At 37.6% G+C, this 144,179-nt stretch overlaps 1 protein-coding gene across 3 annotated transcripts; it reads left to right on the top strand.

The window, feature by feature from the left end:
• Nucleotides 1–28,515: 28,515 nt before the first annotated feature.
• LOC114657329 (solute carrier family 45 member 3) lies at nt 28,516–131,855 on the top strand. 3 transcript variants are annotated; one of them, XM_051924464.1, is made up of 6 exons: nt 28,516–28,670; nt 30,836–30,968; nt 88,749–89,050; nt 102,949–103,779; nt 126,531–126,796; nt 129,216–131,855. In XM_051924464.1, the coding sequence occupies exons 3-6, from the start codon at nt 88,852–88,854 to the stop codon at nt 129,687–129,689; spliced, it is 1,770 nt and encodes a 589-aa protein (XP_051780424.1). In that variant the 5' UTR covers nt 28,516–28,670; nt 30,836–30,968; nt 88,749–88,851; the 3' UTR covers nt 129,690–131,855. The 3 variants fall into 3 exon arrangements, with proteins under 3 accessions (XP_051780424.1, XP_028664924.1, XP_028664931.1); XM_028809091.2 differs by lacking the exon at nt 30,836–30,968; XM_028809098.2 differs by lacking the exons at nt 28,516–28,670; nt 30,836–30,968 and adding an exon at nt 87,897–87,968.
• The last annotated feature ends 12,324 nt before the right edge of the window (nt 131,856–144,179 follow it).

The raw sequence follows: 144,179 nt of genomic DNA, 5'->3' as shown, positions 1-144,179 counted from the left end.
CACATCATATTGCAATCAATTATTCATTCATTTATTCTCTGAACAGGCTTATCCCATTACAGATGACAGGCAGTCAGAGTCTATGACAAAAGGGTCAGCCACAAATTAGGATAGGTGGACTTGCACATTTACACACATCCAAACTTACTTGAAAAGAAACGATTTAGAGTCAGCAATCCATCTGCATGTAATTTTGATATTGAAGAATACAGGAAGACAGAGATAACATAAAATTCCCACAGACGTGAGCAAAGCCCCTTGGAAATAAGATGCAGCAGCGCTAATCAATGTGCCACCATGAACTGTATGATTTAAGTCAGATACAGCTTTTTATTTGCAGTGAGTCAAATTACTACAGTTTTTAAATTATCCATGTGTAGAACTATATAATGTATCCCATACTAAAGCCGCCCTCAGTACCTGTTGCATTCAATATTATAAATAGATTATTAAAAGTTCTGATTTTGACTTTATCTTTTTAGGACCGAGACCAGGACACAGTGGAGGGTTGGGAGTGTTCCAGGGATCCTCAAAGCATTATATTCTCCTGGCAGGGTAACCATTGGTAATTCTACTTTAAAGGCCAGTTTTTAGTTCTGGATTCGCAGATGTTCCTTCATGGTTACAGACAAAATGATGTGATTCTGACAGAAGTCTAAATGATTGTAATGTTGCTGCACCCCTAAATTTTTCTGCAGAATTTTCTGAGTTGACTGCACATGTGCTGTAAATGGCACACATAAAACTTCTTTTGAAGACCAGAAGAAATGCACATGTGCAAACTGGATGGCAATCGCTTTACTATGAGAGGGTAACCATTCTTATTATACAAAAATGTAGGTGTCTGCTTTTCGTGTCCAATGAAGTATATGGGGGCCAATAGTCTGATAAAGTATGAAGGCATTCTTGATTAATCAGCTCTAAACTTTATGGATATCACCTATTACAATAACATCATAAACACAACTAATGCCATGTACTGGAGTGGTGATTGCCGGCATGTGTCTCATGGCTGAATTTCCTAAGTAACCCACTTGGGTTCAGCTCTTAGACATTTCATGTAGCAGCCATGTAGAATCATCACTGAAAGAGTGTGACAATAAGGAATTATGACAGTCAGCAGATCTTCTCATTATTTCTTTTTCATATTTGTCAATCTTGTGCTAAAAATCCCTCAGCAGCACAGAGCAGTGTAGAAAATGAGATGAGATATGGCTTTGATTGCGTGTCATTGGATTATTTAGTTGTGTTTATTAAAGAAGGTTTATATTACAATATGCTGACACATCATCCTGGGTTGCGATGCCAATGAAAATCACAGGAAACCAGAGGAAAAAGGAGATATTCTGAGGAAATGCAGGCTTCTAGCTAATGGTACACAGGAGTCATTAAACATACACAGTGACGTTGCTGACTAGATGAAAGATGAAGGAAATGAAATGAGAACTCAACTAAGTAATGGGAAATATAGGAAATGTGTATGCCTGTGATAGCAAAACAAACACCGATTGGTCTGTATGGAAAAAGATGATCTTTTCCGTATGGAAAAAAATAATATCAAGAGTGAAGTTACAGTGCTACTCTGTGTTATGGCTGCAATAAGATAAAGCTTTATATGAACCCTATTGACAGCACGATAGCTGGAAGACAAACCTTTGAGCAGCTTGCCATCACACCAAAACAACATTTTTGCCTTGATCTGTACAACTATTTTTCAATTTATTCATATACTTTTTTACTTGAGACCAATATTTTTAGGGCATATTGACTACGTCTTTAATGTATGTGTAGAGCCACCTTTAAAATTTTCTTGAGATACAATAAGCATTGATTGAGAGATTTATTTGTTATTGCTGAAAAATTTCTTATTTAAATAGTGCCATGAAAAAGTATCTGTCCCCTCCAGATTGTATTCATTATTTAACATTCTTGACCGTAAGTATTTTCTGTTCTTCAACGAAAATCTAATACTATTTAAAGGGCAGCCAGATGAACACATGTTGGCGTTTATTTAATTTTTCTAATGAATAGTTATCCAACCCCAATTTGCTTTGTGGCAAAAAGTAATTTCTGGGTAAATCAGCATAATTAATAGTATAATTGGAGTCAACCGATTGAACATACTCAGGCCTGCCCTGCTTAGTATACTTAATTTGAGGCCAATGATCCAAAGAAATTCCAGGGGAGATCAGAATTTTTTTTTTGACATCTTGTAGCTTTGAGCTACATTTGAGCTACATTCTTTGTATATAAATGTGCTATAAAAATAAATGTTGTTTTAGATATCTATATCTGTCTAACAGAGGAAATCATCCATCCATCTATCCGTTATCCAACCTGCTATATCCTAGCTACAGGGTCACTGGGCAGAGGAAATCAAGAGAGGTGAAATTACTTATTCATAGCACTGTAGTAAATGGCTATGTGTTTATTTTTTAGGTTTGAATGCTAATGTTTTAATTTTGGCAAATGTTGTCTTTTATGGACACAAAGAACTTGAAAATTAACTTGAGGTACAGTAAACATATAATTCTGCATGTGCCCTTAGGTCCCTCTGGTACTGGGTTCCTATTGTCCTAAGATCAAAATTACTTCCCGAGATGACAGATCATTCAGTGTCATGGGCCACTGCAACTGGAATTTCTTACCACAACATTTACATGACTGCTCTTCACTTTCTTCTTTAAAAACAATTTAACTTGTTTCTGTTTAAACAATATTGTTCTTTAGTCTTAGATTGTTAACACATGTAGAATTTAACTATACTGTGTTTGCTTATTTGTTCAATTTTGTTTTTGTTATTTGTTTCTGGTTTCTTACATTTTAAATACAGTGTAAATCATTGTTGGGTCTGATAAAGGCAGTATATAAAATATAAAGATTATTATATTAATATTATTATTATGAATAATAATAATAATGATAATAATAATAAACATGGAGCAGTTGACTTTTTACTGTTAAAAGATTCAGATTTTATAATCTTATCCTAGACATTGTTGGTTTATTGTCAGACAATCAAATAAAAAATTGGCTTGTTTGCACTATACCTGGGGAATGCATGTGGAAATTATTGCTCTCAGAAAAAAAAATATATTTCCATTAGGACATTGTAATATCAATTGAAACTGTAGCAAAATGTGAATATTTATTGCACACTGCACACAACTCTCCATTATCAAAACTATGTAAATCTGCTCAAAGTTGCAGGGGTTAGCAGCCTCAGGTACTTGTCAGGAACCAACCCTATATATGATGCCACTCTTGTATGCACATACATTCTCACTCACTCATTATGAGACCAGTTTATAGCAGCTAGTCAACCTAACAAGCACTTGTTTTGAAAGTAGGAGAAAAAAATAGTGGGCACAAAGACAATGTACATAGCTTTACAGTTGGTGACCAAGCTGAATGTTAGGACCTAGGACTTTGTGGTTGAGATGGTAGAAGGCTAACCACTATGCCACTGAGCAAAACAATGTGTCAACTCCGTAAGACAATCATTATATTGCTGTGGGAAAACATAGCGTGTGCTGCACATGACTGCTGCCTTAGAAAAAATGTAAACTTTTATAGCTTGTGAGACAGATGTTGTCACATCAAGAAGGTGTGTACAGAAGATACAAAAATAACAATCAGAGTAGAAAAAATTAAGCAAATTCAAATGATGAAAGCTGTACATGTGCACAGTGCCACCAAAAGGATGTCAGACCCCAAAGTTGTCAAGGCAGGTTCAGTGAATAAAGATTCAAAAATAATTATTCTTTACCAGATCACATGTGTTAGTGCAGAAATGTTTGAAGTTGGAAATAAAAATGGAGTTACACATGACATTACCATCAGGTTAAAGACTACAAGAGACTTTATCAAAACTGCCCTTATGGTATTTCAGATGTATGGAAAATCTTTTTGAAAGGCAAACTGCATAAATGTTTGGCCAACCAAAGCAGATTAATTGAAAAAAAGGAAAAACAATTCTATTCAGTCATGATTGGTTGAAAAAAAGGACATTAGATTGGCACCTATGCTCCTCAACACTAAACACATCAAAACACAAGGAAAAGTCCAGCTGCTCATAGACTTGCATGATGGCTTTAATAAAGGAACAGGAATAATGAAAGGTGTAACGGGCAACATTGAAAAAAAGATAAAGCTTAACCAGAATCATAAATTAAAATAGTTGTAACGTACAAAGGAGTCAGGCATTCTATCTATTGTACTGTAGTATGTAGCAACTGATTAATATTCATAACTTCATTCTGAAAAGAACAAAAGTTAGGTGGTGTCTATATCTATCTGTGGGAACTTCTTGATTTTTATTAACCTAGAGCTCCTCACCTTGTAGTATCCTTTTTTGTAAAGTGGAAATATTTTAGTAGGATGGGAACATTTCTCTAAAATTGACTAGAAGCAAGTCTAATCCAAATGAAACCTAAACAACTTCTTAATCATTAAGCCCAATTTCACCTTCATAATTTTACTGTGGTGAACTGAAATGATGCAAGCCACCAGAAAAAATCTACAAGAATGTCTTCCCCAGGCAGAAGCATTGTGGGTTTACAGTACAGATAAGCTGAACATTTTTGAAAGATTAAATGAATTACTACATACACACATGACTTACATCAATGGAATAGCTAGATTTGCTAGCAGATCAACAACAGAATAAGCAAAACTATTTCTTATTTCTATATAGGGATTCAAAGGTCTGTAGGGTCATTTTTGTCACATGTATAGATGATGTCTAGTAAATAGTATAAGAAACAAAGAGGTTTTATTTTTTCTGACAGTGTGAGCAGAGCAATGCTCTTGCAATTTGCTTAGATGTAGAAACCAAAATTATGAATTGAAAAAACAGATGGACCTTTGAAAACTCTCATTGATAGCAGCCTGATCCTCTGACATGAATGCGTCAAGCCAAGAAAAGTCAAATTTTTTATCATGTGAACATAGTACAATGAAATCCATACTTGCAATGTCTCCTCAGAACAGTTGACTAAATAAATAAATAATATATTTAGCATGCAACTTATATATACAATCATAAAATATGGGTGAGGCACAGTGGTAGCGCTGCTCCCTTGCTAAAAGGAGACCGGGGTGTGTGTCCTGGGTGCTCCGTGTGTAGAGTTTGCATGTTCTCTTTGTATCCTGTAGGTTTCCTCCCAAAGACATACAGGATAGGTGGATTGGTGATGCTTATGTATCCCTAAATTGTGTTCACCCTATGATAGACTGGTTCCCTGTCCAAGGATTGTTCCTGCCCTGTGTCCAAAGCTTGCTGGGATATGCTCCAGCTTCTCCACGACATTGCTCAGGAAAAGTTAAATACTTTTAAATATTTGAATTCTTATGATTGACTATTTACTAACCTTATGACTTGTGAGTACAATCTATCCCTTAGTCTGCTGGTGCAAGCTGACAATGTTCCTGTACCATTTACCAGATAGAAGGAGTTAGAAATCTCACCGTACAGAATATCTGAAGTCTTTATTATATGTACAGAACAGATTCATAGCAAAGAGCAAAAAAGTGTTTCTTCATAATAAAATTTCATTTAAATTAATGAAGACAAAACTATAAAGAAATGTTATATGATGTATTGGTATACTGGCTTTATTTTTTGTTCCAGAATTTCTTTAACAAGGGTAAAATACTGTCAGAAAAAATGAATGGTGGCACAGTGGGTAGTGCTGCTGCCTTACAGTTGGGAGACCTGGGGACCTGGGTTCGCTTCCCGGGTCCTCCCTGCGTGGAGTTTGCATGTTCTCCCCGTGTCTGCGTGGGTTTCCTCCGGGTGCTCCGGTTTCCTCCCACAGTCTAAAGACATGCAGGTTAGGTGGATTGGCGATTCTAAATTGGCCCTAGTGTGTGCTGGGTGTGTTTGTGTGTGTCCTGTGGTGGGTTGGCACCCTGCCCGGGATTGGTTCCTGCCTTGTGCCCTGTGTTGGCTGGGATTGGCTCCAGCAGACCCCTGTGACCCTGTGTTCAGATTCAGCGGGTTGGAAAATGGATGGATTTTCAATTAAATAAAGTAAAATCAAGCATTTTTCTTTCTAATCATGTCAATGGAGTGTGGTAATGTGTTGTATGGTGTTTGAATGTGCAATGCAAGAACTTCAATGCCCTCTTACATGTGACAATACTTTTATTACAACCACTACCACCAATATAAGTCCCAGAAAAAAGACAAAAGCCTGGCAATGTGGCTGAGCTAAAATCTTACTGGGTTTTTGACATCTACTACTACAAGTGCTGTATTTGCCAAATTATTCCACAGCACTATGCCCACTGAAATACTGCTTCTGGTAACACCTAACCACTATAATCTAACTTTCCACAAGACTAAGCAAATATGGACTATACCCAAAGTAACCACACAAATTGATCAAACATTGCTCAGAATGTTTGCTCTAAAGAGCTGAAAGAAAGCACCAAAGGCTCAGTTGAATCTGCATCAATATCACTGACATCTATATTTAAACTAATTCTGATTGTGAAGGAACCCGTGCCTCACCAAGAGATGGTACTTTAGAGATAACATTTCCATCCAAGCACACCACTTTGACTTTATTAACAAATGTTCCATTCTAGCTTTATAAAGAAAACTAGAGGGGTGGGAATTCTCATACATAGAACAGTTCCATTTGTAGCATCAGAGGTAGTGTCGGACCCTGAAGGGAGATATGTGATGGTCATGGGCAACTTATATAACAGTAAAATGATTTTGATAAATGTTTATGCACCCAATGTTGATGATAAGGAATTCATGCAAAATCTATTTGCATCCATTCCCAATGTGAACACTCATAAAATTATAATGGCTGGGGACTTTAATTGTGTTTTAAATCCACTCTTAGATAGGACTCCCGTGACAGGGGGGACGACATCTAATACTGCAAAGATAATTACACAGTTTTTAAATGATCACAACTTATCAGACCCCTGGAGGTTTCTTAACCCAAACTCAAGAACATATTCGTTCTACTCACCAGTGCATTATAGCTACTCAAGAATTGATTATTTTTTTATAGATAATAATTTCCTGCCTACAATTAAATCATGCAAATATGACACAATTGTTATCTCTGACCATGCCCCTCTAGTCTTGGAGCTAAAATCAATAAGCCCCTCGTACTCACCTCGCAGATGGCGTCTTAACCCTCTTTTATTGGCAGACGAGAACTGCACAGAATTTATATCCAAACAAATCAGCTTCTTCCTAGAGACAAACACGTCTACAGAGGTTTCTGCAGGAACACTCTGGGAAACTCTAAAGGCCTTCCTAAGAGGCCAGATTATTTCATATCTTTCCCATAGAAATAAATTAGAAACCAAGAAAGTGTCAGAGCTAAGAAATGAAATTACTAGAATAGATGAAGAACAAGCCAGGCGTCCAAGTGAAGCTCTTCACAGGAAAAGGCAGGCCCTGCATACAGAACTTAACATCTTAACAACTAAAGAAACTGAACAACTTATTTATAAGTCTAGACAGCATTACTATGAACACGGAGAAAAAGCTAATAAGCTTTTAGCTCAACAAATTCATAAACAAGAAGTTCACAATGCAATACCAGTAATCACCAACAAGAATGGAGAAGAAATCATCGACCATAATAAAATAATGCACACATTTAGAGATTACTATAAGTCTTTATATTCCACTGAGCCCAAAGAAGACAACACGCAATCTAATGCATTTCTGGATAATTCACAAATACCACAAATAGATGCTTTAAGTGCTGAGGAACTAGATAAACCTCTAACGCTAACAGAATTACTAGACGCTATAAAGTCACTACAAAGCGGGAAATCATCAGGCCCTGATGGTTACCCCGTAGAGTTTTATAAGAAATTCTCCACTCAGCTAGCTCCACTCTTATTGGTAACATTTACAGAAGCTAAAGACCACCAAATACTACCTCAAACATTTCGACAAGCATTAATCACCGTCTTTCCTAAACAAAATAAGGACTTGTTACAATGTGCATCATATAGACCAATTTCACTCCTGAATAATGATGTTAAGATACTCTCAAAAATCCTAGCTAGAAGGATGGAGAAAGTGCTGCCCTCGGTAATATCACAAGATCAAACTGGATTTATTAAAGGCTGACATCTATCTTCAAATCTCCGACGCTTGTTTAATGTTATATATTCACCAGCAAAATCAAACACCCCAGAGATATTACTATCATTAGACGCAGAAACGGCATTTGACATGATCGAATGGAATTACCTTTTCACTGCATTGGAGAAATTTGGGTTTGGCCCGAATATTTGTGCTTGGATTAAACTACTGTATACCAGTCCAGAAGCTTCAGTTTGTATTAATAAAATTTGCTCAGACTACTTTAAACTAGAACGTGGTACCAGACAAGGATGTCCCTTGTCGCCACTGTTGTTTGCAATCGCTATTGAACCACTGGCGGTTCACTGCCGAAATTCTCATCAGATAAAGGGGATTGCCAGAGAAGGACTGGAACAGAAAATTTCTTTATATGCAGATGATATGGTCTTATATATATCGGACCCAGAAAACACTGTCCCTGCTGTTTTAACAGCACTAACAGAATTTCAAAAGATATCTGGTCTTAGAATTAATCTGAATAAAAGTATACTCTTTCCAGTGAACTCACAAGCATATAATAATAAATTAGACACCCTACCTTTTACCATAGCAGATCAGTTTAAATACCTAGGGGTAAATATCACAAGTAAACATAAAGCTCTTTATCAACAAAATTTTGGCGTCTGTATGGAAAAAATTAAGCAAGACTTGCATAGATGGTCAACCCTTCATCTCACTCTAGCCGGAAGAATTAACATCGTTAAGATGAATATCCTTCCTAAACTTCTCTTTTTATTTCAAAACATTTCAATATATATCAATAAATCGTTTTTTAAACAGTTAGATTCAATAATAACCTCATTCAGTTGGAACTCAAAACACCCACGTATCCGAAGAGCGACCCTACAAAGACCTCAGGCAGAAGGTGGCATGGCTTTACCTAATTTTCAGTTTTATTACTGGGCAGCAAACATACAAGCCATAAAAACCCTGGACACAAATAAATGCACATACACAGGCTTGGTCTGCAATAGAAGTAAAATCCTGTAGTACTTCTTTATATTCCCTGCTCTGCTCTCCAATAAATGAAAGTTATCGCAAATATACTAATAACCCAATTGTGCTTTACTCACTCAGAATATGGAACCAAATTAGGAAGCATTTTAAGATGGAAAATCTTTTATCAGTGGCACCTCTGCAAGGGAACCACCTCTTTCAACCTTCGCAAGTATATCCAGTTTTTAATACCTGGAAAAGTTTTGGGATTAAAATGCTCAGAGATCTTTATATAGACAACATATTTACATCTTTTGAACAATTACGTTCAAAATTTAACCTCCCAGCTACACATTTCTTTTACTATCTTCAAATTAGAAATTTTGTTAAACAGAAATTGCCCGATTTCCCCCACCTTGCACCCTCCACAATGCTGGAAAAAATACTGCTCAATTCCGAGGAAACAAACACTATTTCCGCAATATATAAAATCTTATTAGAGTCCCTACCTTTCAAAGATCCAAGAGGACATTGGGAAGAAGATCTCTTAATCAATATATCAGAAAAGGAGTGGAAGGTAGCAAAGCAGAGAATTCACTCGAGTTCTATATGCGCAAAGCATAGAATTATTCAACTAAAAATTATATATCGAGCTCATCTGTCTCGCTTAAAACTGTCCAAAATGTTTCCAGGCCAGGATCCAACCTGCGAGCGCTGCAACCAAGCTCCTGCCTCACTGGGTCAAATGTTCTGGGCCTGCACCAAACTAACATCATTTTGGACAAAAATTTTTCAGTGCCTCTCAGACAGCCTTAGTATCACAATCCCTCCTAACCCACTAACAGCTGTGTTTGGTGTCCTTCCAGATGGACTTGAATTGGAGAAGGACAAACAAACGGTGATTGCATTCACTACACTCTTGGCACGCAGACTTATTTTGTTAAATTGGAAGAATCCTAATTCTCCTCTTATAAGTTAGTGGGAAACTGATGTTTTATATTATTTGAAATTGGAAAAAATCAAATTTTCAGTTAGAGGATCTGTACAAGATTTTTTCAAAACTTGGCAGGATTTAATCAATATTATTTTAGAATAAGAGAATTAACTATTATTGCATTTAACTCCCTTCTCCATCTCTTATTTATATAGATATTTACTTCTCCCCTTCTTTTGTCTAATGTTGCCTTATTAAAAAGCTTAAAGCAATTTTCCTTTAGCTAAGCTCTCCTTCTCAGGGGTGGGGTTTGATTTGTCTTCAAATTTGTTGGGTTATAAATTGATCTGTTTGTATGGAATGATTACAATGAAAATTAATAAAATAAAAATATTAATTAAAAAAAACAAAAAAACAAATGTTAATAGTCACAATAGGTTACTCCATACAATTTATTGTAGTCACAATGAATACAATCTCTTTTAGGTATTTGAAGCAACCTTTCATTCCCTTTAAATAAAGAGTTTTGTAGGTCTGTGAGGGTTAGCCCCTTTAAATTCTTTGTAGAGGAGTCAACCAGAACACAAGGCCACCGCAAGTCATTTCTGGAGTTGTTCTGTGGTGTGGTTTCTTACAGGTTTTGGAGGGGGGAACTTCTAAGGCTTTTTCCCATGATCTAAGGCATCCATCCACCACCCCACCCCATGATTTCAGGCTTCTGGCCCCTGATCTTTCAGAACCCAACTCATTCCTTTCTTCCTTTCCTGCATTCTGACATGTATGGGTGACTTACATAAAATTCCATTAAGGACCACGTGTCATTTAACATGCTTGAAGGAACAGCAGTAATATAAGTGCTAAAGTTAACTGTGTACCTGGTTCTGTGTCTGTTAATATTCTAGAGAGTGGTTTGTTTGGGTGATTGGCACATTAGTTCTCCATTCCTGAGTTTATCGTTGATCCCACATATCAGTTTCCTTTATGGGAAAAAGCAGAGCAAGCTTTAAATTTCAAATGCTTAATAGCTTTTTTTTTTTTAGATTTCTTTGTCCTTCTACATCTTTTTGCAAAAGAAATATAAGTGAATTGTGACAGAGGTGTTAGGTACACACAAGTGGTGCGGTGAAAGGTTCAGCTTATTGGTTAAAAATGTATCTCATTGCAGTTTACCCTGTTTTTAGGAGTTCAAAACTATGATAGCTGAATTCATTTAACATACTGTATCTGAGGCAATCCCTTGTAATCGCTACATCTTTTGGCAAAAGAGTCATTTAAGCTTCATGGTGCACAAAGGGTGTTTCACAGCAAAATGGTTAAGCAGCTTCCAGAGATGAACATACTGTAATATCCAACACTATCAAAAGTTTAGAACCTTACAGAGAAAGGACAGCCCAGTTATAACAATTTACTGTATTCAGGAGTTCTCACCGAGGAAGGAAAGATTGTCCCCGTGGCAACTTTAATGTGGTGAATTCTTTAAAATTACTCCACAGTGTTGTTACGATTTTGCATGAGCAAAGTCTAGAAATAGAAAAAAATCAACAACACTACTCATAGTTGCATGTAGGGAGTAAGAACCCAAATAACAAAACAAAAATTTGTTTAAGAGAGTTCTGGATGATTTACAGATCTATCAGCATTTTTACTCCCACTTTACCTCCTTTACCTCCATGACAAAGTGAACACATCTGCTTAGTAGGAACTTTCATCGACTCTATGCTATTAATTGTGGTTGATGCTCCTTTGGAAAGGTAACAACTGATATAAATTGGATATCACATATGGGGAAAACATTTTCACTTTGAGAAGCTTTTTCCTCACAAGTGAGTTACTAAAACAAATCACAGTGAGATAAATGCCATCAGGAACTTTACATCTGCACCTAAAATCATTGTAAGAACAGCTTACTCAAACAAATGATAAAAGTTCCAAAAATCAAACAAAACAAAACAATTTATAATGTTGCATCGGTTACATCTGATTCACAAACTGACAATGGGCAAATGCATCTGTGTTCTAACTATGACAATGAAGAGGGGCTTGCCTACACAAGAGATGGTACAAAAGAAAACAAATTCTTTCTTGTGTAAATCTGGGTATATCCCAGTGACAATTTTTTTAAAACTAGACCCAGGGAATGTAAATGAACCTGATATAACTTGATTATTTCCCAAACAATCATGTGTTTCCTCATAACTCTGCAGGTAATAAATTCCAGCTAGACAAAATGTTTACTCTATTTTTTTTGGATGACCAATAAGAACAACTTCAACTAAAAAGGGAGTGTGTCAATGATGGTATAATATTTATCTCACAAGTGGCAGAATTTATAATGCAAACACTGAAACTCAACCATAACATATCCTGAAAAGTTTCTAGCAACGTTGCATTAATTTAATGGAGCAGGAAGTATATCATCAAAATTGCCTAGGTTAGCCGGTTTTTCCCCAAATCTTTTTCCTCCACTTTCCCCAGTTCTTGGCATCCTTTGAGGTAAAACCCATGCTTTTCATGTCATCCAATAAAACCTCCAACCACATCTTTTTTAGCCTCCCTCTGGGCACATTGATCTACATTTCCATCTTTCATCTTTAGCTGACCTGACCTCACATGGAAAGAAAGATAGGAAAAAGGTGGACAGCAAATATTCTTTATACTTTACACAGATATTACTAGGTCTCTGTAGCAAACTACCCCATTTGTTGAAGCATACTGCTAGCCATTAATTTAAATTGTTATAATGCAGATTTACTGTCTAACCTAGTCCCTTGAACTGTGATCACAATGCAGTCTCTCCAATCATTTACCCATCAATCTTCTTTGTCTCCAACGTTCAGTTTAACAGGTAAACATCTACCTTTATTATATATTTAGATTAATGTATATTTAGACTGTTTTATAAAGTGTAACCACTTTCTTTTTTAAATATTATTCTGAAGTTAGAATTTTATTATTTTACTTCATTTCCTAATTTAGGTTGTGGCATAATAGCCTACTGGGAAAGCATTATCCCCAGAATGTTTTTGTACTGCATTTTCTTCCAGGAACCACTCGCTCCATAGCATTCATTGTTTTGGACAGAATGTAGCCAGAGTCAAAAAGAAAGAAAACAAAAGAAATGAATAAATCTAAACTTCTTCATACCTATTCAACCACTTGTTTCAATATCTGATCACAAAATAACCCTGGCTCCAAGTTCAGACAAAAGGCAGAGAAGATCAGATATCAAAGTTTAGCTAAATGTATAGACATGTCAAAAATGACATCCTTTGAGTGTCTCTTGTGTCAATTTTAAACTGCAAGAAAGGTTCTGTGGTTTTACTCTGGCAGAATAATTATTCATTTCAATCATGTACCTGCTCCAAATGAGAATACTTTAATACCTTCTGCCTGCTGGAGCTTCTGTGGAGGGGTTTACATTTCTCACTGGTGATGTCACATAGTAACTTTTAAAAAATCAATTATCCATGTGGGACAAAGCAGTGTTAAACATAAAGAACTTAAAAAAAGGAGTCATAAAAATATTGTGAAACTATAGAAATAAGATGAAAATATATTCAATGAAGCAAAATCAGTTGTACTCAGACATGCAATGCACATGAAAGTCCAGCTCTATAAGCTGAGAGTTCCTGCATAGGAAATTCTCACAATAAACAATTTAAAAGGCTGCAAGTCTGTCTTTATATTATGTTAAACTGACAGATGTCAGAGAGAGCTGCAATGTACTCCTCTGGTTGATTGCTTTAGAAATTGTAAATCTACAGTTGTATCCATCCATTTATTCATTTTCTATTTTAAAGGTCCTTTGTTTATTGAACAGTCATTTTCAAACAAGCTTAATACAGTTCAAGGTTACAGCAGCCACAGCCTATTCCAGCAGCATCAGTCACAAGGCAGGAATCAACCTTGGTTAGATGAGGTGTGAACATTTTTAAATGACAGAAAGTATGTCTTTATACAAAGTGAAACTGCCAATACTAGTGGAAAGTATTTTGAAATTACAAGTTATGCAAACCTGAGCATCCGTGAGAAGAGTTAACCAGCTGTTTCAAGCTCAAATTTAAATTTGTTGTTATGTGTATGTAATACAGTGAAATGCTTACTTGGAAGTGTGACCAACATGTGGCCATTCTCCAGTGCCTTGATCAAGAAGAATATTGACATGTGTGGGAACAGTTAACTCTAATGAATTTGCATACATTCTCAAAAAGTTATTATATGAAAAAAAAACTTTAATAAATGGGCAAATTTAACAGTGATCTTAATCTGATGGTGCATTCTAGATGTTTAGGTGTGACCTGATTGTAGATTTTACAGTCATTGTGAAGCATACTTGCACTACTTGTTGTATTAAACTAAGTTTTATTTTATACTTGGCTACCTTGTCAACCTAGGGCTTTATTTTCATTTTCACATGCTTGTGGATTTGATCCAGTGAAACCAGATCTGTCAGTAAGTAAAATAAAAGCACAGGAAAAAGAGCATGAGTGAGTGTCAGGAGGTGACATGAATGACCTAGAGCTACTAACAATGAGTTTTTGAAAGAGACATGGAGCTTTCTTATGTTTCATGTGCAAACCACACAGCCAATTTTGGTTTTGGAATTCATACATAATTTATTGTTAATCAATAGTGTGTGTACCCATGTGCATAAAATAATCAATAAGGATGGAAAATTATTTTTCCAAAAAGCTAGCCTTTCCTTTGAAGTGTGGTTCTGTTTGTGGACGCCAGTGTTTCACTTACAGCGCTGCCAGGATCCTGATGAGGGTGCGAAAGTATGATCACATCACCCCAATCCTGAAAACCCTTCACTGGCTCCCTGTTTCATTCAGAATAGAGTACAAGGTCTCCCTTCTTACCCATCAGTGCATTTATGGACATGCCCCTCTTTATCTACAGGAACTCCTTACCCCCCATAACTCCTTACGTTCCCTCCGCTCTGTACTCACTAACACTCTTCAAGTCCCCAGAACTAAGCTCAGCAGCATGGGTGACAGGGCGTTTTCATCGGTGGCGCCGAGGCTGTGGAATGCCCTCCCTGATTACCTGAGAGCCCCACAGTCGACTGAGGCCTTTAAGCGAAACCTAAAAACTCATCTTTTTAGAAAGTCATTTTGTTAAAGTATTTTATAGACTCTTCTGTTCTTTTTTTTAATTTTATTATTCTATTTTTACTCTGTAGCACTTTGGGATTGCTAAAATATAAAGTGCAATATAAATAAAATTTATTATTATTATTATTATTACATAAAATAGTATTAAAAATAAAATACAGAAAAAGTCCCCCATGTCTTCTGGGCTTCTACCCTAAAGCCTTCATAAGCAGCGCTCCACATCAACAATGCAAATTTTATTCAGTGGGACATCTGAACACATGGCAACCGGGGTCATCCATTAATAATTCTAGGAACAAGTGAGGGACTTTACATCTTCCAGCTAAAGAAGAATTATCTGTTTGAAAAAAAAAATCCCCAAGAACTGAACTGCCAGACGTTACCCTCTTCATAGTTCAAGGCCTACAGTAAACTGGTATAGGTTCTTCACCCATTACCATCAATGGTTCCCTGGAACTTTTTCACTGATATGGCAAAGTATAACCAAAACATAGACCTGTCATCAGTATGATGTATTGTAGGGATGTTAATTTGTAACATACCAAGCTGGTTTTAATAAATCTGTCAAGTATAGTTTTACATTGAGATCAACAAGTTGAACTTTTCTTCTTATTTGATCACCCAACGTTTTGCCACATGAATGTATTATCTCTCCAACTTTCCTCTGATAAAGCTGAAGCATGGTCTTTTTCTACATCAGTGGCCTCCTTTTTGTCACTTTCTCATACAGGGGATGATCTTTGATTAAAATAATTTAACAGTAATATTTTTCCCACAAACCAATACCACTTAGAGGCAATGAAGTAGTGTTTTAGTGATGGTGAACTATTTCCTTTAACCAACAAGAATATCTTTGCAAGACCAACTGGAAACACTTTATTATACTGGGCAGAACAAAATAATTAACTTTTATTTCTTTGATAAGGAGTGTGTTTCTTAGATCATGTGTACTGTACATGCAGTACAGTTAATTAAAGGAACTGTAAAGCTTTAAATAAGATTTTGTTTAATGCCTCATCGACTCACACATTTTCAGCTGCAATAGGAAAGCATTCCTGGAAACAACTATGTGAATAAACAGTAGCATCACTGACAATAGAACAAAAATAAAGCTTTTTTTAAATAAACAACATGTGGAAACACTATCAAAGAGGAACAACAATCAAAATTAGTTTTGTTAAACTTGACTTGCTTGTATGGAATAAACATTTGATAAAATGTTAAAATAAAAAAAGGAACAACAATAAAATATAACTTGTACATTATCCTAACATTTCTATTTTTTATATTGATGTGTGAGACAGGTAACAAGATATTTAAACCTAATTAATCCTTTTCAAGGAGCCCAATTCTATTTCAACAATGTCAGTCACAAGGCAGGGACCAACTCTGAACAGGGTACCAGTCTTTCCCAAGGGCACACTCACATATAGAAGTTTAGCTTGGGGCCATTAGTTAACCCAATATAAGTGCCTTTTGGATGTGCAGGGAAAAATTGAGTACCCGCAAAGAAATCCATTGAGACAGTGACCAGGCTGTGATTTGAGTAATAGAGTCTGGTGCCATGAGGCTGTCTTTCCAACCGAGAAGCACTAACCATTGCATAATGGCAATGTTAAAAATATGTTAATTTTATTTTTAGCTTTACCTGAAATGGTGTTTGTCCGTATCATTTTCATTGTGTTCTTTTGCAGACTATTTTGATATTATGTTTTGCCCTTTGCTTCAAATATATTCAATGACACAGAAATATTTTTCACCTAGGAGCACTTGAATGGAGAGTGGTGATGGGGGGAGTCTTCTTAAATTACAGAATTGTGTTCCTTTATTAATTAAGTTTATAGTACTCTTCACTGAGTACAGGCTCAGGGTGCTACTGCATATTTAACAGATGTCTTTATTCAAGGAAACTTACAAGACTCAAACCACTTAAAGGTGAAGTGCCAGTCCATTGGAGGAGGGTGACCAATCTAACAGTATTTGTGGCTTAATATCCATTGCCTTTGTTACTACTCCACTGTGCCTAGCTGGATAAGGTTATTTATTGACTTCTCTTTCAAACCATTTTATATAGCTATGGCAAATACTAATCTGGTCCCAGTAAATGATTCAAAGTAATTTTGGATCTCCTTGGTCAGTGTACCAGGCTCTGTTTGTGTTAGCATTTCATTTGTACTTGAAAGTTTGTCTTACAGTTTACATTTACTCCACCTGTATTTTTTATTCTCTTAATGACACATCAGAACTGGCCATACCAGTACTTAATCTATAGTTTGGTTTATAACTTCAATGTGCTTCTATGCAAATTCTCTTCATTTTACTAAATGTATGCCTGGAGTTATTTCTAGGCTTTCTCTCTTATTTGTGGTAAATGTGAATTATCTTATACTAGCCAACCCGTGGCGTAACATACGCCGCATAATTATGTATTGATGGGTGAACACTTGCTGAACGACACAGTTGTCCAAATGGGGTGGGTTTGTGGATACCACTGTGAGTAAATGAAAAGATGGACCTATGGAGAGAGTAACATACAATTGTCCGTGACTGAAAGCGGGATTGTCTGTGATGATGGAGGCCACGCTGGTGAAAGTTACTTCGTCGGAAGGGATAAGTTTCAGCACTTGTTCATTAAGGTGTAGCGAGTCTTCGTTGTTGACGCTTAATATAGCTTGCGTACTGAGTTGTTCCGGAGTCACAGTTGAGAAACACTTTGTTAATGTCTTTTAAGCACAGGGAAAAAAATTAACATGTGAAACATTCGTAATGTAATAAGCCACCAAGAAAAGTAACATTGCAACAATGCACGCTACGATCCTATCGCTGTAAACAGAAGTGAAAACAAAATCGAGGCCTGTGCATTCTTTAACTGCCTTGTAGCGCAATGGTAGTGCTGCTGTTTTGCAGTAAGGAGACTGTGGAAGATTTTGGGTTCGCTTCCCGGTTTCTCCCTGTGTGGATAGCGCTTTGAATACTGAAAACACCAATCAATCAATGTAATGAAGTATTATTATTCTTATGCGTCCAGCGCTCTCTCTCTCGCGCACCTGTATGTGTGTGTGTGTCGCTCGCTCTCTCTCGCTCGCTGCACGTGTTCCTACAGGCATACCAGTAAGTGAATGAAAAGATGGAACTCTGGAGAGAGCAACATACAACTGTCCGTGACTGAAAACTGGTTTTGGCAGATACATGCACATCTTTTTGAAAGTTTGGCCCTGTGCCTTATTAATTGTCATTGCAAAGGCAAATCTAACAGGAAATTGTCTTTGCTCAGATGCACGCGCAGGCTCTCTCTCAGCAGCATGTGAGCTCCCTCCCCCTCTGTCTCTCAGAAGCACGCGAGCCCTCTCTCTCTCTGTAACATTGCAGCAGTTGTATAAACACTTTTTTTTAAATGAGTTTTAAGCACAGGGGGGGAAAAAAGGAACATTTGAACAAATCCGAACTTTATGTAAAAGCCAACCAAGATAGTAACATTGCAGGAGTTCACCATTTTTAATCAGGCGACTGACAGTAGTGGAGTCAGGCACAGAGAAGGTCAGCTGCTGAGAAAGCGTCTCGACTGTTGCAGGGTGGTGAAGCAGGTGAGACGCTAATGAAAAAGAGGCACAGGGCTTATTTGTTTTTAAAGACTGCTTCCTTCATTGTGTTTTAACCTCAGTTTTAAAGGATTGCGTGGCTCTCTCTGTCGCGCTGCCTGTGTGTGCGCGGCTCTCTCTCTCGGACTGCCTGTGTGTACCTCTGTCTCTCTCTCGCGCTGTCTGTGTGTGCCTCTGTCTCTCTCTGGCGCTGCCTCTGTGTGAACCAAGGTTCCACTGAGGTTGACTAATGAAAAGTCAACGTCGCTCAGAGCTGCATGTGGACTGTGGCACAGACAAACAGAAATGACGGCATGTTTTCCGAGGCGTCGCGTCCGAGTTGGTGGGCGTGGCTCTGCGAGTTGTCGTCGTATCCAATGGTCTTAGAGTTGGTGGGCGTGGCTCCTTCCTGCGTGCGCCATGGGTGTCTTACTTGCCGGTGGCTTAGTGAATCCACGCCCCTTCCGGCGTGCTTTCCATGGGTGGCTACTTGTCTTCCTGCTTAGTGAATTATATATATAGATTGTCCTTTGTTATCCAGTTTCTTTTGATTACATTTTTTGAATGCTTTGTAAAACGCCATGTCATATTTCAACCTGTGAAAAGTACTAGTGGTGGCATGGTGGCGCAGTGGGTAGCACTGCTGCCTCGCAGTTGGGAGACCTGGGGACCTGGGTTCGCTTCCCGGGTCCTCCCTGCGTGGAGTTTGCATGTTCTCCCTGTGTCTGCGTGGGTTTCCTCCCACAGTCCGAAGACATGCCGGTTAGGTGGATTGGCGATTCTAAATTGGCCCCAGTGTGTGCTTGGTGTGTGGGTGTGTTTGTGTGTGTCCTGCGGTGGGTTGGCACCCTGCCCAGGATTGCCTTGTGCCCTGTGTTGGCTGGGATTGGCTCCAGCAGACCCCCGTGACCCTGTGTTCGGATTCAGCGGGTTGGAAAATGGATGGAAAAGTACTAGTGATTACCGTTCTTTCACTAACTGCTCCTGAGTCAAATAATTTTTGTTATAGACTTGATATTATTATTTTATTAATAGGGTGTTGTACCGTGTTAGCCATTATGAATGTAGTGAGAATTATAGCAAAACGACACCTTTTTTTGGCTAACTAAAAAGATTACAATATGTATGCTATCAAGGCAACTCAGGCCCATTCTTCAGGATTACATCTTGCCTGAAGAAGGGGCCTGAGTTTCCTCAAAAGCTTGCATATTGTAATCTTTTTAGTTAGCCAATAAAAGGTGTCATTTTGATATAATTCTCACTATTTTATTAATGAAATTTTGTTTAAAATTAGTTAAAACAAGAACATGTTGTTTTTTAACATGTACTGCCACTTTGAGCAACCATTGCCAGGATACAATAGGTTGCTAGGGGACATTTTCAGCATCACAGTATTTAAGTCAGTGTAATTTGTAACTCATCATACATGTTTGTGGATACTCTCTAAATGTCTAAGAGATACGGTCATTTTAAAATGTTTGCTGCAAACAAACTTATTCTCTTGTTTACCAACTGTGATTTTTGGTTATTGGTTTGGTTCTTATAAAAGATACGTTACTCTAGTTATGATCTTCACTTTGTTTTGTGGTTTACATTTCATTCCAGGTCCTTTTTCTTTCAATTCCTTTGCCTTACTCCTTGTGGTGACTGAAAAGGAGTGATATGAAATAAAGACTGGCTGAAAGTTTGGGTTTATGGCATCTAAGTTAATTTACAGTAGCTTTGCAATTACAAAAGGAAGTAAATACATCTGAAAGATTTTTATTTGAGTTTGTTCTTAATTATGTCTTTTTTTATTTAAATTTCTATATCTGTTTCCATTCAAATCCAGAATGTTATGTAGTAGTCTGAACCCATGTGTATTTTATGTTTAATTATTGCTTTTATTATTTTTTAACTGTTGTTTTCACACTTCATGTAGTTTCTGTTATGTTTGTGATTTAATACTATTTCTTTAAATGTCCTAATCTTCCTGGTGTTTTGTGGGTGGAACCTCAGGAGGCAGGTCCACCCTTACGCAACAGCTCCTGAGCCCTCCCTCTAGCTATTTAAATCCCAGAAGAAAAGCAATCAGGCAATGGTTATATTCAAGTCTATTGGAGTATTGTGAGTTGTGATATTTCTTTGCCTTTGCTGGTTTATTGATCTTTTTACTACTGTGCTGGGATAACAGTTTTGGAATAGTGGATTTGGACTTGTTTGAACTTGGCTTGCCTTTTTTGTCATTCCTTTTTCATAAATACATAACCTTCATTTATAAAGATTCTTTGTTGCCTTTTTGGTCATATGATGGAGTTTTTGCTCAGCTTCTCCCTTTTGTGAGGCATTTTGGACATTCTTAACTTTGTTAAACGGCTTCCCCATTTTGAGGTCTAGCCAGGCTGAAGGCTACTGTTGTAGCAGGGTGTGAGAAGGACTGAGTGAGCCTCTTCTGGGCTAGCCAGTGAAGGACTTGGCCTGCTTTTCTGGAGCTATCTGGAGGCCACAACTCATCTTTGCCATGTTTAAGACTCCATTTCATGAAACAGAGGACATGCTTCTTGGGTTAACTGGCAGCTCCAAATATACCAAAGCATGAGAGTGCATGGGTGAATGTGCTCCTATCTACCGTAAGACCATTTACTACTTTGAACTCAAATTACTTTTTCTGCTTTCAAAGTATTAAGTGTCTTACTTAGTGACGTAATAAAACAAGTTTCATTTGATTTTATCGATAAACACAGATGAGTGTCTTCAATATATAAATGAAAATTATTACTTCTGAATGGTATCTCCTAATCATCACATTGAAGGAAAAAAGCACTGGTCTCAGCAACGAACCATTTCAGACAAGATATTGAAAATAACTTGATAACTATGAAGTACACCAAATGAAAAAATGTTTAGACCTTTGCAGAATAATTCTGTTAATGATGGTATCAAAGCTGCCGTTAAATCTATAACCATATCTGGGAGGAAACAAAAATATTTGTAACAGCATGAGTTAGGACTGCTTCCTTGCTGATCAAAAACATCAAAAACAGATAAAATTTCTGACTAAGCAGCAAATTTGTAAGACTTTATAAAGAAATATTAACTTTAAAGTTTTCCTATATTTGTTATCTGATTTCTTTAATTAAAAAACTTAATGAAGGTCATTTTGAAAATACAGCAACCAATAAAGTCATATTAAATATTTTCAGAATGTGCTGTGCAACCTCAGGTATTAAGTTAATGAACACTCTAGTTGAAATGGATTAGAGTAGGTTTCCTTCCAGAAATAAAAAATAAAAGTTCAATCATTCATTTAAATGTACTAAGATGATAATCAGGTGAGGTGATATATTGTGAATCAGTTCTACATCTTTAGTTGACTACCAAACCTGAAATTTTATTCAAATGTATGATTAAAGACCTGTTTGGCCTTGTCACTTGTAACATCAAGAAGAATTATGCCACACATTTCCATTGTCATATTTGTCAGTTAACTTACAGATCCCAGCTGCTTAAATTTTCTTTTGTTAATTTGGAGCAGTGGCCTTTGATGGATTGGTTTCCTGTTCATGGTTTGTTCCTGCCTAACATCTAATTCTTTAGGGACATGTTCTGGCATAAATTGAGTTAGAAAAAGTGAATGAATTAACTAAGTAAACAAAGGCAAATTAAATTATACAATAATATACTAATTTTAGTAGTTTATGATAAATGTGTTCAGAGCTTTTTCAGGGAAATTGGTTTTTATACTGACTCATCATAGCACTGGGGAGTGGCAACACTTGCATGTTGATTAGCACATGCAAGTAAGAATTTTACTCTACTCTGTACATGTTGCAATAATGACCTTATAATCCTATAATAAATTAATGTTTATACAGAAATATTATAATAATTATAAGACAAAATAAAACAAGTGAAACATAATAACATGACAGTAATTGGAGTATTAGTATAACAGCTTAATATTTTATCCCTTCAAGTCTTATTCGTTTTCTTTCAGTTATGCTGACCTCATATTTGCCTGTACTATATACTTGTAATATACAAATATAAATATATTGATACAAATATTTCTTATTTCTGAAAACTACTGACACTAATAATGAAAAATGCAGCTTTTGCATCTAAATACACTCACTATTTAAACTTCCTGAATAGAAACAAAAATGTTTTATTTACCTCATGACCCTTAATTGGATTAATCAGGCCTGAGAATGTTGGTGGTGGCTTTATATATATTAACCAGTCAAAGATTTTTCATCTAACTAATTATGAACTTTTGTCAGACATTATGAATTTGCTTTGTAAAACAAAGTGACCCAAGATTAATTGGTAATACATTACCTGAAAGACCTCAGGGTATTGTGGCTAACTGAGTTAAAAAATAGATCCATTAAGGCAGCTTTGTGGCACCCCAACAGACCGTAATTCAAACTTGGGAGAATTTACTTTAATTTTTAGTTGCATATTTATGTAATCATCGTTAGATAATTTGGTTCAAATGCTTTGGTGATCATTACTAGATTTGTTTACTAATTATATTTCAACTTTTTTCAACTGGTCTGAGTTTTGTTTAATTATACACTGCCCAAAAAATTAAAGGAACACTTTTTAAACAGAGTATAGCATCAAGTCAATGAAACTTCTGGGATATTGATCTGGTCAGTTAAGTAGCAGAAGGGGGTTGTTAATCAGTTTCAGCTGCTTTGGTGTTTATGAAGTTAAAAAGTGCACTAGAGGGGCAACAATGAGACGACTCCCAAAACAGGAATGGTTTAACAGGTGGAGGCCACTGACATTTTTCCCTCCTCATCTTTTCTGACTGTTTTTTTCACTAGTTTTGCATTTGGCTACGGTCAGTGTCACTACTGGTAGCATGAGGTGATACCTGGACCCAACAGAGGTTGCACAGGTAGTCCAACTTCTGCAGGATGGCACATCAATGTGTACCATTGCCAGAAGGTTTGCTGTGTCTCCCAGCCCATTCTCAAGGGCATGGGGAAGATTCCAGGAGACAGGCAGTTACTCTAGGAGAGCTGGTCAGGGCTGTAGAAGGTCCTTAACCCATCAGCAGGACCAGTATCTGCTCCTTTGGGCAAGGAGGAACAGGATGAGCACTGCCAGAGCCTTACAAAATGACCTCCAGCAGGCTACTGGTGTGAATGTCTCTGACCAAACAATCACAAACAGACTTCATGAGGGTGGCCTGAGGGTCCGATGTCCTCTAGTGGGCTCTGTGGTCACTGCCTGGCACCATGGAGCTCGATTGGCATTTGCCATAGAATAACAGAATTGGCAGGTCCACCACTGGCACCCTGTGCTTTTTACAGATAAGAGCAGGTTCACCCTGAGCACATGTGACAGACGTGAAAAGGTCTGGTGAAGCTGTGGTGAATGTTAGGCTGCTTATAACATCGTTCAGCATGACCTGTCTGGTGGTGGGTCAGTGATGGTCTGGGGGGGGCATATCCATGGAGCGATGCACAGACCTCTACAGGTTAGACAATGGCACCTTGACTGCCATTAGGTATTGGGATGAAATCCTTGGACCCATTGTCAGATCCTATGCTAGTGCAGTGGGTACTGGGTTCCTCCTGGTGCACAACAATGCCAGGCCTCATGTGGCGAGAGTATGCAGGAAGTTCCTGGAGGATGAAGGAATTCATACCATTGACCGGCCCCCGCGCTTGCCTGACCTAAATCCAATACAACACTTCTGGGACATTATGTTTCGGTCCATCCGACTCCGCCAGGTTGCACCTCAGACTGTCCAGGAGCTCAGTGATGCCCTGGTCCAGATCTGGGAGGAGATCCCCCAGGACACCATCCGTTGTCTCATTAGAAGCATGCCATGACGTTGTCAGGGATGCACACAAGCACGTGGGGGCCATACAAACTACTCAGTATGATTTTGAGTTGCTGCAATGAAATTTCGGCAAAATGGAGTAGCCCGCTGCACCATTTTTTCACTTTGATTTTTCGGGGTGTCTTTGAATTCAGCCCTCTGTAGGTTGATAATTTTCATTTTCATCAAACAATGTGGCATCCTTTTGTTCCTAACACATTACCCAATTCATATCAGTATAGATATCCAGCAGGATTTTTTTTTCCATTGAGATCTGATGTGTTCCTTTAATTTTTTTGGTGCAGTTTATATATTTCCAGTGGCTGCTACTTTAACTAGAAGTATGACATTTCAGTCCACTAGGCCAATTACTTTATTATCCTGCCAATGCTACAGTTGTTAAAAATACTGTACATGTAAATAGTATACAGTTTGCAAAGTAATCCTTTGAGTACCTGGGAAACCTGGCAACTACCCTGCACAGACATTCATTAGTATATACAGCAGGTTATCATAGACAGATTTGGTTTTTTTAATCATTCAATTACAGAAGAAGGAAACTGACAACACTCTTTTAATACTCTATTTTTTTCACTTTTTATTGGCTTGCTTTCCTTAGAACAGTGATGGGCACAGGCCTTTTGCTGGACAGTGGCTCAATAGGGGAGAAGGGACACTTTACTGGAAATTAATTGTTACATTTTAATCCTGGTCACAAATAGTGCCCAATTTATTTCTGTATTTTTAATTTAATGTTAAATTTAGATGCAACTTCAGGGGCATTTTAAAATTCAGAGCCTTGACAAAAAATGATTGCTGACTATGCTAAATCAGGGGTGGGCAATGTCAGTCCTGTAGAGACGCAGTGGCTACCGGTTTTCACTCCAACCCAATTGCTTAATTAGAAACCTTTCCTTGCCAATCTTGGACCTTATTTAATTCTATAGCTTGTTAGTCTGCAATGTAAGGTTCTTATATCATAGATTTTTCTCCTTTCCAAGGATATCATCCAGACGAACTGAAGCCTAAAATGGATCATTTTAAGTTTTTATTAAATCAAACAGTGCATGATGAATACACACAGATGCAAATAGAAACATACTAGATGGAGAACTGCTGACTGCTTTGTCATTTACATCTTTATGCTAATAAGGAGCCATTAAAACAATGAATGCAGCTTTTTAAGATTGAAATAAGCAATTAAGGGTGGGGAACCTTAACAAGCAAGACCACTAAAATGAAGCATTAAAATGTCACTTAAGCAATAAGTGCTTCATCAGCAATAATTGACTTCTCATTAAGAAACTGGGTTGGAACAAAAACCTGCAGATACTGCGGCTCTCCAGGACTGACATTGCCCACCCATGTGCTAGATTATCAGAAAAGACACTACATCTCCTCTACTGTGCATATACTTTATTTTCCTAATTTAACACATCTTAGAAAGATGAAAGAGCAAGTAAAAGAATTCCCATTACATTAAATACAAAATGCAGTTTCTTACCATTTTAAAAGCAAGAGTTCACATCACAGCACATCAGATCAAATATTTTTTCTCTCTGCAAGAACCACCTATTGTGGGTTAAACATTTAGGAAACTACCAGACCTCATTTTCTGGTGAGAATATGGCAACCAGTACCATAGTTCATGATTCATTTGTTGTGCATTGGACTTTCAGCAAGTAAACATATTTTTTTTACTATTCAGAACCTTAACATATAATGTAAATGGTTGTATATATTTTTCATGTATTGAGATCTTTTAGTAACAGAAACAGAAGAAAAATAATACCCTTTTGCCTTCTAAGTGTTGTCAGCTTTTGCATTTTAAAGGAAAATCTTCAATTTGCACCCCATGGTTTGATAGATTATAATGACTTGATTTTTGATCATTCTGATATTTAACTCAATCAAAAGAAGAAGAAAATCAGAGAGCCATTCCCGTCAATATACGTTTCTGAGTTTAATGGACTTAATGGAACTGAGCTTGGAAAAACTTTACTGAGCAGTTGCCATTGACATGAAACTCAGACCTGGCCTGAAACCTAGCCCAACTGATTTTGAATGGTACTGCCAAGTGTGAAGCCCAAACCTGAAATTGGACCTCTCTTTTCTCTCAGACACACATGCAGAGATGGTGATGCACTGTGTCAGATGGTTCCAGTTTTATGATGTTTTTCTTGGTTGTAAAGTGGTTGAGTTGATACAGAGAAAATCCTATGTGCTGTGGAAAACAGTAAATCTGAACTACTTGAAATTTGGAGAGCAGCTCATAAGTGTAATAAGCTGATTAAAAACCTGGCATTATAAGCAAAGTAAAAATGTGTGGCTTGTGCGAATACACTACAGCTACTTTCCACATCACAACGTCACATAAACCAACATGACAGCGGTGCACACAAATATTTTTGATATATTATTTTAGAATTGTTATCAATAATTATCATATACCATACTTTATATCCATTTGATAAAGTATAATGTAGGCAACTTAGCTTTAACAAGGCACATTGCTTATTACTGATTTTTCTGTTTCTTACAACTAAAAAGGAGGTGAGAACTTGCGCTAATAAGGAAATGGCATTTGGGTTAATGAGGCCTAACTAGTTACCACTTTGTGCACATTCCTGCCTTAGAAGGACTGCTCTCTATGCCACATTTAATTATTTTTTAATTTCAAGAAATCGACCACCCTTGAAGTTGGTGAAAAATAAATTTTATTTTTTTTTATATATATATATATATATATATATATATATATATATATATATATATATATATATATATATATTTACAGTATATATATATACATATATATATATATATTGTCAAATATATGGGCAAGGTCTGTCTGCTACAAGGATGAATTTTAGGCATGCACTGGAGAAAGGGTCATCACAGCTCCTTACCTGTCTTCCTTTTTTAACTCTTGTAAGTACCTTATCTGCACCCCACAGTACAGATTGGGCAGTGTCATAAAATGTAATTTAATAATAATAATAATAATTCATTACATTTATATAGCGCTTTTCTCAGTACTCAAAGCGCTATCCTAATGGTAAAAACTGGTGCAAATTAGGTAGGGAGTGCATATGTGATGTAAATCAAGCAGGAGACTCCTGCCATAAAATAAGAGTCACAGATCGGGCAGGGTCATAGAAAAATCATATGTGTAAAAGTTATGTGCATTTAGGGTACAAATCAGATTGAGGGCACAGACAAGAATATAATAACCCAGCAGAAGAACTTTAATCCCCTTTTTGCCCACCCCATCTGCCTTTCACACTATTAAAAAAAACAGCAATAGCAAATAAATGTTATTCACATACAGTACCAGCATCTTTAATTTCATCTTCTTTTTTTAGGATAATACACTGGGTTACCCCTGGTACCTCGATGCTGTTTTTGGTTTCCTTTGTCTTTACAACATGTTTTGTCCAGCAATTCATTTATTTTATCAATCCAGTATTACAGTTTTATGGTTATGGCTATTTATTTTTTATATGTAGAATATTTTATATTTCAGTCAGGGTAAGACTAGCATAAAAAGCTGCGGAAGGGTCTTGGAATGATTTCATTGTGAGTGAAATGACCAGCGAGGTTGCTTCTTGAGTGTGGCATGGCGTTAATGGGTTTGTTTTTAGTGTGGCTTTCTTTTTGTCAGTGCAGTACAAGCTGTATAATGTACACAGACGCAGATCAGCACATACTGCGACTGAAGTGTGAGTACGTTTTCTATTTCAAATGCAAACTCCCTATACTCATGTCGCGAATGCAATTTATTCATGGAAAAGTTGGCACTAGGATGATACTAAGATTTGTTCATCTTATGGACATTTACTTTTAGGACCAATAAAAACTGTAAATCCAGGAGATGATGAAGATTGTAAAATTGACATCATCCTCCACACGCACCTCCTTTATCGCGTAATGGACGCATGGAGATTGCGCGCTCCCGCGGGATGACCTCTCCTGGCCTCGGATGCGCGCTCGTCCTCTTTAAGGCCGCTTCGCCTGTATCCCGCGGCTTCCTCGTCTTCCAGGGGAATCTCTCCACGTCACTCCAGTCCATCCCACAAGTTGGCCCATGGACAAACAGTAGGATACGAGGGTGGCCGCGACTGCATGGATTTTCGAGACCGGCGCTCGTCAGGTAAGAATATTTTCACCTCGATTGTCACGAATCGTTTTTCTTTTGATGGAGCTCGCGGAGGGAACTTCGGGGAGCAGACAGAGAGAAAAAGAAACTTTTACTAGCGCATTATAACCGCTTCCGCTTCCTGCAGTACTTTTATTTAGTGAATAGTTTTAGGTACAAACGTGTTGTTTACGTGTGCCTTCATACATTTTTAATGGGGGAACCTGCGGATAATTTTGTCTTTGTTTTATCTTAGTACGGTGAGTGAACTTGCGTGTACCGAGCATGAACACGGGCGGACTTGGGAGTTCCGCGGGGGGTCGCCAGGGCTCCTTTCTTTTGCCCTTCATCGTCCCGTTGCCGGCTGCACATATTCGTTAGCACTCGAATCTGAGGACGGTGACTCTTGTGAACATCGAACTTGGAGAGGTCTCGTTGAACCTTTCAGGAGTATTTCATTCATGCGCGAAATGTTGTGTTCTCAGGCGAAGTTTCAGGCACTTCGCGTAATTTTTCAGAAGAATCCAACAACACTTCGTCAAGCTAAACTTAACTGAATACGGCTTTATGGAGATGGTCTCGAATAAAATCCTGCTTATCACCTTACTTTTCGTAGCCGGTAGACAGTGCTGACCGCTGATTGGGTCACTGTGTTTCAACAAGTTAGTCCTTGCCAGCCGTCACCATGCTAAAGCCGATGGCAGTGGAACAAGCCGCCTTATTTTTTCTTATCTGTAATATGTGCTTGAATTTTACTATGACCGATTTTGTTACACTTGAAGTTGTTGTAAATTTATTTTATGACAGATTTTTTTTTATTTTTTAACCGTACTATCATTGTGATCGGGTTGGGTAACACAGGTATTTGTGATACAGTATAGGCATTGCTAGTGTTCTTTGAAATGTATTATTACTAAACAAAGTACCATTATGCTATTGCTGACAAAAGGGCTGTTTTGTGTAATGTCTTTCTCAAGAAACGCCTTTCATGCCTTTCTCTTTTGCTATACTTTATACAATCAAACCGTGAATCCTTTTAATTCTTTTTTCCCAGAATAGAACAACAGGGCAATACAGCTTGTACAAGCATAAGTGGGGGCAAGCCAAGAATCAATGCTGGGTGGGACACCAATGCATTGTATAGTCCCTGTAAGCACATATCCACAGTCATTCACACCAATTTACTGTTGCCAGCTTCATGTTTTTGGAATGTGGTGCAAAACTTGCATGAAAACCGGGAGATTATGCAGAATCTGCACAAAAGGGAGCCCCATCAGTGATTCAGATATGCGTTTTTGGATGCCAGTCTGTATATTCTAAACAAGTGCTGGAGGGTGAAATTTGTAGCATTTAGATTTATAGTTCAGCTCCACTGTCACTAGGGTAGAATACCAGTACAGCTTCTAGTATGTAAAACTGCAACAATTAAATCCATGCACATTGTAATTGCAAAAAAAGTTTTAATAGAAAAATTTAACAGAATTTAATTGAATAATCTGCCCCCTAATTAATGTTGACCAGGAAAAACGTGGGGTTAGAAAGTGGATAGACAACTTAGTGTCTTTAGATCTTCAAACTATGAGTTCTCATATGAAGTGCTACTCTTTGGATTCTTTTAAGTGTATTAAACAAAGGGTCATGGCTTTAATTCTGGCTAATTTTCCTTTCAGTGATAAATTCTCAGTTATGGATAAAGAGATTTCATTTAATTGTGTTATATATTTTCAGTGTTTAGACTATTCTTGTATTTCCCTTTCTTAAGACATTGTTAAAATTAAGTCTTTAATAAAGTAGAATGGAGTCAATCTGCTGAATTTAGAATTTTGTTTTTGTGTGCTAATGACCGCCAAGCAGGTGTTTCTCTGCATTGTTTTTTGCACCTGTGGCTGTGCATTATAGTGTTCCTATGAAAAACAAACTCAATAGTTGTAAAAAGGAACATTTTAGGACACGTATGGAGGAAACTAACCTGACTCAGGAGTAGAGAGATCGTGTAGTAAACGTTTTACCTGCAGTACGTGGTGGTACATTGGAGTAATGTTTAGGGCTGTTGTGTGTTAGACCCAAGAAAGTGAGGTGTGTTTTATTCTTGGTCTCATACTCCTTGGCTCACACATACACACTATCTCATTCCAGGCCAATTAGATCATGCCAGTCATTTCAACATGTATGTTTTTCAGCGTATCGGAAGAAAGCAAACACATTGGAAGAATGTGCAAACTCCATACTGTACTTATAGTAATTGGCTCACTATTTGGACCTAATCTCCCAGAGCTGTGAGGGAGCAACACTAATTGTGGTGCCACTGATTAAGTGAGTAATGCAGGTATTTTAATTGTTCTTAACTGTTTTAGTCTTCGTACAAACTTTTTAGTTTGCCCCCTGTGACATCTCTGGTAGGTCTATAAGGCATGAATAAGTAAAAATGATACAGTACATGAGAAGTGCATCTCTAGGATGTAATTCAGTCTGTATCAATGTAATTGATCTAATTTTCTGCACACTTGGCTATATTGCCATCTTTTGGTATTGTTGACTTGGGAAATCCCCATGATTAGTTATGGTGCCAATAAAATTGTGTGAAGTTTACAAAGAAGTTAAACATTACTTAGGAAGTTAGGTCATTTTAGTTAATAAAGAACAGCAGTGAAAATAAAATTGGAGTCCTTTAAAGATTGCAGGTACTCATTTTTAATTTGTTGCCTTTTAAAAAAAGGATGCCCAGAAGGCACAAGGGAGGGGCACTTAATAACAATAATATCCTTCTTATTGCCTTGTGAAGATAATGTATAATACCTTGAAATCCTAGACCGTTGTAACAGCAAAACAAAAAGCAGCAGCAGCAGTTTTTGCTGTCCAGCCGATACTAAAACGACTATCTCTGACAAAGTTTCGAAGACATTTTCTGAAGTTTAGACATTTTTAAAGAAAATTTTTCTCATCAAACTATACTGTTGTACTACTGTTGAAGTAAGGAGTCTCGGGCTTTATAACTTTGCAATTCACAGTCTCCGCAGTGTTAATATAGTGCTTGCTGTTAGACTAGCTCTTGTAAGTACAGGCACTGTTCTGAAAAAGATCTTTATAAATGTAGGCAGAACCACAGATATGGTTTATATTGTTAATGTAAACCATTTATAATCTACAATCTGGTTGTAACCTGGGAGGGCATCATCAGTAGCCTTGTGCTGTTTTAATTTTAAATGGGTTATGTCTTTATGTGACTTTATGTATAATTTGTGAATAATAAAAACATTTTAGATGTACTATATTTGGTGGTAAACTAGGAGTCATGAACCATTTCATGAAACTGTTGCAAGAAATCTATCCTGGCATCCTCAGAATACATGTACACCAAAAAAAAACACAAACCTAGGGTGGTGTGACTATGCACCAATCAATCGTACTAAAGCAGTTTAGAGTTTGCAGTTAACCTAAAACCCTATCCCAGCAGAAGTGGATGCGTGACAGTATTCCATCCTGGATAGGATTCCAGCCTGTGGTAGGGTCTAGTCATATACGTGTGAGTGTGTGTGTATAATAAATATATATATATAAAATTCACTAAGCCGACAGAACAGGCAAGACAACCATGGGATACGCACAATATAGCCACGCCCACCAACGGTAAGACGATGGGATACGCCAACAACCCACAGAGCCATGCCCGCCTGACTGTTACCAGCGTGTAAAACCATTGCAGCTTTTAACTCGCAAACTGCAACAACTCACCAAATAAGGACACCCTGTCTCTCGAGGCATTCACACTACCAGAAGACAACCATGGGCTACGCAAAAAATAGCCATGTCAGTCAACTCACAAAGCCCAGCCCACCAACTCACGCCCACCAACTTGAGCACGTGTCCACCCACGCTCTCAAGGCATTCACAGTGCCTGCTCATGTGCCCGGACGCAACAACTCGCTTTCGTCTCTGCTACAGTACAGATGCACCACTGAGCCACGTTGACTTTTCATTATACTTTTTGGTTTCGGCTGCATTTCTATATATAATCCAGAGAAAAGCCAAGCAAAATGACACCTTTAATTGGCTAACTAGAAAGATTACAATATGCAAGCTTTCGAGGCAACTCAGGCCCCTTCTTCAGGCAAGATGTATCTTGCCTGAAGAAGGGGCCTGAGTTGCCTCGAAAGCTTGCATATTGTAATCTTTCTAGTTAGCCAATTAAAGGTGTCATTTTGCTTGGCTTTTCTCTACATTCATAATGGCTAACACGGTACAGCACCCTAGTACTATATATATAATCCACCAAGTCGTCCGACCGTGGGATACAAATGACAGAGCACTGCCCAACAACTCGAACTGATAGAGACATGCCCACTAACTCTAAGAGCATGGGATGAGAACGCCTGCCTGACTGTTACCAGCGTTCACCGCAATGTACTGGAGTGTAAAACCATCACAACTGCTAACTCACAAACTGCAACAATTCACCAAACACCGCATCAGACGCTTTCTATATCCAAGAAGATATATAGATACTCATTATTCCCTGGCACACGTCCACCCCATGCTCTCCAGGCATTCACAGTACCTGCTCATGTGCCTGGACACAACAACTCGCCACACACAAATTTTGCTTAATTTGACTCAACATGGGAAACCTCACCTGGCCTGGACACAGAGAGGATTGACAGATTGATAGCTCTTTCTCGATTCTGTGGGTGTTGGTGCATGGCCGTTCTTAGTTGGTGGAGCGATTTGTCTGGTTAATTCCGAAAACGAATGAGACTCCCTACTGCTAAATAGTTACGCGATCGCCAAGCGGTCGGCGTCCAACTTCTTAGAGAGACAAGTGGCTTTCAGCCAAATGATATTGAGGATTAACAGGTCTGTGATGCCCTTGGATGTCTGGTACTGCACGCGCGCTACACTGAATGGATCAACGTGTTTCTACCCGGTGCCGACAGGCGAGGGTAAGCCGTTGTACCCCATTCGTGATGGGGACCGGGGCTTGCAATGGTTCCCCACGTATGAGGAATTCCCAGTAAGTGCGGGTCATACGCTCGCACTGATTACGTCCCTGCCCTTTGTATACAATTCCCTAACACCCCCACCCCCCCCCCACCCCCCCCCCCCCCCCCCCCCCCCCCCCCACACGCTACTACCATGGTCAGGTGATTTGGTGGATTATATATAGAAAAGCAGCCGGTACCGCAAAGAACAATGAAAAGACAACATAGCTCAGAGGTGCATGTGGACTGTAGCAGAGACAAAAGCGACTCAGGTGAGGAGTTGGGGGCGGGCACATGAGCAGGCCGTGCGTACTGAACAATGATTGTATGTTGGTTCGTAGTGTGCATTGTTGCAATGTTACTTTTCTTGGTGGTTTATTAAATTACGGATTTTTCAAATGTTAATTTTTTTTCCCTGTGCTTAAAAATCATTAAAAAAAGCGGCATGATTATGCGGCGTATGCTACGCCGCGGGTTGGCTAGTAAGCTTTAAATTCACTAAATATTGGAGTTGTGCATGGAGTATTAATGGGCAAATTTAAACTGATACGGCAAGAGCTTTGACATCATACAGTGACAAGGCTGAGAACCTTACCCAACAGTTTTAGCTATTTCATGACTGTGTCACCAATGAATTTGTATACAAAATGTAGTTGATGACATTTATTAACTCGGTTCCTGCTGTGTCTCGTCTTCCACATGGCACCAAACTGATGAGTGTCCTAACCAGCTGAACTGAGAATTTCAGTAGTCCAGAAAGCAAATTTTCTTAAGATTGTGCTTTTTACTTTTATTCCATATGTTTATCTGCACTTTTTCAATACTTGAACGTGACAAATAGGAGAAATACTATGTTGTATCCTGATTGTTATAAATCAAGTCAGCCATATTTAACTCTCAGCACTGTATTCAAATCTCTAAATACAGTATGTAACAGTTAATCCATTATACATGGACATGAAAGGCATTCAGAACTAGGTGAAAACTTTTTTTTTTTTTTTTTAAAAAGTTATTTACATAAACATTCAGGAAAACCAATGTTTAATGACACAGGAAAATTTTTAGAATCTGTGTTGTAATTGTGACACTGCATTTAATCACTTGAAGCCTAGTTCCACAGTTTGTTGTGCTGTTTTACAATATGTTTTGTGGAATACAAATGTACAACATGGGAAGATTTAATAATTTCTTTTCATTTCATGTCTTTGTAGTGGAACCTAAACGTATTTGACCAATAAAATATGCGATGAAAAGATGATCTAAGTTGTTAAAACCAAATGCACAATAATGCCAAGTAATGTAGAGTGTGGCATTTCCTGCAGTTAAACTAAAGAGCAGTGGCAATTCATTTGCTAGATATGTTGGGACTCCTTTCTTTCCATAACCGATATCACATTAACATTTTTCTTAATCCAATATGGCTGTGCAACCCTTATAGTGAAACTAAGCTTTGGTGCCTAAGCAGACAATTCCGGGTCCTTTTTTATGCTGGTAGGGGCTCTGCAACATCACTGGTAAATTAACTCAACAATTAAGAAAAATAAAAAATATTTCTGTTTTGGGATGGAATACCCTTTTGGGCCTTTCCTACCACAAGTTATTCCAGCATTCATTGTATCTGCTATTCCTGTAAATCATTTTTACAGTGGTTATTTATTTTTTTTAGTTGCTGTCCATGTGCAAAAAAAGTTTACCTAGTGTTTATATGGGGAGTCTGCTTCACATTTTTGCATCCCTGCATTCTACAGCAGGCATTGTTGATCAGCGGGAACAAGACTTAAATCTTAATCAGTAGATCAGTTTCCGTAGTAACATTTTGTATGAACTAGGTGTAAAATTTTCTTCCTTTTAATTTGAATAAGGCTGTGAGAATACAATATCCTTGCATAGTCCATACGCACAGTGAGTAGCATTTTGTAACAGACAGCATGTAGGAAGCCCTAAATTATTATTATTGTCATCATTATTTTTTGTATGTATGTGTTGTTTTGATATAGTTTGAAGAGGCCATGAGTTCTTTCATTTTGCTATTTATTCATTCTTGAACATGCTTTAATCTTTTTTTTTAATTTTAAAATTTTTTTTCCCCCTGGGTCAAAGGGTACAAAACCTATCAGAGCAACATGAGTTAGAAAGCAGAAACCAACTCTGAATGGATTGCCAGAGGTTTTAAGTCACTGAAATGTTGTATAGTAGTCATTATCTGCAGTGAAACCAGCCAATAAAGACATTTTTTTATTTTATGTATCAGCATTGAACTTTCACATATGTAGTACAGCATCATTTTAACACACACACATTTTTATGCAGCTGGTAGTAGTTTGTTTGAAGTTGGTTTTGTCAAGTTTATTGTCATGTATACATAGTACAATGTTAGCACTTCTCTCCAGAACATTTGACAGTATTGGAAAATCATATTCATGGAACCAGTCATTGAACTTTTGTTGCCTTTTGGTTTAAAATCCCACACAATGACTTGTGTTGAATTATTTGTGAAGTGTTCTTGTAGTATCATTAGAGAGTGCTGGAATTGATGCTACAATTTTAAATGTGTATACATATGCTTAAATAAGCAAGCACCCAGCATGTTCTGTAAACAAGAACTACATTTTTTTATACTTAGGGTGTTGCAATGCAGTTGGCACAATGCTGAAATACAAAACTTATCTATCTGTTCAGGAACCAGCTCTACACTTTCCCTGCATTTCAAGGTGAAATAAAAATCTGAAACTCCTAGAATCAGTGCAGTCATCATTATCCGTTGTAAATGACATAGCATAAGATGACTTTAGTTTGAAGTCTTATTACGTTCGAAATAAAAGTAATACTTTGACAGGGTTTTTAGATGGGTATCAAAGTGGAAATGTATTTGGAAAATGCATAATGGCTTTATAATATTACTTGAACTTTCTATAAAAGCAAAGTACTGACTATTTCAAAATGCATCACATGTTTTGATAGGTTTGTCTGGATGAAAGAGCCTTGTGAGATTCAATCAAGTTTTAGAAAATTGTTTAACTTTGCTACAGTGCATCAAAGGATTCCATTATTTTCTGATGTTTCCTTTACTCAGTTATATTCACCAATAACTGGAAATTAGGTCTTTTTGGGAACATTAGGAGTCTCCATAATAACTCCCACAAAGCTGAGATGATGGCACATAACAGAGTAACTAATGGATGACACAAAGGAACTATTGTCTTGATTAATGGAGATAATTGGCTGCTTATTACAAAATGGTAATTTCCAGATGTTTTTCTGATTGATGTGTGTGTTTTGGGTGTTTAATTTTCTGTCTTCCATTCCAAATAAGTTACATTCTTACTAGAATGACAATCTGCAGTCACACAGATTTTGCTGGTTTCAGAGTAAAACTTATTACCGCTGAAATCAAAGGGCATAAATAGTCTATACTGTACATTTACAAATAACTATCTTTTAAAGCTGCTTGTGGAGCTCACAGGTGTCTTGGGTATGACCAGAGCAGATTCCAAGGAAAACGATTTCCAGTGAAGAGCCAAGAGCAGTTGGTGACCAGTATGAGTGTTAAATCTAGGTGCACAGAGTCCAGAATTGGAGTGAACAAGTACAACAAAGCTGTGTACAGGAATCTTGAGAGAAGGAAGCACTGGATAGGCAGCCATCTTCCGTAACTTTAGGGGTGTTCCTTTGACTTGACAGTGTTAGGGGAGTTATTTATATCATTGTTTCATGTAATAAATAGCTGTTGGCACACTTTTGATTTGCCGTGTATGAACAGTAGGTTTGTGCTTGTGTGCTTTAATGTAATAATGGTGATTTCTGGAGAAATAACAAATTAGAAACAATCACTTTAATATTGTGCTGCCTGCTGGAAATATGCAATATTCAAAAGTAAGTGTCTGGACCAACACAATGATTGAGCATTATTTATAAAGTTGCTGCAGTGTATTTTAACGTGTGCAGTTTCCTTTACTTATGAGATTGCTGTTTGAATTGTGGTTTGCTTACTTGTATTTTAGCTTAAGTTTTTGCAAAGGGGATAAAGCAAAATACAGTGAATAGGAATCCTTTTTAAAACAAAAGTTTGATATTGCTTTCATTTGCAAGCTGGCCAAATCTGCTTTGCAGTGGTGTTTTAAGAAATTTGGATTTGGGGAAACAATTATGTTGTTGTTTGCAAGACTTATTTTGGAATGCGAATTGTTAAAGTTATGACATGGTCTAATATAGTATTCCATAAAGTTAAAAAAAAAAAGTAAAAGCTGAAAAATAAAAGTATTAGAGTCTTGACATTTAGGCCATATTTGACACACCTCATATAGGTTACACGCCAAAATGTAGCATCTCTAAACTTCTTTCCAATATTTTTTTTTTTCTGCATTCGGACAGCCTATGTCTTTTTTTTTTTTTTTTCTTTCTTTTTCTTTTGCAAATGTAAGTTGATGTAGCCCTTTACTAACTTCTTTTTAAAGGGTCACACTAATTGATTTTATTCAGAATGCATGTTGTTGTAATCTAATTGCCATTTATTGGATCCATTTAAAGATCCTTGGAAATGCCCAGGCTTTTGTACATACTGTTGCATTTTGGCAAACCTGTTTCGTGTCTCAAGTAATTGTGCATGCTGTAGGTAAACATCTGCCAGAAATGAACACTGTAAGCCATGTTAAAATTGTCAGAAAATACAGACTAGAACACTTTTGGCTGAATCAGGATTTCTGCGTTTCGATCTACATACCTACTTCATAAAGGATTAACTTATTAGAAAGGCAAATGTAATTTTAAAATGTAGTGCTGTCTTTAGTTCATATAAGGAAAACTTTGTTGAAATAAAGTACTAAACAAAGAAATCCTTATAATGATCATTGCTGATGACTGACGTGTCATGTTCATTATATGAAATTAGTATTATATACTGGCTCTGATGGAAAGAATAGCAACATAAGTGGTTAACAATTATGCATGCTTCTATGCAGACATGTAGGAAGTGCTTCTGCAAGTAAGACGCACACCATTTAGACTTCCAAATTATTATTTCTTTCCAGAAATCATAAACAAGTTATTTCTTTAGACAGCATGTTAACTTTGAATCATTATTTTAGTGCATACAGGGTCAGTGGTTGATATGTGTCGGGGTGGGGAGAGGTAAATACTTCTTCAGCATTACTGCTTTAAATTATAAGGCAGGAAAATTGTTTTTTTAGCTCTGTTTGGCTCCTACATCTGTAATCTTGCTGGCATTTGACAGGCAGGTTACTAATTAAATTTTAGGGAAAAAATGAGCAGCAGATATTGTAGCATGCACAGCAATAAGGGAAATAGTTGTCTATGCTGTCTGAGGAGTGTTAGTAATGCTGTTTTAGACTGAAGATAAACATTTAACTGTAAAGGTGTATATACAACTAGACTTAAAATGGGACTAACTTTTTTTAGTACTTTAAATGACTCGGCTAGCAGTTTATTGAATTTTCTTAAGCAGCTAATAAATTGTGCTTTTCTAAGCAGTTTTTTCATATAGATATGAAGTGTTCAAAGACTGGCATTAACAACTTGTCAAGGAGCTCTTGTGAATCAGTGCGAAATGAGCTTTCTGCACTCTTTCCAGTAGTGCCTTTTGGCTGAATATTGCCTGCTCATGAAGAATGGAATCTCTGTAGTTTAAATATCATATTTTACATAGTGATTGAACAGTTGAATTGAAGGTGCCCTTTGGGGTGTATTGGCAAGTTTTCAAGAGCTTTTTAAATTCGACAATGACTGCCCATTTTGAGATTTTTTTTTTTTTGTTCCTGTTTTCTTCATAAAGTCATGTATGTGTGGTGTTTTTTGTTATTATGAGTATTTTATTTCATTTAGTTTTGTTTGTGTCTGCTTTTAGCATAGGTAGGGTTTAGACAGTTTCAGTTCTATAAAACATCTGCTGTATCATTTGGGTTCATTTTGTAATCATATTTTAGATATATTTGAATACCGCATTTGAATTTGCTTTAATTTATATACTTTTAAGGACATCTGGCTGGTCTGTCAAGTGAAGAAAAAAATAGAAGATGCTGGATGAAATTTCTATTATCCACTGGCAATCTTAGTTAGTTATTTTAGGTCTGTTTAAATTTTGGGGGGGGTTTGGAGTTTGGCATGAAATGCTTTCACATTTAACCTCTGAACAATTTGATTTCCATATTCTCATCTAGGTATCCAACACCGGTAGGTGTGGTATGTTTTTGCATCACACTTTCCAAAAGTCCGAGCCTGATCTAGCCATTGTGGTCCAGACCAGAAACGGCCTTCAGATAAACTGGCTTTCAAGCCATGCTCTATTTTCTGCAGTTAGCCAAACGACAATGTCTTTGGAGAATATCCTGGAGTATAGCCCATGCCAGCACTGTGGGAGCATGGCTGGATTTGAGTCTGTGATCCAGAAATTCTAATCACTGTGTCACCTTGCCTTACATAATTAACTCATTGATCTGTTTACTCCCTAACTTGCTTAAAACATTTAAAACAGCTTACCATGAACATAATCTTGTATGCCTAGCAATGTATTAGCTTCACTTTAGCAGGATGAAAAGTTTAACTCTCTTGCTTATGAGAGCTCACTAAATGTTTAAAGTCAGCTGCATTCAGACAGGATAAAGGCTTTTCATGTCTTCAGTGTATGAAATTCTTTGTTACGATACCGATTTTTGTTTTTTAATTCAAGGACACACAATCCAGCAGTTTCTCTAGCTACACACTTTGTCTATATAAAGATTACTGAAGTTTTTACACAATGTCCAGATTGCATTAAATTTCAAAGGATAAAAAAAAATAAACTACTTCCTGGTATTTCTCATAACCACAGTGTTCTCCACATAGATGCAAGCAGGACATGTAAAAACTGTACATATTGAAAAGGAAAATTTTGGAATCTAAGCATGTTGATTACATAGAATTCAATGAAGTTACTAAAAGCTGTCAGAAGCATGTTTGACTCCGGCATTTCAATCCACTTATACTCTCAACCTGCTTTTCGGTCCAGGTAACTACCATAAAGTGTTTTTGGTTCAAACTACATTTTAAGAAAACAATTTGACTATCTTTTGCTAAACTGAAAAATATCTAGGGCAGGGGTGGCAAACTCCAGTCCTGGAGTGTCGTAGTGGCAGCAGGTTTTCATTCTAACCCTTTTCCTAATTAGTGACCAGTTTTCACTGCTAATTAACTTCTTTTTTCCTTCATTTTAATAGCCCTGTTTTTAAGGATTCAGTGCTCTGAATTATTTTTTTCATTAAATGACAGCCAAACAGAAATCAAATGTGAAACAAGTCAACAGTTGACCAGGTAAATTGGGGCTTCAAACTCCAACTAATTTCATTCCAACCAGTTTCTTAATGAGAAGCCAATTCTTGCTGGCTGTTAAACTCGTTATTTAATTCTATGGTTCTCATTCTGACACAGCACACATTTCCATAACTGTTGATTTTCTGTTTTTTCTAAGAACATTGTCAAAATGTTTTGGGGACCTGAGAGATCAACCTTACTGAGACCTTCACCTTTCTTTATTTTCAGATAGTGTGATGGGCACGGGTGTGCTGGTCATGTGGCACCTTGTTTTGTGTCTCATTATTGTTTGGCAGCTAATTTAAACAGAAAGAAATGACTAAGGGGCCTGAATCAAGTTAATTAAAATTAAGGCAAAAGAAGTTAATTAGCAGCAAAAACTAATGAAGAATATGGTTAGAATGAAAACCTGCAGCACTCCAGGACTGGAGTTTGCCACCCTTGATCTAGGGCCTGAAAGATGTAGGAGTCCGTATGCTAGACACACCTCAAACATAAACAGCAGCATTTAAAACTGAATCCTCCTTGATTTCTGCTCTCTTGGATGTTTACTGAGTTCTGCCAAATTTAGATTTTGTCATTCTGTTCATAGCGTCCAGTGAGAGGCCATTGAGCACCATTATAAACATACAGATGTCTTAAAAAAAAAAAAAAAAGAGATGAAAACTTACCTTCACATATAGAAGAATGTGTTAAGGGAATAAACATGAAATTTGAATTTTGAGTGAACTGTTTTTTAGGTATTTACACTATTTTTAGTCACCTTTTATTAGGACCTTATCAGGTCTACATTGAGTATAAGACCATTTTGGGTAGTCTGATTTATTGCTGTTTGATCCAATCAGAATGCTGTAGAGTATTACAGTAATTTGCAAAGGTTCATGTTCATTGTGGGTCAGTTTGTGTAAACTCCACTTTTCTGATCTGTTCTGAAGGGACAAAGCAGGAAATATATTCCCAGAGTTGTGGCTGTTTGATGGGCCTTGTAGGATAGTCGAAGCTTGTGTTCAGAACAATGCCATGTTTTTTTTCTTTTTTTATAAATACACGAACATGCTGTACCTTCACTATTCAGCAAGCTCAAAAATATTTTTTTTTTTTTTTTTTTTTTTTTTTTATCAATGCATTGAATTTTTTATTTCATAATATTTTAAGCCTACTTGGTGTTTTTTTTTGTTTGTAGTTTTTTTTGGCATCAGGTACAGTTTAGCATTTTTTTAAATATTTTTTTTGTAGTATATTTATATTTTATAAAAATACCAGTATGAAGTTTCATTTAATTGCTTCAATTTACCATGCTAAATGATCAATAAACTTTAATAAATACATAATAGATTGGAGGATGCTTAGGTCTTTTCAGATTAATGTGCTGTTTATGCATAAAAAATTTTTCTTCCCCCTCTTCAATTTATTTGCTAATGTTAAAAGCCATTATGAATGTCAGTGCTGCCACTTTCTCAGAACTGAATCCTGTTACCAGCAGTAGGGTGTAACACATTATAGTTGGAGCGAAGTATATCTCTCTCTTTTCTTCAGTTAATAAAGGCTTGACTTTCATGACCTTTGATTATGTGTGGGGAAGTGAGGGGTGTGTGTGAGGGGGCTGTTCCTGAACAGAAGTTAAACATGATACCAGGTCGGGGATTATTGGATTGGGGTGGGGGTGGGGTGTTTGTGGAGATGGGGAGGTTCTAACAGCATTGATGTGAATTCACTCTTTGTTATTGAATGGCCTGTGTCATGAGTATAAAACCAGCACAAGATTTACTTATGCAGGAGTGCCACATTTTCCATTTGTTTGGTGATTTTCCATTAGTCAATCTTGAGTTACCACAGGTACTCATTTTGCAGTTATGCCTTTAAGTTTTTGAACAACTGAGACTTAATGGTTACACCTTGGTTGTTTGATTCACCGTGGCAGCCTCACAGTGAAAGACTATAGAGTTGTGTGGTGTGTTTTTTTTTATTTTTTATAATGCACTCTTTCCCTAATGTGATTCTCAAAGGCTGCTTTGGTCCTACGATGGAGGAATAATGCTATTCTTGTGATTTAAGGATGGAATTTACCGTGAAATAACAGCCTAATTGTAATGACATTTGATTGACTGTGTTATGGAAATGGAGTTACCAGTATTGAAACTTTCACTTGATGAATAGATGAATTTAGAAGTGCCTTTGAAATAAATCCGAGTGATTAGAGTTTTGTCAGACTTTCCTCAAAAATGACTGGCCGGTGGCCGTCCATCAGTGGATTTCCCTTTTTGTTTCTCTTCTGCATTGTTTTTAATCTAAGAAATACATGTGTGTTGTTTTAGTACTAATTAAAAAAAAATGCCTTTGGCTTATTTGGTGAGGCTGTTTTTAACAGGTAACCTTTTATAGTGCCTTTTTTAGATAGCAGTATATAAAAGTGAGTAAATTGTGTTAATTAGATAATTTGTTCTGTGTATGTTTTGGTTATTTAGTTTACTACATTTCTAGAAGAAATCCTATACTCCTTTTAAAAATCCAAATTTTATTACTGAATTACTATTTTATTATCTTTTGAAAGAAGTTTTCATCAAAAGTATGGATAACCTACACATGACAACTTACATTTCATGAACTGTGCAGTCTGTGATACATTTAGTTTTACCTTCCTTGTTAGGTCCTGTGTAATTTTTCCCACTATATACAGACTTCATGCTTTTACATTGTGGCTCTTTGCTTCTGTAAATTTACAATCTAGTGTAACATTTTGTCTGACATCTGAAATGATATGCATTCTAGGTCGGTTGCCAGCTTGAAATGGGCCTAGCATGGGGCAGTGTTCATTTACATTATGGATGTGGCTTATACTGCATTGATAGGCTTCTGTCCCAGTGGCCCTGATCAGCCAGAAGCCATACTACATGTGCTTCAGAACAGTTATCCACTTCAAGCTTAGCTTGTTCAGGCCCAGCCAGTACTTGGATTGGAGATCATCTAGTAAAAGCTTGGGTTATTGTCAGAAGGTGTTGGTGAGGCCAGCAGGGGGTGCTTACCCAGTGGTCTCTTTGATCCCAATGCCTCAGTGTAGTGATGGACACACTGTGCTGTAAATATGGTGGTGTCCTTCTCATAAGATATAAAAAAGAGGTCCTTTGGTCATAAAAGATCACTCTGCATCTTTTAGAAAGAGTAGGGTTTATCCCAATGTCCTGGCTAAATTACCCTCCATGGCCTAGTCATTCTGGCCCTCTAATTATCCCCTGTCCCTAACTGGCTATCTTTCTCTCACCCCTTCACCATCTAATAGCTAATGTTTGAGCGTACTGGCGCAATAATGGCTGCTGTCGCATCATCAAAGTGCTACTTATTCGTGGTAAATGAAGCACCGTCCCCCTCACTAAAGTGTTTTGAGTAGCGAGAAAAGCATTACATAAATTTAAGGAGTTATTATTATTATGAAGCAGGTTTTCAATTCTAAAGCCCTTTTTAGTAAAATAATAGGGATTTTATATATATAAATAATATATATATATATATATATATATATATATATATATATATATATATATATATATATATATATTAATAAAATCCCTATGTGTGTCCATGTGTGGGTGTCTTCTGGTGAAGTGCGCATGCGCGGGGCACGGTGCAATGCACGATATTACTGTCAGAGAAAGTTAGAGGCGTTTTACGGAAATACAAACCAGTATTACTGCGAGAGGAAATTAAAGGTACACAATACAGAGACGCATATTACAGCCCCATACAAGCCAGTATTACTGTCAGAGGAGATTAAAGGCATATTACTGACGCGCACACCTGTATTACCGCCAGAGAAAATTAAAGGTATATTACGGACGTACAAGACAGTATCCTTAAATAAGGGCGCGCACAAAAAGGCGAGCCTCAAAAGGGCGACCTCCAATTGGTCGCAGCGAATAAAGGCGCGCGTAAATAAAGATCTGCACCTTTGTTGCTCTTCACATATTCCAGAGCCATTTGAACTAAATTATCTACGAACACCTTTATTCGCCGCGCTCAATTGAGGTCGCCCTTTTGAAGCTCGCCTTTTTGTGCGCGCCCGTATTGAATAGAGCCGTACAAGACAGTATTACTGTCACAGAAAATTAAAGACACACGATACACCACGGCAGCCCACGAAGAACGGTCAGCTCAGCAAGTAAACATAAACAAAAGAAAGGCTGAAAGAAAGAAAAATACGACCAACAAAAAGAATGAGGTCAAAGTCCCTTGCCATTTAATATAGACTGTTCCTACTAATGTTTATGCACTACTGTTCTAGCGCCCGTTATTGTAACAGGCTAAATGACTAGTCAATTTAAAATATGATATTGAAATTTTCAGCAGCTGACACAAACTTTGCAGAATATACTCCCAAGATGAAGCAGTAAGGTAAATAAAGTGGTGTGTCGCCCTATCCAGGATTTTTCCTGTCTTGTGTCTGGCCCCCAGCACCCTGAATTGAATTAGAGTTTTGAGAATTTGTTTATGTCCATAATTGGATTGAAAATAAATATAGTTAAATGGTAGAAAAAACAAAGCCTGGACAGCTTCACTCCAGAGTCATCAGGGTGTTGAGCATTGTTCATGTAAACTGCACCTTAGCCAGCACCCATTCTCCTGACACTGTCACCAGATGATCATTTTTGATTAGGTGATTACATCTTTTGTCACTTCCTATTCTTATGTTACTGTATGAAGTGTAGGCAGTACTGTCTGTGCTGAATTTTTATTTATTAATTTTTTGCATGCATCAGTTCTTACTGCTGGTGCTCCCTTGTTTTTTTGTGTGTGCTCACTCTTAATGTAGCCTCTCTCTGATTCTGTAAGCATCAACTGTTCTTCCTTCATATGTCACCTTTTGCATTTCTATCATTATGAACCAGTTCCTTAATCAGCATTCAACAGTTCCTTAATCAGCATTCAAGATTTTGTTGATTTTTAAGAAACAGTCAGTCCAAAGAATTACTAGAAAAATGTCCAAAATCACAAAGTTCATGCTAATTTCAAGAGGAAAGGCCTTGTGTATTTCATCTGGACCCATGTTGAAGTATAGAGGTCCAAAAGAGGTTGTAAGATGGTGCCATACACTTAAGGAGCAATGTTAATTTCTTTCCGTCCCACATGAAAAATGTGAGTTTCGTGGGTTGTGAAATCTGTTTAGCATCTTTTTTTTTTTTTTTTTTTTGCAAAAGTTTAAGTGAAAAGAAATCTGGCTGTTTCGCTCACCACTACCTATGTTTATTTATTTTACATAACTTACTCCAGGAGATTTGTGGTGCTAACCAAGGACAGTGATGGCTTCTTGCATGTTGGCCAAGTGTGCAGAAAAGAATTTCATTGCACTGTGTACATGTGACTAACTCTGAAATTAACTGATGACACTCTTTTGTTAGAGGGTGGTAGAAATCAACATCTAAGGGCTCATTTATACTTCACACTCAGAACACGTACACGCATGTATCACGGCTGCTACGTGTTCCCAGTGTTCATTTGATGCGTCCTCTGAGCAGGTCCTCAGAAATTAACGCGAGTTGCAGTTCCAGCAAAAAGTCGGGGGGCGCAGTGTGTTAAAAGTTTGAATGTGACTTCAGAGTCTGTTTACTATCTACATGTGACAGAAAGCCGTTTTGAGGATTCTATGGGATCAATGTGCGCGCATTGATGTTTGATGAATGGTTTGATGTGGTGAAGCAAAATGCCGACATACAAATGCATTCGTGGTGCTTTTATATTCAAGCGTCACATGTTCCCGATCGTAATGACATATTTTAAAAGTCACACGTACCATCTTTTGAGACGTCTTTTTATTTGTTTATTTATTTTTTTTTCTGGGGCTTCCTCCTGACCTGACAGCAGCGGCAAACAGCAATAGATCACCACACAGAACATATTAAATGTATGATATTCCAACTCTCTGCCCATTTAGAATCCTTAGATTTATACAGTAATCCCTCGCTATATCGCGCTTCGCCTTTCGCGGCTTCACTCCATCGCGGATTTTATATGTAAGCATATTTAAATATATATCGCGGATTTTTTGCTGGTTCGCGGATTTCTGCGGACAATAGGTCTTTTAATTTCTGGTACGTGCTTCCTCGGTTGGTTTGCCCAGTTGATTTCATACAAGGGACGCTATTGGCAGATGGCTGAGAAGCTACCCAACTTACTTTTCTCTGTCTCTCTTGCGCTGACTTTCTCTGATCCTGACGTAGGGGGGCTGTTCACACACCTAGACAATACGGACGCTCGTCTAAAATTGCTGAAAGATTATCTTCACCTTGCTATCTTTTGTGCAGCTGCTTCCTGAAACGACATGCTGCACTTTGCTTCGCATACTTAAAAGCTCGAAGGGCACGTATTGATTTTTGCTTGATAAACAAACTCTCTCTCTCTCTCTCTTTGTCTGCTCCTGACGGAGGGGGTGTGAGCTGCCGCCTTCAACAGCTTTGTGCCGGCGGTGCTTCGCATACTTAAGCCAAACAGCCCTATTGATTTGTTTGCTTTTCTCTATCTCTGTGACTTTATATGCTCCTGACGGGCACTCCTTTGAAGAGGAAGATATGTTTGCATTCTTTTAATTGTGAGACGGAACTGTGATCTCTGTCTTGTCATGGAGCACAGTTTAAACTTTTGAAAAGGAGACAAATGTTTGTTTGCAGTGTTTGAATAACATTCCTGTCTCTCTACAACCTCCTGTGTTTCTGCGCAAATCTGTGACCCAAGCATGACAATATAAAAATAACCATATAAACATATGGTTTCTACTTCGCGGATTTTCTTATTTCGCGGGTGGCTCTGGAACGCAACCCCCGCGATGGAGGAGGGATTACTGTATTTGATATCACTTTCATGATGAAATGCATTAAAGTATACTTGTTGCATTTTACAGAAGTCGTAGCCAGTATTCATTATTTAAATGAAGTTAAAAATTACACGTGTTGTGGAGGCACAGTAGCAGAGTGGTAGCGCTGCTGTCTCACAGGGAGTCCCATCTCTGGTGTTCCCTGCCTGAAGTTCTCAGGTTTTCCTGGTGGGTTTCCTTCCAAAGATGTGCAGATTTGGTGACACTAAAATGACGAGTGTGTGTGTGTGTGTGCGCTTCACCTTGCGATGTGCTGATGCCCCGTCCAGGGATTTTCTGCCTCGTGCCCAATGCTTGCTGGAATGGACACATCCCTGGATTGATGGATTTAATCATTAAACATCCTTTACAGAGATATTATGGTAAGGTGTCATTGGAATTTAATGGCAATTCACACCACAGTGAAGCCGAACCTGTTATCACCATGGTGATATCTTGCACTACCACCTGGTGGATTCTTACAGATTTCTGTAAAGCACTCGTGCAAGTATAAACCGTAATACGCTTGCGTCGCATGAAGTATAAATCTGGCCTTAAAGAATGAAACTTTTCCTCTAACAGGACAACTCTGATATAACCTTTTGAGTCGGTAATCGGGCAGGAGAATAACTTATCCATGTGTGTCATTTATTGCACCTGCAGCTCCAAACTGAGGAGGGAGCATCTGTCACAGCAGTCTGTTCCAGCATGATGAGAATGGTCAGATGTTAAAGGTGTAGGTCAATTTTATAAACAACTGAATTTAGATAATGGTGTCATTTGCTTATCAAGTTGCTTTTCAGAATATGATAGGGAATGATTGATGGTGATATTAGTAACTTTTACTATTCTCTTGGGGTTGGGGGGACACTGGCATTTCAGCCAACAATGACGAAAGTGGTCAACATTTAAATAACACAAATATTTGCTTTCTGTCATGACATTGCTCAGGGCTAAGCAGGTTTAAAAAAATTGAACGGTAAGGTATATGTGCTTTCATATCTTAACCCATTATACAAATACTAGGGGGCTCCGCCCCCTGCTCGCTTCGCTCGCCAACCCCTGGCGTTGGGGAATGACAAAGAGTGAGATGTATGAATTAGAGATAGAATAGTGTGCAGTTTTGGATGATGCCTATCTAAATAAAAAATAGTGTTTGGCATAGAGTAATGTTTTATTTGAATATTTCTTTGTATACAACATTAGTAGTAAAGATGGTGTCTTGTCTTTGAATGAGTCTTCCTTGGCATGGATCATTTATAACTTTAACTTTAACGTCAGATGAACGTCGAACACGTGAGAAGGCAACATAAAGTTGTCCATGTCCAAAAACGGGTTCAGAGAGGTAGATGCCAACCTTGTCCATGGCTTGTCCTTTTGATTTGTTGATGGTCATGGCAAATGCAGGTTTAATGGGGGAACTGTCGGCGTTTCAATGTAAAAGGTAAATCCAGGTCAGAACTCTTAAGGTCAATTCTAGGAATGAGAACAGTATTGTTAGCATGTGATTCTGTAAGAACTGTTGCTTGAATAACACCGTTTTTAAGGGTAAGGTTGTGTTTTGGTCATCCGTCTGGGTTAATAGTGTTCAAATATTCTAAGGGGAAATTCAGATGTTCCTTGTCGTCATCAGAGTCAACTTTGTCAGAGCTTAGAAAGAGCCGTGTCTCTCCAGGAAGTAATGAAATGACCTGGGGCCTCATGTATAAACGGTGCGTACGCACAGAAATGTTGCGTACGAACCTTTCCACGCTCAAATCGCGATGTATAAAACCTAAACTTGGCGTAAAGCCACGCACATTTCCACGGTAACTCATACCTTGGCGTACGCAATTTCTCCGATCGGTTTTGCAGACTGGCGGCACCCAGCGTCAAAGCAGTGCTACTGTTCCTGTGTGGTCACTCTTTCTTTCTTAGATCCACATTCCTGACGCTGCTTTATACAGTGGTGTGAAAAACTATTTGCCCCCTTCCTGATTTCTTATTCTTTTGCATGTTTGTCACACAAAATGTTTCTGATCATCAAACACATTTAACCATTAGTCAAATATAACACAAGTAAACACAAAATGCAGTTTTTAAATGATGGTGTTTATTATTTAGGGAGAAAAAAATCCAAACCTACATGGCCCTGTGTGAAAAAGTAATTGCCCCCTTGTTAAAAAATAACCTAACTGTGGTGTATCACACCTGAGTTCAATTTCCGTAGCCACCCCCAGGCCTGATTACTGCCACACCTGTTTCAATCAAGAAATCACTTAAATGGGAGCTGCCTGACACAGAGAAGTAGACCAAAAGCACCTCAAAAGCTAGACATCATGCCAAGATCCAAAGAAATTCAGGAACAAATGAGAACAGAAGTAATTGAGATCTATCAGTCTGGTAAAGGTTATAAAGCCATTTCTAAAGCTTTGGGACTCCAGCGAACCACAGTGAGAGCCATTATCCACAAATGGCAAAAACATGGAACAGTGGTGAACCTTCCCAGGAGTGGCCGGCCGACCAAAATTACCCCAAGAGCGCAGAGACGACTCATCCGAGAGGTCACAAAAGACCCCAGGACAACGTCTAAAGAACTGCAGGCCTCACTTGCCTCAATTAAGGTCAGTGTTCACGACTCCACCATAAGAAAGAGACTGGGCAAAAACGGCCTGCATGGCAGATTTCCAAGACGCAAACCACTGTTAAGCAAAAAGAACATTAGGGCTCGTTTCAATTTTGCTAAGAAACATCTCAATGATTGCCAAGACTTTTGGGAAAATACCTTGTGGACTGATGAGTCAAAAGTTGAACTTTTTGGAAGGCAAATGTCCCGTTACATCTGGCGTAAAAGGAACACAGCATTTCAGAAAAAGAACATCATACCAACAGTAAAATATGGTGGTGGTAGTGTGATGGTCTGGGGTTGTTTTGCTGCTTCAGGACCTGGAATGTTTGCTGTGATAGATGGAACCATGAATTCTACTGTCTACCAAAAAATCCTGAAGGAGAATGTCCGGCCATCTGTTCGTCAACTCAAGCTGAAGCGATCTTGGGTGCTGCAACAGGACAATGACCCAAAACACACCAGCAAATCCACCTCTGAATGGCTGAAGAAAAACAAAATGAAGACTTTGAAGTGGCCTAGTCAAAGTCCTGACCTGAATCCAATTGAGATGCTATGGCATGACCTTAAAAAGGCGGTTCATGCTAGAAAACCCTCAAATAAAGCTGAATTACAACAATTTTGCAAAGATGAGTGGGCCAAAATTCCTCCAGAGCGCTGTAATAGACTCATTGCAAGTTATCGCAAACGCTTGATTGCAGTTATTGCTACTAAGGGTGGCCCAACCAGTTATTAGGTTCAGGGGGCAATTACTTTTTCACACAGGGCCATGTAGGTTTGGATTTTTTTTTCTCCCTAAATAATAAAAACCACCATTTACAAACTGCATTTTGTGTTTACTTGTGTTATATTTGACTAATGGTTAAATGTGTTTGATGATCAGAAACATTTTGTGTGACAAACATGCAAAAGAATAAGAAATCAGGAAGGGGGCAAATAGTTTTTCACACCACTGTAAATACACTGAAACTAACTGCATATTGTTTATTAGTGTAATGCATCTGATTGTAATTAACCTGCAGCAATATAATGGTCCAGGGAATAGCCATAGTATTCCAAATACCATAACTGCTTTAGCGTTGTAACTCTCACTGCATCTTCTTCTTCTTTCAGCTGCTCCCGTTAAGGGTTGCCACAGCAGATCATCTTTTCCACATTACTCTCACTGCACCACTCGGAGTATTTATATCACTGTATCTGAGTGGGGAATCACAGCAGCAGCTGAAATATCGGTATACAGCATGAAGCAGACGCTGACTCAGCCATGGCAAAACGCTTTATAGAGACTTCCCAGTACGGACTTCGCGGTTTAGAAAAGGTTTCATCCCAAGAACTCTAAACGCACTCAATCAGTCCATCAACTGCTCCTTATATAACTGTTTACTTATAAGTACAATCACCTCACTGTAAACTTGCACTACAGTTATAATATTGCACAACCTGCGCCACTTTATAAAGTGCGTATTTACGTATGATGACGGTATTCATTTTTAAGATGAAATGCAGCAAAATATGTTGATTATATTATACAGCTAAAACTTTAACTTCATTTAAATAATCTGTATTGTTAATAATTAAACATGTGAGGACACGGTGCCGCAGCGCTAGCTAGCTCAGGGATTGCGTTGTATTCTTGCGCTGACGCGACACTGGAAAGATAGACGGATAGAATAATTAAACATTTACTACGAAGATATTTCGATTTTCCTTAAAAGTTTTGAAGAATCGGCGTTCTAAGCTTACAGATGGCTTAACGTCTATTACAGAGCTGGTTGTGTGGCGATTGGGCTTTTGGAGAAAGAAAAGTAAGGACAGGAATTGGAGGTTAGTACGTTTGAAAGAGACAGTACTTCTGTAATAAATTATTTCATCGAAGGTCGCACATGGCGCAGCAGGCCTCTTGCGTGAGATATGCACAATCACTGCGCCACCGTGTTCCCATGTTTAATAACATGCTTTCATTCCTATCATCATGACAATGATATCACGTATACATGTCAGTATTTTAATTATTCAGAGAGCTGTAATATCACGAATGTAATGGATTCTGTGTTGGAGAATGAGAGAGAACGGAAGCACGTAGTGATTCACATACATAGAGCACATAGAAGATCAAATACAGAACAAAGCATTTAACGTGCTACTTGAGAAACTAGTAAAATAAACGATTTTAAGATGAAGTTTATGATGTTCTACTTTAATGGCAAAATAAACTACGTGAAATTTAGAGATTAAAGTTGACATTTCGTGCTTTTTTTCCCACTGTGTGCCTATTTTTTTTTTGTCTGTACCCTGATAAGCTTTCTTATGACACTCAGACGGTGGGCTACGACTCGCCTTTTCACGGCGACTTTGATATGTGATTTCTTTTTTATTTCGGGCACTGTGCGAGTTTGTGAAGTTGAGCCTTCGAGTTTCTCCGACACTCTGTCACTCGATCAACTTTCTTTTGTTGATTATACCATTGCTTAAACCAACAAATAGTACGTTTTTCCTTTGCCTCCACTTGGTATTCGCTGAAATTCTTATATTTCCCCTGTGCTTTTCCCATTGTCTTTTCACAGAAGGCTATTTATATTGATTTGCATATTGAAAGAGGCGTAATTCTGGGAGGAGTTGGGGCGGGACAGAAGGCGCGTGCACGTGCGTTACTTTTCACGCCGATCGGGATTTATGTAGTGGAAGAACGTGAAAGTATGCGTGCGCACAGATTCCTGCATCTGGATTTTTCTGTGCGTACGTACAATCCCGCTTTTGTGCTTACGCCATGTTATAGTGTGAGTTCTACGCACGGCGTTATACATGAGGCCCCTGGTTATTAATGTGATTAACATTAATATTTTTTGGACATAATATAGTGCGTTTTGTTAACCACATATGCGAAAGCAGTATGGGCCATTGCCTTTTGGTGGCCTGATATGTACTCCGGTAGATGCAAAAGCAAATGAACTATTGTAGGATCTAATGCAGTTCATAAAGTTTTTACTTTCAGGCACATCATTAGTTAGAAGCTTCTGTAGATATTCAGGATATGAATGTAAAGGAGTCAGTCTAATCTGCCCCTTTTGACAACAACGTGTAAATTCATTATTTGTATTGCCAGTTGTTTCTTCTTGGAAGTTAAGTGATTGACAATGATTGAAAATGACATTCATTATTCCCAATGAACTTTCCTCAATAGTGGACTCATTATTGAAGGCGTTGTCAGCCAACTGGCGTAAGCGTTTAGCAGGTGTCCTGCGTTGATGTCCGCGACGGGCATGTTTTTCTTGTGGCGTTTGAGTGCCGCGTTGTTGCATGTCCATTATTTGTGACGCGCTTTTTTTTTTTTTTTTCATTGATTCGCCTCCGATTTGCCAAAAGTCCGTTTCACTCTACGTCGTGCATTGTTTGTATCGAGCCTTGTCCGTTTTTGTATGTCGGTCAGTTGAGCTTTCTGCTTTTGGAGTCTTGCTTGCTTGTTTTCTGGCAGGTCATATGCGCGTTTTATACGTCTCCGTTCATTTATTCTGTCTCTTCGCTCCCTTTTTTGTATGTTCTTTTGAAATCGTGCTTGTTTCGATGCAGTACTTTGAGACGCGCGCTGTATGCGTCTACGTTCATTGTGTCTGTCCATTTGGGCACGTCTCTGTAATGGGGTTACTTGAGCTTTGCGTTTTTTGATCCGAGACATTTTTTCTCCCGGAGTTTCCTTTGCGCCTTGTTTTTTTCCCCCCCTGTTTATTTTGTTGTTTCATTCGTGTTCGTGTGTTTGGTCCCGTTATCCGATCCGAATCGTTTTGTACCCGTGAGCGTGTATTCATGACTTGTTTGTTCCTCAGCGTGCGAAATATGGATAAGTAATAAGGAGGATCGCACTCACTGTTAATATCGAGCCTTTTCTGCAGTTGAACAGTCAATATTGCTTTATTGTAAGGAGATCCACCTATCCTCCCTAGTGTGAAGGTGTTGAGATGACGTATGTTTAATATGGACGTTTCCTTTAGATATGTGGCTTTGGGTGTCACTTCTTATTGATTTTGGGGGGGGTGGGTGAGGATTGTTGTTGCGCGAGCGTCTTCTTTCTTTTTGTGTTCCAGGGGCTTGTTGAATCCCCCTCTTTGTGTGTGTCCCGTCCGTTACTTGTAGGGTGTGTGTGGTGGTTTTTTGTTCGTTTTTTTTTGTATTCCATTGCCTTTTTAAATCCCCCTCTTGGTGTGTGTCCCGTCCGGTGCCTGTAGGGGGTGCCTTGCTGTCGGTTTCGTGCGGCGCCTGCTTTTGACTTCTTTTTTCTGTGCTCACTCCTTTTTTCTGTGGTCTTGTCCGCCTCTCGCGGCCCCTCATCCGCTTCTCTCGGCCCCTCATTTCTTGTGGCGCCTGCGCAGTACGTCTTTTTGCGGCTACGGCCCATGGCCGGATGTCCCTGCGTCCATCTGGTTTAGCATTCTCGGTTAGTAATATGGATGTCTGAGTAACACCGGGTGATTCCTCTAGTAATTGAAAAGAATGCTTTGTAGTGGAAGAAACCTTTATGCAGGATGCATCTGACAAAAGGGATATTAAAGTTCTGAAATAAGCCTTGCCCAGTTGTTGCTCACCAAATTGTTCCCTGAATGTTTTCCCAGTAGTTCCTGTGTGATTTTAATTTTAAACTGTACAATAAACTGCAAAAGTCTAATTTATATACAAAAACTAAACATTCATTCTGTGTATGCCACCTGATAAAGCACACTCCTGTTTGTCACCTACAGAAGTTTCATCACATGTCAAGTGAGATTTCCCATTGCACTAAGTTAATCTGGTTTATAAATAAGTTGTTTACAAACTGCATAGAAGTTCTAGAGTGGCACATGTTTAAAGCAATGAGTTTGGTCTGTGTTGGTTTATGAAAGATTTAAAATACTGGTTAAGCAACAGCAGATCAATAAGGGTTAATTCTTCACTTGTCATTTAATTAAAGCAATCCTAGTCTCATTTGGTTGTGCTTCTTAATCAGGTTTGGTTAGAGTGGTGTTTTTTTATTGTACAGAACCTTGCAGAAGAAATAAATTTCTTCAGTTGAGAATGTATTTTGGCTAATGTGTTCTGTTTTGTGTAAAATTTAAACATTTGTTGTCATTTTAGTTAAGTGGCTGTCTTAAGTTTAAGCTAACTCTGAGTTGTAGTCTTCTGCAATGCTGTAAATACTTTAAACAAGAAACATCTGTTTTTTGCCTGTGTTTGTTCCCTCTCTATGATGCTGCTTTGATCTGTCTCTTGCCTCTGCTACAAAATTTTTAAAGTGCAGTCTACTAGCAAAGCTGAAGTAAAAGCTTTGATACCTCACCCTTTCAAACCACTTTTAGGACATTCCTTGTGAGCTTCAGAATTCTCTATTGCCCTCTTCAGATTTTGGAATTTACAACAGAATCCCAAATGCCTGTAATAAGTTAATCTTTTTTTGGCTTTCTGATACTTGCAAAACAATATTTTATGGGTGTGAGTAACAGAACATTTTAAATGAACTTGTGCAATAAAGTAAGTTGTTTTTAAAAAAAAAAAAAAAAAGCCTATATACTAATCGTGATGGTATTGCTTGATGAAAGTGAGGCGAAAGGTCACTGTAGAAACCTCTCCAACATCATAAAACTATCTTTGACTTTTAAGTCCTACTTGGAGGGTGTTTCATGGTAAATCTCCTTATCGAAAACTCCTTTTATGGTGGCATGTTCACCTCTCAATAAGAGATTAAAACACTACAGCAGAGAATGGCATTCCATCTAGAAAAAAAAAAACAAAACAAAAACATTTTTCTATTGAGGATTTGACGTATGAATCTGTAAGCATTTTTTATTTTTATTTTATTTTATTTTATTTTTTTGAAGGCAAATGTTAAAATGGCAATGTGTAAAATTCACCAGTGTTTTTTGAGGCTAAAAAAACAATCATTATGTAAGTCTGAAAATAAATAGCAGCTCTTCATTTACCTGTTTAGTTCTTGAATTTTAACTGTAATTTTGGATTAGTTTAATCAGAATCACTCCCCATTTATCTTCAAAATGCTCATCATTTTTCATTGGTTAGTGTAGGTTTGTTTTTTGTCTCTGGATTGTGTCACCCATGCAAATTTTACTTAACTAGGATCACAGCTAATCTAGCAAGGCCTAATCTTTGCGTGTAGTCATTATGGTAGTTAGCATACAAGTATATATTGCACTTATGAACAGTTTTCCTGTCCTGCCCAACTTTTTTATAATGAGGTTACTATGTGCTTCTTACTGTATAATGCACACTATAGAGAGGAGACACACTTTGCTGTATGTGGCATGTACCCTGCCTTGTTCCCTGTAACAAATTGCAGCTGTGATTTAAAAAAAAAAAATACAAATAATATGCACACAGGCTAGGAAAAGACCCTCATGTGCATTGTTTAAAGAGCAGATCCATTGAGAGGAATGGCTGCAGCATGGCCATCCAGGTGTGTGCTACTGGGGTCCTGTAGACCTCCATATCAGATTTTATCATAAAAAGCAATACTGACTCCTGTTGTCCTTTTAAATGTGAAGAGAAGTGTCCAGCAATTGGCGAAACTTACTGCCATAATCCTTCCTATTGTTAATCCATGACAGTAATCTAGTAGTAACTTTCACAAGAGCACAGATTGAATGTCATATTGACTGTAGAGTCAATTTTTCAAAGTTTTAAAATTTTAATCTGGTTAAGCAAGAGCAGATCAATCAAGCTTAATTCCTGTCATTTAATTAAAACAATCCAAGGCAGAGATTGATTGCTATTCTTAATCAGGTTTGGTTGGAGTGGTATTCTTGCCTGTATAGAATTTTGCAGAACAGAAGAAGCAAACTCATTCAGTTTAGAGTAGATTTTGGCAAAATTTAAGGTAAACTGTAGCACTGCCATATCTGTTGAGGACAATACCAGAAACCACTTCACAAAGATAATAATGTTAAATGCTTTTTTTACAGTCAAGTGGGGCAGTTAATCAACATTTTGTCACATAGTTGTTATACTAGTTGCTTTCTATTCAAAGTTGAGATGGCAAGCTATGCTTACTACATAAACAAAACTTGTGGTAGAAACCAGTCCTGTATAGGGTAACAGATAATTGAGGGTACACCCGTGCTTGTATCCATACTTGCTCAAAGGGCAACTGTAGAATTGCATTGCAGTTTAACTCGGTCCCTCTTTTCCTGTGCAATCATTAAAGTATTCTGACAGTCTGCCAAGTATTAAATTTCATAAGTTTTCTTGTAGTTGGCCCTGTATAGTTCTAAAGTTTAGCAATATACTGATAACAAGTACATGACTGACTACACTATTGGGAACTAATTATCAGATATTTTGCAAGCTTCCAAACACTGCAAGTTTCTCTTGTAATACATGCAGAGCAGTCTCTGCAAATATATTTTCTGGTTTTGACAAGCTTTTGGTCACCAAAAAGTATTTTTTCTTAAGCTGAAAATCAAGATCAGTTGGTTGTTTGGAAGAGGGTTTCATATGGCAGTTGCCTGAGCCTAGCAAAACTAATTCACTACATATCTCAAAAAAAGGGACATTTTAACAATAGACTTCTTTATTGTAAGCAAAAACTATGCAGACTTGAAAAGATATGAAACTACTTTCCAGCAGTAAATGCGGTACATTACAGCCTTTTTGGAGTAAATGGGTGCAAGGTTGCGGAGTTTATTTACACCCACAATTGAATAAAACAACTAAAAGGAAAAAAAAAAAAAAGGTGAATGCGCTTTATGTAAAGTTATGAAGAAAACTGCAATGTCCTGTCACCCAGACTGTAAAAACTCAACAGATGACAATTTGTTTATTTGTGCATTTGCATGGTATTCTTCATTCTTATTAATTCATAATTGTTTTATTTTCTTTGAGGTGTGAAGTTCACAAAGGAATTTTTTGTATTTTCTTAAGTTGTATTCATGAGTGAAATAACTAAAATATACAGTAGAGTGGATTTTTATTTTAGCAGCCTACATGACTTTGTATAGGTATAATGAATAGTATAATTAAACTTGAAAAATAGTCTTAATTTTAAAAAACATCATTGGGAAGTCAAAAATGCAAACTGCTGCAGCTTTTTAAATATAAATGGCTTGAAGAAATTAAATTCAGAAACAATGCGTATTTAACTTTTAAACTAGTCATACATAAATAATTAGGTTCCTTTTTATAATATCAAAAGGCTAAACCAGCCGGAGAGTTCTTAACTGGAAAATAATGGGATTGAATGTGGAAACTTGATTTCTTGAAACTCCATCTATCAAAGAAGTTGCGTACGGACAGTGTAAGTAGACTTGGAAGTACGTAAGAATCCTCTTTTAATCGGAAATCTGGTCTGCATGTTGCTCAGAAGCCATGCTGAAAAGAACAAATGAGAAATTAGCAATGAATGGAAGTGTCCAGTATCGGGATAAAGTTCTTATTGATAGTGTTTTGTTGATCATTAACATTAATATGCCCATGCTCTCTGTTGAAAATACTAATGAGTACATACACGTCAGACAGCCAAAGAAGTAAAAACTCTGTATATCAAGTTCTTGAAATTATGAACAGCATTGTGCAAAACAGACATTGTGTCAGTAATGTTTCATAAATTGTTGATGAAAGTACAGAAATTTCATCTAACAAATGTTTGATAGTCGCCTGTAGTACATTTTTATCCAAATACGAGGTGTAAAGCCTTGTTTGGTGTATGTTACAGTTGAAATTGTGGGATGCTACTACAATAGTCCCCATGGTCAGAGAATTCTGTAAGAAAAAAAAGCTCTACTTTATGAAAATGGTAGTGTTTACGTGCGATAGAGCGCAACAATACTGTGTTAGACATCAGGAAGACTTGGGTATTTCAGAAGCTTGGAAAGAAGGAAAATTGATCATAGATGTTGAAACCTTTATAAAAACTGGTTACACAGTGTTCTGGTGGTCTAGCTAATGCATTTGAATTTGATTTAGTTTTTTCAGACCTCAAAATGAAGAGCACTGGTTATCTAGAAATTTTGCACTTCAAGCAATTATTTGAAACTGTGATCCTGTATTGGGATATTTTTAAAGAAGAAAAAGTTAAGATAACCATCCAGTTTCAAACTATTTTTTATAAAACGCTAAACAGCCAGCAATAGTTATGAGTGATATCTTAATGTCTGAGATGCCACACTTAACAAGTTGATAAATTGCAGAGCAGTAAGATGGGGAATGAGCTGTATTTTCAAGTTTTCCTTAACAAGGCTGTTTTCATGCAGGTAATGATGTCAGATTTGGAACTGAATGAAGAATTAGTGCTGTTCATGGCCAAAAAGCCTATCAGTAGCTTTCTGTTATGATACTGCTGCAGCTGTTCTCTTGTGTTGTTAGTTTCTGCTGGTTTATTTTTCTTTTTATTCATTACATCAATGAGTAGGAGGTAATCCAAATTTCATTATTTGCCTGCTTTAATGTATATGCTGTCTGTCCCATCTCATATACTGTAGGTTTACAGGATATTTCAACCACATTCATTTAGTTACAGTACCTAACAGAGGAACATACAATGATTACTCGGTCAATCCTAATTTAATATAGTGCTTTTTAAAGCAAGCATCATCACGAGGTACTGAACACAGCAAATAACTATTGTCTGATACAATTTATTAGATTTAATGTAGTTTGTTGTTTTGATTTGAAAAAATGCTTAGATGACCAATAATGAATCTTCTGCTTCCAAAAAATCAATTTTAAGTGATTCTATGAAAGTATTACTGACATACATTCCACAATTAATTTATAGTCTTTGTCTAGGTTTGATGCTTTATTTCTAGAGGAGTTCATTCATAATTACCAAAGTCAGTGTTGGGTTTAGGAATACAGATCACTGAAAATGATGCATTACTCATTGTGCCCATCTTCTTACATATATTACCATATAACAAACATGACTGCATATATTGGTTACCTGTAACAAACTAATTGCTCATATTGTTTTGGGCTTTTGGGGAGGTGGAGGGCGGGGTCGGGTTGGGGAGTGGTGGTCAGCTTTGCTTATGACAACAAGTCAATGATTATTGTCCCAAACTTAGATTTGCACAAGTGTACCTACAGTTTATGTTCATTTTCTCTTTCCTGCTCTCCATTCCCATTCTTTTAGTTTTTGATAAACTGAATGTAGCTTATCCCAGAAATGTGAGGAGTTTGAATTGAGCTTTAGATCATCACACTTGCATATTCTGATCTATGTCATTTTGATAGTTCTTGCAGTAAATGTAAGGAAGATATGATTCTGATGAATGCTTCTATCTTCCTGCTTTCTTTTTATTGTTTTTGTTAACCTGTTCGTTTTTTTTTATAATTCTGGGGATCCAAAAACTAAACCTTCAGGATTTGGTGCAATGTTGGAAGAATCATGATACCAATCCACCAGACACACATGCATTCATACTAAGACAATATGGAGTTAACTGTTACCTTGAACATCGCTGGGATTCTGACAGTAGCATAGATGGAAAGGAGTGCTTATTCTAAAATATTGATTAGATCCTGCCAGATTTTCAAGTTTTGAACAGATCCTCTAAGAGAATTAGATTTTTTTTTCCAGTTTTAAGTAGTATATAACATCAGTTATCCAATGACTTAAAAGAGGTGGGTTAGGATTCTTCCAGTTGAACAAGATAAGTCTACATGCCAATAGTAAAGTAATAGTAAAGGCAATTACAGTTTGTATGTCCTGCTCCACTTTAAGCCCATCTGGAAGAACATCAAACACAGTTGTTAATGGATTAGGAGAGATTGACACCAAGGTGGTCTGAAAGGCATTTAAAGATTTTGGTCCAGAATTGTTAATTTGGTACACGGCCAAAACGTGACTAGTGAGGCTGAAGCTCAATTGCAACGTTCGCAGGTTGGATCTTGCCCTGGAAACATTTTGAACAATTTTAAATGAGACAGATGTGTTTAAAGGTCCTCCAGATTACATCACTGGGGAACTGAGTGTTGGGAGGATAGATACAGCTGGGAGCTCACTTAAGGATAGGCAGAAGGACGCTAGGGCAAAGAAGAGCGTGATGAGCATAAACTTAGGCTGGGCTTGTTGAAAGGTTTATTTTAATATTCTTGTTGCTTCTCCCTAGTAGTGTTTTGTATTTGTATGTATAATTAATGTGTATGTAAGTGGTAGGGTTAGTAAGCTGCCTGGTCTCCAATTTCTTGAAAAGCAGACTCGATTCATTAGCACTGAATTAAGGTTTTGAAAGTGTAGTATTGGGATGTTGTACCTTGACACAGAGTTGGGAAGTTATGAAATAGTTTCAGAGACATTATCTTGTTGAAAAAAATCCATTTGCAGGTTGGTGCACCACTAACAACGAACGGTCCTGTGGCATTTAAATCTTGCTCTATTTTTTTTTTTTTTTATATACTTTGAATTGGCATAAGAATGAACCCACAGAAATTGGGAATTGTTAATGGCAGTGGGATAGTATGTGTATTTATTTATCTTTGTTTTGATTTTGTTCTTGTTGTCCACTTTTTTTTTTCCCTCCCCCCGTTTGTCTTTATATCTATATTTTTAGTTTTTATCTCTCCCATTTACCCATTTGCTTGCACATACATTACATTGCCAATTTAAAATGTATTACCTTACTTTGAGTAGTCATAATTACATTCCAGAAAATCAAAAGTACATTTTTTGATATCAAAGTAATTTTAACTACCGTGTTTCCCCGAAAATAAGACCAGATCTTATATTAATTTTTCCTCAAAGACGTGCTGGGGCTTATTTTCAGGGGATGTCTTGTTTTTCCATGAACAACAGTCTACATTTATTCTTGAACAAAAATCTACATTTATTTATATATATATATATATATATATATAATAATAGTCATGGCCGAAATTATCGGCACCCCTGGAATTTTCTCAGAAAATGCACCATTTCGCTCAGAAAATTGTTGCATTTACAAATGTTTTGGTATGCATATGTTTATTTACTTTATGTGCATTGGAACAACACAAAAAAAACAGAGAAAAAAAGCCAAATCTGACATTTCACACACAACTCAAAAACCGGGCTGGACAAAATTATTGGCACCCCCTACTTAATATTTGGTTGCACGCCCTTTGGAAAAAATAACTGAAATCAAGCGCTTCCTATAACCATCAACAAGCTTGTTACACCTCTCGGCTGGAATTTTAAACTACTCTTCTTTAGCAAACTGCTCAAGGTCTGTCAGATTTGAAGGGCGCCTTCTCCCAACAGCAATTTTGAGATCTCTCCATAAGTGTTCAATCGGATTTAGATTCAGACTCATTGCTGGCCATTTCAGAACTCTCCAGCGCTTTGTCTTCAACCATTTCTGGGTGCTTTTAGAGGTATGTTTGGGGTCATTGTCCTGCCGGAACACCCGTGACCTCTGACACAGACCCAGCTTTCTGACACTGGGCCCTACATTGCGCCCCAATATTTTTTGGTAGTCTTCAGATTTCATGATGCCTTGCACACAGTCAAGGCATCCAGTGCCAGAGGCAGCAAAACATCTTAAAACCTCCACCATGTTTGACTGTGGGTACTGTGTTCTTTTCTTCATAGGCCTCATTCCATTTTCTGTAAACAGTAGAATGATGAGCTTTACCAAAAAGCTCTACCTTGGTCTCCTCTGTCCACAAGATGTTCACCCAGAAGGATTTTGGCTTCCTCAAGTACATTTTGGCAAACTCCAGTCTGGCTTTTTTATGTTTCTGTGTCAGCAGTGGGGTCCTCCTGGCTCTCCTGCCATAGCGTTTCATTTCGTTCAGATGTCGACGGATAGTTCGAGCTGACACTGTTGCACCCTGAGTCTGCAGAACAGCTTGAATATGTTTTGAAGTTGATTGGGGTTGTTTATCCACCGTTCGGACTATCCTTCGTTGCAGTCTTTTATCAATTTTTCTCTTCCGTCCATGTCCAGGGAGATTAGCTACAGTGCCATGTGTTGTGAACTTCTTGATTATGTTGTGCACAATGGACAAAGGAACATGAGGATCTCTGGAGATGGACTTGTAGCCTTGAGATTGTTGATATTTTTCCACAATTTTTGTTCTCAAGTCCTCGGACAATTCTCTGCTCTTCTTTCTGTTCTCCATGCTTAGTGTGGCACACTCAGACACACAACAGAAAGGTTGAGTCAACTTTTCTACATTTTAACTGGCTTCAGGTGTGATTGCTATATTGCCAGCACCTGTTTCTTGCCACAGGTGAGTTCAAACGAGCATCATATGCTTCAAATAAAACGATATACCCACAATTTTGAAAAGGTGTCAATTTTGTCTGGCCCATTTTTGGAGTTCTGTGTGACATGTCAGATTTGGCTTTTTTTTTTTTTGTTTGTGTTGGTCCAATACACACAAAGGAAATAAACGTGTATACCAAAACATTTGTAATTGCAACAATTTTCTGGGAGAAATGGTGCATTTTCTGGGAAAATTCCAGGGGTGCCGATAATTTCGGCCATGACTGTGTGTGTATGTATCTGTGTGTGTGTGTATGTATGTGTGTGTGTATATAATATACTAGCAAAATACCCGCGCTTCGCAGCGGAGAAGTAGTGTGTTAAACAGGTTATGAAAAAGTAAAGGAAACATTTTAAAAATAACGTAACATGATTGTCAATGTAATTGTGTTGTCATTGTTATGAGTGTTGCTGTCATATATATATACATATACACATATACACACACACATACAGATATATTATATATACATATACACATATATTTTTTATATATATATTTTTTATATATATATATATATATACTAGCAAAATACCCGCGCTTCGCAGCGGAGAAGTAGTGTGTTAAAGAGGTTATGTAAACATATATATACATAAACATATACACACATACATATATATATATATATATATATATATATATATATATATATATATATATATATATATATATATATATATATATATATATATATATATATATATATATATATATATATATACACACATGCAGACACATATACATATATATACATATTTGTATATCTACATATATATACACATATATACATATACATATTTGTATATCTACATATATATACACATATATACATATATATACATATTTGTATATCTACATACATACATACATATATATATATATATAGCTGATTACCCAGTGGATTCGCTCACTGAGTGCAAGAGAAAAAAATAAAATGTATGTATAAAATAAGTTTAATTGCCAAATTTATTTTTCCACAAATAAAGAGCACTTACAATAACATAGAAATCAATATAAACAACATTAACATCATTATCATTTGAGAATATGAAGTAATATATAAGAAGCACATTGCATATAAATATAAATTATTAAACATTAAAATGTTCTTCTATAAAACGCTACCATGGCTATTCGTTTGTCTGTCCAGAATTTTAAATCAGCTGTAGCTCGCAAACCGTTTCACCTATTGACTTGAAATTTGGTACACAGATTCTACGTCACGTCTACTATTCGCTTTCCCACACATATGAACACACACACACACATATATATATATATATATATATATATATATATATATATATATATATATATATATATATATATACACATACATATACATACACATATATACATATACATACATAATGCGTTGCAACACGGGCTGTGATTGTTACATGGGAGGGAGACGACAAATCACAGCTTCCCGCTTTCTAATCGGGCTTGTGATTGCTGCTTTGATGGATGCCCAGATCCCACAGTATTTCCCCTTAGGAGAGGCGTTAGGCAAGTGTAATTGAATAGCGGTGCTGCAAGTTATTACTCTCTTTATCTTTATTTTATTTTATTGTAGAATCAACTCACAGCTGCGCGCACCAGTGCGTGCGTGGCGGATGCGTACGGCTGACGTTTTCATTGTCTACCACCTTCGCTAATAAGTCTTCAATCTGCCTCAAGAATGAAGTGCCAGCTTAACTGAAAAATTTAAAGAAAACATACTAAGTTTTAAAAAAAATCAGTTTTAACGGGAAAAGATGCAGACGAAAGAAGAGAAGCAGCGGGACGCTAGGGTCAAGAGCTGCTCATTAAGCAGCAAGCGCATCAACGTCTGAGCAAACGAATGGTAAACGTACAGAGAAAGAGGATAAATACTATGAATGGTCATGTCAAGTGTATTCACTCCACGTTATCGTGCAGTGCGCTGTTACTGGTATTTTGATAAAAGAATCTGAATAACATATAAGAAGCGTATAAATTATTAAACAGTAAAACATTAACATTTAAGAAGTAAAGATACATTGAGTACTACTGTAGTGCTTTCGGGTATAGTACATTTTTTGTTTGCCCATTACATGCATAAATGTATACATTTTTTGGTGTACCTACCCAAGAACACGCGACATGACCCGGCAGTTAAAAATTTATCGCTCCAGCAATTTTAACTCTGTTACAAAGTCATCTAATATGGTATTGCAAACGGCAGCGGGAGCGTTTCTATAAACTCAATTTAAACTTACTGTTTACACCGTGCTTTGAAGATGCATAGTATGCGACACGTGTTTCGCCGTAATTTTGGGCTCATCAGGAGTACATAGTCACTGCACTCCCTTATGGGAATCGATCCTCGGACGTAGAGGCGAAGCCCCTAAAGTTGTGCCACGGCGTGAGGTTCGTGCATTTGACAGCATGTAGATCGGGGTAATTACATCGCAGGCATTCGTAGTCTGATTCACAATCTGATTGTATGGGTGGTTACCTACCAGGTAACGCTTGTGGTTGGTGAGCAAGTCGGCTAACTTCTGCCACGGTGCCCTCTTTCAGTTGCGAGAAGCAGATCATACAATGGTTGAAATAGTTTAATATATATAGCAAAATCACCGCGCTTCGCAGGGGCGAATATGGTATTGCAAACGGCAGCGTTTCTATAAACTTAAAGTTACGGTTTATACCGTGCCTTGTTTCATATTCTTTTCCTACCTTATCAATTGTGTAATGTGTTTTTTGAACAGGTTTGATTCATGGAAGTGATCACTCCTGCTGCGTTCAGTCACTTCACGTGAGCCGCTCTCTTGTGTGATGTTGCGATGTCCACGGGTTTATTTAATGTTAGCTAAGACCCGGCAGTTAAATGTTTCTCGCTACAGCAATTTAAACTCTGTTACAAAGTGATGCAAACTCTCGTTTATACCTCGTGTCTTCTCATTAAACTTGTATCTCGCGAATATGGCATTGCAAACGGCAGCGGGAGCGTTTCTATAAAGTTAAGGTTACGGTTTACACCGTGCTTTTTTTATACCTCGTGTCTTATGAAGATGCTTGTATGCGTCACTCACTCGCTTCTTATTGTTTCGCTGCCTTGTCAATTGTGTAATGAATGTTTTCTTCTGCGCTCTTTGGGGCTCCTCCTTCTTTTCTACGTACTGAGTTCACAGTCAGTTCACGTGATTACGTGGGAGGCGTGATGACGCGACACGCAACTCAGTCTCCTACGGCCATCTTGCTGCCTACCATTACAGTATATGGACAAAAAAGAGGTTCCAGTTATGACCATTACGCGTATAATTTTGAAATGAAAACTGCCTAACTTTTGTAAGTAAGCTGTAAGGAATGAGCCTGCCAAATTTCAGCCTTCCACCTACACGGGAAGTTGGAGAATTAGTGATGAGTGAGTCAGTCAGTCAGTGAGTGAGTCAGTCAGTCAGTCAGTCAGTGAGGGCTTTGCCTTTTATTATAGATAATATAATACAAAATAAAAAAAAAAAATCTTGGAAGGCGATTTTTTTTTTTTTTTTTTTTTTTCCCCCCCAGAGACACTTTATAACCTGCAAGACAAGGCAGTGAGACAAAAGGACCACTGCTGCACAGGCTTTTAAATGATCGACATGCAGTGAGACAAGCAGAACACACAGCTCGGCAGCAGTAAGACCGCGGCTGATCCGACCGCGCAGTGTGCGTTCAGCCTCCCCCCCCCCCCTTCACAACGCGTGCGGCAGAGACACAAAGTGGGTGGCACGCAGTGCAAACTGGGGGGTGGGCGAGTGAAGTGAGCTGGGGGCACAACCCCCTAGTATTCTTGAAGAAAAATCTACATTTATTCAAATAGTCATGTCATCATCTTCTGCAACATCATCAAAACTCTCCAAACCCCGAATTCCATTATGAATTTCTTGCAACTCCATTTCCTTTAGAACAATTGGCCCCAGTCTCATGTCTAGCAACACTATAGAGCTTTCCTTAAATGAGCACCTCTTGTCTATGTAGCCTGCTCGTAGTGCATTCGGATATCCATCTTCTTCTCTTTGCAGAAAGCAGTATGATTTTTTTTTTCCCTGGGACTCCTCCACAGTTCCTTTCTTGTACTCGACAGGATAGCTTTCTTTTTGCACTCCTCTTGTTCGGGGGGGTCAAAATACCGGTATTATTTCCTATTCATCTGTGTACATATGGTAGCGGTAGGCGTTTATCGCTCATCCAAAGGCGCCTGCGCGCGATCGTAACTAGGGCTTATTTTCGGAGTAGGGCTTATATTACTAAGCATCCTGAAAAATCATGCTAGGGCTTATTTTTGGGGTAGGTCTTATTTTTGGGGAAACACGGTAGTTAGAATTAGAATTTGACATATCTGCAATGTATTTATGACTAGTCAAAATGAGAATTAAAGATATCTACAGCTTAATACTTGTCGGAATTCAGTGTACTCAGTAATGTATACAGTCAATAGGCAAACTCACTTAATGTCTCACCAAGGGAAAAGTCTATAGGCCTGGGACTCTGTTTTGAGGATTGTAACCTCAAAAAAGTTATATAGAATTTACATTTTTAATAGTCCTAGTTTGAATTGCAGATTGCTGTAATTGTATTTTGACTTGTTATAACTCAAAATGGCAGAAATCTATTATTTGTTCTTACAGTCCTAACAGTGTATTTGGTTAACCAATGGCTTGAGACCTTTAAGAAGCTTAACCAGGCAATGGCAAGCTAGAAAGCAAATCCCACCTGATATTTTCTACCACAGCCTGTTGTAAAAATGTGATGTATTTAAATTATCCTAACAGTGGCCCGTGAATTCACTTGGTCCTGTTTTAACTGTGACTTCTGTCTTTTGGGTCATTTTAAGACATAAGAATACCAAGATGTTTTCTTTCCAACAGTGTTGCATGTCAGTTAAAAAAAAAAAAAAAAAAAAAAAAAAAAAATCATCAAAGCAAACCAAACCATCTACAAAATGCCTTTGCGGTAAAATGTGCTTAAAGATGCCCTTCAAATGTGTTTGCCTTGCAGATCCCATGCTAAGCTGTATCAGGAAACACTTAAAATAAACTGTAAAGTGTTTGGTTTCTTATTGCAGTGTGAAATGGAATGCGTGTTACACTTATGACCGACATGATTAATAATTAAGGTCTGGAGGCAAAGATTTGTTATCCTCTGTCAGTTTAGTATTGCTCTTTGGAACTGGAGGGAATTGCCCCGTATAAGTGTGGACTTAATGAGGAAGGTAACTTGAAAATAGTGATCGCCACAGCTTTTTCATTAAGCTGTAAAACTTCTGTGTTTAAACAGCAGGCAAAACACAGTAGATACTTGCATGTCTTTCAGATAATTGATGTTGCATATCTTACTCATATGCTAGTATGCTGCAGTTTTGCGTGTACTTTTTTTGTTTTGTTCAGGTTGTTTATGGATTTAGCTTAATTAAAATGCTACACTATAAAGTGATGTGGCAGCATTTGAAGGGTAACATTATATACTGTAGATGACTTGCACGTATACTGTGTGCTGAATAAAATGAAAGCAACTGTATCAATTCGGCAACTGCTGACTTTCAAAGAATTCCACCCACTGTTCCTATAAAACATTTTCAAACTCTATATTCATAAATTTCTGACACAACCTGAAAAAGATGTTAATAGTATGCAGATTTTGTTTGTGGCCAAATATTAAGTCACAAGCATTTTGTGCTATACAATGTATGTTTATTGGTTTGAGAACCTAGTCAATAAGGAGTTTGAAAACCATAGTCAAGTATGTTGTCATTCAGTTTTTAAAATTATAAAACAATATACCTTTTTGTGAATTTTTTTTTTTGGTCTTATCAACACATTCCAGGGACCAGTTTCTTTCAAATGCCGTAGTCAAGAGATGAACTGCAAAAGTACTTCTAAAGATGACCCAACTTCTGGCCAGCTTTGATGTAATTTGTACTGTGGAATGAAATTGTAATGGAGAATTGAAATACACAAAATATAGTAGATACAACAGGGGGTTTAGCTCTTAGTTAGTTGGATCCATTCTTCCTGTACATTCAAATTTGAATGAGGTCTTTGAATCTTCTGTGCTCAGAATTTTCACTCCTGAGATGAAGCATTATGGAATCCAGCACTCCAAGGTTTTGATGTGATGAATTCAGACTTGGGAGAGATTTAAGAAGTGTTTCAACACTGCTGATAAAAATTGCATATACCTTATGACCCAGAGTCCAAACAGTAATTCAAAAAGTGGTGATCGTACAAAACCAAAGAAATTAATGGTTCAAGCCAGTGGGAACAAGTGACAACAGTTTTCTTTTTTTTTATGGTGTTAAGGGAGTAGTCCATATTGAATACATGCCTGAAAAGGCCAACATGACCAGTCAGTATTGCTCTTGTTTGTTGTGTTATTTCTGGCAGTCAGACAATGCCCTGACTCGCTCTCTACACAAGTTGCAAAGTCTGCCATGTTCAAACTGAAGAGACTCCACATCAAGGTTATTATAGTTAATGAAAAATAAAATCAAAACTGAAACTATTATTAAAAAAACATTTTCGTAAATTGAAATAAAATAACAAAACTGAAATGAAAGTGTAAAATTAAACAAAACTGTTAAAGTAGCTGGAAAGACTAATTGAAATAAAATAATTCACTAAAAATTTGTTTTTGAATGAATATTCTTGCTGTTAATTTTTAACCCTTATAACTTTTTTAACTCTAAAACTGAAAGTCCTCCACCACGAGCCACCCGCACATATTCATCCAGTGTATGGAGATGGTGATGGAGGGCGGGTGTTCGCACAGCATTTGCAGTGACCGAACAAGGTTGAATATGCACGTAAAGTGTGTCGAATAGAAAGCGATTTATGCGTCACCTTTCTTTGCACTTGTATATAAAGATGTAATTCAAACGCCTGAAATTGGACTGTGCTGGTCAACAAAAATTTTACCATATAGACAGAAAAATCACGAGTGAGTAACGTTTCAGGTTTTCTCAGGTGCCTGCTTTTTGTTGACAGCAATTCACCTGCCACTTCGCACATGAAGTATAGATAGATACTTTATTAATATAGAGAAAGTATAGTAATCATGAAAAAAATTCGACCTCGAGATTTTGATGAATTTTGACGTTTTAAACCTTCTTGTGTCCGAAAATAGTTTTTTTTGGTATTGTGTGTGGGTGGGTGTGTGTGTATATAAACATAACTCAAAAATGCAAGTAGATAGATGGATGAAATTTAGCATGTGGTTGTTACACCAAAATTGTAGATCTGTATTAACTTTTGGGCCAAATCCATCAACCAGAAGTGGTACTTTACCTGAACACATACTCGTGTGTGGTTTTTTTTTTTTTTTTTTTTTTTTTTTTTTTTCTTCTTGCAGCTGCAGAGTCCGATATTATTCTACTTTACTTTTATAGTAATTGCTCAAAGTGTTATTTGTTGTTGATGGTTCTTTTAATGTACATAATATAATCACTGTCTTGCGGTTTACTCCTCAAATATCCATCCCCATATCTGAGTACACGAGAGTCTAGGTGAGACCACTCCCGATTTTTGAAAATAAAATTGCACTGATCGAGAGACTGACAAGGTCATCATACAAGATCAGCATATTGTTGCTGACCAATCACTTTTGTTTTAAAAACGTTGCTTAACAATGAAGCGATATAAACCTTGTAAAATTCCTGAGTTGGCAATGTCTCTTCGCCTACCTACTTGTAGTTCAGTAGAGTCTGCCAAGTGATGAAAAGCTAAACATACAAATGTGTTTTTGTATTTTTTTATATTTATTAATTTATCTTGTTTAGTTAATATTCACAGATGAAAAATACCTGATATTGTGAGAATAATCCAGTAGCAGAATTATATTTTAAAATCTGTCCCCATTTTTCAGTGTCTCTCTCTCTCTCTCTCTCTCTCAAAATAGTTGAAATCGTCATATATTCATTTTGTTCTTAACATCAGCCATATCATACATATTGCATAGCAGGGATTTTTCCTGCCTTACATCTAAACCTGCTGGGGTATGCTCCAGGTTTTCTGCGATCCTGCTGTGGATAAACAGGTTTAGATAATGTAGTGTTCCTAATCTCAGATGCTGTCTCTGTCGTTTTTGTGCTTGTCCATACTGTTATTACCTACTCTACTCATTAAGGGTTTACCATTATGCATGAGCTATTCAAGTCTCACTGCCCCTAACCTTGACACTACATGCTTGTTTTTCTTTGTTAGATGGGGTCTGCACACTGATTCAAGCCTAAGAGCCCTGTTCATCCTAAACCCCCATGATTTTCATACCTGTCAGACCACCGTAGATTTTCTAATTTTTGATATCTTTTCAGGCCTGGAGGTGGAAAAATTCTGTGTATAAATTGAATGTGCCAGAGATCAATATGGCTGATAGAAAATAACAAAGGCCAGTGTTTGAGATTTTTGAATGCAATATTGAAGGTATTAATTATAAGCACATTGTCATTGGAGCAGAATATTTTATGTGCTGTAGACATTTAGAGTAAAAAACCCTCACACCTTAAAATTCACCTAAATTTCATGACAAATTGGCCCATCCTTGGCAATAAAAGGAAAAGAAAAGTGCCAACAGTCAGTGCAGATTTGTTCAGCACAAATGACACAGAAAATATTTTAAAAATTATAAAATTGTGTAAAATCATTCATATTCAGTACCTGGTTTTGATTATGCTTGTTTTTATCAGACGAAAACAAAACCAAATAGTAAACTGTCACGTAGTGTAGTAAGCTTCCACTAACATTAAACTCGTATTATATCCAAATCCATTAAGTGTTCAGTTATGTCTCATTGTTACAGAAAACCTAAACTCTTTAACCGCATCATAATTACTAAAACTGGAAAAAAAAATTATTATAGTTTACTGTCAAATAATGCAGAGAGTACGCGACACGTGTTTCGCCCTCATTTGGGCTCATCAGGTATACACACTATACTGTTCCCCTCTTGGGGAATCGAACCTTGGACGTCGGAGACAAAGCCCTTTAAGCTGCGCCACGGTGTGTGGTTCATTTTATTTGACAGCCTGTAGGTCCGGAGTAATTATATTCGCAGTCCGAGTCTCGACGACCTGAATTGTGTGGGTGGTTACCTAGCAGGTAACGCTTGTGATTGGTCTGCCATTCAGGTCGTCGATCTGAAGACGCCAAGTGCATTACAGAAGAATGGATGTGAAAATGAGATGAAAGGTTTTATTGAGTGGCAAATGAGGTGTTACAGCTATTGGAACAAGCATATAATTGATTATGAAACCTTCTGAACACCTTCCATAGTGCCATTGGTTAAATAGTCTTTCAAAGTCCACAGAAACTTTATTAGAGAAAAGTGATGAAATCAATATCAAGACTTGCTATAAATGAGCAATGTTCTCGGGAGAATAAGTTGGTTGGAATATAAATGTGGGCAGTGCTAAGAGGGAAACCCTGATATTTACCTTGTGTCGGTAGTTAAATCAAATTTTTTTTTTTTTTTTGCATAATTTACATGGTTTCTGTTATTAACATTCTCATCCAGTGCCATATTATGTTTCTGCTAGCATGATGTCCTTATTTGGTGGCCATGATTGAAGTGTGCTTGCATATGAAATTGTGGGTGGCATGAAAATATGCTAAGCAAGTACTTTGTTTATGAATTAAAGACTCATTAGCTAAAGAATAGCTTCTTGAGCTATATCTTTTGTTGTTATCCAGCCAATCTTTTGTCTTTTAATTTGTTTACTTGGTCATTGTTTAGATTTGTTACCTTGTGTGGCCAGTCTGATTTGCTGTTTTGGAAGTTTGACTTTTAAAGGACTTCACCACTCATAAAATCTTTCACTGAGCATAATCACATTATTGAAGATTGTATAGATTCATCAAGGGCCACAAAGTGTGGTACTTATTTCACAGGTATACATCTATATGCTTCCTTTCAAAGAGAGTAAGTAGCATTTTAAAAAACTTCAGCCATGTGTTTCCTAGATCTGTGATATGCCCGCATTCTGATGATCCAAGAGTAAAGCTCTGTTAATAAAATGTAAACTTACTAATTCTTAACAGACTTGGCTAAAACAAAAAATGACATCGCACCTGCTTATAGGTTACTCAAAAGTGAAAAAAGTAATGTTTATTATTGATAAATAGAAAAGCTGTGGAAATTTTAAATCATTTCTTTGCAGGAAGAACTTCATAAGAAGTAATATTCTTAGACATTTACTTGTAATTCTATTAGATACAGCATCTTTTAATTTTAGTTGTCATTTGCAGATGTTTTCAAATAACAAGTTTTTCTTGTATTCTGAGTAAATGGCACCACTATATCAACTGTCGAAGATTAAATGTTCAGTTGAGTCTTGCTTTTGTGACCTCATTGATATTCACACAAAAACTGCTTCTCTGAGCTCTTATGAGTTCATGTTCGTTTCACAGTAACACTGTCCATTTTAACTTGTTTTAGTATTGTTTTGATCTACTAAATCTATTCTCCAACACCACAATTCAAATGTGCCAATTCTCCAGCTCTCAGCTGCCTTTATAATCCAACTTTCTCCCAACAATATACTATTACTAGGAAGACCATAGCTCTGACTATATGGATCTTTCCTGACGAAACAGTGTATTTGCTGTTTAATATCTCATCCATCTTATTTGCTATAGCTTTCTTCCCAAGAAACAAATGTCATTTAATTTAATGGCTGCATCTGCAAAGGTTTTTAAGTTCAGAAAAGTAAAATCTGTTACACTGGTGGGGGAGGGGGGTGAGGGAATGAGACAGTATTTGCTTAGGATTAATAGATCTGTTTGACATATTTAGTCTTCCTGATAGTGAATAAAACTTTTTTTTTTTTTTTTTTTTTTTATAAATGCTCTCTTCTTTTACCTCTACCAGACTCCTCAAACAGATCTGTTTTAAACAGATTCAAAAACTCATTAACAAAAGTGTGTTTGGTTTAATTCCTATAAATAGATATTTTCACATCTGTCTGACATAACAAACTCTGCTACCAGCATTTACTAGGTTGTTTATGAAACAATGCTACCCTGCCATATTGGCAGCATTTGAAGGGTCTGATGAAAAGTTGCTGCTGGAATGCTGGTATTTCCTTAGTGTTCACATTTTTGTAATATAATAAAATAGCTACTTATGAGCTTTAGCTTGCTAAAATGAGTCGTGTCTGGCAGAAGGGCTTTTACCTTAGCTCAAGTCTGCACACAGTACTGTGAGGTCAGTGATAGGTGAACTGGTTAATACTGTACTGTTAACCTTAAAAGTTTGTATTTTAAAGACAGTAGGGAAAAAAAATGTCTTGGGCTTTCCAATTTGTCATCTTGCACTTTTTGTAGTATTTAAATGATACCCAGGAATTGCCTTTTGGCTGACATAGGTTCATTTTATTATTATTATTATAATATCAGATAGGTCTCAAAAGGGGATTACATTTAGAGCAATATTGGAGCATACAGACATGGTCAAATTTGTTGATACTCTTACATTGAAACAGTGCTGTATGCCTCCTGAACTGTGATTAAATGAAAAATGATTGTCCCATGTATACTTTCATGGGGCGGCACGGTGGCGCAATGGGTAGCGCTGCTGCCTCGCAGTTGGGAGATCTGGGGACCTGGGTTCGCTTCCCGGGTCCTCCCTGCGTGGAGTTTGCATGTTCTTCCCGTGTCTGCGTGGGTTTCCTCCAGGCGCTCCGGTTTCCTCCCACAGTCCAAAGACATGCAGGTTAGGTGGATTGGCGATTCTACATTGGCCCTAGTGTGTGCTGGGTGTGTTTGTGTGTGTCCTGCGGTGGGTTGGCACCCTGCCCGGGATTGGTTCCTGCCTTGTGCCCTGTGTTGGCTGGGATTGGCTCCAGCAGAACCCCGTGACCCTGTGTTCGGATTCAGCAGGTTGGAAAATGGATGGATGGATACTTTCATGCCTTTGAGAAGTTATTGAGTAAAGCAAAGCAAGTATGGAAAGAGATAAAATACTGCATATTCTACAAAGATATTCTAAAATGGACTGGGCGCAATTGTTGGTATCCCTAGAAAAGATCATAAATTAGTGGATAACTGATTTTTTTCAAAGTAGCTATTTTCTTTAATAGCATCACACATATCTTCAGTCATACAATTGGTCATTCAGCCTATTTAAATGTAGAAAAGTCACCTTACTGTTTGGTATCATGTGTCCCACACTGAACATGGACCAGAGAGCACAAAGGAGAAAGTTGTCTGAGGAGATCAGAAAGAAAATTTATAGGCAAGCATGTTTAAGGCTAGAAGACTCCTTTCCAAGCAGCTTAATGTTCCTGTGACAACAGTTAAATATGTTAATACAAAGTTTAAGTTCCCTGGGATTGTAGCCAACCTCCCTGGATGTGGCTGAAGAAGGAAAATCAACCCCAGAATGGGTAGAAGGATAGTGAGAATGGCAGACAAAAAGCCAAGAACCGTTTCCAAAGAAATACAAACTGAACACCAAGGTTAAGTTCCATAAGGGTCTGATCACAACATTTGTTGCTTTTTAAGTAAAAGTGGGCTCAATGGAAGAAGACCTAGGAGGACTACTGTTGAAAGAAAAATATATAGAAAGGCCAGATTGCAATTGGCTAATACAGTATGTACTTTATATTGACTAGTCGCGATGCTTCTAGGACAGTGTCCTTTGAACACATGAGACAAAACTGGACCTTTTGACAAGTCACAACAGCATTGTGTCCACAGATGAAAAAAATGAAGCTACTCCTACTGTGAAACATGGAGAAGGATTATTATGTTTTGGGGTTGCTTTGTTGCATGTGGTATGGGGTGCCTTGAGTCTGTGCAGAGAATAATGAAATCTCGAAGACTATCAAGATATTCTGGAGTAAAATGTACTGCCCAGTGTCGAAAAGCTCCATCTCTGTCACAATGACCCAAAATACATACAAGCACACAAGAATGTCCAAGAACAAAACACTTGACTATTATGAAGTGGCTTTCTGTGAGCTCTGACCTTGAATTCTGATTGAACATCTATGGAAAGAACTGAAACGTTCAGTAGGGAGAAGGCAACTTTAGACCTGACACAGCTGAAGCAGTTTGCTCAGGAAGAGTGGGCCAGATTCCCTGTTGACGGGTGCTGAAGTCTCATTGAGAGCTACAGGAGTCATTTGTGTGTAGTGATTACCACTAAAGTTTGTGCTAACAAAATATTAGGTTAAGGGTCCCATCAGTTTTGTTCATGACATTTTAATTTTGTATTTGAAACTAGCTGCATGTGGTCTTTGGGACAAAAAACAAGCCGTTTTACTATATTCGTGAACTTGGAGAGGTGTCGGCTAATTCTTAAGAATTACTCAGGGCTGAGGATGTGGGCAAACTTTGTGCTTGCTGCACCACTGACTTTTGTAAGAAGACACTGGTGATTCCATATCTTAACTGTATTGCTGGCATACAAGTCCTTTTAATCTTTGTCTTGAGAAAATATCTTCAGATAGACCGTTTTTAGTGAAAAGCTCAAGCCTTGCCCTCCATTGCTAAGGTGTTTGACTTGCACGATGTTGAACCGCAGCGATTACTTTGTTTCGAAGTTCTCTCTTTATCTGTGTCATTTGCACGATGTTATTGTTGCAAGGCAGCATTTGCTTTGCACAGTTCTTTCACAGTGAGACGTGAGGTGCATTCATGTTAAATGTTAAAGGGCATGTATGTGCCATCTACTGGCTGATGTTAAATGTGAGCAGAGTGGACTGACGCAACACCTCACCAAACACCGCCTCAGTTGCTTTCGTCTCTGCTACAGTCCACATGCACTTCTGAGCCACGTTGACTTTTCATTGTTCTTTTCGGTTTCGGCAGCTTTTCTATATATAATCCACCAAGTCGCCAGACCATGGGATACGCACACACGCAAGACAGAGCCCCACCCGCCAACTCTAACCCTCCTCCTGTGTCCACCCTCGCTCTCGAGGCATGAGCAGGCAGTGCACATGGGGTACGCACGTCGGAGCGTTGTTCTTAGTCACGGAAGCATAGTCATACAGTCTGCTCAACAATACGCTGACTACATGAATACTTCTGGAGTTTATGGTGGCGAGGCACAAATTGTGGCAATGTCCCAAATGCTTCCAGCTACTATCACCATTCACTTCCGAGATATCCCTGACCCCATCAGATTCAAATTTGCCTTTTACTTTTACACGCAGACAATTTCCTGTTAGATTGGCCTTTGCAATGACAATTAATAAGGCACAGGGCCAAACTTTCAAAAAGATATGCCTGTATCTGCCAAAAGCAGTTTTCAGTCACGGACAATTGGAACTCTGGAGAGAGCAACATACATCTTTTCATTCACTCGGTCGTATCCTCAAACCCACCCCATTTGGACAACTGTCTTTCAGGAAATGTTCACCCATCAATAAATAATTATGTGGCGTATGCTACGCTGTGGGTTGACTAGTATTATATACTAGCAAAATACCCGTGCTTCGCAGCGGAGAAGTAGTATGTTAAAGAGGTTATGTAACCATATATATATATATACATAAACATATATACATATACACATCCACATATACACATATATATAATAATATTTGCAGCTGGAGATCCACGAAGGGAGAAAAAACGAATCACGTATCATAAAATAGTTTTTTTATTCCTGAGCTTTCAACCCCTATCAGGGGTCTTCATCAGAGGATAATGCTTAGACTTACAAGAATCAAAGGCATTATATAGCAACACATTCGGTGTGGGGGGTAGTAGGTGACTAAGTCAGTATGATCGGGGGGGGGGGGGGGTTGCATAGTTTAATTATTGTGTACATGTCCTTCTTAAGTTGGCATATGCTGGATTTATGTCCAAGTGTCTGTTGATGGCGTTTTTATCTGATAGCCAAGACTCGGCCAACCCTCTGGCACTTTAGTACTGGCCTTAAATTTTACATTTACGTTGTCCCAGTTGAATGTGTGTCCTGTCGATTTAGTATGTGCGTATATCAAAGAGAGTGCGTCCTTTCTTCTGACGGCGTTGCGATGTTCCTGTACACGTGTTGAGATTTTTTTTGACATTTGTCCTATGTATAACGCTGAGCAAGAATTGCATGGAATACTATAAACTGCGTTTTGTGTTTCGGCTGTCGATTTGTTTTTAGCATTAAACAGTACCATGCGCAGATTGTTCGTGGGTTTATGTGTTATTCTGATGCCCCACTTGGTCAGGGTGCTTGCAGTGCCTTCTGACACATTATGGTGATACGGGAGTGAATGCCAGGTGGGGTGGAGGTTCTGATTTAAGTCGATTGTATGCTGATTCCTTTGGCGTCTGCTGTGTAGACTCCGATTAATGAATGTTTTTGAGTATCCGTTCGAGGTGAAAAGTTGGAAGAGATAGCGTCTCTCATTAATTTTTGTTTCCTTGGTATTACAATGAGTGTGGACTCGTTTAAATAGGGTTTTCACGCAGCTCCGTTTATGAGATACCGGGTGGTTGCTGGCGAAGTGTAGAATCTTGTCTGCGTAGCATTGTTTGTGGTAAACACTTGTGGTCAGGGTGGCGTCACTATTTCTTTTGATGTAAATGTCCAGGAAGCTGATGTGTCGGTTGAATTCTTTTTCCATTGTGAACTGGATTGCAGGGAATATTGTGTTAATATGATTGTAGAACTCATTCAGCTGGTTCTTTCTTAATATGACGAATGTGTCGTCTACATAGCGTATCCAAATTTTGGGTGTAATCTGGGATAAAGTTATGTTTTCAAATCGTTGCATTACCAGTTCAGCTAGGAGTCCAGATAACGGTGATCCCTTTGGCATGCCTTCTTTCTGTGTGTAATACTTGCCGTTGAAATGAAAGTGAGTTTTTTGGCAAAGTGATATTAGGTGCATTATGTCTTTGATGGACAGTTTGGTTCTTGTCTCTATGGTGGGGTCACTATCCAGTTTCATTAATAGTGTTTCTGTGGCCAGTTGGATCGGGATCATGGTGTATAGCGATACAACATCAAACGAGACCATGATCTCGTCCTCGGCGATGGATACGTCTTTCAAGCGCTGTAATGCCGACTCCGCGCTGTTGACGGAATAATCTGAGTCGTCAGTTAAATGTTTAAGTAGTTGGAAAAGTCTTTTTGACAAGTTGTATGATGGTCCGCCTATTAGGCTAACCACTGGTCTGTATTTTAGTGGTGTTTTGTGTATTTTTGGGAATCCATAAAATTCCGGGCAGTTAGCATCATTAGATTTCATTTTGTGAAAGTTCTGTACATCCAGGCTATATACTTATTGGCTCCTGTATTTAGGATATAGCGGGTTGGATAATGGATGGATGGACATTTGTATGCATAGCCCTATTTGCCCGTTTTCTTTTTTTTCTTTCTTCAGTAATATTTCAGCAAACCCGGAGCTTGTCAGTTCAAATCCTGGTACTGACACCACTGTGTGACCCTGAGGAAGTCACTTCACCTGCCTGTGCTGCAAAAAACAAAAGTAATGTAACAAATTGTACCTCAGATGTTGCAAGTTGCTGGAATAAAGGCATAAGTAAAATAGATTAATATGTATTATACACATAGGAACTATTAATTTATTTTCAGTTAAGTCATCTGCAGCAAACCTTTATAAATGAGGGTTTCTCCTTTTTAGATAGTGCAAACTGTTTCTTCTTCATTGACGTTTTCTCTTGGAGAGCTTTTTTCATTTCATTGAAAATTAAAGCAGCAGCTGCCAAAATATGTAGCCTTCTTATTAATTTTTCAACATTGTGTAAAATTTATAAAGTAACATAAAAGGTTTAAATACTGGTTATCCTTTTACACTAAAATATTACTAAAGAGATACAAAAAAAGTAAAATGCATATGTTCTTTTTCTTTAAGGAGATTAAATATTACTGAAGAAAGAAAAAAAAAAACAAAACTAAAACAGCCAAATGGGGCTATGCATACAAACTTAAAAGGTTTAAATAAAACAGAAATAAACACTTTTATTTTTACTTCCTTAACTTGTGGAGGGTGTATCCTGTAGCAAAGCCCTAACTTTTTTCGTGAAAGCCCGTTTCAGTCAATAAGTCTTAAAAAGAGGTGTAAAGATATTGACAATAAGCTACGCAAACCCACCGAGACATGGAATCGTTTAAATCAAGTATCATTACATGTTCCTTTCTTAAAGAGAAGTAAGGCAGTACTTATATATATATATATCTCTATTATATCTAAATCCCCGCGAAGTACTGCTTTTAAATTTTTATTAAGAAGAAAAGCTTTTTAAATTGAGGGAAAATATCTCAATAACAATTTGTTAAGGATCTGTTTTTTTGTGAAGCAGCCTTAACACCGCTTTTCCGCTGTTTTATAAAGGAACGCCATATAAGGTCTTCCTTTTTCCTTGCTTCGCCAAGGAAGGAGCCTTTTTATTAAATCCAAGGGTTCTTTGCTTTTTTTTTTTTTTTTGTTTATTACAATTGTTAGTTCTGTTTGTATACAACGCTGTCAGTTCAGCACTCCGGTTGTAATATGACCAAGCCGTGATAGCTTACTGTTAAGAATGCAACTTATAGTTGTGCATGAGAAAAGCAATCTTGCCTCAAATCAATGGCAACCTTTTGTAGGTCTATGAACTTAATTTAAACTTTAGGTTTACACGGTGCTTTCTTTCCGAAGTACCTGCACTCATGAATATGTCTGTATGCGTCAGTCGCTCAAATCCCCGCGCTTCGCACCGGCGAAGTACTGCTTTTAAACTTTTATTAAGAAGAAAAGAAAACCTTTTAAAATTGAGGGAAAATGTACCAATAACAGTTTAAGGATCTGTTTTTTTGTGAAGCTGCCTTCACTCGAGTGATCACTTCAAGCTGACTTGCTGGCTAACCATAAGCGTTACCTGGTAGGTAACCACCCATACAATCAGATTGTGAATCAGACTACGAATGCCGTGAATGTAATTACCCCGATCTACATGCTGTCAAATAAACGAACCACACGCCGTGGCGCAATTTTAGGGGCTTCGCCTCTAGCGCTGACGTCTGAAGTTCGATTCCCGTAAGGGAGTGAAGTGAGTGGGTGGTTACCTACCAGGTAACGCTTATGGTTGGCCAGCAAGTCAGGTAACATCAGCCACGGTGCCTTCAGTTGTGAGAAGCAGATCATAGAATGGAAGAAAATAGTTTACTGTCAAATAATGCAAAGAGTACGCGACACGTCTTTCCCCCTTATTCTTGGCTCATCAAGCGTACACACTCACTGCACTCGCTTACAGTAATCGAACCTCGGACGTCAGCGCTAGAGGGGCTTCGCAGAGGTGAAGTATTGCTTTTAAATTTTAATTAAGAAGAAAAGAAAACCTTTTTAAATTAAGTCTTAAAAAGAGGTGTAAAGATATTGACAATAAGCTACGCAAACCCACCAAGACATGCAATCGTTTAAATCAAGGCGCGAGTCGAAAAACACCATCCCATAATATTAGTTAACGATTAACACATTTCTATATGTATTGTAAGCATACAATACAACTGATAATATGTTGCGCTTATTTATCTGGTGTACCGACATTTTTGCGCGTTTAACGGCTGAAATTTAACGTGGTTTGTGCCCTTCAGAATGAAAAGAGTTTGCATTTACCTTTTTAATAAAAGGCGAGCTTTTAAGCCTGAGAAATCACCCCGTAAATGCACACGTTTAATTGCACGTGTTAATATGTATGCTTACACAGTATTAAAAGACACTCAACAATTAATGTTATTTACCTTTGTTCCCACGTTTAACTCGTGCTGTAAATCTCTTCCTCATTTTCAGTTCACGTGATTACGTAGGAGGCGTAATACGTGATGACGCGATACGTGACTCCGCCTCCTCCATTAGAGTATATGGACAAAAAACAGGTTCCAGTTATGACCATTACGCGTAGAATTTCGAAATGAAACCTGCCTAACTTTTGTAAGTAAGCTGTAAGGAATTAGCCTGCCAAATTTCAGCCTTCCACCTACACGGGAAGTTGGACAATTAGTGATGAGTGAGTCAGTCAGTCAGTCAGTCAGTGAGGGCTTTGCCTTTTATTAGTATAGATAGTTTAACCCTTTTCCTAATCAGCGAGCAGTTTTCACTGCTAATTAATGCTTTTTCCCTTTATTTTAATAGCCCTGTTTTTAAGGATTCAGTCCTCTGAATTGACTCATTTCTTCATTAAATGGCAGCCAAACAGAAATGAGATGTGAAACAAGCCAAAAGATAACCAGCTAAATTGGAACGTCAAGCTCTAGCCAATTTCACTCCAACCATTTTCTTAATGAGAAGCCAATTCTTGCTGTTAATTAAAGCCGTTATTGAACGTGTTGCTGCTCTCATTCTGCCACAGCAGACTGTTGATCTATTTTTATCTAAGACTGCCGTCAAGATGTTTTGGTGACCTGAGCAGACTAACATGACCTAGACCTTCACCTTTCTTTATTTTCAAGTTAGCTGGTCACATGGCAGTTTGTTTTGTGTCTCTTTATTGTTTGGCAGCTCGTTAAGGAAAAAGAAACAACTAAGGGGTCTGAGTCATGTCAGTTAAAAACTAAGGCAAAACAAGTTAATCAGTAGCAAAAACTGGTCACTAATTAAGAAGATGGCTAGAATGAAAACCTGCAGCCCACCAGGACTGGAGTTGGACACCCCTACTCTAAAGCAAACTCGGATTTTTGCTAAATGTGGAATAAATAATGATGATGGTGTGAATTACTTTTGTCAGTTTCAAGTTATTTCAGAGACAATTGTGGTGGTTTCTTTTCTGTGGAAGGGTACCAAAAAATTTGACCACATCTATAGGTAAAGTTAAAAAAAAAAAAAAAAAAAAAAAAAAAAATACATTGAAGCTGAACCGGTGACTGCTGTCACAATATACCCCAATACAAAATTGTTCTACATGAAGAAATATCCTGAACTGTATCTGCTTCTCTGACATTTTTATATGCATATTTGATATCTTTTAAAACCAGTTGTTGAAATTCTTTTTTTTTTTTTTTTTTTATATAACTTTTTCAGTTTATCCATTACTGAACCTGCATAATCCAGTTCAGAGCTTGTCTCGGTGAGATCTGGTGCAAGGCAGGAACAATCATTGGATAGGTGCCAGTCCAACACTGGGTCCACTTGATATACTGTATCTATGAGATCGCAAGTGTGACCATTATGCCACCCTGCAAATGTAATACATTATTTTCTTTACTAAAGTATGAAATTCATCATCCTAATGCAATATGTGTAAGATTGTACGAGTCACAGGATTAACTGTCACTAAATAAGTGGTGCTTCTAAATGTTACATGCTATTACTATATAGAGTATGTCAGGCGAGACCAGTATCTTTGTCTACCCAAGAGAGTCAAGCAGTCAGTGGAATTTAATCTGTTCATTCTTTACTTCTCTGCAGCAATCTTGGCAGTACAGTGTCTTTGATGGGTATTATTTGTTAACAGGAACAAACCATAATAAGAATTAATTCACAACAAGAGCTTTCTCTCATTTTTGTGCATCTTTTCATCAAGTAATTACTGTATTGGTAATGAGTGAAAAGATAATGTTTGGTTCGTTTTGACACAAATTATACTTCGTTTTATAAATGTTTTTCTAGGTTCAAAGGAACTGATAAGCTCTGTTTGGTTATTGACCTGTTCTCATTCAAAACAAAAAGTTTTGATTGTCTTGATTATTTGAGGTACTTTTCTTGGCAAATCATAAATGTGCGTTCTGGGTTTTCAGAACTCTTTTTACAACTACCTAGCTGGTTGTTCTGGATTATGTGTTGTTTTTTTTACAGCAATTTTTCCCTTTGTTTTTTAAAATTGAGGTATGGGTGTAAAGCTGTTGCACATGGAGAAAGCTGTTGGTGGAAGTAAGCAGTGGAATTTGTTTATTCCATATAGTGATTGTTGTAAGAGTCAAATTCTTAATGGTGAATTTACCTTAATGTTTACCTAGTTTGACCATGAATGTGTAATGTACCTTTTACAATAATAATTATTCAGTTCCACCCCTTTTAAGTTAAACGTAATGGAATGTTCTTAATGTTTGTGTGTCAATAGAATAACCCTTCGACTGAAGTTGGACGGCTAGAAAGAAACAAACTATTAGATAGGCGTTAAGGACATACAATTTTTTGACCATAACGTACTTATGTACATATGTGCAGTGAATGAGATATCCTAGAAACCCTAAAGAATGTAACCTAGATTCTCCGAAATATCATAGACAGGACATTTTTTTAACCTGCATTTTTTTTTTTTTCCTTATTTTGTGTGAACTGTTTGCATTCAATTTAACAAAAATCTAAACAAAGACTCTTGGACTATGGAGGGTTTTTTTTTTTTCCCCCCCCATGCAAGTCATACTACTGCCGGAATGCCGTATCTGCATTTGAACTTTTTAGGAAACACTTTACAAATGCAGCTACATTTTGCAATTCCATCCATCCACCTTCTTTACTCTAACTTGGAGTCTCAGGGAGTCCTACCTAGGAAGCAAAGCAGGAAGAATGAGTTTAGAGTCTCTGATGAGCCATACCGTTTTAAGATGTTAGAGATGCGTTTTTTTTTTTGTGTTTTCCCTGAGACAGACAAATAGCTGAACTAGTTTTAGCTCTCGTGTTGAGCTTATAGGAGAAGTAGGTTTAGAAAATGAAGAGACTTATAATAATAAGACTAAATGAAAAGACTAATGCTTACTGTTTAAACATAGAGAAACCTCTTCATAGCTACAGTCAAGATGACATCCTAACATGAAATATAATTTTCCAGGGTTGAACCCATTCTCAATTTCATAGTTATTGCCCAGTTAACTAGTCTTTTGCCTACTAGGCACTTCTGCTAAAAAAAACCTGTTAAAGATAAGAGTGGACGGTGATCCATTTTTTAAACTTGTTTGAGATTTATTCTGGTGATCATTTGTATATAAGATTACTTAAAGGCATTAAAAAGTTTTAAATAACTAGCTGTAAGTATTTCCCCAGACCATAAGATGTTAACATGGGGTGGGATCTGTTGCCTGCAGCTAAGAAGCTGGAGTGAGAAAGTGAAAGAGGACGTGGCTCCTTTAACAAACTGAAGGTTACATGGATGCAGGTAAACCCAGAGCCACCAGAGGGCTGTTTCCTTGAACTTTCCCAGGTTCCCCTGCAGTCCTGAATTCCACATCTTTCTTAAAAGGCCAGGCATTTTTCCTGAGGATTATATAATTGAATATCTAGTAGGGGCCTGCATAGTCTAATGCACTCTGCTGCCAGCTACAGGGGTGAGAGCTCCTGTCCTGTTAGGAAATCTAACCCCATTGTGGTTCTGTAACACGAACATGGCTATTGTCATTGCCATTGGTAGCGAACTCACAGTGAAGGCAATGAATGGTCCACATCTAGTCCCAATTTGCCTAAAATGGGCTGCAGTTTTGATGCCGATTAGTGTACAAGGGGTGTGCAGGCAGAAGAGGGTAAAACTAGCAGGGCTTTGGAAGACCCTAAGAGAGGCCAGAGGCCACAGGAGAGTAATCCCAGTTAATGTACCAGATACCCAAGAACAGCTATAGATGATAAAATGCAGTCTTCCACCAGGATGCCAGAAGGCAGACTTAGCAGTTGACAGGGATGCTTGGCTATTTTAAGAGACATTTTCTGCTCCGGATTAAAGAAAAGACTATTCTAACAGCTAGCAAACTGAACACTGTCTCAAACTAAGAATACTGGGACCACATTGCCATTTTAAAGACCTTTTTAAAAATAAATTCATTGCATTATTAAGAGGTTTAATATTGAGATGATTACCTCAGACGTGTTCATTGTTATGGAAAGGATGCTTTTGTTAGTTTTTGTCCAAATTAGAGAGAGAGCCCACTGAGTCTTTGGGCTTTAAGGCGGCTGAAGTCTCCTTAGCATATTTTACCCATTGAAAAATTATTCAAAAATGTTAATTGTTTTTCAACATAAATACAATAGATCTGTCTAGTGTCCACTGCTGTGCTAACGCACATTTAGTCCTTCATATGACACATTTTAAAACTATCACCAATACACAGCTCAGTGTTGCAATTGGGAACAGTAGAAGCATGTTTCTTTGCACACTTTTCTATTGCTTAAGCATGAGATGGTATAATGACAGTTCCCAAACCTCATGATCGATACATCCTTTGTGTTATTGTAGGCTACCATATCACAAGGATTAGCGACTTTCACATTTCCCCTGACACAAGCATTGACAGTTGCTGCATTGTAAGCAGTGCTTAGGGGCTAAAGTCTTTGTTGTTTTTCCACTTGATCTCAGTAAGTTTTTTTGTCATGCTCCACAGTGAACCTTCAAGCGATGGAATTCACCAGACATTTAATAGTCATATAGTGCCATATGCATCGATTTCACTATGTGTTAACATCCATCCATTTTCCAACCCTGCGAACACAGGGTCACGGGGGTCTGCTGGAGCCAATCCCAGCCAACACAGGGCACAAGGCAGGGAACCAATCCTGGGCAGGGTGCCAATCCACCGCAGGACACACACAAGCACACACTAGGGCCAATTTAGAATCACCAGTCCACCTAACCTGCATGTCTTTGGACTGTGGGAGGAAACCCAGGCAGACATGGGGAGAACATGCAAACTCCACGCAGGGAGGACCCGGGAAGCGAACCCGGGTCTCCTAACTGCGAGGCAGCAGCGCTACCACTGCGCCACCGTGCCGCCCTATGTGTTAACATCTGATTACAATTCACATTGTCCTCCCTATCGTTTGATTCAACTAATGGTTAATTTTTGGCTTATTCTAAAACTGGCTTTACAGCTTATTGTTTACACAGCATTGTGTTGGGGCTCCACCCCACTCATGAATATTGAGTTACCTTAGAGTGACAAAATGCATAGAAATATTAACGATGATTTGCAGCATAATGTTACTTTATCTGCTGGATGGCAGCAAAATACTGTCCTGATAATTTTTCGGGCTTAACTCTGAAAAGTTGATCGTGTACATGTTACCTTGATTCTGACTTGGGCTTAACCGTAATTACATTAAATTCTGAACCTGAGTAACATTTGAGGTTAACACCAAGGAGGTTTAAAACCTATTCCAAACTCACTTTGCCCACATTTGTACTCGCTTTCCGCTTATACATATTTAAAATTTAGTTTTCAAGTGTGACAAAATGAGTGTTTACGTTCTAATGTTTATGTTCACTATTGTTATTATCAATTGAATATTAACTTTGCCACTATCATGTCAAGCACAGACTTAAATTTAATTTGCTTTGTTTTTATTACTTGTCTTTGGTAAAGGCATATGGATAAAGTAATAATAATAAACCACATTCTGAATTTGCTTATTCCAGTTAGGTTTGGGGGAACTGAGGCCAATCCCAGCAGCAGTTAAAAGCCAGGAAAGAATCCTGGACAAGCTGACCATCTATTACAAGGTACACTTGACCCCACACACATATACTCTCCCCTAGTTACGCCAGGCCAATTTAGAGTCGGCACATGCATGTATATTTATTTTTATGCTGTTTATAGCTTTACTTGCTGTAAGAATGCTTAGCATGAATTATGCCTACTTCATGTAGGTCTGGAGAATAATACATTGCATAAAGAATAAGGGAGGGAAAAAAAAAAAAAAAAAATCAAATGAAACAATTGTAACTGATGGTAAACGGAGTGCCACACTTCTCAGCTTACATACGCTGTTATCCTGTGATGCTGTTTTTCATTTAATGAAAAAAGATTTGGAGTAATTCTTGTTATTGTTCCAACTATACCACTGAATGACAAAGGGTTCATGTGCCATTCACATAATTAAGTAAATTACACAGAAGCTGAAATCATAAGCTGTCTTTATATAACAAGTGTCTGCCAGCTATTCTTTGGAGATTTTTTTTCCACATTTTATATAAAAATAAGGCATATTCACAAGATTTAAGTGCATTCTGCCATAGCTTAGCTCTTTATCTGAGTCAGAATTACTTTTTTAATTTTTATTTTTTGTGGCTTTGGTTTTATTTCCTCTTTTGAATGAAAAAAGTATACAGCTGTTGCTTAACATTTGCTGATTGATAAGAGTACCTACATATCTTCAAAGGCCTTAAATGTTACCAAACTTTTCCCTGTTGCAGCTGAGGAAAGTACTTTACATTTGAAGGTTAAGTCTAAGGTATTGGAGACATCAAGTATCTTTCATTATTTTTCTTTTTTCCCCCCAGGATCAGCATGCAACTTTGAAGATGAAGTCATCAGGATCACTGGTAGAAGCCCCTCCTTTATTAATGTTTTGGACAGAGAGCACAAGAGCTCTGAAAATACCATATGGCAGTCAGAATTCCCAGTAGGAGCTGCCAGGGAAAGAACATTCTAAATATGCTTCAGAGCAATTTGCAGTGGCATCTTGTCTTGCTAAATTTCTTGACCTGTGGCCTGGAGATATGCGTGGCAGCTGGAATTACATATGTTCCTCCTCTACTCCTGGAAGCAGGGGTTGAGGAGCAGTATATGACGATGGTTTTAGGTAAGCTCTAATTACACGGTGATCAAAGAATGGTGCACTTAACTAGTCTCACTTTAGAAAACCAATGATACTGAATATGTTTTGTGCATTTTTGTGTTGTGCAGATGAACTGCTGTTGCTGAAATTGACGGCTGGCACATTTTTATTTTTATACTAATCTTGACAGTTGGCTATTTAGTTTATTCATTTAGATTTTTTTTTTAGTGAAACTTAATAATCGAGCTTATAATGTTCAAAAATTTGAAGTATTGATTTTCTTTTGGCTGCTTATCAACGAGGACTGTAATGATACAGAGAAAAAAAACTAAAGAATGATGAGCATATTTTAAATAAAAAGAAACAAAATACAGCTATAATTTCTAAGATCAAAAGTAAATGCAAATCTTGCTTCCCATTGTCCTTTTGTGAAAATGAGTTTGGTGAGCTTTAATTGTAATGCTTTGGATTTTAACTGTACTATTTTTAATCCGTCTTCATTTTATATGGCTCATTCAATAGCATGCACCATTTTAAGGTGCTCTTTAGTGCACACACTGTCTTTACAGTTCTTCTTCACCAAGTAAGTAGTACAAAACATCCAATCTATGCATTTTAATGTACCTTGGTCATTCCTGTAACCATTTCCAGGGAACAGTACTTTTTTTTACTTCTGCATGTGGAAAGATTAACTTGTGTTTTGGAATCTCTTGTGTTTTTATTTTCATTCACTTTTGTATTAATGCCAGTTAACCATTTCTGAATTCTGTTTTACCCTGCTTTTCTACACAAAAAGCTCATGCGCGCAGTATATGTGATATGTTGCACAGTGTATCAGTACAAAAATGTTTTCTTGATATCTTTTTTGTTTTTGCATTTATCAGAAGGTAGTCTGTTTCCAACCTGGAAATTTGGGAATTAAACAAAATAACTACATGTTTAATTTAAATTTTACTAAACATTAGGTAAAATGTTTCATACTAAATTCAGTCATTATACTTTTGTCATGGACATTTTTGATAAATATTTTTTGGAAATTGTTACGCAATTCTAGTGTGAATGTAGTTTATGTTAAGGGTTTTGGTATAGCAATGCTCTATCTTCATGTCAGAAAAACCTAGGAGCTAGAGATGGATGTCAGGATGAACGAGTAAGGCCGGGTTTATACTTCACGTGATGCATGCTCCCGCGGATGCTACTGCTACACAAATGTTTACTGTTTATACTTGTGTGTGTACTTTATGTAAATCTGGAAGATTCCACCAGGTGGCAGTGCAACATATCGTCACGGTAAGAACAGGTTCGGCTTCCTTGTGTTAATTGTCTGAAACATCCATCAGTCCAGGGGTGGGCGCGAGGCAGAAACAATCCCTGGACAGGGCATCAGCTCATTGTAAGGTGATTACAAGCATACACATACACTAGTGTCATTTTAGCATCACCAAATCCCCAAACCTGCAAGTCTTTGGAAGGAAACCAGAACACACTGTGGAAACTGACCAGGAAAACATGCAAACTCCAGGCAGGGAGCACAAGAGATGTGACTCCCTACTGCGAGGCAGCAGCGTTGCTGCTGTGCCACTGTGTGTAATAATTAACTTCATTTAAATAATGAATACTGTTAACGATTATCTATAAAATGTAACACACATACTTTTAATGCATTTCATCATGAAAATGATATCAAGTATAAATGCAAGGATTCTACATGTGCAGAGAGCTGGAGTATCATACATTTAATGTGTTCTGTGCGGTGATTGCTGCTTGCTGCTGCTGTCAGGTCAGGAGGAAGTCCCAGAAGCATGTACAGATTAACAACTGGGTCAGGTTTAAGATGACATTTACTACAGTCTACTTTAATTGTAAAATAAACTGAGATTAAAGTGGATATTTCAAGATTTAAGCCGAAATTTCCACTTTAATCCAAGCTTGCATATTGTAATCTTTTTAGTTAGCCAATAAAAGGTGTCATTTTGCTTGGCTTTTCTCTACATTCATAATGGCTAACACGGTACAACACCCTAGTACCACTTTAATCACATAATGGACATTTTCACTGTGTCCCTAACTATCTTAAACCATGGTGGCTCAAATACGTTGCCGTACATTCTGATGCTGTTATAAAGGTGCAAAAAAAAAAAAAAAACTGTGCAGGAGATAACTAGTATGTGAGACCTTTAAAATGTATCGTGTCACTACATTGGAGAATATGCAGCACTTGAAATATAAAAGCACCACGAATGCATTTGTATATCAGCATTTTGCTTCACCATAACAAATCATTCATCAAACATCGAAGAACGCACATTGATCCTGATGTCACGTTCCTACTTGATTGCACTGTGCTCCCTGACTTTTTGCTGGTACTGCAACTCATGTATGCGTCTCGTTAATTTCTGAGGGCATGCTCAGAGGACGTGTCAAATGAATGCTGAGAACATGTGACAGCCAAGATGAGTGTGTGTACATGTTCTGAGCGTGAAGTATAAACTGGCCTTTTATATGCAGATAGAGCATACTTCTCTGGGGGTGCTGTGAAAAAGATCATCTTTTTAAATTTCTTGGTGTCAAATGGGTCCAAAACACTTTGACTAAAATGAAGATTCCAACTCCTTAACTTTGTAAGATATTTGAGGAAAGCCCAGTATCAATCCTCGCCAGCTTCTGCACCTATCCCACTGAGGACTGCAAAGAGGGAGTTGATGTAGGGTCAGATGTAAAGTAGCAGACAGCTGCCAGGACACCTCTATAACACACACCGGCATAGAAAAGGAAACAGTATTACTAAAGACCTCCACCATCCCTCCCAGACATTTTTCTCCAGTCTGAAAAATGCTACTGGGCCATCCCTCCATCTATTTTCTGTGACTTAATTGGGTCCGGGTTGTCTAAGTAAAGATGCTCAGATGTTCCCTTTCCCTCTCATCTCCCCCAACTTCTCTGGATGGATGCCAAGGCATTCCCAGGCATGCAGAGAGAGATCCTTACTCTAGCATGTCCTGGGTCTGTCTAGTGGTCTCCCTCAGCTGGTACATTTTGATGCAGAAGAGCAGTGGCTGTACCTTTTAGGATCAGCCTTAAAGATAATGAGAGGAGTACAGACATTCGGGAGGAACTCAAACACCCTGCAAAGAAACTCTTTTCTGCCACTTGTATTCACAACCTTGTTCTTTCTGACACTACCCACAGCTTGTGACTGTAGATGAGGGTAGGAGCGTAGATTGATGGGTAAATCGAGAGCTTTGCCTTTTGGCTTGGCTCTCTCATTAGCACAACTAACAGGTGCAGGACTGTGGACACTGCTCCAAATCTGGCTGTGTATTTCCCACTCCCTTCTTACCTCACTTGAGAACAAGATCCCAAGATAATTAAACTCCACTGCTTGGGGCAGACCCTCATCCCCCACCCGGAGAGCGTATTCCTCCCTTTTCTGGCTGAAAAACATGACTCGGACTTGAAGGTGCTGATCCTCATCTTATCCACTTCACACTTCACTGCAGATCACCCCAGTGTACATCTAAGTTCACAGCCCGATAAAGCTAACTGGACCACGTTCTCCACACACACAAAAAAAAAAAAAAAAAACGATCCTGAGGTCACCGAACCGGATACCCTCCATTCCTTGTCTGCACCCAGAAATTCTGTCCATAAATATTATAAACGGAACAGGTGACAAAGAGAAGTCATGGCTGAGACCCACACCCACAGAATCTGACATGCTGCCTGCAATGAGAACCAAGATTTTGCTCCGGTTTTAGTGGGAACAAATAGCCCACAACAGCAGGCCCCACAAAACAACCCAAATAACCCCACCCCCAAGAAATACCCTGAGGGATTTCATCATATGCCTTTTCCAAGTCCACAAAACACATGTAGACTGGTTGGGCATACTCCCATGAACCCTGTAGAATCCTTGTGAGGGTAAAATGCTGGTTCAGTGTTGTGTGACTTAGATGAAATCTGCATTGTTTCACATGAATTTGAGGCTTGACCAACAGCCGGATCCTCCATTCCACAGCCCTGACATGGGCCTTCCCAGCAAGGCTGAGCAGTGCGGTACACCTTTTCATTCCCTTTTTTAAAGATGGGGACCACCATCCTAGTTTGCCAATCCAGAGACACTGCCCCTGACCTCCATGCAATGTTGAAGAGGCATTTCAGCTAAGACAGCCGAACATCCAGAACCTTTATTCAACCCGTTTTTAATCCTTCACCTCTGGAACCTTGCCACCAAGGAAGTGTGTGGTGCTGTTGGGTGTTTAGTAATTTTCCATGGCCTCCTCAGCCTCCGCTCACACCTGAGCTTTTGTGCTTCTGCAACTGTCCTCACCATGGTGCACTTGGCTTGTCTGATGGAGCCCTTTGCCATTTGTGTCTACCACTGGGTTTGGGGATTACTGCCACAAAAGGAACAAAAGACCTTGCCCACAGCAGTGGAGTCACGGAGCATGGCCCATTTTAGGTTCCCAGGCTCCTTTGCAATTGATGAGAAATTTTGTCTGGAGATGTGAGTAAAAAATCTCTCGGATTGGGCATCTGCAATACATTCCCAGCACATCCTTCTGATAGGCAATACCTCAGGAAACTGGGAGTGAATGTAATAATTAACTACAGCAGTTTTACATTTGTATAGTTTAGCCACTTTTAATATAGACTTATTTTCTTTTGAATATTTTCTTTGGTGGTGTAACACTGAGGCACAGAACCAATCTTTTAGTTTGTTATAGATGCTCTGAGTTTGAGCGTGTGCAGAGGCAGCAGTGCACAGGGAGTCACAATCCTCCTTATATTTTTGGGTCTGCCTGGTCTATCCGGCATCTTCTCCCACCATCCGAACCTCACAATCGGGTAGTGATCAGTTGACAGCTCAGCCCCTCTTCACACAACTGACCAAGACATATGGTTGTGGATTTCATGACACAACTATGAAGTCGTCATTGACCTAAGGCATAGGGTGATCTGGCGCCAAGTACAGGTATAATCACCCTTAAGCTTGAACATGGTGCTCATTGTGGACAAAGTGTAACTAGCGCAATAGTTCAGTAACAACTTCAGTCTGCTTAAGATCAGGTAGGTCGTTTCTCCTAATAACCAGCTCCCATGTTTCTTAGTCACTGCCCATGTGAGTGACTATGCTACAGGACCGTTAATGCTTAAATACTGTCTCTCAGACTAGCAGTGTATCCTCTGGTCGTAAGCCTACACAAGAACTACAACTGCATAAGAGTGCCTCATCTCTCTATTTCTAATATATAGTTTTCAATATATTCTCTGATGTATGAAATATTTGGTGGTGATGTATTCATTGGCTTTAGCGGGAACTGTACTTGTCAGAAGCAAATGTTCAAGTAAAACTTGCATACACTTTATTAACCTTGTAATTCAGTAGTTTGAACCAACTGACACAATTCAAGGAATGAAACATTAAATTGTCTTCATTTTTAGACTGATTTGACATAATACTTTGTTGTTAGTAATGAAATGACATAGTCTTGGCAAGCTGATAACTACTCCCCATAAACTTTCCAGATCAAGGCCATGAAGGTCGCTTTGCTAGCCAAATCCCCCAACCACCCCCCTGGCCATTTCACATCTCTCCCACTTGCGTTGTGAAGGTTGAACGCACCCCAAAGAGATGCCCCCCTCTTAAACGGTGATAAAATGGAAAACAAATATATATTTTTTTTTTTAATTAAAAAAAAAAAACAAAAAAAAACTCCTTTTTGGTAGGTCAGGGTGATCTACATAAATTTGTCTTTTATTTCCGGCCCCGGGCGTGGTTAAATCTCTTGGCACAAAGTCTTGTCTTGCGGTATGTGAGTTCTTGATATTTTCTTTGTTATTCCATTTTAAAATTATAAACTATCTGAAAATCTAACAACATCACATTAAAGTTTATTTGGTATAATTCTTTTCAGAATTTATCATTTTATATGTAGGTTTTAAAATAAGTCCGATTTTAAAGTGTGACAAAAAATGTAACATTAAAAACATTACTGTTGCACTTTTAGGCTTAGGATTTTATATAAATAATATATGAGATATTCTAATATCCATGGCTAATGCAGTGCAGACAACAAAGAGAGCAGTTAGTAATGCAGCAGAAAGTTGGCACAATTCATTCTAGAAAAGTGCAGTGGCAACTCACATCTGTTGTATATGTATTGCCTTTTTTCATTACCTATCAAGCAAAGGCTTGATAATCAAGCTACCCCTATACAGTTTATTGCATTTTTTTTAAACTTTATCATGGCATGTTTAAACTTCTGCGGTGGGTTGGCACCCTGCCCGGGATTGGTTCCTGCCTTGTGCCCTGTGTTGGCTGGGATTGGCTCCGGCAGACCCCCGTGACCCTGTGTTCGGATTCAGCGGGTTGGAAAATGGATGGATGGATGGATGTTTAAACTTTCCCAATTTTTTTTTTTTTTATTAACCATTAACATTTTTTTAAACTGCACTTTGCAAACATGCTTTATAAAGTGCTGTGTTAGTGCATTGTGATAAGTACTGTGTAGTGGTGCATTGTAAAAGGTTGTATGAGGCGTAAAAAAAAAAGTTTATTGTTGACTTTCTAAAATGGTTTGAGGTCAGTTTGTTAATGCTCATTAATACATATTTAAAAATATAAACACCGCTCACTAAAGTTCATTTTTACATAAAATCTGAAAGACTTAGACAGTCAGACTGTAAGGATTAAATACTGATGGATAGTTTGCACATGTGTAAACACTGGCAGTAGACATTTTCCTTAGAAGAATGTGCCCTCTGTTCTCATAGGTGACCTCACACCAACAGGTGTTCTGAAAATAACAAGGTACTAAGTATTAAAAAAAAAAACTCTCTGCAGCCTACATGAAGTTTCAGATCTGGAATGTTCTTTGTCTTTATTAATAATAAATTTAAAAAAAAAAAAAAAAAAACAAACTCTCTTTGGAATAGACTAAATCAGGATTAAAATACTATGAAATCATTTTTTTTTTTCCTACTGCATTTGTGCACTCTACTCTGACTGGGATAGGCATACTTTAAGCATTTGGAGTCTTTCTATAAACTAATTTCCATAATTAGAAATACATACAAGTGATTCCTTTTTAAAATGTGTTTTTTTTTTTTTTTTTGTTTTTTTTTTACACAAAGTGATTAGACTATAAATTACAGTTTTGTTTTCTCTTTTTACTATTCTGAACTTTTAAGACTTGAACAATTTTAATGTTAGAGGCATGGGAGATTAACGTATTTTGGTCAGGGGAATGCATGCATTATATCTCAGAAATCCCACAGATTACTGTCCAGCTTTGGATACCAGTATTCTAAAAAAGATTTAATTAATAAAACTCTTGACTTAAAAATAGATAGCACTGCAAAACATTTGTTTCTAGTAAACACGATACACTTAAGTCTTCCTTCTGCCTTTCTTATAAGTGCACATTTTTAGCTTCTAAACTAGTTTAGCTTAGTGTTGATGTTGTGCTTTGGGGAATTTCAGTTGGAGTGCACAAAACTGTACTCCAAGAATAATAAGTATAGATTGAATTCAACATTATAAATTGAGCATGGTTTAGCAGTATAAATGACATTTTCAGTAGTTTTGTGCTTCATCGCACAGCTAAGAAAGTTTTGAAATGGCTATAGGAACATGACCAAATTCAGACTAATATAGTAACTACTGTAAATTCAGGTGCGTGTGTTCATCAGTAACTAAAATATTACAACAATGAGGTGTGTTGAGATTAACATGGACTAGCATTATTGTCTCACTTTTTCATCATCATCATACGGACTCCTTGCCCCACACAGAGGATAGATGTTATTAGATAGACATAATTACGTGGCCACAAAGTATACAGGCTAATGTTTTTTGGTATTAATTTTTTCTACAAATATTGGCATATGTTAGAGGTATATTGACACAAGACAGAAGAAAACTAAAAACACTGCTGTATCTTTCCTAGAAATTCAAAAACATATTTTTGTCTATGGGAAAAGATTCAAAATAAGACAACTTCTTTCTGTGCAGACTTTTCTGTACTTTTTTTGTAATTATTTTTTTAAATTTCAGCCCTTGTTTTCCCTGTGGCCACCCCAGAGCTTTTCATATCACTTACAGGGGCCTTTCCTTGAACTCGGTAGTTTTCTTCAACTCTTTTGTTGTAGCCCTCATTGCTGTTCTATATATGTCCTTCATATCTTTTTTTTTTTTTTTTTCTCCTCAAAAATATTAAAAGAAAATATTTAGCTTGCAAAGTACACCAGTCAGCTTCTTCCCTCTTCAGGCAGGGCTGATCCTAATCATTTTGGGGCTGTAAACAAGGTTTTGCCCTGACTTGCACAATGCAAAATTGTATTGTGATATTTACATGTTTTATAAAGAGAGCCCACCATTTCAGTTGCAGCTGAAAAGTAGCTTTTGCTGATGTCCAAAGAAGGCAATGACATAATTTGAGCAGTGTATGCTATCACGAATTGTAGGGTGTGGGTAGCACATGACACAGAGAAAGCACAAGGGGTTTTTTTTTTTTGCAGCAGCAGCAGTCTGGCCTGCACACCTTTGCTTCCCCTTCATGTTAGCACTACTGTCATACTGTATGATTGCCTTCTGCAGTCATCAAAAAGAGTATTTAGTTCAGTGTGTCCAGGGCAAGAGTACAAAATTTATTCTGCCGTTTATGTTACGGGAAGTAATCCCATAAAGTGCTCTTTAATCCTGGGTACTTTCTCCAATTTAGTATCATGGGTAACATCAGGTGTGCAATCCAAAATAAGGGAGTACTATTTGATGTCACTCACTATATGCATTCTGAATGGTTTTACCAAGGGAACACGTAAGCACTGGTGCCATTCTCAATGTGTTCTATATGCTATTTCATATGTCTTCCTCTTGAAGCAAATGATGATAATCAGACTCAGACAGTGAATGTGAAAACCCTGCTACTAGTGAAAATGCAGCATACTTCACATGAGGTTTTTTTTCCCCTCTATCTATATAGATATTATTATACATTTTTTGAGAAATCAATATTAGCAGCCCTACTCACATGACAAACTGTCCCTAATGGAGATTTCAAGCAGTAATTTAGTTACTGGTAAGTAATTTGCAGATCACGTCTAATTCTTACGAAGTGAGACACTACTTGTCTCATGAAGTATTCTGTGGTGTAGTGAAGTCTTTTATGTGGAATACTTAACAAAATAATTTAATTGCTAGCAAATGCAGATGGATGTTATTAGTTCAGCCCACTCTCCTAAGAGTGTTTGCTTTACATTTTGTCATAGCATCTTCTCTGATAGGTAAGAATGTGCCACTGGCTGTCAATTGGGTATCAGAGTTGAATGTTGTCACCCACATGTTGGCCAATAACAAACAGGTAAGCTACCTATGAAATGTCACTTTTTAAGAGCGAACCAATCAAACACATCCCACCTAAATATAACTTTATTGCTCTGCCCACCTGTGGTATCATATTGCCTAAAAGCAAGCAAGTTGCATAGGAGGTGAAAACAATTTTGAATGCAGCCAGTGTGCCTTACCCCCCCTGCAAGTTGCGCAAGGCATTTGCTAGCTTACCTAAGCCATGGGCTGGCTATGACTACAGGTGACCTACCTATACAGAAGTCAGTTCTTCCAAGTGTACTCTGAATAGCCCTCCAATCACCCATTTCAGACAGCTTTCTCATTTGTTCTCCGCCACTGTTGCAGGGTAAGATGTTGTTGTTGGGGGGTGTGTGTGTGGATACGCAAAGATACGCCAAAACTGTCAGCTGAGGACACATTAGTTCCATTCTGCTGTTTCTGTTTTAAGTGCTGAAATAACTTGAATGTTCTACCACTTTTAACTTCTATTGTATGTTTGCAAACTTTACATTTTACATTCAATTGTTCGACGTCTGATCTTTCATATCCAAACCAATTCCAGACAACCAATTTTAGAACTACAGTAATCCCTCCTCCATCGCAGGGGTTGCGTTCCAGAGCCACCCGCGAAATAAGAAAATCCGCGAAGTAGAAACCATATGTTTATATGGTTATTTTTATATTGTCATGCTTAGGTCACAGATTTGCGCAGAAACACAGGAGGTTGTAGAGAGACAGGAACGTTATTCAAACACTGTAAACAAACATTTGTCTCTTTTTCAAAAGTTTAAACTGTGCTCCATGACAAGACAGAGATGACAGTTCCGTCTCACAATTAAAAGAATGCAAACATATCTTCCTCTTCAAAGGAGTGTGCGTCAGGAGCAGATAATGTCAGAGAGAGAGAGAAAAGCAAACAAATCAATAGGGCTGTTTGGCTTTTAAGTATGCGAAGCACCATGGCACAAAGCTGTTGAAGGCGGCAGCTCACACCCCCTCCGTCAGGAGCAGAGAGAGAGAGAGAGAGAGACAGAGAAAAACAAACAATCGAAAATCAATACGTGCCCTTCGTGCTTTTAAGTATGCGAAGCACCGTGCAGCATGTTGCTTCACGAAGCAGCTGCACAGAAGGTAGCAACGTGAAGATAATCTTTCAGCATTTTTAGACAAGCGTCCTATCGTCTAAGTGTGCGAACAGCCCCCCTGCTCAATCCCCCTACGTCAGGATCGGAGAAAGTCAGCGCGAGAGAGAGAGAGAAAAGTAAGTTAGGTAACTTCTCAGCCATCTGCCAATAGCGTCCCTTGTATGAAATCAACTGGGCAAACCAACTGAGGAAGCATGTACAAGAAATTAAAAGACCCATTGTCCGCAGAAATCCGCGAACCAGCAGAAAATCCGCGATATATATTTAAATATGCTTACATATAAAATCCGCAATAGAGTGAAGCCGCGAAAGGCGAAGCGCGATACAGCAAGGGATTACTGTATCTATTACACTTTGCTTTAAACAGTTTAGTTTGAATTAAACAATTTAATATAAAAGAATTGTCCAGTCTTGCCTTCAGATATGTTTATTATGGCCATCAACTGATCCATCTGTTTTCTGAGTTCACTTATGCAAATGTAAGGGACTCGTACCTATTCTAGTGTATATTCCTGTCTTATTTGTCAGTCTGCCAGAAAATTAAGCATATCAATATGTATTGCAAATAAGTACTTGATGCAAACAACAAACACTACTTATAGAATGAAGGCTTTTAAGAAATGTTCTAAATGCAATGTCTAGTGCACAGAAAATAAACTGTTACAATTTTTCCCCATTATACACTGCTAAACAATCATGTCGTCAAGTCTTTGCAAGTTGCTTAATTCCATGTAACACTAGTTTAATTTACTAGTTCTTAAGAACTGAAACTGAAAAACACACAATTCATTACCCAGGTAAGAGATTTAGAGAACTTGTGCAAATGGGTTTTCAGTTCGCATGAGGAGGGTTTTTTTGTTTTTAAGGTAACTGCAGCTAATTTGCAAAGAATTGCTACTTAAAGCTTGGGCATAATGTTGTTAACTAGCAAATAAGCTTGTAAACTGATGTGCTATACACTTCATTAGCAGTTTCAAGTAATTTCTAAATTAAGCTTCCTTAAGGTAACACTAAACAACTAATGAAAGTCCCAAATTCAGTATCTCGGAAAATTAGAATATTGTGAAAAGGTTCAATATTGAAGACACCTGGTGCCACACTCTAATCAGCTAATTAACTCAAAACACCTGCAAAAGCCTTTAAATGGTCTCTCAGTCTACGTCATCATGGGGAAGACTGCTGACTTGACAGTTGTCCAAAAGACGACCATTGACACCTTGCACAAGGAGAGCAATGACCTTTTGTGTCTTGCTAAAGAGGCTGGCTGTTCACAGAGCTCTGTGTCCAAGCACATTAATAGAGAGGCGAAGGGAAGGACAAGATGTGGTAGAAAAAAGTGTACAAGCAATAGGGATAACCGCACCCTGGAGAGGATTGTGAAACAAAACCCATTCAAAAATGTGGGGGAGATTCACAAAGAGTGGACTGCAGCTGGAGTCACTGCTTCAAGAACCACCACGCACAGACGTATGGAAGACATGGGTTTCAGCTGTCGCATTTCTTGTGTCAAGCCACTCTTGAGCAAGAGACAGCGTCAGAAGCGTCTCGCCTTTGGACTGCTGCTGAGTGGTCCAAAGTTATGTTCTCTGATGAAAGTAAATTTTGCATTTCCTTTGGAAATCAAGGTCCCAGAGTCTGGAGGAAGAGAGGAGAGGCACAGAATCCACGTTGCTTGAGGTCCAGTGTAAAGTTTCCACAGTCAGTGATGGTTTGGGGTGCCATGTCATCTGCTGGTATTGGTCCATTGTGTTTTCTGAGGTCCAAGGCCAACGCAGCCGTCTTCCAGGAAGTTTTAGAGCACTTCATGCTTCTTGCTGCTGACGAACTTTATGGAGATGCAGATTTCATTTTCCAACAGGACCTGGCACCTGCACACAGTGCCAAAGCTACCAGTACCTGGTTTAAGGACCATGGTATCCCTGTTCTTGATTGGCCAGCAAACCCGCCTGCCCTTAACCCCATAGAAAATCTATGGGGTATTGTGAAGAGGAAGATGCAATACGCCAGACCCAACAATTCAGAAGAGCTGAAGGCCACTATCAGAGCAACATGGGCTCTCATTGCACCTGAGCAGTGCCACAGACTGATCGACTCCATGCCATGCCGCATTGCTGCAGTAATCCAGGCCAAAGGAGCCCCAACTAAATATTGAGTGCTGTACATGCTCATACTTTTCATGTTCATACCTTTCACTTGGCCAACATTTCTAAAAATCCTTTTTTTTGCATTGGTCTTAATTGATATTCTAATTTTCCGAGATACTGAATTTGGGACTTTCATTAGTTGTCAGTTATAATCATCAACATTAAAAGAAATAAACATTTGAAATACATCAGTCTGTGTGTAATGAATGAATCTAATATACAAGTTTCACTTTTTGAATGGAATTACTGAAATAAATCCACTTTGTCATGATATTCTAATTTTATGACCAGCACCTGTATATACCGGTACTTGCCACATTCACCTGAAAGTATTATTTCATTTTAACTAATTGTGCTGCAACATTTCTATTCGGGATATAAACCCAAAACAAAAAGCGTGTTCCAAATTCTAGCTCTAAGTGATTTGTGCCTTGGCAATGAGATTTCCCTTACAGATAACTTGGCTTTCAAGAATAAACTCAAATATTGCTTTAGAGTACAGCTATTTTTTATGTATGGGATACACACTGTTGGATTCCATATGTGGCAATCTCTTTGGATTAAGCTCCTTGAGCATGGGAAAAGGCACTATATCAATAAGGTGGTTGTTGTTAATAATAATAAATAATATTATTATTATTGGATTTTAACTAGTTTTCTGCTTGTTAAATAATCAGCCCCTTGGTGTTATCATACTAACCTTAAAATATTCCTCCCCAAAGTTTTCTGGCTAAAAATGACTTGCTGCAGTACATATTTTATATAAGTGAATTTGGCTACAAATTTGTGATACAGTATTAGAACTTTAAACTGTCTTCCTCACAACTATGAATGTATAAATTACTGTCTTGTTTCAGAAATGGAAATTGTGCTTTAGCAAACTTTACATTTAAACTTTACATTTTGGACAAAGCTAATGCATTAACCTGTCTTTTAGCTTATCTACATGGTTTAATTTTTTTTTTTTTTTTTTATGTTAGGTGTCTCCTGTTGCAGTTATGGAACTATCAATAAAGACAGTACACACTATTCAATAGCAAGTATCACCATTAAGAGAAGCAAACATTTTAAAAATTGTGCCTAAAGATGTTTGACAATGGTTTAAAATTCAGGAGGCAGTATGTCAGAAAACATGTCTGGACAACCATATTAATTATCAGAATTAGACCACCAGTGCTGTTTATCTAAATTTAAATTATAAAGCGTAATTGGACTGTTTTTTTTCAGTTTCTTGTCTTACTATTCACATTTTATTTTTGTCTTTAATCTTTTATTTTGTAGGGATTGGACCAGTCTTAGGACTCTTGCTTATTCCTCTGATTGGATCAGCAAGTGACCACTGCACAAGCAGTTATGGCCGAAGGCGTCCTTTCATCTGGCTGCTGTCTTTAGGCGTCTTACTAGCACTGTTTATCATCCCCCGTGCCGACACATTTGCCTCCTACTTCAGCTGGACTGGTCACACACTACATGTGACCTTTCTCATACTTGGTGTAGGTCTTCTGGATTTCTGTGGGCAGGTGTGCTTCACTCCACTTGAAGCTCTGTTATCAGATCTCTACCGGGAGGAAGAAGACTGTGGCCAAGCGTTTGCTATGTTCTCTTTTATGGTCAGTCTTGGAGGTTGCATTGGGTACCTGCTTCCAGCTGTCAATTGGAGTGACAGCTACTTGGCCTTCTATTTTGGGAGTCAGGAAGAATGTCTCTTTTCTCTTCTTACTGTCATTTTTGTTGTAAGTGTCCTGGTTACCATGAAGGTCTCAGAGGAATGTGCTTACCCTTCAGGCCATCTTTTACTGGAACCAAAGCCTTCAGAGAATGTTCGGTCCAAGTCACACTATTGTTGCTACCCACTTAGATGTAAACTGCGGATCTTCACGTCCAGACCTCTGATTTGTCTACTGCGTACTTGCTGGTCTATGACGCCTACCATATATCACAGTTACCGTCACATTCCTCAGGTCATGAGACAGCTGTGTATGGCTCAGCTCTGCAGTTGGATGGCAGTCATGTCTTTCATGCTGTTCTACACAGACTTCATTGGGGAAGGCCTTTATGAAGGGGTTCCCAGTGCTGCACCTGGAACAGAGTTGAGGATTCGCTATGATGAAGGTTAGTAATATAGTTTTAGAACCCTGATTTGCATATACAAAATGTACAGTAACACTGAAGATTAAATAATAAGAATAAAAAATTTAATGATTAATGGATTTATAAATCAGTGGAATTTTAATTCCATTAATTTTAAGTTATTGTATGAATTCATCTAATATTGTGATCCACAGTAGTATTAATAGGTAATAGCTGCAATTTGCAAGTCATCCTGACTGGACATTGTCATCAATGAATGTGTTTTTATTTTTGTTCTCCATTACACTGTCATTGCCTACAGTAAACTATGGACACTCATTAAGTACATAATCCAAAATAGGATATTGTTAGCACTGTAAACAAGATGTAATTTACTTTGTACACACCATAATCATCATAACAGGTTTTAGAACTCAAACAGAATATGCTTATGAACCTAGGAGGTAATGCAAATTTGGTAGAGCTATATATAGCATTTACAATTTTAAGGATTTTTTTTTTTTATTTGGTATCTTGTAAAATGCATGCACTGGTTTGCTGATTATACTTTTTATTTAGTGCATTTTCAGTTTGGTAATCGATACTTTGGCTAAGTTGTTTAAGCCATTACAAGTGACCTTTTTTTTTTTTTTTTTGGCAAATGTACGTTTTGTGGCAAAACATCCATTTACTGACAGCAACAGTATTATGCACTGATCAGCCACAACGTTAAAATCACTGACAGGTGAAGTGAATAACACCTCTCAAGGGGTGGGATACATTGGGAAGTATGTGAACAGTCATTTCTTGAAGGTTATGAGTTGTAAGCAGGAAAAATGGGCAAGCGTAAGAATCAGAGCGACTTTACCAAATGCCAATTTGTGATGATTAGACGACTGGGTCAGGGTGTCTCCAACACGGCATATATTGTGGGGTGTGCAATATGCAGTGGTTAGTACCTACCAAAACTGGATCAAGGAAGGACAACCAATGAACTGTCAACAGGGTCATGAGTGCCCCATTGATATGCATGGGGAGTGAAGGTTAGCTTTTCCAGTCCCATAGAAGAGCTACTGTAGTACAAATTTCTCAAAAAAAACTTAATGCTGGCCATGAGAAAAAGGTGTCAGAACACAATGCACCACAGCTTGTTTGACTGGACTGCAGCTACACAGCCCTGTACACGAGAGCCCATGCTGAGCCCTGTCCACTGCTGAAAGTGTCTACAATGGGCATGTGAGCATCAGAATTAGACCATGGAGCAATGGAAGGAGGTTTCCTGGTCTGGTGAATCACCTTTAAGTGTGTGTGTGTGTGTGTGTCATTTACCTAGGAAAGTAATAGCATCAGGATGCACTATGGGAAGAAGGCAGCATGATGGGCAATGTTCTGCTGGGAAGCCTTCGGTCTTGGAATTCATGTGGATATTACTTTGACATTTACCACCTACCAATTGTTGCAGACCACATACACCCCTTCAAGGTAACAGTATGCACCGATGGCAGTGGCCTCTTTAAGCAAGATAATGTGTCCTGCCACACTGCAAAAATTGTTCAGGAGTGCTTTGAGGAATACGACAAATGGTTCAAGATGTTGACTTCTACTTAAAACTCCCCAAATCTCAAGCATCTATGGGTGTTGCTGGAAAAACAAGTCTAATCCATGGAGGCCCAACCTCCAGCCTCACAGGACTTGAAGGATCTGGTGCTAATTTGGTGCCAGATGCCACAGGAAAACTTCAGAGGTCTTGTGGAGCCCATGCCTCAACAGTTCAGAGCTGTTTTGGTGGCACTACAGGGACCCACACACTGTTAGGCAGGTGGTTTTGATTTTGTGGTTGATCAGTGTTAGTAGGGCTGCTTTATGCCAGATTATTAATTATTGTACTGCTGTTCCAGAAACAACACTGCTTCCAGAAATAAATGTTAGATTCAGGGAGCCAAAATGCTCATTATTACTGCCACGAGAGGCCTTAGCAAATGTTTTCAAGGCCTTGGAGTCCAAATTTGTGTTTGAAATAAACTGCAGCATTTATGAGTGAAGTATCTTTTATTAAAGCCCCTTCAGAGCCATGCGTCGTACTTTTTCAAGTTAAAAGTGACAGCCATTTTATTCAGTTTTGTTTTCTAAGCCTGACAAGAAAATTTAAAAACAAATATACTTAAGTGTATATTTTAAAATGTCCAGTCTGTTCTCAGGCTATGATGATTATATAGAGGCCTGGATGACTGTGAATGTCAGAGGTATGACAAAAGGAAACAGTAAGAACAATAAAATTAACTACTCTGTAATAAAGTGATTGTGTTCAAAATTTGCTGTGAATTAGTAGCAATGGAAACACTGGCAGCCTTCATCTGGCATCATCTGCTGAAACCTGGGCATAATGCCTACAGACTCGCTAGGATAAGTATGGCTTTTCTGTGGTCATATTAGCATTCCATACCTTTGATTTGGTTTACTGTGCAGAAGCAGGACACAGTACATACCATTTTGAAAATGTCCCAGACTCATTTGTCAGTCATGCTTGCCCTGAATTGTCAAAAAGCATTTATTTTATGGCTCAATAACAAAGCAAGCATTTGGATTTTACTGTGTACCTCTTGACTAGTGATGAGCAAACTTTGTGGAGTTTGTTTTGCTGAGTGTTTGTTTGGCAAACTAACGAAAAAGTTTGAGAAGTCTGAGTTCTGCAAAATGCATTTAAATCAACTGGAGGAACTGAATTAGTTTTTGAGTGGATTATAATGGTGCAATGGTCTTTTAATTGTCCGGGAGGGTTAGTAAAGCATCTGCCAACTAAAAATGTGATCCGAGCTGGGAGGCAGCAATAATTTTTTTTTTTTTTTTTAAATTTGGGCTCAGTGTTCAAATCTAGGGGCACACTTTAGCTCTGCCATAAAACAATGGCATGAGACTGGCTTGTTCTGTTGTTTGAAGCCATGGCTCTGGGTGGAGCTGGAAAGCTTGTTTTTTTTTTTTTTGTTTCCCATCTCTCTGCAAGCGCTTTGCAGTTCCATGAAGAAGAAAATAATGAAAGATTTAGTACTGTTTACAGGGCATTTTTGTTATTTCACAGGGCCTGGAGGGAAGGGATCCAAACTAGCCATGTAGCACTGCCAGTGAACAGGGATCAGGAATATATATTTAGTATCTGGTGGAGGTACTTATAATATTGTCATTGCTGTCAGCTAATTTACCCCTCAAATGAATTTTTTTTTTTTTTTTAAATGCATGCAGGGTGGGATTTGGGTTTTACTGCTTAGTGATCTCGCACATGGCCAAAGTACTTTGGCATAGAATCTTGCAGTATGCATGTGTAAAGTTCCACACATGGCTGCCACACAACTCTGTGGTTTCATGCTAGCCTTGCATAGCGTCAAAGGCAGGGGGGAAAAATGTTCGTACAGTGCAAATCTCCAGAAACATATTTGGTGAACAATGTCACAGGTGAATATAGCCTATTCACTGTGAAAAATACTTTGGCAAATTTCAACAATCAACACTGCCTATGACATATTTCAAAATTTGAAACCAGATGCATTTCTGTTACAACACTGGAAAAGTTTGCTTTTTTGGAATGGGATAAGCAGAGCAATTGTATAAACATTTATTTCTAAAAAATGGCACAATCGGGCAGTATGTTTCATGTCAGTGTAACTGGCTTAGCTCGACAGTTTGTGGAAAGTGGTTTAAATATCCATAAAGTAATTCACATTCATAATGTACCATAATTCTGTCAAAATTCAAATCTACTGATAAGCAGTCTTTTACCTGCTTTTGCACTCTCCTTTAAATAGAAGTGTATTTTGCCCATCATTAAAGCTGCCTGCATTGGCTCTTGCCTCAAAATGTTCAACAGTATATCACACGTTACTGGCTTAAAGAATAATCCAGCCACTAAGGGGTGTGCGTGTGTGTGTGGTGGTTTATTTTTTTGGCCTCTTGTACACTGTCAATAAGCCCTATAAAAATCTTGAGAACAAATTTAAAAGATATACTGTACACTAGCATAAACATATGTTTTTGTCATATTTATAAGTTAATGTTTTAAGTCATTTAACAAAAGATTAGATAGATTAAAATAGATTAGATTTTTTCAAAAGACTTGATTTACAAAAAGACTTGCACAACACAAAAATTCTTTCAGTTTTTATTAACTCTATTATTATCACTTGCATTACTTTGTCTAATCTTTGTAATACGTAGATTGAGGATATGTATAGGAACATAAATGTAACCCTTTACTGAAGAAAATGAAGCAAGGAAAATAATGTAAATACGTAAATGTGCCGAAAGTCTCTAGCACTCAATGTTTATTTTGAGTGTTTCAAATATTATTGATCTAAAATAGTTAAAGGAGAAATGACTTGTCATTGACCACCTGAAATTCCACAGAGGGTAAATGCAAATTAATGGAGGTTTGCTTCACTTACAACTCATTCCCCCTGGCTGTGTTTTAAATACACAGCAATGTTTTAATATTTTACAGGTGTAGGAGGTAATTTCCCATTAGCTCTCGCTGAGAATTTCCTCCCACATCCTAAAAATGTGCAGATTAGGTTAATTTGCAACTTTAAATTGGCCCCATATGACAGAGTATGAACATATGTATAAATCGGCAACTTCAGGGCTGGTTTCCTGCATTCTGCTCACTCCTGTCAAAACAGACCCACGACCTTGAACTGTTGTAATTAATAAATGAATGGATTCTTTAGAATGATTCCACATTTTTGTGTATGCTATGGATTTAAATTTTTGAGGTGTGGGATTTTAAATGCATTTATATATAGAATTTTACTGGTTTTATAAATGACTTTAAAATGAATGAATTCATTTCAGTTATTATAGGACCTTTTTTTTCCTCTTCTGTTATGATACACAAGTTGAGACTCTCTTAGTAAGATAGAGATATGCTCACATATTAGTTTAAGGTACCAAAGTAAGCTGTTCAGCAGTTATGCCCCATCAGATCCTACCCTAAGAAATGCATTTATATGATTGGGGGGTTATTCTGAATCCAAAAATGTCTGATTTAATAAGAAAACATTTTACTCGAATAAGGCCAAGCCTGGTGCATACCTCAAAAATATGACCCATTATGTCGATTCCTGACAACAGTATTAACTCAGATACATTTCAAGAAAAATGTGACATTTGTAGTTGACACAGACCATAATGAGTGTATTTTATCAATTGCTAACTTCCATTCATTATCTAAAGAAAATTAGCTATCTGAAAGATCCCGTTTCCAGTACTGTCTGAGATTATCTAGTAGTACACTCTCTTGAAAAAGCTGATAAAAAGTAAACATACTGCCTATATTGTCATCTCTGCTAGACAGTATAGCTTCCATAGCAGATTTTAGGAAAGGTTTAGGAATGTTTACCAGTTTTCTTTAGCAGTCTCTTTAACATGTGGGTAAAAAGTGTGTTTAAAGAAAAGTTTTTAATTTTGAGACCAAATTATGGAAAGGAAGCTTTTTTTTAGGTTTTGTCCAATTATATTTTGAATTCAGAAAGATGCATTATTTTTACAAAAAGATTTATGAGGTATATGAGAGAGAGAGAGAGGAAGAGTTAGCAGTGCAGTCATCTTTCAGATGGTGGTTCTTTTTCGGGCATGGATGAGTTTGTGTTCTGGTGACTCTAGGTTCCTCTTGTAATTCACACTTTCAGCTGCCCTGGCCTGATGAACTACAGGAACACATACTCACTTAGTTGACTGCTGCTAGGACTGGTTCTGGTTCCCTGCAACCTTGATCTAAAAGAAGCCTGATTAGAATATGGATGAATGGGCAAATAAATCACATATACTTGAACAGAAAAACCTGAAAATGTGTGTGTATATATCATCCATGATTGTTTAACAAATACTGAACCTGTCAAGTCTTGTGTAACAGTTATTCTTACCATCCCTTATGCAATCAAACGTACTGTACTGTCTGCTAGGTTTCACTGACAGGACCCCTAGATTTTGAAATATCTGTCATCCCTGATGTATTAGAATATGACACATTTACACACGTATTTAAATTACAGGAGATAAATGTATATTTTAAGGCAAACAAAGGTGACTGTAAAGAGAGATTATTTCTGGCTGCTCTTGAATCCAATGTGTTTCATAAAATTAGATGAGTGCCTTTATCATTAGATCCAGAGTTCCATGTCATGCCTTTTTGTCTCAAATATGAAAATACTATCAATTTTTTTTCTTTCAGAAGGGATGTGTAAATGCATTACATTGATGTAACACTGTGAAAATGTCAAAAAAAAAAAAGCCATACCCTTGAAGATGATGTATGCGCCTCTAACAAATACATAGTGTCTGTCGTACAGTTAGTAATTGTTACCCTTATCTTGATACTGTGTTTTATGTGGTGCCAAGTATCGTAACATATTTGTGTAAAATAGTGACATTGCTTAGTCTCATGCCCTTATACATGTAACTGCATGCAAATAATCTTATTCCATTTGCTGTCCTTACATGGTACTCTTCAAAAATTATGAAATGGCTCACTTGCTAAAGTATGCAGAAGGGGTCTTTGCTTTGACTTGCTGTGTCATATAAAGAAATCTGGGGATATCCAGTATTACATTCTGAAATACTGTATTGACTTAATACCTTTTAGGAAAAAAACTATTGACTGCTTATTAGTATGAAAAATACCGTATACATGAACCATTACCGACACACTGTTTATGGTGTGCAGGAAAGTAAAAATGAACCTCAATGTTGACCTTTTTTTAATAGAAGATTGTTATCTTCAGTCAATTAATGCTTAAATATAGTGTGTGTAAATATATCAGGAATCTGCAGCAAGTGTATTTATCTATTAACTGCTGCCAATCAGATATTTGGCAGCATTAAGCATGTCAGTATTTCTTTGATTAATAGTTATATCAGCAGGGACAAAAATAAGTTTTAGTTGGTAAGTTGAAGAGAGGGTGTCTATCTATCAAGCAAAATATATCCACAAAGCGTGTTTTAATATGTAGGTCAGCTCACTATGAAAAAGTAGCAAATCCAGATATGCTGAGTTGATATAAATGTATCACACACCCTCTTTTCTTGAAATAATTTCTAAAATTTCACACATGGGATAAGCTTACTATGCTTAGGGAAAACATTGTTTGGCAAAAAGCAGCTGCAGACAACTGAATCCTGACTGTTTGCATTGCTTACATTCTTGTAGCTTACTCTCCCACCCATGAAACCTGTCACAAAATTCTTGTATTACAGCAGAAACACATGGAAAGTTGTTAGCAGCGAGGACTTTTTGTTAATGTTTAGTGAACTCAAGAATGTTTTGATCATTTTATTAATGAGTGATGTAATTTTAGTTGAAAAATGCTTCTCAAGAAGGCAAACCATTTTGTTGCCCTTAGAGTGAAGTATGTCCATGAAAAATATAGATGGCTTGCTAAAAAAAAGTCTAATATAAAATATTACCGAAAAAGGTGTATATATAAAAATAAAAATTTGTTATTCTAAATATTTGGCAGTGATCTAATTTTTCATTTATACTAGTACTAACCGTCCCTGTCACATAGCCATACCATTCACACATATACAAACACACATTCTTAGGAATACATGATTCTCTTATTTCCTGTGTTTTGCTGGATGCTGCCTAGTAGACGACAAAGTAATGGACCAAGCAGGTTCAGAAAAATCTGTAGATGGAGTACTGGAAACATGTTGCCTAAAGGTGTGCTACAAAAGAAAGGTTTAACCCAATCTTGTGTCCATGAATGGGAGTGCATAAGATATGCACCACCTCTATTCATTCACAATAATAACTTTATGCTTGCTTTTTTTTTTTTTTACATTTTTTTTTTTTTTACTTTACTAGTATTTGAAGAAAATAACATTTCATACAATCATGTCAAACTTAACAAACCATAATTCAACCTCTGCCCAAGTGAAAGAGGAAAGATTATAACATTGGTGGGGGGGGGGGAGAGAATGTCCTATTCCCCATGATAAATACTCATTCTAAGATTTGATTAATTAGACCTTGCCATATTTATATTAAAAAAAAAAAAAAAAACAAACAAAAAAAAAAAAACTTTTTAACAGAGTCTTTTAAGTGACAATTTCCCCCCAATTACAAATAGTAATTGTGAATTTCCCCTTGGTATTAATAAAGTATCTATCTATCTCTATCTCTGACTTATAATAGGGGGGCAGGGGTTCTTCCAGTTAAGCAGGATAAGTCTACATGCTAGTAGTGTGGTATAAGCAATTCCAATCAATTTGTCCTTCTCCACTTTAAGACCATCTGGGAGTCCACCAAACAAAACTGTTATTGGGTTGGGAATGATAGTGACACCAAGGCTGTCTGATAGGCATTCAAAGATGTTTGTCCAGAATTATGTTAATTTGGTACACACCCAAAACTTGAGTCCTGGAGAGGCTGGAAATTGCAGCGTCCATAAGTTAAGTCTTGCCCACGATGCATATTGGATGATTTAAAATTAGATAAATGCTGTCAATTAACAGATTGTAGGTTGAATGATTGAATGCTTTTGTACATATGGAGCTGGAATATTCTATGCATGGTTGCCTTCCACTCCTTTTCTGAGATGTTAAGTAAAAGATCCTTTCAACATTGTACCCTGGGATTTTTAAAAGGAAGAAACTTCAAGAAGTTTTTATATGTTGTCTTTAAGACTGATCAGTATTGCCTCTGGATTGAAATGGTTGGGAGATGAGGAAATGGGCAAGTTACTGATCTGAAAGTAGTGGAAATGATGTTGCATTATATGAACACAATTTTATCTATATACAAATTGTGTTTTAATCCCGGACAATTTCCAAACATTAATACTGTTTAGGTTTGAGAGGGTATAAAAAGCTGATTATCACGTAAAGGTGCAACAAGAAAGACCTTCTCTGCCTTTTTTTATATATTTTTTTTAATTTTAATTAGAAATGGATAACATTTCATACAGTCAAGTCAAAATTTAACAAAACAAAATTCAACCCTCCCCCGAAAGAAAAAGGATTCAGCAACCAAAGCTACTCTGTAAAATGGGCAAGAAAAGAAGGGTATCCTTTTCGTTAGAATGTAAGCTTTGCTCTAAAATGTTATTGATTAGATCCTGCCATATTTAAAAAAAAAAAAAAAAAAGAAAAAAGTTTTGAACAGATCCTCTATGTGAGAATTACATTTTTTCTAATTTCAAATAGTACAGAACATCGGTTACCAAATAACTTAAGAGTGGTGGGGTGTGATTCTTCCAGTTGAGCAAGATAAGTCTATGTGCTAGTAGTATAGTAAAGGAAATTACAGTGTGTTTGTACTTCTCCACTTTTAGGCTGTCTGGGAGTACACCAAACACAGCTGTTAATGGATTAGGAGTGATTGTGACACCAAGGCTGTCTGAAAGGCATTTAAAAATCTTGGTCCAAAATGATGTTACTTTGGTGCAGGCCCAAAACATATGGCCCAGTGAGGATGGAACTTGATTGACCTGGAAACATTTTGGACAATTTTAAATGAGATAAATGCACTTAATAAAAGATTTCAAGTTGAATGGCTAAATGCTTTGCATATATGGAGCTCGAGTGTATTCTGTTCATGGCTGCCTTCCACTCTTTTTCTGAAATATTGAGTGACCGATTGAGTGACCCCAATATACTCTGGTGTCTTTGAAAGGAAGAGACTTTAAAATATGTTATAAATTGCTAGAAATGCTGTCTTCAAGACTGATCAATAAATCTTCTGGACTAGAACTAAGTGGAAGGTAAGGAAAATTGGGCAGGTTCTGTTTAACAAAGTTTCTAGTTTGAAAGTAGTGAAAGAGCTGTGTTGATGAGAACTTGTATTTGAAGCATAATTGTTCATAGGATGTGAACACATTATCTATGTACAAGTCTGTTTTGATTCCGGATGTTTTCCAGACATTAAATAGTGAATATGTTTGAGAGGGTGAAAAAAGGTGGTTGATGTGTAGAGGTGCAACAGATAAAAGCTTCTCATTCTTAAAGTGCTTCTCAAATTGGTTTCATATTCTGAGAGAATGAAGTGCAATTAGATTGTTTGTGTAATGACAGTAGTTTGTATTACCTGGGGCATGGAACACAGATATAAAATCTTGCAAGTACTTCTTTATATTCCGTTGCAGACCAGGCTTCTGGATATTCATCAATCTGAGTCGATGTCCAGGACTTTACATCTTTTATATTTGCCGCCTAGTAATAAAATTGAAACATGGGTAGTGCCATGCCCCCTTCTGTTTTAAGTTGCTGTAGAGTTGCTTTTAGATGTATGGATGTTTCAAATTCCAAATAAATTAAGTTATGATTGAGTCTAATTTCTTAAAAAAGATATTTTTAATGTATATGGGGATGGTTTGAAATGGGAACAGCAACTTGGGAAGGATGTTCACCTTAACAATGTTGCTTCTTCCTACTAACATAAGGTGGAGAGTACAACATCTAGTCATGTCTTGTTGAATTTTTTCCAAGCAAACAGCAAAATTTTATTGAAAAACAGCTTTGTATTTACTTGCAGTATTTACCCCTAGAAATTTAAACTGATCTGATAGGATAAATGGGAAGGTGTCCAGTCCGATATTATGTGCTGGAGAATTCACTGGAAAAAGCGCACCTTTATTCAAAATGATTTTAAGTCCAGATATTTTTTTGAAAATCTGCTAATGCTTTTAGGAATGCTGGCGCAGAATTTTGTGGGTCTGATATATACAGTACCATATCATCTGCATATTTTCTGTCTCTGAAAATCCCCTTTATCTCTGATGCATTTTGAAAGTATACAGCCAATGGTTCAGTGGCGATTGCAAAGAGCAAAGGTGATATGGGGCATCCTTGTTGAGTACCACGTTCTAGTTTGAAGTTATCTAAAATAATGTTAATATGAACTGAGGCTTCTGAACTAGTATAAAGTAGTTTGTTCCATGCACGTATGTTGGGGCCAAACCTAAATTTGTACAATGTGGGGAATAGGTAGTCCTATTCAACCATATCAAATGTCTTTTCTGCATCTTAAGATAAAAGGATCTCTGGGGTGTTAGATATACAGTAGACCCCCGCGAAGTCGCGGTTCAGAATTCGCAGATTTTTCCTTAGAACCGAACTAATAATTGTTAGCGGAAACCGCAAATATCCTCCCCAATTTTTATGGCTTTTTTTGTGGCAATACTGTATTGTAGAGAGAACAGGAAGCAGCTGTAGAGAAAACTGCGACTTGAGATGGTGAAAATAGCCAATAGAATTTGAAACTGCAACTCCCAGCAGTCCCTGCAGTGACTCTGATTGGTCTTCTGCTGATGGTGATGGAGCTGTTGAGGTCAAAGGATGTCAGTGCGGCATTTAAAAGGGGGACCGGTGACCAAAAGCAAAAAAACAAAAATTTTTGTAATTTGTTTCAAGTTCCTGTCTGTCTGCCTTCTGTTGGGTTACCTGTACTTATTCATTTTGTCCTGCATCATTTCGTGTGTCTGGATTGTCTGCCTGTGTACATGAGGACTGTAAGTGGATTCATGGCCATCCTGCAAAGAAAGGAGTGCCCCTGAACCCGTCCACCCGTCTCACCATTTCAGCAACTACTGGTAGGACTATTTATTTTCATCACTACATTTCATTCGTTGCAGTTTTTCATTAACTTTTTCATAATTTCATGTTTGTGCTTTGTTGTATTTAATGTGTAATTGCTGTAAGGGGAACAGGGGTGGTATCGTTGTTTTCTTATTTCATTTGTTTTCATTACATTGTTTATTTGCTGTTTGATTGCCGGTTTGCTTTTGTTTTTGTCTCTGTTTGTGAGTGCACGCGTCAGTCAAAGCTGGAATCTCCACCATAAAAATAAATCACCGTCTTCTCGATTGCGGCTTCTCCCGCGACGCTACGATTACTTAAAAGCCTGAACCGTACCTGTCCTTTTTGGCTGATTGCTTTGTTTCTCACTCCTCCCCCAGACATTCTCTGCTACTATGATGTCTGTCTATTCTTTAATCGTTAACTAACTGCATGCTGAGCACCTTTTACTTCTGAAAGAGACATGTTTGTTTGAAGTGTTTGAATAAAGTTCCTGTCTCTACAATCTCCTGTGTTTGTGTGCAATTCTGTGACCCAAGCTGCACTAAGACTAGCCTGCAAGCATCCGCGCTTAACTCTGTGTGCTTTCGTGCAGCCAGTTTAATGTGCAGTTGGCTCAGTGATTTACATCAATGGCGTCCGTTGCACTTTGTACATATTGTTCCAGTAGTTTTTTAAATAGTTTTTACAGTTTATTAGCAGTGTGTAAAATGATCAGTGTTGTAGTAATTGTGATGCTGTTTGCATGAAAATAAGTGTTCCATTAAAATTTCACTTTGTTAATTATGACGTTTACTTAAAGTGCAGCAAAAAATTATTTGGCGTCCAGGGATGCATTAACGCCCAAGTATGTGGCAGTTTAACGATTAAAGCCCCAAGATACTGCCGAAACGAGCTGCACCGTCGAAGGCTTCTGGCAATGAAAACACGCTTGCATGAATTACAATACATATAGAGGTAACATCGATATTTTACATTCTAGCACTGCAGGAGACATAGCAGTACAGTATACAGGTTTATCTTTACACTCTTTATTTTTAGGTAATGTATTAAGCAGAGTTTGAAATTAAAGTATTTTGGGGGCATATTTAGGGTTTCAACTATGAAAATAGGCATTTTTTTAACTACATCCAAAATTCGTGGTTTTTCACAATTTGCGGGTGCTCTAAGAACGTAACCCCCGTGAATTTTGGGGGTGTACTGTAATATATTCACCTATTATATCTAACAAATGTCGAAGGTTAGATGTTAAGTGTCTGCCTTTGATAAATCCTGTTTGGCTTTGCGTTATTACAGAAGGAAGCACTTTCTCAAACCTTCTGCCTAGAACTTTGGAGAGTATCTTAACATTGTTAATCAGATAAGATATTGATCTGTATGATGCACATTGTAGTAGGTCCTTGTTCTTCTTAGGACAAATGGTAATTCATGCTTGGCGAAAAGTTTGAGGTACGATTTTTTTTGTCTTTAGCTTTTATAAACATTGCTAATAATAGTAGAGCTAACTTATTTGAGAGTCCTTTATAAAACTCCACTGGGTAGCCATCAGGGATTGCTGCTTTTCCACTTTGAAGTGAGTTTATAGCATCTAGTAATTCTGAAAGTGTCAGAGGTTTATCCACTTCCACAGCACTAAGAGTATCTAGCTGTGGTATCTCTGATGAATCAAAAAAACGATTAGATTGTGTCATCTTCTTTAAACTGAGTAGAATATAGGGACTTGTAGTACTGTCTAAATGTATCAGTTATATTTTTATGGTCAATAATTTTATCTCCGTATGTGGTGTGTGTTGTTGTTATTGCATTACAGACTTCCAGCTTGTGGATTTGTTGGGCTGAGATCTTATTGACCTTTTCTCCATGTTCATAATAATGATGTCACGTTTTAAAGATAAGCTATTCTGTTTCTTTAGTAGTCAAGTGGTTAATTTGTGATTGCAAAACCTGTCTCTTTCTATAGAGTGCCTCATTTGGAGACCTGGGGCATCATGTACAAACGGGGCGTACACACAAATATGTTGTGTAAGTCCATTTCCACGCTCAAATCGCAATGTATAAAGCCTAAACTTGGCATAAAGTCACGCACATTTTCACGGTAGCTCCAACCCTGGCATACGCAAGTTCTCCGCTTGGTTTTGCAAACTGGAGGCACCCAACGTCAAAGCAGTACTACTGTTCCTGTGTGGGTTACCCTTTCTTTTTTTAGATCCACATCCCTGACGTGGCTTTATCATATACACTGAAACTAACTGCATATTGTTTATTAGTTTAAGGCATCTGATTGTAATTAACCTGTAACAAAAAATGATTCAGGGAATAGCCAAAGTATTCCAAATACCATAGCTGCTTTAGTGTTGTTACTCTCACTGCACCTTTTTCTTCTTTCAGCTGCTCCAGTTAGGGGTTGCCACAGTGGATCATCTTTTTCCATATTACTCTCACTACACCACTCGGAGTATTTATATCGCTATATGTGAGTGTGGAATCACCGATCTACAGCAGCTGATCGGAAAGAGAATTATCGGTATACGGCATCAAGCACATGCTGCCTGTTTGAGCTGCTCTCATGCGGAAAATGCTTCAAAGCCTTTCCTGTAGGAACCTCGCGGTTCAGAAACAGTTTCATCCCAAGAACTATAAACGCACTCAATCAGTCCATCAAGTGCTCCTGGTAGAACTGTTTGTACTTATAAGTACAATTACCTCACTGTAAACTTGCACTACAGTTATAATATTGCACAACCTGAGCCACTTTATAAAGTGCGTATTTACATATGATGATGATATCATTTTTAAGATGAAATGCAGCAAAATATCTTTATTATACAGATAAAACTTTAACTTCATTTAAATAATCTATATTGTTAATAATTAAACATGTGAGGACATGGTGCCACAGCACTAGCAAGGAGCTGGCGCTCCATTCACGGATTGTTCCTGCCTAGCGCTGTATTCTTGCTGGTGCAGATGCGACACTGGAAGGATAGATGGATAGAAGAATAATTAAACACGTACTACGAAGATATTTCAATGTTCCTTAAAAGTTTTGAAGAATCGGTGTTCTAAACTTACAGATGGCTTAACGTCTATTACAGAGCTGATTGTGTGGCGATTTGGGCATTTGGAGAAATAAAAGTAAGGACAGGAATTGGGGGTTAGTACGTTTGAAAGAGACAGTACTGCTGCAATAAATTTTCATCGAAGGTCGTGCATGGCGCAGCAAGCATCTTGCATGAGACATGAACAATCACTGTGCCACTGTGTTCCCATGTTTAATAACATGCTTTAACTCCTATCATCATGAAAATGATATCAAGTATACATCTCAGTATTTTAATTATTCAGAGAGCTGTAATATCACGAATGTAATGGATTCTGTGTCCTGTCAGAGGAAGAGAAAGCCTGGAAGCACATAGTGATTCACACATATAGAGCACAGAGAAGATCAAATACAAAACAAAGCATTTAAGGTGCTACTTTAGTTATGATGGGATTTGAGAAACTAGTAAATTAAATGATTTTTAAGATGAAGTTTATGATGTTCTACTTTAATGAAAAAAATAAACTACGTGATTTAAAGTGGAAATTTAGAGATTAAATTTGACATTTCATGCTTTTAATAATAATACTAATAATTCATGTAGCGCTTTTCTCAGTATTCAAAGCGCTATCCAAACAGGGAGGAACCGGGAAGTGAACCCACAGTCTCCTTACTGCAAAGCAGCAGCATTTTCTCTGTACTCTAATAAACTTTCATATGACACTCAGACGGTGGGCTACGACTCGCCTTTTCACGGCGACTTTGATATGTGACAACTTTTTTTATTGTGGGCACTGTGTGACTTTGTGAACTTCAGCTTTCGAGTTTCTCCGCCACTCTGTCACTCGATCAACTTCCTTTTGTTGTTTATACCACTGTTTAAACCAACAAATAGTACATTTTTCCTTGCCTCCACTTGGTATTCGCTGAAATTCTTCTGTTTTCCCTCGTGCTTTTGCCATTGTCTTTTCACAGAACGCTGAACTTAAGGGCTATTTATATTGATTTGCATATTCAAACGTGCATGTGCGTTTCTTTTCACGCTGCCCGGGATTTATGTAGCAGAAGAATGTGGAAGTTGGCGTTCACACAGATTTATGCATCTGGATTTTTTTTTGTGCATACGAACATTTCCACTTTTGTGCTTACGCCATGTTATAGCGCTATGAGTTCTACGCATGGCGTTATACATGAGGCCCCTGGTGTATTCTAGATTTGTTGTGGTAATTTCGCTGATCAACTCCGCCACCTTCTTGGTTTCCAATTTGTTTTTATAAGAAAGCTATGAAATAATCTGTCCTCTTAAAAATGCCTTCAGTTTTTCCCAGAGTATACCTGCTAAGACCTCTGAGGATGCATTTGTCTTCAGAAAATAATCAAATTGCTTGGATATGAATTATGTACACTTATCATCAACTAATGACGGGGTTAAGACGCCAGCTACGAGGTGAGTGTGTGGGATTCCGTAATCTAAGCTCCAAGATCAGAGGGGCATGTATTAGAGATAACAATAATGTTATACTTACAAGATTTGATTGTGGGCAAAAAAGTGTGAGGAAATAATCAATTCTTGAATAACAATAATATATGGGTGAGGAGGAGTAGTATGCTCTTAGGTTAGGATTTAAGAACCTCCGTGGGTCAGATAAGTTATGATCCATTACAAACTTTGTAATTATCTTTGCGGTATTAGATGTTATCCCCATTGTATCTGAGGATCTATCCAGGTCTGGATTTAAAACACAAAGTCTCTGGCCATAATTATTATAATTTTGAGTGTTCACATTAGGGATAGATGCAAAAACATTTTAGAAGAAAGCTCTGTCAGCCATGTTTAGGTGCATAGATATTAATCAAAATCATTAATCATTATCCGTATTAGATACATTGCCTGTCACCATGACATATTGCCCTTCAGAATCAGATATTGCATATGACACTGCAAATGGGATAGTTCTGAGTATTAAGATTGCCATACCTATGGTTTTCTTTATATAGCTAGAATGAAAAATTTGGCCAGACCACACTTTGCAACAAACTGGTCCTTGCTTAATAAGTGAGTCTCCTGTAAAAATATTATCTTGGCATTTAGACTTGTTAAGTGCGAGAATACTTTCTCTAATTCGTGATTGAGACCCTTGACATTCCAACTCACAAAGCTCACTATTTGGTCATGGAAGTTTCTTCTAAACTTTTATTGACATTTTGTAGTCTTAGGTTAAGGTAGTACATTTTACATACAACAGCTTTGACATAGATGTCATATTATTGCAATGTGATACAGCTATGAAGCTTATTGCATTATCACTAACAGTTATTGGGGTATAAGGGATAAAATGGAAGTAGCATTGCTCTCTTTCTTCCACCCCCACCCCCATCCCCCATTGTGCCTCTGAAAGTGAGGTATATAGATACATTATCTATCTCTATCTTATATATTATCTATGTGTGTGTCATATGAAAGTTTGTGGACCCCTCTGTCTGCATAATAATTGACTCTACTTTCAACAAAAAAAGATAAGTGGTATGTCTTTCATTTCCTAGGAACATCGGAGTACTGGGGTGTTTTCCGAACAAAGATTTTTAGTGAAGCAGTATTTAGTTGTATGAAATTAAATCAAATGTGAAAAACTGGCTGTGCAAAAATGTGGGTCCCCTTGTCATTTTGCTGATTTGAATTCATGTAACTGCTCAATACTGATTACTTGGAACACCAAATTGGTTGGATTAGCTTGTTGAGCCTTGAACTTCATAGACAGGTGTGTCTAATCATGAGAAAAGGTATTTAAGGTAGTCAATTGCAAGTTGTGCTTCCTTTTGACTCTCCTCTGAAGAGTGACAGCATGGGATCCTCAAAGCAACTCTCAAAAGATCTGAAAACAAAGATTGTTCAGTATCATGGTTTAGGGGAAGGCTACAACAAGTTATCTCAAAGATTTAAACTGTCAGTTTCAACTGTAAGGAATGTAATCAGGAAATGGAAGGCCACAGGCAAAGTTGCTGTTAAACCCAGCAAGTCTGGCAGGCCAAGAAAAATACAGGAGCGGCATATGCGCAGGATTGTGAGAATGGTTACAGACAACCCACAGATCACCTCCAAAGACCTGCAAGAACATCTTGCTGCAGATGGTGTATCTGCACATCGTTCTACAATTCAGTGCAATTTGCACAAAGAACATTTGTATGGCAGGGTGATGAGAAAGAAGCCCTTTCTGCACTCACGCCACAAATGGAGTCGCTTGTTGTATGCAAATGCTCATTTAGACAAGCCAGATTAATTTTGGAATAAAGTGCTTTGGACTGATGAGACAAAAATTGAGTTATTTGGTCATAACAAAAAGCGTTTTGCATGGCGGAAGAACATCGCATTCTAAAAAAAAAAACACCTGCTACTTACTGTCAAATTTGGTGGAGGTTCCATCATGCTGTGTGGCTAGGTCAGGGACTGTGGCCTTTGTTCAAGTCGAAGGTTGGATGAATTCAACCCAATATCAACATTCTTCAGGATAATGTTCAAGTATCAGTCACAAAGTTGAAGTTATGCTGGGGTAGGATATTCCAACAAGACAATGACCCAAAACACAGTTCGAAATCTACAAAGGCATTCATGCAGAGGGAGAAGTACAATGTTCTGGAATGGCCGTCACAGTCCCCTGACTTGAATATCTTTGAAAATCTATGAGATGATTTGAAGCAGGCTGGCCATGCTTGTCAGCCATCAAATTTAACTGAACTGGAGAGATTTTGTATGGAAGAATGGTCAAAAATACCTCCATCCAGAATCTAGACACTCATCAAAGGCTATAGGAGGCGTCTAGAGGCTGTTATATTTGCAGAAGGAGGCTCCACTAAGTATTGATGTAATATCTCTGTTAAGGGGGGCCCACATTTATGCACCGGTCTAATTTTGTTATGATACATATTGCATGTTTTCTGTTAGTCCAATAAACTTGTCATTGCTGAAATACTACGGTTTCCATAAAGCATGCCATATATTAAAAGGAAGTTGCTACTTTGAAAGCTCTGCCAATGATAAACAAAAATCCAAAGAATTAAGAGGGTTCCCAAACTTTTTCATATGACTGTATATGTGTGTGTACATAATATATCTACATAGATATATAATACAATCTCCTGCGACAAGACTTTTTGGAAGATTTTTTTCAAGTCCCGTGCATCGAGACTTTGGCCATGAGATGTTTTCAAGTCACGTCCTCCTCTCAACCATAGAAAACCATGCACACTGTACTCCTCTCTCATTCATGTGAATGCTTTTGACAGACACAGTTCTTGCTCTCTTAGCTCTTATAAATTTGAACGTTTTCTTCACTTTAAAGAAGACGTATTCTGTACAAATCTTATTGAAGAATTTCATCATGAAGGGTTATCAACAGGAAAAATGAGTACACAGGCAATCCTAGCACCGAGAAACAAAGTCAAACGAATTAACGCCAAAAATGATGACGGTTACACTGCAGATTGGTTAAATGTGTTTCAATAGACTATGCTGAAACAGTTGGTGATGACCGTGCGGAAAATGTAAACATCAACTTACAATATTCCGAAGAATATCTACAACTGTTAACACCATTCGGTGTTCCTCCGCACAAATTACTGTAGAAAGAAGGATGTATCCAAGAAAGGTAATGTAGTACATCTTCAGGGGATAACCTTGGACAACAAAGGAGATCTTAACATTTTAATACGAATGGCATATTAACAGTTTCCAATTAGAATAGCTTTTGTAAAGACAATTTTCAGAGCCAAACATTTGAAAAAGTCATTTTATTTGAGAAACAAAATTTAATCCCGTACAGTTATACATGGCGTTGTCATGATGAAAGTACAAACACAGAATCACAATTTGTCAGTATTGATAAATTTAAATCAAATTTTTTACTTACCTTTTACAGTAAAAGTGTAAGTTTAAAAAGTTTGTGTGTTTAATTTCAAAGCCAAAGAGAACAAAATCGTATTACGCAATTAATAACTCTTAACGCAACATGAAACATAATTTACATTCAAATTATTACGTTTTAATATTTTTTTAATATGGTTAGTTACTCACTGTAATGTAAAATAGTAAGTTGAACATCCGCATCCCCATACACGAGCGGCAGAACCGCAAAGTGGCTAGTGCGTAGCACAAGCACTGGGGTTGGCAAGCGAAGCGAGCAGGGGGCAAGCCCCCTAGTGTTATACAGTCATGGCCGAAATTATCGGCACCCCTGGAATTTTCCTTGAAAATGCACCATTTCTCACAGAAAATTGTTGCAGTTACAAATGTTTTGGTATACACATGTTTATTTCCTTTATGTACATTGGAACAACACAAAAAAACAGAGGGAAAAAAAGCCAAATCTGACATTTTACACACAACTCAAAAACTGGGCTGGACAAAATTATTGGCACCCTCTACTTAATATTTGGTTGCACGCCCTTTGGTAAAAAAATAACTGAAATCAAGCGCTTCCTATAACCATCAAGCTTGTTACACCTCTCAACTGGAATTTCCGACCACTCTTCTTTTGCAAACTGCTCAAGGTTTCTCAGATTTGAAGGGCGCCTTCTCCCAACAGCAATTTTGAGATCTCTCCATAAGTGTTCAATCAGATTTAGAACCGGACTCATTGCTGGCCACTTCAGAACTCTCCAGCACTTTGTCTTCAACCATTTCTGAGTGCTTTTAGAGGTATGTTTGGGGTCATTGTCCTGCTGGAACACTCATGACCTCTGACGCAGACCCAGCTTTCTGATACTGGGCCCTACATTGCGCCCCAATATCTTTTGGTAGTCTTCAGATTTCATGATGCCTTGGACACAGTCAAGGCATCCAGTTCCAGAGGCAGCAAAACATCCCCGAAACATCTTGGAACCTCCACCATGTTTGACTGTAGGTACTGTGTTCTTTTCTTCGTAGGCCTCATTCCGTTTTCTGTAAACAGTAGAATGATGAGCTTTACCAAAAAGCTCTACCTTGGTCTCATCTGTCCACAAGACGTTCGCCCAGAAGGATTTTGGCTTCCTCAAGTACATTTTGGCAAACTCCAGTCTGGCTTTGTTTCAGCAGTGGGGTCCTCCTGGCTCTCCTGCCATAGTGTTTAATTTCGTTCAGATGTCGACGGATAGTTCGAGCTGACACTGTTGCACCCTGAGTCTGCAGAACAGCTTGAATATGTTTTGAAGTTGATTGGGAGTGTTTATCCACCGTTCGGACTATCCTTCGTTGCAGTCTTTTATCAATTTTTCTCTTCCGTCCACGTCCATTGAGATTAACTACAGTGCCATGTGTTGTGAACTTCTTGATTATGTTGTGCACAGTGGACAAAGGAACATGAGAATCTCTGGAGATGGACTTGTAGCCTTGAGATTGTTGATATTTTTCCACAATTTTTGTTCTTAAGTCCTCAGACAATTCTCTGCTCTTCTTTCTGTTCTCCATGCTTACTGTGGCACACTCTGACACACAACAGAAAGGTTGAGTCAACTTTTCTTCATTTTAACTGGCTTCAGGTGTGATTGAACTCACCTGTGGCAAGAAACAGGTGCTGGCAATATAGCAAACGAGCATCATATGCTTGAAATAAAACGATTTACCCACAATTTTGAAAGGGTGCCAATAATTTTGCCCGGCCCATTTTTGGAGTTCTGTGTGACATGATGTCAGATTTGGCTTTTTTCTGTTTTTTTGTGTTGCTCCAATGCATATAAAGGAAATAAACGTATATACAAAAACATATGTAATTGCAATAATTTTCTGGGAGAAATGGTGCATTTTCTGGGAAAATTCCAGGGGTGCCGATTAATTTCGGCCATGACTGTATATACCCCCTTCACCAAATTTATATTCTGTTTATTATCCTACTTTTTTAGTGATAACAGCTGCGCTGCGCAACACTTTCAAACTGCTGTGTGCTAGGGTGATTGAACGTGGGATTCAAAAGTGCTGTGTGGCACAGCTTAAAGGGAACATAGTGGTGAAGTAATCCCATGTTTATTTGAAAATTATGAAGACATAAGAGCCCAGGTCTGACTAAATGTCAACAGCAGGAAGATTTATTTGAAATTGTTTATGAAGAGTCAAAATGATAGTCCACACAATTGTTGTCTGCTCTCTGTCTTGTATATGTAGGATTTGAAAGTTTATGTATTTTCTTTCAATATCTTAAGGAAGTCCCTTTGTGCAAAGGCATGCAGAATACAGCATATACAGAGTATATGAGCTACTCAAGAAGGACATAAACAAAAATACATATTTCTTTAAATGTTGTCTTATTTTCTTATTTAGGTGAGATTACTTGCTGCTGCTAGTCACTCAAGTGACTGCACTGTTCATTAGTTTTGTTCAAAAATTGAACTACATATTTTTCAGCTTTGTGCTGCTGTTGTACATACCAAGGAATTGCTCGGAATTATGCAGCTGGGTTTAACATTGGATTTTCACCTGATTCAATGCAGGTACTTCCCTAAGAAGCCAGTGAAAATACTGAGCATTCTGTGTGTACCTAAACGACACATACCAGTTTAAAACATAGTGCTGGAATGTCAGTAGCACTGGTCTATTTTAGCATTATGTGGCTTCTTATAATGTTCCATGGTTGTTGTCCGTATGAAGCTTGCTTAGTCAAATAGCCTGTGTCAATATAAAGAAAATGAAGATGGAAATAGCATAATGTTAAAAGTACGGCTGGCAAGGTGGCATAGTGCTTAGAGCTGCTGCTTCATGAAGCCAACATCTTAGGCTCAAATCTCATATCTTGTGGTATCCTGTATGGAGTTTACCCACTCTGTCTGTTTCTGCATGGGTTTTCCTCTGTGTACTCCAGTTTCTTCCCACATCCCACAAAGACATGCAGGTTAGGTTAATTGGTGACTCTAAATTAGCTCTGTGTTGAGTGTAATTATGGGTGCATGTGAGTGGTGTTCTCTTCAGGGTTGTTTTCCTACATTGTGCCCAGTGTTGCTAGAAATATGCTCTGGTCTCCTGCAAACCAGTCGTGCATTAAGCTGGGTTGAGAATGTTAATTAATCTTTAAGCATACAGCATGTATTTTGGATGACTTTTAAAATGATTTTGTTTTTTATGCAACTTTTTGCACAAGCATTGAGGTAAAACTGCAGCTTATTGTACAATGTACATTATTTTTCTCTGTGAATCCAATAACATTGTTGTCTGTCTTTTTAATTATAGGAATTCGTATGGGAAGCATTGGTCTGTTCTTGCAATGTGCTACCTCAATCTTTTTTTCAATTGTGATGAGTAAACTAGTTTGTTTTTTTGGTTCCAAACGTGTCTACCTAGCCAGCATGGTCAGCTTCACTTTATCTGCACTTGTCATCTGCCTTTCAAAAAGCATTGTCTTGGTCACCTTTATGTCTGCACTGACTGGATTTGCCTATGCCACCCTTCAGACTTTACCTTACACCCTAACTTGTCACTACCACAAGGAGAAAGAAGTAAGTATGAAAAAAAATACAGTTCAATGTAAAAATGGTCAGGACTTAAATTACATTTAATTTTACATGTTGATACTATATTTACAGTTTTACCTCTACTCCATTGCATTCCCCTTTTATACAAAGACTTAACATTTAATTACTGTAGTTTATATTCTGACAACTACAGATCAGGCAAGGAATTTTCAAGTTTACCTAATAAGACTGATGTGTGATCTGAATATGTGTCCTTGTAGTTCAGCTTCACTGGACACTTCAGTTCCTTTCTCCTATCTGTTTTTTTTATTTTTTTATTATTATTTTACAAATGCTTCAGTTGTGGTAATGACAGAATTCTATTCCTATCTTTGTTCCACTTATCTCCTCACTTGAGTGATACAAAAATCACATTGGATAGTATTAGTGGGCCCTTTTCCTTTCCCTATCTGATCTCGCATCAAAAAATCCATGACACTGATGAAAATAATTCGTAATTCACTGGTCACTTGTATTGCTTAAAATATTTACCTTTCAGTCTTATTTTTATTATACTTGTAATGCAAAATTCTGTTAACAATCTGTAAAACAAATAGGATAAATTAAGAAGCGAATATGACTTTTTTAATGTACTAAAATTATTTTTTTTCTTTTTTTATTGGAGCCAGAGATTCATATCCCACAACATTCAGTGAGGCAATAAATGAATGCCACATTTCTTACTTTTTTTTTTTTTTTTTTTTGCCCTACTCACTGTGGTAAACTGAGATCTATGGCTGATTGCCATCTTTTAAATAATCGGCACAATCTCGTTTTTGTGTTTCGGGTGTGGTAGAGTAGTGACAGTGGTTCCTGTGTGCAACATGGGAGCAGACAGCCCTGCACTTAGAGTTGCGGGCGATCCTGCACTTGTGTACTAATTGGCAGCGGAAGCTGCTGATTGCCACAGCTGTGCCATGTCCCTGCTTTGAGAGAGAGGAAGAAAATGAACATACGAAAGAAAAGGAAAAAGGCACAGAGGTTAATGAACAGAAGATGGGAGGGAAAAGTGAGAGAGAGTGAGCAGGTATAATGTGAGGAAGCAGGTAGATGTGTGTGGAGCCTCAGGAAGAAGCATGTGGCCGGTGCTTGGGTGTCACTCCTGTTGAATGTCCTAGTCGTAAGAGCAACCACTAGGCTCAGGAGTGTCCTATCGCTGCAAAGAGCCAACAGATTGGTGAAGGTGAAAGGACAGAGTGCACTTTCGCTGGGTGGAGCATGGAAAGGCAGTGGTGTGCATAGGAGCAAGGCTATTAATAGTAGGCAAAACCATTTGATTTATATTCCACTGAATTGCCTTTAGAATGTGCAGAAATCTAGCAGTTCCCATCACCCCTGACACAGTCCAGACAAACATTTGCGCCACAACATAATTTAATACATTGTAACCAGAGTAACTGCTTAGCTGGTATTTGTTTTTACTGTGGTAATGGTATACAGAACATGGCTTCTGTTTCACTCCATACGTATATCTCAACATTCCTTTTGAAAGGTACAAAGTAAAATTTATTTTGATATCTATAAAAGTAAACGATGCTAGTTTTGAGTTTTCCACCAGGCTTTTACTAGCAGGGGTACCCAACACTGCTCAACATGAAATAAAGGTGAGGTTAGGTGAGGTCTCTAAATAAATTCCTCAGGTGGAAAGTTTTGGTCCCAAAACAAAAACCTAAACTTCTTGTGGTTAGCAACTTTGCATTCCAATACAAAGTCTCCAGAATGCCTCCTTGGGGCATTTTCTCTAACAGCTTGAAGATTCAGTCACTAAATAGTTACCTAGGAGAAGAAACTTTGAAAAGAAACTCCACCTATGATGTTTCCCTGTATAAATGGGCAAAATGCCTCACAGAAGAGGCGATTGACACAAACATAAATTGAGTTCATTTTGAACACCCATTCAGAAACATTGTATATGCTCATCCACATTGCACACCATGGAACTTCTTCTTTGGTCAAGTTTTCTCATCTGTTATAGTCTGCAAAGTCCTAAAATCATCATTTGAGAACTTAACATAATCTCTACCTATCTCCCAAAGTTGTGTGAAGGAGAAATGCACATGATGTTAAACTCTAAAATTCTACTTGAGAAAAGTAGTTAGTCATAGCAAAGGACAGCCATATCTTCCCTCATACAAGGCACGGTGAACAAAATGGCCTAAAGACAAATTCGGATGGCGGTTAAGCCATGGCATGTGCTAAGAATGAACTTAATTGAAGTTTCAGTATAATCTGTATGTAGAACTACCAGCACATTAGACCTTATTGACCTTGTGAATTTCCCCCTGGGATTAATAAAGTATCTATCTATCTATCTATCAGCTGACATTTGTTGTGTATAATACAGACCAAGTGGTCTATGCTAACTTGGCTTTTTTTTTTTCTTTTTTTTTTTTTTTAAATCCAGGTCTACATGCCAAAAATACTTTCCAAAAGTAAGCCAAAAAATGGGATGACGATCACAAGAGAGTCGGTAATTCTGACCATGGATGAACAATGTACCATGGATCATGATTTTGGACCAAATGGACATCTTTTATTTGAATCACAGAGTAGTGACTTCTATATAGCAAACAAACCCTCTACAGCAGAGTGGACGCTTTTAAGCAAGTTTTTTTCTTTCAATGGAAATTCAGTGACTGGAGCCTGTGTAGATGTAAAAGAAGATGTGGATCATGGCAAACGTGGCATTGGCCTTGATTTCGCTATCCTGGACAGCACTTTCCTCCTTTCACAGGTCTTCCCTACTTTGTTTATGGGAATGATAGTCCAGTTTACAGAGTCTGTGACAGCATACATTGCATCATCTACTATATTTGGTTTGATTGCTATTTATTTAGCTAACCATGTAGTGTTTGACCAAAAAGATTTAAAATTGTGATATTTTGTTATCTGGGTGGAAAAAAGCACACACAAAATACTGTTTTATACAATCTTCAATTTGTTTGTATTCATAAAATTATTTATATAAATAATTTTCTGTTCTATTTAAGTTAATGTTGAGGTTTTTTAGTTATAGTCACATTTTCCTTTTAATCATGAAGAACTGAAATAGCCATTGTGATTTGTCTATAGTATTTTATAGCAAACAATTACCTGTTTCAAAGAAAAATAACTTTGAAGAAAAACTGATTACAGATTAATGCCACACATTTATACTAAATGTGTATATGCATGTGTATATAATAAGTGCACAAAATGATTTCCTTTTGTTTAAGGATGGAAGTATTTTCAAAACAGTAATCCTAAAACCATAATTTGTCACCTTGCTTTTGTTCTGCAGGATTTAATTTGCTGAACACTCGGCCAAACCAGCAGTGAAATAAAAAATGAAACTCTGGTGTGGCAGTGTTTCGTACAGTTTTATATATTCCAGCGTAAAAGATTCCAGAAACATTCCAGTGTGAAACTTGTATTGTTTAAAATTGGATCAGCTATTTTGTTTTCATTTCAAATAAAATATGCCTTTTTGTTGGATGTTCTTATGTTTAGTATTGTCCCTCAGGAAGTTATGATAATTAAGAGACAGTAGACGGTAAGCTGCAGATTTAATTTCCATGCAAGCAGAAAAAAACGGTTATCTGTCACGCTTGTCTAAATGAAAATGAGAAAGGCGACTTTGTGAAGGATTTTCCTTTTTACCTCAGATTTTTGTTTTCTTCATTTGCAGTGCCTTTCAGTTTTATTATATTTATTGCTGTAAGTTTGTTTATTTTGTTCACATCTTTATCCAAGACAAATCACAGATGTTAAGATGCCAGTAAAGATATGTACAAGTATTTGTGATTTTTGGGCTAACCTGAATTTCAAAGCTGTCAGTTCTCTGTGTTTATCCCCTAAAAGTTATTGAGAATGTCTTTAATGATAGAACCTGCATAGTTGATAACTTTTTACTGAGATTGCATTTTCATCATTTGTAACTAATTATCTTCTAAACATTTTACACAAGATTGTTTTCATGTATGTCTAGTACTGTATTTATCAGAACATTACAAGGACTAGATGTACAAAGTTTCAGATCTTTGGGAATTGTAATAGCTGAAACTGAACTGTATAAAGAGAGAAAAAGGTTTCCAGCAACACATTTCTTTCACCATCTTCAAATTAGAAACTTTGTTAAACAGAACCTGCCCAATTTCCCTCATCTCCCACCTCCCTCTATGCTGGAAAATATATTCATTCGTTTCAAGGACTTAGATAGCATCTCTGCAATATAAAAAACCATTTTACAGTCCTTCCCAATCAAAGATCCAAGAGGACAATAGGAAAAGGATCTCTGCCTCAACATATCAGAAAAGGAGTGGAAGGTAGCAATTCACTCGAGCTCCATATGTGCAAAGCATACAATTATTCAACTCAAAATTTATATATCAAGCACATCTGTCTCGCTTAAAATTGTCCAAAATGTTTCCAGGGCAAGATCTAACATGCGAACGCTACAACCAAGCTCCCGCCTCACTGGGTCACATGTTTTGGGCCTGCACCAAATTAACATCATTTTGTACCAAAATTTTTAAGTGCCTTTCAGACAGCCTTGGTGTCACAATCCCTCCTAACCCATTAACAGCTGTGTTTGGTGTTCTTCCAGATGGGTTTAAAGTGGAGAAGGACAAACTGTGATTGCATTCACTACACTATTGGCATGGAGACTTATCTTGCTCAACTTGAAGAATTTTTCCAAACCTGGCAGCAGGATCTAATCAATAACATTTTAGAATAAGCTTTTAAAGCACTGAGGAAGCAGATTCTCTCCCAATTCTTTTTTTTTTCTTCTCCATTTATCTATATTCACTTATTAATCTATTTGCTTATTTTTTACTAGGTTTAAGTTTTATTCTGCTGCCCATGCTCTCTTTCTCAGGGGTGGGGGTTGATTTGTTTTCAATCCTATTCTTGTAAAATTGATGTATTTGTATGGAATGTTGTGTGATTTCAATAAAAAAAAAAAAAAAAAGAGAAAAGGCAAACTAAGTGGTAGCCATCAACCAGAAAGTATACCTGGAATTATTTGTAATGCAATTCTAAATTTAGTATTTTTACTAAAATAGGACTGTTGGAAACAATTTCCTTTAAAGAATTCCACCAGAAAATGTTCAGTTGAATTTACTTAAACAAGTAAGATTACAAGGTTTTTTTCCTCATGTTTGAGAGTTTTCTCACATCCATTGAGATTGAATTTTACCTAAACTTATTGCTGCCATTTAAAAATGTAAAACAACACCACAATTATTGCAAAATAATCTTATTTCACAAAGATATTGCCTACTGCTACCAGTAACATCATGCATGAGCATGCTTTGGTTGTTTATTGACAGTTCTTGAGGGAGACATTAAGCATGCACAATGTTTGCAGTTAAGTGTCAAGAACTGAAAAGAAGTTACAGGTATACATTTAGATTTAATCTGATTATAGTTTAGTAAGATATTTTAACATAAGGACAATGACCACACAGAGCTGTAATTCCGTTCTTATAGCACTAGGGTCTGCATGGGGTTTACACATTCTCCACATGCATTTGTGGATTGATTAGTATCCGTTGGGTGCATTTAACTGCATATGATTTCCCAGATTTCCATTCCCCCAATATCCCCAACTCGAACCCCCAAAGATTTGAGACATGAAAACAGAGGCCACTGTACTACCAGTCACTTGATTGCATGCTACACACTTGTTTAACCTCTTTCTCACTAGCTGTCACTAGACAACAGAGCAAGTATATGTACTATGTTACTAAACACAGCAGGCAGTATCTTTTTTTGAAATAATGCAATACTTTTTTTTATATATATATAATTTTTTTTATTTTTTATTTTTTTTGGAGTTTTGAGAATAATTTTTATATTTTTAAAGGACATTAAATTTGGAAGACCAGCCTTCTTTCTGTTGGTATAAACCCCATGTTTACATTATCCTACTGAAGCTAATATACCAGTAAATTATATTTGTTTTGTTGGCCTAAACAATTTTGGAACATAGTTTGTTTCAGTGGTATGCACACATCTTTGCATTTTTAGGATCCATATATTGATTTAAAAACTTGTCCATGTTAGATTTGATAAATTTTACTTTATAGCTGCGTACCCTAAAGTGTTTATAATAAAAATGTTGCACCACACAGCAGTCTGAATAAAAACCTGGATGCACAGAGCTATAGCCTTTTTCCCCCCCTCTCCCCACAAAAGGAAATTTATATGTTGAACTTTCAACCATAGCTCATGGCTATAGCTGCCCACTAGAAAGAACTGCTATGCTGTCTTTTTATGCCAAGACTGTAACCCTTGTGCAAACACAGTGGCATTAACTCCACAACATCAACTCCCAAACACCCCCTACCCACCTTCAAATATTTTCTGCATTGTTTGCATTATATGCTATGCTGCCAGGATATGCTAAAGCTGCAACAATCCAGTAATGGAATTTAGTAGGTTGAAAAAAAATGGATACATGAAGATAGCATTGTTTAAGTAAATATTTTGGATGAATGTCTAAATTATCATTCTGACACCATTATTTTTGGTAAAGGTCATAACTTTATTAAATTCGAAGTGCATTTAGAATTGTTCAAAATTAATTTTAACTTTCTTTCTTTCAAAAGAACATTTTCTTTAAATGATCATACTGAACTAAATTCAAATTAATTCCCAGAGCTAATAAAATTGCTTGGTTTTATTAATCTAAGTAAAACCTGAAAACCTTAAAGCCATGTTATTTCTGGTTGAAATCCAGTAAATTGTTAAAAATGCATAAGGTTTTTCTGATTTGTTTTTTTTATTTTACAGGTTGAGAATTAGTTTTCTGTTTTTTTTTTTTTATAAATTACTGCAGACTCTGAGCTTATACACATATATTGAAAATGGAAACGAAGGACATCACACTTTGTCTTCTAGTTTTCCATCTATTTTAACTGTGCTGAATTATGTGGATATCTATTTTGAACATGTTTAGTTTTTATATTGGACAAAAATCTAGGAAATGTCATTTTACTCTTCAAATAACTATCAGTCATTAAGCTGTCAGTACTTTCCTACATTTTGCACTTTGTAAGTGTGAAAAGTAGCACACTTGCTACATTATTGTCCTATGCCATTTTGTTGTTTTTTAGTCTTTTTTGCATATTTAGGTATACAGCAAAATTACTGTGTTAAATTTAATTCTTGATAGTGTGTGTTTGTGAAAAATTGTCCCTTGTGTACACATTTAACACTGATTATCTATCCACCTTTTTATTTAAGTTTATTCTGCTGTTGTTAATTTCCAGTTCCTATGCTGTATTGAAAAGATCAATGTTACCAGTTATTTTTCATTTTTGGGTTAATCTGTTTTATTTAATTATTAAATTAGATAAATATAATTGAGAAAGATTGCCAGTGCAAAGAGTATCTCTCGCTGCTTTCTATGCTGCTTTTTAAATTTGCCTTGTATAACGATAAGGCTTGTGTATCCAATAAGGTGTAAAGGATTAAGGGTTTATATTCTATTTAAAATTATATATTTTAATTAAAGAGAAAAGGCTTGTGCATGAATGACATTGCAATTATATGGATATGCCATATGAATGCTTTATGTAAGAATGATGCTTACGTATTTCACATTTTTCATCAATTATTGTACATGAAATGTTTAATTGTAAATTTTAGTTCAGATGATGTGAATTTTTTTTTACTGTTAAAATAACACTTTTAATAGCCCGAACATAATTTATACAGTAACTAATTTAATACTATTCACCAGTGTTTACAACTGTTTGTTTATCCTAATCTGAAAGGGCAGACATGGTAACTGGAGGTCAGAAAACTGCAGTCTGCATGGATGTTAAAATTTCAGTATGTCCTGCTCTTTAAATATAACTTTGTGTCTGTCAAAAGTAATCTTGTCTCAAACTTTCATAATTATATAAACATCTGGATATGTATACATTTATTTTCCTGTCAGCAGAAAATCATACCAAGTATGTTAATAATAGAAACACATTTGAAAGCACAATTTTAATTTTTTTTTAATTGTTTTGATGTACAACTGATTGTACGTTTTTAGTAACTTTTATACTGCACAATAAAATAAATAAGCTTTCTTATAACTGAGTGGACCAAATGAATGGATGTTTAACAATAAAAATGGCATGCTTGTGCTGGTGGTGATATTGTCATGTGTTAAGATTACTGTAAGATTCTTACCTGCTTCTCTAGTTAACATGTAACACCTCTCCTAGGGCTGTTGCCATGATAAACGAGAACCCAAGAAAATACACAACGTTATTTTAATTAAGAGTAAATAATGCAATTTATTACACATGCACACTGAAAATAAATTAGTAGAGACAGGCTTACAGTGCAAGAGAACTAATGTTAACCAGTGAAGGAAGAAGAAGAAGGGAACATAAAATAGAATGACAGGAATGGACAGTACTGTAAAGTATTTCTTAATGCAGTAAGAGGGTCTGCTTTGTGAATGAGAGAGAATTTTGTTGCAAAGCTAGGTAATAAAAGCAGCAATTGAGAAAGCAGAGGCGGCAACAAAATGATTAATAACAAAATTGTCTCAATGAAATGAGAGCTTTCTGAATTGATAAAACAAACATACCTAAAACTACAATATTCCATACAAGCTATTTTATTTTTTATTTTCTTCAGCACTAAAAGGAAAAGCATTTAAAAACTTTTAAAGTTAACACTGCAAAAAAAAAAATCATTATTAACAAATCCACTCCACCACCTACAGCATTTCCTAAAGAAAAAATGAAGAGCTGAGATGGATGGTTCCTACTTGCACTAATGAAGTCATTTGCTATGAAATAAACACATTAAAGTCCATACGTGGAGAGTCGTGGTCGAGCTATGGCCTTTTCCCAACACTATCAGGCTCAAATCCATTTTAGACACATTCACACAAAAATCCCACACCACCCTAATTCCAAATAACCAGTTAATCCGTTGTAGACCTCTTTGAAATATGGGTGGAAAACTAGAGTACCTGGACAAAATCCCACAGAGACCACAACCAGCTGTGGAATTTGAACTTGGAACACTGCACAAATAACTTTTCTGGTGTTTGGAATGGTCATGATCAAAGGAAACGCATTTAAACTTGAAGTTTTTTACTGTGACTTGTAAATCAATTACAATGGACCCTGCTTAAAGAAAAAAATGCAGAAAAAAGTGTTCAGGTTAGGAATTATACAAAAGTCCCCAGAGGTCTGCGCATCACCCACTATGCTACCCTCTTACACCAATTAGTAATGGCAATGATATTAAAGTATAGCTAAAAGAGAAAAAAAAATATTTTTTTTAAACAACTAATCAGTTAAATCTGGGATGCTACAGCTACTGTAATAACCAGGTTATGTACAAGCATAAAAAGTCACTGATTTAAGAGATTAGCAATGAAAACTTGAAATCAATGCACTCACTGTCGTCTAAGCATCTAACCCTAAAAATGTATTGCTGGACATTCATAAGAAACTCGAGAACCTCCCACACAACCATGAGCATAATGTTGTAATGTGGTTTGGGCGAGTCAGTCTCATAAACTATGTCTGCATGAAAGACTTTTGCAGCTGTTTTGAATTTACCACTTAACAAGAACTTGGAAAATACAAACTTTGCTGTCTCTAAATAGACTAAAAAACCTTGATGCACTGTAGACAATTAAGTTTTTGTCCAAGCTTAAAAAAAAAGGTGGAGGGTAAATGTTTTTACCACTTTTGCAGTGAACATGTCAACAAAACATCCAACCATTTTCTAAATAGATTACCTCACTGTAACATCTCATGGGCTAAAACCTATCTGGGTTAGCAACAGGAAAACCAATGAACCAACCTGGGATGGAGTGTCATCACTGTAAATACACCCTGACAATAATACTTAATTATGAAAGATTGTATACACCATGCGTCATCTCATGATTTTTCACTCAGTTCATAAATTCCTGTACTGTTTATTAGTAGTAGTATTATACTAGTTTGGCTTCAGTCTGTTCTGGTGTTTCACTAGCTCTGTCCAACACATAGTCTACAATCTTCGTCAAATGAAGTGAGTCGAGATGTGCAAATTTTGGCAAAGATCGATTCAACAGTGTGAATTTGTATACTGGATACTGTATGTATGTGTGTGTACATTTATGTATATAAATAAAACCGATTTTGAGGTTTATATGTGAGATACATTAAACTGTAATGGTTTTATTAAGCATCTTTGTGAATGTCTAGCACAACTACACACATTTCAAGAGTCCTGAGATGAAATTCTGAAGAGGTCACCGTCTTTTGTGAAGTTTACATGTTCACCCTACACCCAGAGTTGACGGATAATACAATATGAGCTGCCTTTACACTGGTACTATAAGTGCCGTGCAGAGAACCTCTGTGTTTTTCCCAGCTCATTCTGGGGTTCGTCAGGTGTGTGTTCTTGCACCTACTCTGTTCAATGCTTGCATGGGCTAGGTGTTGGGCAGGGTCGTGGGGTCCAGCAGCTGTGGAGCTACTGTTGGTGAAGAGAGATTCACTGATTTTGACTTTGCCGATGATGCTGTGATCTTCTTGGAGTCAATGGAGGCTCTGATCAGGGCTCTTCAGAGACTCAGTGAGGAGTCTGGGCTTGCAAGTCTGCTGGATAAAAAACAATATCAGGAGTGTCTGCAGAGGGGAATGTTGACCTCATTCAGAGGTTTACTTACCTTGGCAGTGACATTGTTTTCTTTGGTGACTCTTCCTATGAACTTGGTAGACAGATTGGGAGAGCATGGCAGGGGTCACAAGGTGCTCCTGATATCTCTGCAAAAGGACAGATCCAAGTCTATAGAGTCCTGGTGCTCCCTGTTTTGCTATACATGCGGGTTGCGGGACATGGACACTATCCAGTGACCTGAGACGAAGACTGGACTCCTTCGACAGTGTGTCTCTTCAGAGAATCCTTGGGTACTGGTGTTTTGACTTTGTGTCAAACGAGTGGTTGATCATGGAGTCCCAAATAAGGTACATTACGTGCATTGTGAGTGTGCATCAGTTACAGCACTAGGCCATGTGGCACAATTCCCCGAGGGTGATGTGGCTCATTGGATAGTCACTGTTACGGACCTGAGCGGCTGGACCAGGCTGAGGCGATGCCCATGTAACACCTGACTGCGGCAGATAGATGGTCATTTCCTGGGGGTGGAACTGGATCACATGTCTTCCTGGGGGGTTGCCAACCGGGATCCCAAGATGTTTCATCGTGTTGTAGGTACCTGACCTTGCCTGCATCTGCAGGAGTTTTTCTTTGGGTTATCTACCCACTTAAGCCCACCAAAGAAGTGTTTGTCCATTTGATTGAGGAAATTTCCCCACTATCCCTATGTGTGTACAAGAGGCCACACTGCATTGGCCTGGTGCCCCCATTCAAATCAGAAGACAAGACTGTTGAAGAATAATGGGACAGATGAATGCTGATAAGACTTATAAAGGGTAATGCTTACTAATAACCCAGTATGAGACTAACATTAAAACAGGAAGATCAGAATGTTCAAGATGCTACAAAAAAGGGTTTTGCTCTTGTTAAAGAAAACAAGAGGGTGTGGTTTCAGTTGGACAAACAATGCAAAATTTGTAGATTTGTAAAATGTGGTCTTATCTAATGAATCTTGGTTTCTGTTGATTCATGTTGATCAGAGGACCAGATGTTTGCGATTTAGTGATGAGGGTTGTAGTAAAACAACATTCATGTGATACAGGATATTTGAACATTGATGCTGAGCTGGTGCATTTCTTTCTAGAAATTTTGTACATGTCTTTTAGCTATCATTCTAGAATGGATTATACTCCACTCTGGAAAACTAGAAAAGAAAAAATAAACCTGTCCAGAATGGTGCTGGATAGTGACCCCAGTGTCTGCTCACAAGTGCACCCATGAACTGAGCACATGTCTCACTTTAAAGTTATATGTACACTTTACACATAGACTGTAAAGTGAGGTGACAGAGCTACACTCTTTATATGGAAATGTGCTATCTAAATAATTTTTTTTGTAAAACATGCAAGAGATAAAACACCACAGATCTCTAGGATTCTTACAGTCTTTAAAAGGCTTGTAGATTATGTTAGTCTAATGTCCATTTAGCCAAACAAAGCCATGTCTAACTGATCCAGAATTTCCAGGAAGAGAATTTCAAATCAATTAGGTTTACAGTCTGTAATGGATGTCATGCATAGACTGTAATCCCAGCTGGCACTGAACAAGGATACAAACCTTGCCAGGATGCCCCTCCAATGAAAAGACAGTGGATGACAATTTATTCTGGTTATTCCCCAAAATGCTAGTTGCCAGCCTCCCTGGGTTACGGTACCTCTAAAGATACCTACAGAACATGTTGGGAACTACAGTGGTACCTCAGTATACATCCTTAATCCGTTCCAGATCCTTTGACTTATACCAAACAGGACGTATACCAAAGTAATTTTTCCCATAAGAAATAAAGGGAAAATGATTAATCCGTTCCCATGAAAAAAAATCCTATTATTATTGGCATATTATACATTGATGGGGTTGTATAAAATAATTTAAACACTGCTTAATACTAAAATACATAAATACAAAAGCAATTAGATGAAATAAATTAAAATTTAAGCTCACTTTACTTTTTAATAACGTCTTTGTTTTTCACTATCATAGATACCGTCGTTCTCGGCATACAGTATGCAGTAGCCATGTCCCGGATACACATGCAACCTTCATACTTTTCAACTATCAATTAAAATTTACGCGAAAAAACACAAAATCACGTGAAAATTTACAGAGAGTTATAGTGCGGGTTGTTCACTGAATGCTAGCAACTGGCGTACTGACACTCGTGGGCAGCGTAGGGTAGCACGAGGTGTGACGATACAGGTCTGATCCATACTCCCATACGTCCTTATGGGGAGTCCTGAGCCCAACAGCGTCGGTAATGTCATCGAGATGACCAGACAAATGAGGACAATTCTCAAACGAAGCCAAGGGATAGTGCAAGAATGCCAAGTGCTTTTATTTAAAACAAAAATCAGTGTCCAAACAAAAAGTGCAGTGCATCTGGTTTCAATAAATAATTATTTAATAAATATCCATAAATACAAGTGTTCTGTGGAGATAAAAACAGCAATAAATAAATCCGATAAAATCCAAGGTTAAAAATGCAGTCTCACTCTTCCTGACTTGCTCCAACTACCTCATTAACTTCCCCACGGTTGTGCAATCGTGCACATGGAGAACAACACAGCTATACGGGTTAAAACCTGGCCCTTTTTTTTGAAGTCGCGGACCCGCTATACCACACGTGGTGTTCTAGCACGTGAGTCATATTCCAAACAAAGGTCGTATGCCAAGCAAAATTTTTCGCGTCCAAACAGGACGTATACCAAGTTGGACTTATTCCAAAGCAGACGTATACCGAGGTACCACTGTATATAGTTCCATGTAACAACCCTGTTGGGTTGCATGGGCCATCGGGTGGGGGTTCAGGGCTGAGGGGATTAATGGTCCCTAGTTTGTGGGGCTTCAGCCATATCTGGAAATGTTTTCTAAGGACAACCTCGTGACACTGGAAGTACTCCCAGGTTCTGTACACTTCAGTACAGGAAGCCAGAGACGAAGTGGACGAAGCTTGCCTGGAGGACCGGAAGAAGAGAAGGAAAAGGAGATTGAAGAGTTGTGTTGTGCTTTGGTAGTGCCTTGTATAATCTTTGTATAAGGTATTTATTAGATTATACCTTTCATTTAAACTGGGATTTGTGTCTGGAGTTTGGGGTGCTGCAATGCTCTCTCATGGTCACAAGTCATAATAAGACTAATGAGAGCAGAGTGAAAATGGGAGTTTGAAGAGAAGGTTCACTTTGGTGGGGGGAGATCAGGGTGGACAGATATTTTTATAGTAATTACTACGGCGCTTTGCCCCCTGCTCGCTTTGCTCGTCAACCCAAACCCCCCCTGCCAGCACTACACACTGTTGTGAAGTGTATGGCTGAATGCAACTCAAGGAGACGCAGCTGCTCTTTTGAAACCCCTCTTAAAAGGTGATACAATGGGAAAAAAATACATTTTTGTTTAACTACTCTTTGCTCAATCAGCTGCTGGCTTTCTGCTGTTGCCATGCCGTGTGATCTGAACTCACATAATCCCCACCTCCACCCCCCTCCGCCAGGGGGCTGAACGCAAGGAGACGCGCCCACTCCTCCGAAACCCCTCTTAAATGGTGATACATTTTCCTACTTCCATTATCTCTAACCTGCTCTGCATGTGCATCACGGGACTTGCTTCCACAGGTTGTAAGTATGATGTAACTTGTCAGTCTCGCGGAAAGTGAAAGTGTCTCTCTGTCTCTCTTCAAAAGATCACGTCTCATTGCCGGAAGTGTTTTGTCGTAAGATTTTATTATATAATAGAGAGATATCCTTGATGTACTGACATATGTAAAATAATAAGCATTCATTTACATTAATAACAGCTGCTTAAATCCAGCTAATTTCTTTGGGTATCTGATTTGCTTGTTTGTGACAATCATCATCCACATAAATTCTCTGTATTTTATTAGCATGTATTATTTCCACTAGAAACTTGCTTGTATGTTTGTATTTTGCCAAATAAAACTTTTGTTTAAAAAATAATGCTGGTTGTGGTTCTGTTCTGCTTAATAAATTGGTTTTAGTGAAAATGTGTAACAATCCTCTGTGTAACAGACCTCAGCAACGACTTTGACAATTATAATGTTAAACCCTTAAAAGAAATGGTTATGCATCTCTATAGCTCTCACGCTAAAATCCTGTCAATTTGGACTGCCATTCCACACAATAAGAATCACACATGCTCCAGCCACTGGACTCTTATTGTGATCTGTGCTAACTGGTCATTGTTACTTGAATTGTTTCTACCCACTGAGACAAAGTTTTAAACAGAACCATCTGAATACAATGCACGTATGTCATCAGCATCTGGTGGCCGAGTGCACTAAGTTGTAATACCCATCTCAATAATAGTTTTTTTTTTAATCTAACATTTACATCATGTTATTTGTGTGATGACTAAGAAAAATGTTAATATGTTTTCATGGAGAATGAAGATCACAAGGCTTATAATGTAACTGGCTTCATGTGGTCGGGGCAAATACTAAACAACAGCAAATGATATTAAAATGACTTGTCACATAATCTATGCATCATATATCCAGTAATAAGCTCACAACATTCCAAAGCTCAAGTATTTTTTATTATTATAATCTTTAATACAGTCTTAAAAAATTAGAGTAGCACACAATTGTGAAGCACATTCAAACAGGATCTAGCCTTTGAATTGAGGACCTGCCTCCCATTACATTAATTGGTGAAGAGTCCTGTCTTCAATTTAGAAGCCCAATTCCTTTTTAGGTTACCATGAGATTAAAGTTTTCTTCACCATAACTACAAACAACACAAGGTAAGTAACATAAAGGAATACTCCACCCAAAAATGATAGTTTCCTGACAAGTTAATTAAAGTCTGCCATTTGTTCTTAGGAATGTCTGACCTGCTGCTCTCACTTTGCTAGGTGAGGCCATGTCACTAGACAAAACAACAAATGTTTATATTGCTTGAACTAAACATGCTGCTTCTCTTGCCTATGCCTGTTTCAGATGCTGATATCAAATGACTAATTCCTACCTTTAAATCTAAACTCTTCAGGCTGTCATTCCTCAACTGCTGTTCTCTCTTGTCTAAACAATTCCTGTAATGATCTCATTACTTCGTCCAAAATTGATTTGCTTTGTCATGCAAAAATGTGACACTTTGATCCAGCTTGTCACATTCTTCATCTTGCCATTTTAGATGGCTAGAGCTTCCACAATGTGCCCAATAGAAGGGCTGTGGGAATGCAACGGTTAGAATCTTCATTTCATTGTTTATTTTCCTTTCTGAAGATTCAAGTTGACATGCTAGTACCGGTCTCTTTTTCGCAAGCTCATCTGTAAACAATTTGTTCACCTCTGTAGTCAGTAAATTCCTTCCTGTATTGTGCACCTGAAGGAACAATATTCTAATGTCCCAATAGCACCATAAACTGGCTAAGAATTAACAGGAGAAGATAAGATGAAATATAGCCACAGAAAATGAGTTTAAGACCCCTGGAGTAGAGCTTGCAGATTGCTCCTCTGCCTATGATGATTTTCTCAAGATACTTACACTTTTAAAAATATTGGTTCTTTAATGGCACTTTACTGGGTTGTGTGGTTCCTCGCAAAGCCACTGCTTGACAAAGATCCATTTCATTGTGGGAAGGGTTCTTTGAAAATATTTCTATTATGTGGATAAAACAAAAATCTTTAATATATACTAGGCTACCTAGTAGGATACTGACCGTTCAAGAAAACCTGAACTTGGCCTGTGTTTTTGTTTGCAGTCCTTTTTAAATTATGAAGTCACTGGTATTTCACAATCAACTTCTTATGGTTATTTACAGAACCTATCTAAATAAAAATTTATTTCCGGGATTGTCTTGTGGATGGTCCTTTTGGAAACCAAAAATGGCTCCCCTATGGCATCTTTCTGGAGAATCACTTGACACCTTTATTTTTAAGAGTGTGTGTTTTCATTCCACATCTCATAGTCAAATTAGGCTGCTTAATGGTTATAAATTGTCTTGTGCAGTGACTATGGGTACCTATGTGTGGTAGAACACTGTGACTGACTGACCGCTAATATAGGCTTGCTTCCTGCCTTGTGCCCAGTGTTGCCAGGATTGACACCGACCCTGCAAAAATAATTTAATTCAGCAGATTTGAAAATGGAAGGATTAATTAATTAAAGCCATAGCATCATGCCAGGTGTGAAAATGCCAACAGCTGAAAGATAACTTCTAAAAATAATCAGAATACACAAACAGCCTTCTGTACTGTTGGCTTTGGGCTTTCTTTTAGCTTTTTTAAGGAGAAGGTCTAGTGTACCTTAGGATGATGTATTATACAGTTCACTTCGATTATTTGAATTTATTATTTCATGAGCGTCGCAAAAACTCTCCTTCAGTTCTGTTAATACAAGATGTTTTGGAATTCTGTACAGTGGTTACTGTACTGCTGGTACAGTACGGTATTTTGCAGGATTTAGAAGAAACTTCACACATGATCATTTTAATCCGTACTTGAAAGTCATTCGATTCGCCAACAATTCCATTTTCACACCATTAATCGCTGTTCATGATTTTTAGCTCGATTTCATCGGCGGCTAACAGAAGACCTGGATGTTTTGGCAAGGCTGACTTTCGAGAGTAATGCGCTCCCTCTACTGGCCACTTTTACACGCCCACTTCAAAGAAAGTTGCCTCCTGTTAAAACGTATTTAATCCAAGAATGTGCGCTGGTTTACAGTTTATGGTTTAAAAGAATCAGGGACACGTCCTT

This window comes from Erpetoichthys calabaricus, chromosome 1, assembly GCF_900747795.2.
Source record: "Erpetoichthys calabaricus chromosome 1, fErpCal1.3, whole genome shotgun sequence".
Lineage (NCBI taxonomy): Eukaryota > Metazoa > Chordata > Cladistia > Polypteriformes > Polypteridae > Erpetoichthys > Erpetoichthys calabaricus.
The sequence above is the reverse complement of the archived record's forward strand: the minus strand, read 5'-3'. Positions and strand labels throughout refer to the sequence as shown.

Excerpts from the sequence above, each read along its gene's own strand:
- LOC114657329 (XM_028809091.2), top strand. The coding sequence starts at position 88,852 with ATGGCAGTCAGAATTCCCAGTAGGAGCTGCCAGGGAAAGAACATTCTA. Across the intron at positions 103,780-126,530 it reads GAGGATTCGCTATGATGAAG|GAATTCGTATGGGAAGCATT; the intron begins GTTAGTAATATA and ends TTTTAATTATAG. Across the intron at positions 126,797-129,215 it reads ACTACCACAAGGAGAAAGAA|GTCTACATGCCAAAAATACT; the intron begins GTAAGTATGAAA and ends TTTTAAATCCAG.